The sequence below is a fragment of the Zalophus californianus genome, chromosome 8 (assembly GCF_009762305.2).
Source record: "Zalophus californianus isolate mZalCal1 chromosome 8, mZalCal1.pri.v2, whole genome shotgun sequence".
Taxonomy (NCBI): Eukaryota; Metazoa; Chordata; class Mammalia; order Carnivora; family Otariidae; genus Zalophus; species Zalophus californianus.
The window spans coordinates 20,514,965-20,652,218 of NC_045602.1; the positions used below are offsets into that span (position 1 = coordinate 20,514,965).

The 137,254-nt window shown below is 49.3% G+C and overlaps 2 protein-coding genes and 1 long non-coding RNA gene across 7 annotated transcripts; 1 reads left to right on the forward strand and 2 right to left on the reverse strand.

Moving 5' to 3' along the window:
- Positions 1 to 423: 423 nt before the first annotated feature.
- Positions 424 to 88,834, forward strand: EFR3B (EFR3 homolog B). 5 transcript variants are annotated; one of them, XM_027622825.1, is made up of 24 exons: positions 424 to 650; positions 36,726 to 36,802; positions 37,841 to 37,968; positions 45,747 to 45,897; positions 60,065 to 60,186; positions 65,463 to 65,612; positions 67,084 to 67,218; positions 67,681 to 67,759; positions 68,462 to 68,597; positions 68,825 to 68,986; positions 69,728 to 69,839; positions 70,220 to 70,271; positions 72,553 to 72,725; positions 73,253 to 73,328; positions 73,972 to 74,133; positions 75,355 to 75,486; positions 76,869 to 76,936; positions 77,913 to 78,040; positions 78,765 to 78,856; positions 81,778 to 81,826; positions 82,615 to 82,721; positions 84,025 to 84,074; positions 84,480 to 84,572; positions 86,759 to 88,834. In XM_027622825.1, exons 1-24 carry the CDS (start codon positions 566 to 568, stop codon positions 86,784 to 86,786), a joined length of 2,547 nt encoding a protein of 848 aa, XP_027478626.1. In that variant the 5' UTR covers positions 424 to 565; the 3' UTR covers positions 86,787 to 88,834. The 5 variants fall into 5 exon arrangements, with proteins under 5 accessions (XP_027478626.1, XP_027478629.1, XP_027478630.1 ...); XM_027622828.1 differs by having other exon boundaries at positions 68,489 to 68,597; XM_027622829.1 differs by having other exon boundaries at positions 68,492 to 68,597.
- Positions 16,090 to 25,274, reverse strand: LOC113937900. The gene is made up of 3 exons (XR_003524753.2): positions 25,217 to 25,274; positions 23,572 to 23,671; positions 16,090 to 17,029 (listed from the first exon to the last, which is right to left on the reverse strand). It is a non-coding gene; the product is annotated as an uncharacterized LOC113937900 (long non-coding RNA).
- A 2,361-nt stretch (positions 88,835 to 91,195) lies between the features above and the next one.
- POMC (proopiomelanocortin) lies at positions 91,196 to 94,234 on the reverse strand. The gene is made up of 2 exons (XM_035728943.1): positions 94,103 to 94,234; positions 91,196 to 92,045 (listed from the first exon to the last, which is right to left on the reverse strand). The coding sequence occupies exons 1-2, from the start codon at positions 94,232 to 94,234 to the stop codon at positions 91,380 to 91,382; spliced, it is 798 nt and encodes a 265-aa protein (XP_035584836.1). The 3' UTR covers positions 91,196 to 91,379.
- Between the last annotated feature and the right edge of the window lie 43,020 nt (positions 94,235 to 137,254).

The following is a 137,254-nucleotide window of genomic DNA, read 5'->3' on the forward strand; positions in this document are numbered from 1 at the left end:
CTTGCGTCCCCTGGCTCAGCCTACGCATCCTGGACAAATCGGGGGTGGGGAGGGGTACACCTGCAGCTTCGGGAGCCCCTGCTGACCCTCGGGGCCCACGGGTTAGGGGCGATGTCAGCTGTCGGCCTGCGCATTCCGACAGGGGCAGGGAATTTGGGGGGGGCGACTACCCCGAAGAACGCTGCAGCTGGAAAACGCGCCTCCCAGGACCTGGGAGCGACAAGCTGGGAAAGGCGCATCTTGGGGTTCAGGTTTCTGGGGAGGCCGCCGGGGCCGCTGCAGGCAGAGGGCGGGAATTTGCCTGGGGCGGGGCGGGGCGGGGCCGGGGGGGTCGGGGCGGCCTGGCAGTGGCCGAGCCTGCGGGAGGGACGTCTCATTAGCATAGCCTCCTCCCCTCCCGGCGCGGCCCTGCACGGCAACCCGAGCGGAGGCCGGCCGCGCTCAGCCTGGGCGGCTGAATGGGCGCGCGGCTCCCGGCTCCGGCCCTTCCGCGTCCCGCCCTCGCTCCCGCTCCCGCCCCGCCCCGGCCTCCGCCGGCAGCCGCCATCCGCCGCCCAGGCTGTGAATGAAAGGCAGGCGCCGCCGGGGCTGGCTGCAGGCGACACGGCGACGCGGCCTCCCCGGAGGCGCTCGCCCCGCGGAGATGTACGGTAAGGAGGGCTCTGCCTCCGGGCTCGCAAACTTGCGGGGCGCGGACCATTGTCCCCCTGCGGGGCCCGGCGAGGCCAGGGGGCGCGGACTCGGTGGCCGGCTGGGCTCTTTCTGTCGCTCCGTGCGCGCGCGGCTGCGCTGAGGGGACAAAGATGCTTAAGGCCGGGCACCCTGGGGTTCTCGGAAGTCCTTCGGGCGGGTCGTTTGCCGGCGTGGGGCGGGTGGGCGGTGGTACGTCAGGGGGCGGGGGACTGGGGTGATCCAGAGCAGCGGCGTTGTGGGGAGAGCGGGTCTCCCTTGGAGCCGCGCAGGCAGGGAGCGTTGGTGGAGGTGGTCTTGTGACAGCATTCGCAGAATTAACAAAAGCGGGTTGCGCTGGGGAGTTTTATGCGGGAAGCCGGTCTGGGATTGCTGGGAGAGCTCGCTGCCTGCCGTACGCGGGGCTCCGAGGATGAGGGGGGCGGCGCCGGTGCAGAGGGCTGGGGCGCGAGCCAGTCCTGGGAGTCTCTTGTCGCCGCCCCTGGATGGACGTGGCCTCTGTCCGCCCCTGCCGCCCGCGGGTCCCGGGTTCCCTAACTTGCAGATTTGCCATCCGCAGTGATGTAGGGAGGAGACGCTGCTGAGGGTACAGCGCAGCTCTGGGGAGTCGGCCACCTTCTGGCTGCTCCCCCTCCCACTTCCCCAACCTCTCTTCCTCCGTTCCCCAGCCATCCCCTCAACTGATGTGCAACAGTTAGCCAGACCCTACTGATGCACAGTTCTGCTTTAAAAATTTGCCAGGCATTTCTCTGGTTTAGAGGCAGTGTGGGTGAAGAAAAGAGAGCGCTTTGGGTCTCACATTGTATCTCTAATGAATGGAGCACTGGAGACCCAGACCAGTCTAGAAATCAACTGCCTTGCAGAGCCTCCAGACGCTCTGAGCTGGGGGGTGTGTGTGTGCATATGTGTGTGTTAAAGAGAGAGAGAATGAGAGAGAGATGTGATCCCGATGGACGTAAGTCCATCAGGACCCAGGTCCTGGGTTCTGGCAGCTGTTTAGGACCAGCCAAAACACTGGTGCTGTGCTCACCTTCCAACGCCACTGCCAGGTAGGGGCTCAGGTGGCACCAGAGGGGTGAGTATTGGGAGAAGAGCGAATTCCCGATTTAACCCACAACTGAGGCCCTCTCAGCTGCCTCACTCTGCACAAAGACTGTGAGTCACAAAGTTTGGTGGAGGCAGAGGAAGCTAAGCATGGTACAAAGGCTCTGCAATCAGTGGGCCTTACTATTTAGAAAGAGAGAGAGACATTCGGCCTTTTCATCAGTGTCCTTTCCTGTCCTTTGGTCGCACATCTGCATTTTTGAACCAGGTTGAGATATCAGCAGATCCCCTCAACAAGTATGATTTCTCTTGGATGCACCAAAGGGAGGGGAGGTTGATCTGAGAGCGTGTTCTCCTGGCCAGTGGGGACTCTGCAGGAAGGTAACAAGGTGGTTGCTTTATAAGCTGGGAGGTTGTGAGGTTCTCAGGAGAAAGCTGTATTTTCTTTCTATTTCCCCCCTATTCTTTTCTGCAGAGTATGCAGCCTGAAGCTGCAGATCACTTGACAAGAGCATGTGACTGCAGGGCACCTGCAGTGGGGAAGGAGTTAGGACCAGGCCCATCAGAATGGGGAAGAATTAGGAACCCTAGTTCTGCTGGGCCACCTCATTGCATTTAGTCTGAGACAGTTTCATAACTGATCCAGGATATCTGGACATTGGGGGTCCCAGTTTGCTTCTGTTGTGTGAAGCGGATCAAGGAGGAGTTGGTTGGTACAGAGAGGTGAACTGGGAAGCCAACATATCTTGGTGTTATTTTTGGATACACCACAGCTTTTTCATTTCTCTGTTATGTTTTTATTCCTCCAGATGCAAACAGAGATGGTACTTACTTCTAAATCATTCATAGAAAGATTATAAAGAAGGAATCCTCTGGGCAGTTGCCTGCAGCAAAGCAAAGTCACGCCAGTGCTGGTGGGGAGATTATTACTGAGTCTTGCTTAGTGCAAAGCCTTGTCTTAGGAGGTGTAAAAGGGAGGCTGCTCTCCAAGGGGAAGGCTCAGTGGCCTGGATTTCAGTATTTTGTTGAATTTTGTGAAAAGAAAGGGTCCGTGTGATACTTATAATCATTCTCTCTCCAGCAGTCAAGAGAGTGATGAAAAAAGAAGTGGATTGGGAGGTTGGGAAGGCACAGAGCCAGACTTCTTATATTTGGTTCTTGTTTTCCAAGTGATTTGCCAGAGTCGACACAGTTAGATGGAACAGGGGGAAAATGAAAACAGGCTTCCTAGCTCAGTGCCCCTCCCCCCTCAATGTCTTGGGTAAATGCTCATTAGGAAAATGCCACGAGGGATTTTATTGACTGATGGGCTGTGAGGCCCGCATGTATAGTCAGAAGTCACCTAAGCTTTAGGTTAATGTGTCCCTTGACCACCCACCATGGTGACTTGATCACACTATGAATTTGTAAAACCTGACTCCCGTTGCCACCTCTCAGCTGCTTGGAGATCTGGGACAGATCTCCCTCAGCTCCCCTCTTCCCTCCTCCTCACCTCACCTCAGCCCCTGACAACTCAGTCTTGCTGCATTCCTCAGTCTCCTCCCTCCCCTTCCTTCTGTCTGTGGAAGAATAAGGGCCCCTTTTCTTGGCTAGAGGACACAGTGCTATTTGGGACAGAAAGAATCTTAGAACTGGAGTCAGCCCATCTCATTCGAAGAGCCAGCTCATGGCTATGTGACTGCAGACAAGTGGGGTCATCTCTGGAAATTACATCTCAGTATGAACTGGTAGAGTGCCCATCTATACCTCCCGAGTCTGTGGTGAGCCTCAAAGCTGGGCAGTGGGTGTAACAGTGCATCAAGAGGTTCTGCACTCACAAGACAGGTTGCTTGAGAGCCTGGTCCCTTCAGATCCTCTTGGGCCTTTACCCTTCTCTCTTCCTCTCTGCCAGCTCCTGAGATGGCTGTTTGCATCACTTCCCACCCCAGCTTAACCACACAGATCATCTTCCTTCACTAGCCACTCAAGCCCCTGAACTAGTTCTGCTTTCCCTTCGCCAAACTCACCCCCGCTGCCTCCTTACCATGCACTCATTTCTAAATCCCACTCACTTTCTGGAAATGGCTCTCCAAACGGGCGCAGGTGACTTCCCACAGTCTTGTTTATACCTAGGAACACAGGTTGATAAAGTAGCTGGAAAAATAAAAGCACTTGGTACTGGGGTAGAATGATTGTAGGCACATTTTCTGGAAAGAAAAGGGTTCCCCTTAATGTTTCTTTTGTCTTTTGAATTGTATAACTAAGTTTCCCTATTCCTCTCTCCTGGGATGGAGCCACAGTGGTCCTGCCTGGGAGTGTCCCACTTGCCCACTGAGGTGAGACAGAGCTCTCTGAGAAATGCTACCCTCCAGGATGAGGGCAGTGGGCCATGGAGAGCGACTAGATAGGATTTCCCCAGAACTACATACAGTCCATAGAGCCCGATCCCACTAGAAAAAAGCTGCTCACCTCTAGGTCCTGCCTCATCCTCAACATTTGCCTCTCTTCATGCTTTGTGATTGAGAATGAGGACTGTAGGGAAGTGAGCCATGGCAGACACCTTTCTGTAAAGTGTGCAACACTTGGATGGTGGATGGTGTGGAGAAGCTGCAAGGTGAAGCTGACTCCCTCTGAGGTGCAAGGCTCACTGTTGCAGAAAGCTCCACAGCTCCTGCTGCTCCCCATCACAGGCAACTCCCACCACACACACACACACACACACACACATACACACACACACACGCACGTGCACACGTGCACACGCGCGCACAGGCTGCAATCTCCCCCCCCAAATCTTGAGGCTCCTGGAGCCCTATGGTGCGGTGGTTGGCTTGGGACAGGAGCTGTGTGTCCTGCCTCCCCCTTATCCCCCTTCCCCGCCAACTCCTTTAAGTCTTCTCAAGAGTGGGGCGGGATCTCCTTGCAGCTCACAGTTCAGTGAATCCAAAGGCAGTTTTCTTTATGCCCGTGTGTGAAAGTAGAAAGTTAATATTACTTTACAGAAAGTCTAGAAAAAAGAGGAGGGTAAACACTGTCCACAATCCTACACCCTAAAACCAATGTTTTCAAAAAAATATTATTATATGAATGACCACTAGGATTTTGTACTCACCTTTTGCCCTTTCCTTGTGATTTCTTGCCCCATCCTGGCTGGGTTACCCTGGGTAGGAGGGTGAGGGAGCACCGAGGGCCCCATAGCCTGGGTCTGAACCCTGACTCTGCCCTTCAGGCAACCTTGGACCTGAGCCTTTCCGAACCTGTTTCCTGGCTCTACAAAGATGACAGTGTCCGCCCACCTCACTGCAGAGATTAATCAGGATAAGAGAGTTGCCCCCACTTTCTCCCTTTCCTCAGCTCTCTCCTCTCTGTTTCTTAATAAAAAAGCCAGGGGGAAACAAGAATTATGTCCCATAAGCTTAGTATCAGTACAACAACAACAACAACAACAAAGAAAAATCTAATTTGAAAATCATCTTTTTTTTCCCTGGTAGTCATACAATCCTTCTAGAAAATCTGGAAAACATAGTAAACTATAAACAAGTATAACTGCTTTTACTGTTTTGATATCTTTCCTTCATGCATTTGTTTATGTGGTTGGAATTATTCATTTTACATAATTTTACATCTAATTTTATATATTTTCTACTTTAATATTGGAATATAAGCATTCCTTCCCCCTCCCCCCGCCCAAGTTAATAGCTGTCGTTTTTAATGGCTATGTAACAGTCTACTGAGTGGAAGTATAATTTCCTTCTTGTACATTTAGGTTGTACATACAGTATTATAACCCTAGGAAGGGTACCAAAGCTTTCTCTGAATTTTAGAATATTTCCCTAGCAGCTCTCCAAATGAGTTGATCAAGGTATATGAACATGTAAAATATTTGTTACATATTGTCAAATTATTTTCAGTTTGTATCAATTATAATCCCACTAGCAGTTGTGAGAGTACCTAACCCCCAGTACTCTCAAAAGCATTAAAGATTGAGATTCCCCGCAACCTGTGCTAATTTGATAGAAAAGTTGTATCATTTTAACTTGTATTCTTTGTTTCTAGTGGCCAAACACTTCGTATGTTTTTTAACCATTTGCATTTTAGTGAATTTTCATACCAGTGAGCGCTTTATTTATTGAAGATATCAACTACTTGCCTGTCATTTGCTTTATGCTTTGTGTTTTGAGGGGAAATAGATATACACTGTCAAGTATTTCTGGAGTGTCAGCTACATATGATACTCCAAAGGGCATCAAGGGGGATACAAAAACATAGAGAAGCCCTTTCCATCAAGAAGATTTCAATTTCAGTAGGTAACCAGGTTGTAAAACGCACAAGACTAAATGATATAAAGGTAGATTCAGTAAAGTTGCACGGTGTTGCAGGATGCAGGAGTTACTCATTAGATGTTCAGCCAGCAGTACCTCCAGGTGGAAGACACCACTGTGAGGTGGAGCCTTTTGAGAAGACTTTAGAGGGGGTCTGAAGGCTGGATGGAGAAGGGCGTAAGGGTGTGCCAGGTGGAGGCACCAATGTGAGAAGGCTCACAGACGTGGGGAAAGAGGCCTTTCCAGAGAGAATTAGGGGTGGGGGCTTCCTGGGTTTGGGCAGAGGTTAGGTGGGGAATGACTTGATGGAGCAAGATAAGGGCTGTTCATTTATCTCTATGAGCGTTAGGAGCCATTGAAGATTTTAAACTGCCAAAAGGCTGATTTGCACAATTGATCTTTTAGGGAAATGAAGCTGGGGGCACTGGGGCCACTGTGCAGAACGGGGAGGGGGGCGATGAAGTGAAAATGAAGAAAAGCAGAGATAGTTGTTGCAGGTAGTTGCCGAAGGAGTGAGAAGCTTTGGACCATTTACAATTGTGCACTTTCAGTGGGAAATGTTTGCCCCTTTTATTTTTATTTTATTTTATTTTTTTAAAGATTTTATTTATTCATTTGACACAGAGAGAGAGAGAGACAGCGAGAGAGGGAACACAAGCAGGGGGAGTGGGAGAGGGAGAAGGAGGCTTCCTGCAGAGCAGGGAGCCTGATGTGGGGCTCGATCCCAGGACCCTGGGATCATGACCTGAGCCGAAGGCAGACGCCTAACGACTGAGCCACCCGGGCGCCCCTGTTTGCCCCTTTTAAAAAAAGCGGTAGGACTGGGGAGGGGGGATTGAAACTTTAAAAAAAAATTCCCATGCTACATAAATGTGGGTTATATAAGCACATATAGAAAATAGTTTATTTTTCTCTCTCAAAAAATTCAAAAAATTTTTTAAAGAAAAAGAAAATAGTTTATTTTGAAATAGGTGCTAAATTACTTAGGGCTGTAAAGTTATTATAATCTAACTTGTTCTAAAGATGATTTGGAGCCTATACTTTATACACACACATATACACATGTACACATACCTGCATTACAATAAATAAAGAGATCAGAGAAATTAAAATCTAAGAATTATACAGAAAAAAAGCTGAGAATAAAGTTATTTCAGGGGAAAAAAAGTGCATACCAGCAGGCCCTGTTGCAAATTCAGTTTTGAGTTTTCTACAGGAAATTCAGTTTTGAGCTTCCTGTAGGCTGAAAAAGAGGGGAAAAGTCATTTGCAAGACTCATAGCATCTGTAGATATGTGTTTTTTTTATTCAATTGCCTAGGCCCAAAACAGCTTTTTGAGATGCTAAGATCTGAAAGAAAATCCTCCCTGAGTTCCTCCAAAAAGAGGAGATATTTCATAAATATTGGTCTAAATTAGATTTTTCTTTTGCTTCTGTAGTTCCTTTAATCTGCTCTATACCAGTCTGGAGAGCACTGAGACCTGTCCAAATCCAAGTTCGTGGGTTCTGATTCCACACCTTGAAATTGCCCCTGGCTCTGTTCTCAGCTTCCTTCCTAGTTTGCCAGAAGCCAAGACTCACTGAGGCTCTTGTCCCCCTTCATGGATGTGATTTCTCCTTCCCCGGATGAATGTGAGCCTTCAAAGAGGTTGCCCCCTGGAGAAGCCATTCCTGCCTTTACAGTTACTGGTCACTCCCATTCATGTGCCTTAGTTTACCTCCCGGCACAGCTAGTTATCACAATCTAGTATTTCTCTGGTCTGTTCTCCATGAAAACAGGGAACTCATTTCTCTCTCTCCCTACTGCCTGTTTGAAAGGCAGGGAACTCATTACCGGCGCCTGGGTGGCTCAGTTGGTTAAGCGACTCCCTTTGGCTCAGGTCATGATCCTGGAGTCCCGGGATCGAGTCCCGCATCAGGCTCCCTGCTCAGCGGGGAGTCTGCTTCTCCCTCTGACCCTCCCCCCTCTCATGTGCTCTCTCTCTCTCTCTCTCTCTCACTCTCTCTCAAATAAATAAGTAAAATCTTAAAAAAAAAAAAAAAAGAAAGGCAGGGAACTCATTTCTCTCTCTCCCTACTGCCATGAAAATAGGGAAAACAGCATACCCTCACTATGAAAACAGCTCCATGAAGACAGGGAACTCATTTCTCTCTCTCCCTACTGCCTCTTTAGGGCATAGGACACTGCTTTGTACAGAGTAAGGCACTGGAAAACTTTATTCAAAGAATGACTCCTAAGCTAAGTGTCATCTTTTTTATCTACCTTGTAACTCCTGACCCTCTACGTATTTCAGCCTTAAATGTGTTTTGAATAGCAGTACAATTACTATTACTTCAGTTTCCATTCACTGGGCCCTACTGTGTGCCAAGCAGTAGTCTAAGCACTTTTTATGTATTAACTGACTTAATCTTCCCCAAACTATGTTAGGGATTATTTTTTTTTAAAGATTTTATTTATTTATTTGACAGAGATAGAGAGAGAGAGAGTACAAGTAGGCAGAGAGGCAGGCAGAGGGAGAGGGAGAAGCAGGCTCTCCGCCGAGCAGGGAGCCCGATGCGGGACTCGATCCCAGGACCCTGGGGTCCCGAGCTAAAGGCAGCCGCTTAACCAACTGAGCCACCCAGGCGCCCTATGTTAGGGATTATTATTTTCATTTTAGAAATGAGAACGTGGAGGCATTGAGGGGTTTAGTAACCTGCCCATGGCTACACAGTTATAGGATAGGACTGGGATTTCAACTTAGGCGGAGTATGGACACCCCCCCCCCCCTTGCCACAGCACTGGCCCTGTAATATTCTGAATGTTTCAGAGAATCCAGGCCTTTCCTTTGCAGAGCTCACTGTACCTCACACTCATGCATGTCAATTTGGGCTGTGCAGGGGAGTGCAGAAGACAGGGATGGACCCCTGAGGGGGATGTGCCTTCCCTTTGGGCCTAAGCCAGTCAGCACGGAATCTGGGAGCCCTCACTTCTCGGTGGGATCCCCTGCCCCTGGACACCCTTCTTACCTCCTTTGTCATTGTTTTGATTTGTGGGAGAGCAAGGGCCCCGGGAAAGCCCTAGCTGTGGATAAGTAAGTAGAAGAGGAGCCAGGAGAGCAGGTTGGTGGGGCCAGAAGACAGGATACAGGAGCCCATGAGGGCATGAGAACCAAGGAGGCTTGGGCGTGCATCTCAGAGACAGGGACAGGTAGGGGGGCAGAGGGGGGCTGTCACGACCACCACGGAGTTACGCACATGCCTAGATGGCAGCGTTCTTAAGGACAGGCTCCACGGTCAGTGCTTGACCTGAAGGAGAACAGAGACTGGGGAGTCTTTAGCAGGAGGACCTCATGCTTCTCGACAGTTTGCCTATGAATTAAAACTCCTTCCCTGTGTCTTCAGGTCCAGCCAGTCTGGATATGGCAATCGCTGCCTCTGAGGGGTGGGTCAGGACTGAGTGGTGTGTGGGAGAGGGGGACAGGGGCCCCAGTCCCACCCAGATGGCTACTTCCTAGCCAAAGGACCCTGGACAGTTCCCCTCCCTCTGAGCCCATTTCCTCCCCTGTAAAATAGGGATAATCAGTCTGCCTGATGTAGTGAGAGTATGCTCGGGGGTCAAATGAGATAATGTCTAGCTGAGTGTGTTTCCATTGCAGAACACTATGCCTATCAAGGGTGATATTATCCCCATGCAAGCAATTCTAATGGATGCTTCTGGGGCATGCCCATGACCTCTCCAGAAACACTGACGATCCCTGTGTACAAGGATGGAAATGTTATGTTTAGATTGTGTTTGTTAAATGCCTTCGATGGAAGGGTCTGGTAAAAACAATGTAATACCAGAGAGCTGCTTCCATACTGTGAGCTAGACCCCTGCCTCTGTGAAATCTGCCTGCCAGATTGGGCCCCTGAGATGGGACAGCCGTGACGCTGATGATGTTGAGAGCTTTCCGGTCTCCTAGAGGACCAGCCACGGATTGGCGGTCCGTGACCATGTCCCTTTTCATCCCTGTACCAGAAAGACAAGAAAATCTCAGAGACCACAAAGAGGGCAGACATGGCCCCTTTAGCCAAGTCTTACACTATGCTACATTCTCTTTTTTTCTTTTTATTAACATATAACGTATTATTTGTTGCAGGGGTACAGGTCTGTGATTCATCAGTCTTACACAGTTCACAGCGCTCCCCACAGCACGTACTATGCTACATTCTTGTGCCTTCCTGACATTTAGCAATGCTTATTCCACGTCATTCTACTCATTATCTCCACTCAGAACTGTCCTTGGGTGGTGGATGCCATTCTTTCTGTGGTTGAGCTGAGGGCACAGAGATTTGGAAGTCCAACAATTTGCTCAAGGTCATGCAGCTGGTCGAAGTCATTTCTCTCCACTGTCTTCTAAGCAGGTGCTCACAGAGCTTCATGTGAGATCAAACACTGCCTTTGTACCTTGTGGCAATTCGTGTGCCTTATGCCAATCAGCAAATTTCACTGCAAGGGAAGAATTCCAAACTGAATATTTGAGTAGATTTGGCATGGATTCCTTGTAGGTTTATATCTAGGACTTTTAAGCTCAGTGCCCTAGTGCACATCCTGTGGTCTGACTATAAATCTGAGAATTAGGGCATCTGGGTTCAAATACTGACTTTGTCATCACCCTATAGAAGGACCCATATAAATTCAAGCACCTGGGAAGCAGGAGTGTTAGCTTCTAATTTGGCAGAGCTCCACGCTTCATCTCCTGCTTATTGAGAGAGACTTTGCTCTGTGTCCCAACTTTCTTTTTAGGTAGATAATACTTTAAATAACATTTATAAATTGTATGAAAAAGAATCCCCAAATTACAAGAACATTTGTAAAGACCTTGGCAGAGATCCCTTAAAAGGAGTACCTGTAATAGGATGTCTTCTCACTACTTGTACAGGAGGGATGCTTCTAGAGCAGAAGCATCCAAGATGACGCTGAAAAAATCAAGAGCTCCGCAGCCTCCTGCCACGTCTTCTTTGGGTCCCCACTGTATCTTATGCTCTGCTGTTATTTTTGTCATTTATTTGTCACACCGAATGTCATTTCTTTCTTTCTACACTAGATCTGTGACACTCTTGAAGACACAGCCTGTATCTTAATTATCTTTATTTTTCCTAGCATCCAGCAGAGATCTTTGGTATGTAGTAAGAGCTCAGATGTTTGCATTGAACTATAAAATAATTATATGTGCCATTTATCCATCCATCCATTCATCCATCTAAACGGAGCAGCCTATGTTTCCAGGGCACCAATGATAGTGGGCAGGGCAGGGGGGCCGTGTCTCAGAAAGAACCCTGTAGTGATAGCAGCAATATTTCACCATTTTACTTTGTCTTCCCCCATTGATCATAATGCTGTATGGAGTAAAGAATGTGCCAGAATATAACCATTTGAATTTTCCTCTAGACTTCGACAGTGTTCATCATGAGAAACAGTCGCTTGGCCTGCCCGCAAAAAATGGTGAAGGGCAGTTAGAGAGACATTCTCCCACATTTCCTCCTTGGCTTGTGGAGCTCAGAATAAATGTCACAATCTTTTTCTTCAAAAAGGAAGGTCACTTAGTAGTATAATTATGGGTAAATCTTTATTTTGATTTCCATTCATATCTTTTGTGCATTATTCTTTCGTAAAACAAGAAAGATAAAAAGGCCCTTGGAGGCAAAGGCAATGAAATGTCTGTTTTTGCATTGCTTGGAAACACCTGACCAGAATGTTCCTGGATAAAGCACTACACAGCCTTGTGCCCCCTCAGTCTCAGAGCTGGAGGGTGGAGGCACTGAGCGGAAGCACAGGTGTGCGAATCTTGGTCATATACAGACAGAATAGAAAAGGGAACAAAACCAAGGTCTTCCCATATTGTTCCCATCAAACTCCTGAAAGTGCCTGGTCCTACGAGCTGCCTGGGCCAGCAGCTGGTAAATACAGTACACACGTCTGTCTTGAGAAGTTTTGCCCCAAAGCTATTCCACAGCACCACTAAGAATGTCCTTTTCCCCCCAGACAACACTGTCAGAGAAGAACAAGGCTGAGTGTTCTGAGGAGTGGGCGGTGCTGGACGTCGTACAAGGCTTTCCTTCTGCTTGGTCAAGGACATTCATTTCTGTGCTGGGAGGGAGAGTTGGCCATCAGGGCCGATTTTGGCTCTGTGAATTTGAGCAAAATTCTTAACCTCCCTCAGCTTTGGTTTCACCATCTGCAAATTGGGAGAGCTGGACTGGATGGTCTTGAAGGGTTCCCCAGTTCTTGGGTCTGATAATGGGTTGGAGCAGCTGTCTGTCCCCTGGGCGGGGAAGCAGGGACTGAGAGTGCACCCACAATGGGAGTTTTCAAAAGATCCAGATAGCAATGTAGACACTGTGATCTCAGGTCCTTTATGTAACCTGGCTATCATTGATCAGATGAGGGTAATGATCCCTTTGTTAATACAAAGAGTGTCTGTTCTGGGGTCCTGTTGAACGGGATGATGCAAGCTGACAAGTATGTTGGGGTAAGCGTGGATAAGAGCTGTGTACGTTCCAAGTGCTGGTGCTACGATTCTTGCTTTATATATATTCAAATTTAACAAAAATCCTGGATGGGAGGTATTCTTTTCCCCCGACCCATTTTCAGATAATGATAAGAATGTTCAGAAAAGGGGGCATCCAGGGGCACCTGGCTGGCTCAGTTGTTAAGCATCTGCCTTCGGCTCAGGTCATGATCCCAGGGTCCTGGGATCGAGCCCCACATCAGGCTCCCTGTTCCGCAGGAAGCCTGCTTCTCCCTCTCCCACTCCCCCTGCTTGTGTTCCCTCTCTGGCTGTGTCTTTCTCTCTCTGTCAAATGAATAAAATCTATAAAAAAAAAAAAAGAAAAGAAAAGAAAAGGGGGCATCTGGCTGGGTCAGTCGGTAGACCATGTGACTCTTGATCTCAGGGTTCTAAATTCGTTCCCCATTTTGGGAGAAGAGATTACTTAAAAATAAAATCTTTTTTAAAAAGTTCAGAAAAGTTAAATGACTTGTTGGAGGTCAACCAGTTCATTAAGTGGCATAGCTAAGAAAAGAACCAGGTCTGTTTCATTCCAATGTTATTTTCTTCTATTATGCCTGGATTTTTATTGAAATTGTCATCATTAATTGGACTACCTCAAAATTAAAAACTTTTGTACACCAAAGAGCCCTATCAACAGAGTATAAAGGCAGCCCATGGAGTGGGAGAAAATATTTGCAAATCAGATATCCGATAAGAGATTTCTATTCAGAATATATAAAGAGTGCTGGAGCATCTGGGTGGCTCAGTCAGTTAAACATCCAGCTCTTGATCTTGGCTCAGGTCATTATCTCAGGGTCATGGGATCGAGCCTCCCATCAGGCTCCACACTGGGCGTGGAACCTGCTTAAGATTCTCTCTCTCCCTCTGCCCCTCCCTCCCCACCCACCACACACTCTCTCTCTCTCTCTCTCTCTCAAAAAAAAAGAGTGCCTACAATTCAACAACAAAAAACTTGTTAAAAAATGGGCAAAGGACTTGAATAGACATTTCTTCAAAGATATATAAATGGCAACAAGCCCCTGAAAAGATGCTCAGCGTCACGAATTATTAGGAAAATGCAAATCAAAACCACAATGATGTATCACCTCAGAGTCACAAGGATGGCTATTGTCAAAAAACCAGAAAATAAGTGTTGGCGAGGATGTGGAGAAAGTGGAAGCCCTATGCACTGCTGGTGAGAATGCAAAATGGTGCAGCCATTATGGAAAACAGTAAGGCGGTTCCTCAAAAAACTAAAAATAGAATTACCATATGATCCAGTAATTCCACTTCTGGATATATACCAAAAGAAGTGAAAACACGGCCTCAAAAAGGTATTTGTACACCCACGGTCAGAGCAGTATTATTCAAAATAGCCCAAAGTGGAAGCAACCCAAGTGCTTATCCACAGATAAATGGATAAGCAAAATGTGATCTATACGTACATGGGATATTATTCAGCCTCAGACATGGTTGATGACCTAGCATTAGTCACCTGATTGCTCAGGGGTGTATAGAAAAAGAGACCAGAAATTATGATGTCATCATATTCTTTGGATCTCTGAAAAACTCCTCCAAGTTGAATGAATATCATTAAAGTACCACTTTTTTTTTAAGAAAGAAGATTTATGTAAATAAAATTGAGGGTGTGTCTGTGTGGGGGAACACTGTGTTGTGGAAGTGGCTGGAATGATGATGAGATTTGGAGGTTGCATCAGGGGTGGTCTGCGTGGGGGGCAAGTGTGTCTTCATCTTGGTGGGGGGTGTATCCCAAGGAGCTAGCCATTGTCCTTGGGAGTAGTGAAACTGAAGCTCCGTGAGAGGTCCAGGGGAGAAGGTGTGCAAGACATATTCCACAGAAGAAAATAAACAGTGAATTCAGACGGTGTCCCCCACTGAATTGGAGGGGCTGGTGCCCTAAATTGCAGGTTGAATTTTTGATCAAGCTGCCTCTCACACCGGCAGCTTGAAATGGCCCTCTCTGAGGTGAGCAGCAACAAGCCTTATTTATTTACAAAAAAGCTCATGCTCCACTAGGGAGCCAGCCTATAATCAATGCGTATGTACTAGCCTTGAAAGAAATCTACTGGAATACTAACCATGGTTATTTCTGCTCAATAGGATCACGGATGGTTTTTGAATTTTCTTTAAAAAATAGTTTGTATTTTTCACATTTTGTGTAGTGAGCATGTGTTGCATGATGGCAGAACGTAAATATAATTAGAAGTATTTTTCATCGTCAAAAGCCTGTGGAGAGTTATCTAGAATCTCCTAATTATGTTGTAGAAACAATTATGCAAGAATGCATGCAAATACAAATCTATGATTAGAGAAATTAGAAATCAAATAGTGGTTGGGTGAGGGGCTTGACTAGAAAGGGGAACCCTTTAGAGGGATCTGAAATGTTTTATCTCTTGTTTGAGTGGTGGTGACACAAGCGTATAAACAGTTGTCAAAACTCAAGGCAGTGAAGTCTTAAGATCTGAGCATCTACTGCATGTTAATTATATTACAATAAGACCGTAAGAAACCCAGGAGAAGAAGAAAACACGCACGCAAACAATAGCGGGTCTATTTTGCATCGCTGGCAAGTCGGCGGGCCGGGAGACAGCCAAGGACCTGTGCCAGCCGGCACCGGGGATCTTACCCACAGCCCCAGATGGTCCCCAGCACCCCAGGAAAAGCGGCCATTGAGAGCGGCTGGTCACGGGCGTTAGGCTGCTAGACAACTTCCGTGCTGAGCAGAGAGTGGAGGAGGCCGCCCCGGGAAGGCCAGCTCGTCGCTGGTAGCTGGGGAGCTGATGGTGCTGGCAGGGCGGTGGGCAGAGGGCCCGCAGAGCAGGGCCATCTGGTGGAAGGCCTTCTGAGCACTGTCGCTGGCATTCTCTGGGACTTTGAATGACAAAATAAATCCTGGCTTGACCATGCCTACAGCAGCATCTCGGTGCCAACATAGGTCTGGGTGATGGCTGAGCGGGGCCGGGCGTGTGTTCAGGATTGATTTTTCCATTTCCTCCGTGGAGCTGCTGAGACCTCACAGCCCACAGTCCTGTCTTTTGCTGAGAAATTCAGAGCCTTTAATGGCCTTATTATTCACCTGTTCTTAATAATTCTTAATAATGTGCTGGCTTATGATATCTCTGTGCAAAGACCTGTACCTCCCTGGCTAATTATTTTTGTCCTAATGACACATGGAAAGGAATGAATCTCAGTGTCTCCTTGGCAGGCCAGAACAAGTGTGAACAGCCTGGGTTTGAATTAAAGCTACCTCACCTAACAGTTGTGTGACTTTGGATAAGTTACTTAACTGCTCTAAGTCTCAGTTTTCCTCATCTGTAAAATGGGGACAGGTAGACCTCAGCTGAATATTGTTGGGAGGATTACATAAAATAATGCATTCAAACCTCTTCACAGTTCCTGACACATAATGAGAACTGTCCAATGTCCGCTGATGTTAGTATTAACAGGTAAGGTCATAATTACAATAATTACAGTAACAAATGTTACTGCCAACATCCTTTTTAATGATAACATGGCAGTAACAGGGCCCGAGGATATGCTTCCAAGGAGGCATTCCGCACTCCTCATCGAGAGCTTTTGAAGGAGCTGTTCCTTTCCACCTGGGTTTCTGCTTTCAGAGATGCACTGCACTCGGCTGAGCTGCCTTCTTAGTCCACCTGCTTTTTGCTTTTGCAGAGGGCAGAACCTGGTGGAAGGACTTTCTTCCTCGTGCTGGTATGTCCGGAGCACCCATGTGCGCTAGAGCTGCTTCATTAAAAATGGGTCTTGGCTGTACTTGGCCTGCTGCTTACTTGGCATTTTTAGTATGACTCAACCTAGTACTTGTTTTGCATTTTTGCAGAATTCTGGTACTTGCTCCTGCTTCTGTTTTGCATTTCAAAAGTGTTGCTTCTGAAATTTCCCTCTGGCACCACGACCACCCTGGTCCTGGCTTTATTTTTTAGCAGCTCTGGGCGTGGTGCCGATTTTGTGTTCTGGCACCGACAGCTCGTGCTGTGACAGACTCTCTGATTATATACTTGGACTCTTCAGTGATTGATCTTGGATTCATAGCCTGTAAGAGTCTGCATCTTAAATCTGCTAGTTCTTCTATATATTTAGAGCACTCACACTTGCTCTCAATCAGTTTGGCTCCATAACAATGAAGCTTCCTCTGGTTTCTATATTTGATACCGTGTGTTCATTTGAAAAGCTGGAGGTGAGTAACCTTGCTTTTTATAGGCTGCCCGGTGACCACAGTAGGAAGCTGGACATATTATGGGGATGGGGAAGGCATACAGGTGTTGTATATCCTAAATCCTAATTTGTAGTTCTTAGCTCCAAACTTAAACCAAATTGCCAGTGAAATTTCTACTGCTGTACTGTTTTCATGTGACAGATTCTGTTGACTGTTCTGCAAGCTTTTTGAGGGCAGGACTTATTTATTGGAAGGCTTCTTATCTCCCATAGTTCAAGTGTCCTTAAAAAAAAAAAAAAAGAATCAAATGCCTCAGTGTGCTGTATTCAGAGTAATACATTTCAGATGAATGAATTCCCACAATGAGGTCAGAACACCTTACAGAGAGCTATACACATAAGGATTAACTTTTTCCCCCTTTGCTCTCATTGATTAGGATTCCCTGGGGTTCAAAGGGCCACAAAATCTTCCACAAATGTAACCAGGACACTACTTATATTGATAAACAATGCTTATTAAGTAGTACTAAGGAAATCATAAAAGAGCAACAATGTTCTGTTAACAGTAATTCTATCATCAAAGCTACAAAATATGTCTAGGGTCCTGAGGCCACTCTAGAAGCACACGGTGTGAGGACCATCTCAGAAGTTGACCCCCTGCCCAGGGACCTGCGCCACTGATACTGGAGGTGGCCTGTGGGTCCTCAAGTACGCATGCCTGGCAGTGGGGGTGGTGAGCTGCCAAAGCAACGTGTCCGCCATGATGGATGCATAGACAGACCAAGCATTACCTTTGCTACTGTTAAATAAAATGACTCATGTCATATTCTAGACACTTCTAAACCAGAAGCAATGGAAGCTGACATTACACCTCTCCTCCTCCCTCCACGATGGCTGTCCACTTACCCATTCAATTTGAGATTCCACTGTCCCCTCTACAGAAAACCTGTCCGGTAAGCTGATAGTGGACGCCTGACTGCCGAGCTGCATGCCTTCCCTGTCCTCCCAGCGTTCAGGCTTTCCCTATCTTGACCATTTGCACTTCTTTTTTTTTTTTTAAGATTTTATTTATTTGTTTGAGAGAGAGAGCAGGAGTGAGGGGAAAGGAAGAGGGAGAGCGAGAAGCTGACTCCCCACTGAGCAGGGAGCCTGATGTGGGGCTCAATTCCAGGACCCTGGGATCGTGACCTGAGCCAAAGGCAAACACTTAGCTGACTGAGCCACCCAGGCGCCCCGACCATTTGCACTTCTTGAAACTCCCTCCGTCCCCAAACTGCCATGACAGGTGGCCTCTGGGTGCTCACCACTGTCTGATGGCAGGCATCGTTCCCGTCGCTGTGCAGATGCCATGAGGATCTGCCCTCACTTGTCTCCAAGTGTCTCCCGTGAAAGTCCCTCTCCTCCTCTTCAGCTGTCAATTCTCCTTGGTGATCCCCACGGGAAAAGAGAGGGAGAGAGGCTTAAGGGAGCTCACATTTTGCCCACCTCATTTCTGGTCCTCCACCCTGATCCCAAATGTCATCACTTGCTCCAGGGCAGGTGAGCCACCAAGCAGAAGCCCGTCCTTCCTCCATTTTTTTTACCTAATCACCACTCCACTGTGGCGAGAGACTGAATTTGCCTTGGCCACCCTGGCATATACTCACCCAGTGTGACTCCCTTACGTTCGTTCGTCATATCTCAAAGTGGGCACTGCTAGTTCACCCCTTCCTTGACCCCCTGTCAGGGAAGTCTCATTCCCAGTGGCCGATGGGAGGGGCAGACCACTCTCCATCCATGTTTTATCCATTGGAAGTAGATTCCCTACACATTCCTCAGCACAATAAAATGTGGTCGAGGGGCGCCTGGCTGGCTCAGCCGGTGAAGCATGTGATCTTGATCTTGGGGTTGTGAGTTTAAGCCCCATGTTGGGTGTAGAGATTACCTAAAAAAAAAAAGGTGGTTGAGACTGCCATTTACTAATAATGACAGTTCTCCTCTTGGCCTGCCATCTGGGGGCACTTCACCACCTGCCCCCCGCAACACTTCAGCTGCACTAACACTGCCCCAGGTAGATGGGCCAATGACCTTTCTCACAACGCTCCCTTGGACTTGGCTCCTCTGAGCTTTTGCTGATGCTGTTCCCACTGCCTGGAATGCCCTTGCTTCTCATGTTTGTCCAAATATTATCTGTGCCTCATTTCTATTGGGATGCAGCTAAACTGAAACGACATCTCCACTCTTGGAAGTCCCAGCAGGCTGGCTCTCTGACTCCAGGGGCACTTGTAATAACTTTTGTTAAGTCTGCTTGTGCACATGCTTTCACCCAAGGGCACAGGAGCCCCCTGCATTCTATTTCTTTTCATCTTCTACCCCGTCTAAGGTACTGGATGGGTTTGTGTTGCATGCATGGGTGTGTGCATGTGTGAATAATTAGAATGACTCCTGGCTCTTTCACAGCAACTTTGTGTCAAAATTCCAGCAAGAACCAAGATGAGCAAGTGCAGAAAACAGCCTGTGTGTGTGTGTGTGTGTGTGTGTGTGTGTGTGTGTGTGTGTTTAAACTCTCGGAATCCAAATATTTGAACAGAAAATTCTTCCTATCACATTTGAAGGGAAAATGGAAGAAACGTGGAAATTATGTATGTTTATGTATTACCCATATATAACACATTGTTTTGTATTGTATAATACAGAAACATTTCTGTGGGGGCAGGAAATTGAAATAAAAGCTAAAGGTCTAAGTTGGAGCTGCCCAGGAGAACTTTCTGCGGTTATGCAAAGGTTTTGTATCTGCGTTGTTCGATACGGTAGCCACTAGCCACGTGTGTCTATTGAATACATGAAATGTGGCTGCTGTGCCTGAGGGACTGAGCTTTAAATTTTGTTTAATTTAAATAACCACATGTGGCTAGTGCCTTCCGTGGTGGGGACTTTGTCGCCTCCTCCCCAGGCCCCAAGCTGCAGCCCCTACGCTGGAGGTAACCGCTGCTAACCCTGCATTGTGGGGATCCTTACCAGACTTTCTGGGTGCATTTACAGCCTGTTTTACACACATATTTACACATACGCCGAGTTTGTTTGGCCTGCGAGTGTTTCACAGAAATGGTATCATGCTACACGTGTTCTGCAGCCTCCTTTTGAATTGACAGTATGTTTGGAGAGTTCCTGGGAACAGTGCTCAGATCCCACCTCTATTAATTTCAGCTGTTGCACAGCATCCGTTGCCTGGGGGTTCACTGGTTTACCTAGCCAGTTCCCTCCTGAAGACCGTGTGGGCTGTTTCCAGACAAAGCCACCAACCCATTTGTATCTGCTTCCCTGTGCATCGGGGCAGGTGCAGATACTGAGAATGGAATTCTGAACCAAGGGGAGGAATCTCAAATAGGTCATTATTCCCATTTTGGGGCACAAAATAAGGTAACTGGGCTTAAAGGCCCATCTATTTGCTGGCACTTGAAAATTGGGTGTTGAGCAACGAGTCAAACAAAGATTCATTGTCTGATCTGTACCAGAGAGTCATTTTCTAAGTGAAGCAAAGGAGGAGGAGGCCTTGGGAATAGCCGGGAGTCCATGTGAATTGAAGTGAAGAGAGAAGCCTTTGCCTGTTCTCGTGGCCACAGTGTATCTTATCTCGGGCTTCTTTTGTTTTTGTTTTTTTCCCAATTTCAAAGCATGCTGAAATAAAAATTGTTAAAGATTCTGTGCTAGGTTTTTTTTCCCCAGTGGTTACCAGGGGTTACTGGTGGTGATTTTAAAGTTTAACCCTGGAGGAGGAATGTGGCGAACAGCAGGTAGCATCCTATAATTTGGAAATCGCCCCTCCACAGCCAAGAGAGGGAACAGGCCATCGTCCAACCAAGAACCAGGAAAGGAGGAAGGAATGGAAGTGAGAACAGGGAAGGGAGCAGCATCTCAGAGGAAATAGAGCCTGCTAATCGGGCTTACAGACAAGCGGAACTGGGGGAAAGAATGCAAATATCCTTTGTTCCTGGGCATGAAAACAAAGGAGAAATTTCGCTCTGGTTTGATACCCCCAACAGGTCAAGCTGTTTCCTTTCCTGAACATCTCCTGTCTCGACTTAATTTTTACTAGTTCGGGCTGTGCCCTGGACACATGTTAGCATATACCTTTCTCATCAAACACCCCATCCTAAAATGTTTCCAGGTTGTCACCGAGTCTTCAAAATTATGCCAGTGAGGTTTGCACTTAAGTTACTTCTTCAAATACATTCCAGCCAGCTGGCTACGTTTCACTCCGAGTTCCTTTGTTTACAAACATCATGGTGAGCGTGTATCCTGTGCCGGTGATTAGCAGACATCAGGAAAACAGGAGAGCCGGTGCTGGAAGGCTCCTTCCTCTCCATTGTTTTCCCTCCAGATTTTTATCAGCTTTAGTTGCATTGATTTCACTGGACAGTGTTCAGACTCTGGCCTCAATTCACCTTCCTTGTCATGGCCGATGCCACATCTCGCATATATCACTCTGACATGGTGCTAACTGAAGCCGTGGCTGAGTTTCTCAGCCATCTCCAGGACCGGTGTGGCTAGTGAGGCGCCACTGGAGGTGGGGGGGGGGTCCCTATTTTGGTCACTAGTTGCAAGCACTGGGCTTCAGCCTCCATCTCTGCTGTCAGCCCGGGCCACGGGCTATTCTTGCTCAGGCTGCAGCCCATCGGGCCCTTTCTCTCTCTTTTTCTCCCTCATCCTGACTCTGGCCCTTCTCATCCTAAGCCTTGGTTCCTGCTCCTTTTCTTGGTGGCCCCCTTCTTCCATTCTCTCCGAACTCAGAGTCAACCCTCCCAGATTACTCTTGTTGGTCTTCCCAGTACACGATTCTCACCCTCTCATACCTGCTTTTCATCAAACCCTCAGATAACTCCCCCTCACCCACGAGATACTCTCTCAATTTCTGGAAATCTGTCCCGAGGAAATAATCCAGAAAATGAAAAAAAGCTGCATTGTACACACACTCATTCTAACATTATTTTTGATAGTGTGACATGTAAACAAGATAAATGTCAAATAATATGGAAAAGTTCGGCAAAATGATTAGAGATCTCCTCACTGGGATTTTAAGTCACATTCACAATGATGCTTATGATGACAATTCAGCAAGAGGAAAAATGCTTATGAAATACGGGGACCAGACAGTTCACATTTACGGAGCACCCACGGTATATCAGCTCCTGCTAGGTGTTTTGTTCATCTTCCGCAGACAAGGAAACCAGCAGAAGGCTTGGATGACCTGTCTGAGATCACATAGTTTGTAGTCCTAGTTTTGCTTAATTCCAAAGCATGTTCTTTGTATGCTATAAAATACAAAAGTGTAGCTATGTTATGACACAATTTCTATTTGGAGTGAGTACCTGGTAGGCCCACATCCTTCAAGGCTTTGCCTAAATTCTACCTCCCCCAGTGAGTTAATCTTCCTTAACCAATCCAGCCTAATTCAGTCTTCTCTGAATTGCTAGAACACATGCAACTTTGCTTGAGAAACCTCAGTCTGCCCAGGCTGGCTTACATTTTATTTATTGGTTGTGCCTTTCTCTCCAAAGAGACTGTAAGAGTCCTGAAAACCAGACCTGTGTCTTGTTAGCACCTTGTATACCCAGGTGGCCTTTGGCACGATGGGAGCCCATAATAGGTGCTCCATGTATGTGTTGACAAGCCTATTTCTCCTTCCAGTGGTAGCCCAAGCTAGCATGGGGCTGGCTGGTCATTCAAAGGGGCAGTGGGAGAGGCTCTGGCGTGACATTGGTCTTGGCCACTGGGAGCAGATCAGAGTCCTATGTCAAGGTCCTCTGCCAGTTACCACCTCCACGCAAAGCAAGTGCCTTTGCCTTTGTTATATGCCAACTTTTAAAAAACTTATTATTTTGAAAAATGTATTCAAGGATAGTTGCAAAGAAATGTACCGGGAGGACCTGTGAACTCTTCATCCACCACCCCCAATGTTTGCTTCTTGCATAACTATCACTGAGCATCAATACCAGGAAACTGACACTGGTACAATCCACAGAGCTGGTTCAGATTTCATCGTCAGTTACATATAACTTAAAAAAAAAAATCCACGTTGGAAATTATCTTTTTCCACCTGAGCACATTTTCTTCATAAACTTGCCTGACATATTTACTTTCACTTTAAATCTTTATGCACACCACTGTTCTGAAGTCAGAGGGCCTCTCTTGCTCTGTTCCTGACTCTGTTCCTTGCTCCCTGTGTGGTCTCGATAAAATTAATTAATCTCTCTGAGCTTTGGTTTTCTTCTCCGAAAAGTGACAATACTAACCTCATGGAATTCTTGTTTCACTGTGAAGTGTTTAACCTAGGCACCTGATATCATAGGCACTCAGGAAATGCCAGTGTATCCTTTCTACCCTCTAGATACATGGAAAGCCCTCCTTTTCTCACGATTCAATGGAATCCTTCTCTTTTAAATAGTGTTCAAATTTAATCTCCTCTCAAAATTACTTTTTCATCCCATCTCTTATTACCTCCGCAATCCTGCTCTGTGTATGTGGATTTAAACCTCTAAACAGTTGTCTGTGCTTTAGTTCACACTCCAAGTATAAAAATAAATAATTCTTTCTCTGAAATTACATCTTATTCTGTCTTGCCTTCTCTCTCATAAGCTGGGAAAGAGATTTTAATAATCATTATGAGAGCAATATTAATGATGATAATAGCTAATAGTTTCTGAGTGCTTATTGTATGCTAGGAAGACTTCTCAGAACTTCACTTGTGTTAACTCAGCCCGTCTTCACTGCAAACCAATGAAGTGGTTCTGTTATGCCCATTTTGCTGATGTGTAGCCGGAGGCACAGAGAGCTTGAATACCTTACCTAAGCGTGCACAGTTGGTGAGACCTGGAACTGGGGTTGGAATCTGGGCTGTCTGGCTCCTGAAAATAGTTGGGATAAATTTTTCCCACTGTCAGTGGTTCTAAGAGACAAAGAATAGAAAAACATTCTGTTTATTTTTACTTATTTCTTTTTTCTTTGAAAGAGATGGAGGGGGGAGGAAGGGCAGAGGGAGAGAGAGAATCTTAAGCAGCCTCCATGCCCAGCATGGAGCCTGACCCGGGGGCTTGATCTCAGGATCCTGAGATCATGACCTGAGCCAAAATCAAGAGTCTGACACTCAACCAACTGAACCACCCATGCGTCCCACATTCTGTTTATTTTAATGAATTTCTCACTTGAAGAGTGATACCAAAGCCCAGGGAAGCTTACAGTTAGTAAAGAATGGAAGGCTTGACATGAAATCAACTGGACACATTTCCTTTTTTTTTTTTCCTCCCCATCCTCAATTAAGGTGGCAATCAGATTAACCAAGATTGGCCGGAAAGCAGTGAGCGTGTTGGAAGCATGGGGGGCTCGGAAAGGTCAGGCTGCTGACAGCTACTGGTTTGTCAGACATGGTCTGGCCCAAACTGTCTCCCCGGGGACAGTTCATTTGCTGTTTAATTCCACTCCCAATAAAACCCATCTGGAAGCTTGGACCCTGCCTCCTTCCGCAAGTTCATTTTCATCAGCGCATACTCTTGGTCACTTTGTTCCCGAATCTTCCTGGACAGCAAGAGACAGGTGCTGGCCCCCACAGGTTCCCCCTGTACTGCGCCACAAGTCTGGCAGCCACAGGTTACCATTTGATTTCCTGACCCCCCAATAAAACCAAACCAGGCTCTCCCTGCACCATTCCCGGCTTTAATTACCAAGGGCAAATCGCCGCATCATTCAGGATAATGAAAAATTAGAAACAACAGGGAGAAATGATTAAATAAATTAGAGTCTGGTCAAAAGGTGGAGCAGAGTAGCTATGAAAATGAGGTTCTGGAAAATATTTAGTGGGAAGGTAGATATAGTACAAAAAGAAGAAAGGTTTTAACACTTTACTGTTGGATTCCAATTTTATGCTTATATTTAAAAATATGCACAAACACGGAAACAAATACACTAATTTTTTTTTGGAAACAACAAACTTTATAGGAAATTGAAAAAGAAATGAGCAGAGCAAGAACTAACTTGTGAAAAAAAGAAAGAATATACAATTGTATCTTCAAGAATTCTCATGGAACATTATGACCCATCAAATTAAGATATCCACATTCTCTAACACAGATGAACTGATCTGAGAAAAGGCAGTATGAAAATATTCTAATGTAGTGCTGCTTAATAGAACTTTCTGTGATGATGGAAAGGATCCATATCTCTGTGCTGTCTAATACAGCATCTGCAAGCCACATGACTACTTACCACGAATTCACTAAAAGTTTAATAGTTAATTACAAAGAGTGTGATTACGTGATGTTTACACTCATTTTTATTTATTCGTATTTACAAATGTACACATGTGAGCGTGGATCCCTTTTAAAATCAGAAACAAGAAAGAAAGGAAAAAGAGAAGATGGCATGTTTTTGGTTTTCTTAAATTTTTCCCCTTTGAAGACCTGTTGACTTTTCCTTCTGTGGATTCACCTGCACTTACCAGCTCTCTCCAGCCCTAGAGATCCAGCTCAGGTCTTGCCTCTTCCAGGAAGCCTTCCTGGACTCACTGAACTCCCAGGATTTCTTCAGGCTTATGCACTCCTTTGTCTCATTGTGACACGTCATCAACTTTAAATATGTTGTCTGTCCCAACTAGAGAGGAAGTTCCTTGATGGCAGAAACTATGTATTTTAAACTTCCTCCTCTTCCTTACCCCACCCAGCCAGTACTGTGCAATGTGCTGGGTCAGTTAGCATCAGCTGGACCCAGGCCGGGCCCTCTCCGGAGGCACTTGAGTCTGACGCCCCTTGCTCTCCAAACTTTGTTCTGCTTCCTCCAATTCATCTAGAAGGGGTGTCTGTGCTATCAGCCCGGGGATAAATTTTATTGTAAATTGCTCAAATAGAATTAGTTTGCTTTGGTAAGGATGACCAAGTCCAGACCTTGCCTTTACAAGGGGACTGTAAAGCTAAGAAAATAAACATGAACTGTTTTGAGCAAAAAGGCATTGCTCTTGCTGAATGGGGATAATGCAATTGATGTTTATAAAAAGGAAACTGAGGGCCAGGAGAGGAGGTGACTTTGCCGGGTCTCACGCTGATCAAAGGCATCACACGTCATAGCAGCTTTCCTCCGGTCCTGCTGGGCTCAGGATACTGTACTGAGGTCAGAGGAAAGAGACTTGAGGAATTTAGTTTATCTGGGGAGAAGAAAATATGAGCCACTGAGATCACTTAGACCGAGCAAGCGGTGATAGAAGAGTGTGTGAGACAGTACAAGAACACAGCTGAAGAGTGGAAGGTCATGCCTAGTGCCGGAGTTGTTATTAAGGGAGGTCTTTCAAGGAAGACCCAGCAGGTGCCAGCACCCACCCAAAATGATGATTTCAAGGTTCTGGTTCTGTCTGAGGTTCTGATATTCCTGCCCCTTCATCATCTGCAGCTTCTGCACAGTCCTTGTCACCCAAACACCCTCTCATCAGCAGGTGCAGGACTCTCTATAACTAAGTGCCTCCCCATCTGCTCCTCTTCAGACCTCCCTCTCTTGTCACAGCTGATGTGACCTCTGGCTGCTGAGCCAGCAGTCCCAGGAGGAGAGCATGGGCGAGAGGCCCCCCTATGGCAGGGGAAGGACATGAAGACAGAGCACGCCCCCCCCACCGCCACCTTGATGGGCCACCCCATGTTGAATACTAAGTTTAAGTGTTGACATTTAATGAGCTAGCCACACTAACTGCTTGGCTGTGAAGCAAACTAAAGCAAACATAGATTTGCCTCAAAACGACACAGGGAATGACCTGAGCAAGGAGACTGGCCAAGGGGCATTTACAAGGACTGGATATCAGGTGTCCGGCAGGCACCCTAGCATAGTGGCGATGGCCAAAGACAGCACGGGATGAACCTGAGGGATTGCTGAGGATATATTTTTGGGAAAGTGTTGGGAGAATTCGAGGAGCCTCATAGTAGAAAGTCACATGCTGTGTTACCTGAGGCAGGGCACTTAACCCCGCTGATCCTGCTCCTTATCGTAAAATGAGAATAATAGTACATACCTTACAGGGTTGTTCTGAGTATTATATTAAATATTTGTCAAGTGCTTGTTGTAGTGCTAAGCATAGAGTAGGTGGTAAACCCTGGTATTTTCTTGAGATATTAAAGATCAGCCCATGAGAAGCTGGGGCAGTGATGAAGGACAGGAAGGACTCCAAAGGAATGAACATTGTATCTCAGGGCATCTGACGGGGGATGTGTTAATGGGGAATTTGGAGCAAGGGCCCTGGATGTTGAAAAGAGTGATATGTGTATGGCATTTGAGATTTTCTGTTTGTTTGCTTCAGACCACCCATCGCCCTGGTTAGTGGGTAGCTCCTATCCAGGGGACAGATCAGTGGAGGAAACATCATCAGGCAAGCAAGCAAAGGGAGAAACAGGCTGCAGAGTATAGGAGTCTCAGGGACACAGATGCTGATGGCAGACAAGGTGAGGGGTCCCCAGAGGCTGTCCCCAGAGGCTGGACTCCCCAGGGAGTCCCCAGAGACTGCCAGCAGCTGTGAGATCTGCCACCACATGCCAAGAGCTGGGCCAGTGCTTCTCCCCCTGGCCGCACACCAGAAGCAAAAAGGAGCACCTCGGGCCCCTCCTGAGACTCAGGGGTGATTCTGATGAGCAGTCAGGGCCTCAGCCACACGTCATGCCAGGGCTAGCAGGCCAGAGGCCAGCGTGCCACAGGGGCAGGGCAGAAGGTACACTGACCCCAGGCTACCCACCATCCAAAGCACCCCCTCCCCACCTCACCCCTGGAGGGAGCTTGGCTCCAGTGAGGCACAGGGGGTGGCGACCCCAGAAGATGGGCTGGAGTCAGCGCTTCTCCAACAGGCACATTTCCCCCGAGGCCCTCCTAGACCTCTATTCTTTTGTTGTCCCCTTACTGACTTTGAAATTCATGATTCCTTTTCTGCCCAGTCACACGCTCATTCTTTTTTTTTTTTTAAGATTTTATTTATTTGACAGAGAGAACACAAGCAGAGGGAGAGAGAGGGAGAAGCAGGCTCCCTGCTGAGCAAGGAGCCCGATGTGGGACTCGATCCCAGGACCCTGGGATCATGACCCGGGCCGAAGGCAGCCGCTAAACCGACTGAGCCACCCAGGCGTCCCCACACGCTCATTCTTCATTCAGCAAACATGTATGGCCATCAACCCCCTCCCTCAAAAGCTACACCCTGTCCAGACTCTGGGATTCAGCAGGGACAAACAGGCAAGGTTCTTGCTCCTGAGGTATCCATCTGCAAGTGGGGGAGCCAGAGTGTAGACACATATGAAGTGTGTCAATTGGTTAAAAAAAAAAAAAAAAGTATTGTGAAGAAGAATGAGTCAGGGACAGAAAATTAAAGGAGAATGGGGGTCAGGGAAGTTCTCACTGTTTAGGTGGTATTTTGGGCAGAGACCTTAAGGGGAAAAAGTGGGGGAGCCAAGAGGAAATAGGAAGAATGTTCCAGATGGGGAACTATTAAGTGCAAGGGCCCCAAGTCAGGGTCGTGCAATTGGGGCAGAAAAAGCCATAGGGAGATGGCAGGAGGGGCAGGGGGCCGCTGAGGCAGGTCTAACTATTCTTAGAGTTTTCAGGTTCAAGAAGGCCACTGAAATCCTGTCATTGCACACTGTTAATCCCTACTGATGTGATTTTTCAGTAACCAGTACAGCTACATGCTAGTGAAGTTGGCTATATCACTTTTCCCTCACTTTCTTAAAATAGGTATAGGGGTGCCTGGGTGGCTCCATTGGTTAAGTGCCGAATCTTGGTTTCTGCTCAGGCCATGACCTCGGGGTAGTGAGATCAAGCCCCACGTGGGGCGCTGTGCTCAACGTGGAGTCTGCTTAAGATTCTCTCCCTTTTAGGTGAAACCAGAGAAGGAGACAAACCATAAGAGACTTAATCACAGGAAACAAACTAAGGGTTGCTGAAGGGGAGGGGGGGTGGGAGGGATGGGGTGGCTGGGTGATGGACATTGGGGAGGGTATCTGTTGTAATGAGCACTGGGTATTATATAAGACTGATGAATCAGAGGCCTGTACCCCTGAAACAAATAATACATTATATGTTAATTTAAAACATTTTTTAAATCAAAAAAAAAAAAAGATTCTCTCCCTCTCCCTCCCCTTCAACCCCTCCTCATGAGCGCTCTCTCTCTAATAAATAAATAAATGCAATCTTTAAAAAAATAGGTATAAAAATATTAGGCAAGACAGGTCCTAGTGACAGAAAAGGATCTGTAATAAATTTACTTTTAGCATCCTGTGGTTAGATCTGCTAGATGCAATCCCTGAAGAGTAAGAGAGAGCCCTGGGGGAGAGTACTTCTGCCTTGAAATAAAATGGCTCAGAATTTAAAAGGTACTTTTACAGGCACATGGCTGTGAGTTAAAGTCCACCTACTTCTATGTACTCACATTAGGAATAAGTACCATCAGTAGCAGGATTAAAGAAATATACAAAACTGTATCACTGACTCTCTTGAGGCAATGAACTGTTTTCAAATTCTTTTAAATGTCTTCTGTTCTTTGAGGGTTTTTTTACCCCTGGTTGGGTTGTGGCTGCTTTGAATTCACCTTCTCCTGCTTGGAAGTTTTCTAGCGGTGCCCGTGGGTTCGTATCATTTCCGGAGCTGCCTTGGCACCCAGAGGCCAGGGGGTCCTGACTGAGCCTTGCCAGACATCTCCCTTATCAGAGAGGAGACTTTTATCTTCTGCTTTTGGCTCTGATTACTTACCCAGGAAGTGCAGAGCGCTGCTCAAGGCTTTCTGCCCTCTGGCTGAGATTCCAAAAAAAAAATCTCTTTAGTTATATGACTGGTCCCTTTGTAACCGGGAGCAGATAAGATGGTAAATAATAGTGTTAGGTTTATTTTCCTCGGTGATCTGTTCTTGTGTTTCTTTCCTCCAATCAGGATAGGGTCAGCTATATGGCCTCATGGTTGTCCACCCCATCCTCTTCTGAAAGTCACCTTGTAGTTGCTTAAAAACAAACAAAAAATGAATAGCTTTTTCTATACTTCTTCTCCAAAAGAACAGGCCTATTAATTTTGCTTCTCTAGCTGATTTTCCTTAAAACTGGGTATGTAAAGGGTTAAAAAACAAACAAAAAACTTGAGTCCAACACAGCAGATCAGTTTACAGACACCTGTATTCTGGTTTCCCTCATATAAACACCCTACCCCTGCCCCATGCCTTCAAGATTCCACTGTTAGAGATTATTTTGTTTGACGCTAGAGATTTTTTTTAAAAGAAGCATATGCCCTCTGGAAGACTGTTTATCAGCTACTAGCATCTTGGGAATTAGATAATCAGATCACTGAGATGGAATTTTTATTTTTACCAGGGTGCTAATAAAGGCATGTTTCTAGGACCAAAGTAAGCAGCCTGAAGGCCCCAAATGCCTTACTTAGTTGGAGGGCCTTAAGGAAGGGGAGAGAAATGAGGAAAAGGTGAAATGCTTTACAGAAAAGAAGTGGGAAGGGCAAACAGGAAGAAAATAGCAGAGGGAAAGGACAGGGCAGCCGTCTTCGGGGGCTCTGCCTTTTGCTGTCCCTGCCCATTTGCCCTGAGCAATCAGATCCTGTCTTATAGCACTGATGGTTGGTCGTGTCTGGGTTGACGAGCCTCAGAGCTCCAGCCTTGGTCTCCCTCGCAAGCCCTTGCCCTCCTCATTGGCTGCCTGCTGGACAGTGCCACCTGATGTCCCCGCTGCCCTGGCCCCAGCCATCCCTGTCTTCCCCCGTTCAGCCGAGGGTGTTGCTGCTCTCCCATCATTGTACTGGAAAGCCCTCAGTCCTACTTGGTACCACCCTCCTTTCCTTCCCACAGAACCACTCCAGTCTTGTGAATTCTGCCCCTTCTGCTCCCATCCGGATGGCATCCCTCACTTCAGGCATTTACCCCAGACCTTGGGGGATTCACTCACTCATCTCTGCCTTAAATCTCTGAGTCCGGTCTTGCATGCCACCCCCAGGTTGATCATCACTGTCACCCCCTGCTCACGAGGCTCCCAGAGCTCCCTGGTAGCTCCGGCAAAACCTAAACTGTCTGGCCTGTTGCTCGAAGCTGTCCTCAGGCTGGCCCAGCCGGGCCGCCCATGTCTTCCCGTCAAGCAAGTTGGGGAAGAGAGAGGAGGCAGGGAGCTGAGTTATCACTTAATCCACGCCACAGCCTCCCGGCAAGGACCCATTACCCTCTTCATTTTTCATGGGAGGAAACTTGGTTCTAGGTTAAGTAAGTTATTCAAGGTCGGTCAGAAATGGGAAGAGCTGGGATTTCAACCTAAGCCCGTCTGACCCCTGAGCCCAAATGCTTAACCACTGCGCTCTGGTAGCCCGCACTCCCGGTGCGGTCCATGGACCAGGGGCGGTGGCACCTGGGAGCGTGGCGGGGATGCAGGGGTTCAGGTGCCATCCCTGCAGGCTGAACCAGAATCTGCATTTTAGTGGATTCCCCAGATGACTCCTGTGCCCTTTACAGTTTGAGATTTTAGGGGAGAAAAAGGTGTTCCTTGACCCTCTTAGGGCTGGGTCTGAAAATGAAACTGACAGAGGTTAACGGGACAAACGCACACGGATTTGAAGTTTTACAGGAACCTGGGGGCCTTCACAAGAGAAGGAGACCCTAAGATGAGGCCAGAGCAGGAAGCTTTCATATCTTTTAGGCAAAGACACAGAAACTTGTGAAGAATTGACAAGACAAAGGGGTCTGGGCTAGAGGTGGTAAATGGTGAAGAAGTAACTAGGAAGATATGGGTTAGCTTAATAAAGTTTGCGGATTCCTCTGGTGCCTTCTCTGCATTTCTACCTTTATGCAGAAAAGGGGGAGGTTTTTCTACGTTTACTCCTTCTTGATTGCCTTCAGTTCAAAATAATTTTTATGTCAAAGAGGCATATTTTGGGGTGACGTATTCCAATTCCCGTCAGGATGCACCGTCTTGGTGGTTCCTCTCTTTCTGTATAAGCTCTTGGCTCTCCTACCTCCTTGATAGTGCCAACCCCTCCCCTCCCTGGTATAGTAATTAACATCATGGCCCCTGGATTTTGGGGGTTCAAATCCTGGTCTGCCACTTATCAGCTGTGCCACTCTAGGCAGGTAACTTAACCTTTGGATGCCTCAGTCTCCCCGTCTGTAAAATGGCGATAAAATAGGACCACCCCGTGGGGTTGTTGTAAAGTTTAACAAGTTAACACTAGTACAGTGTTTTAGCACTGTGCCAGGCACATGAAGACGAAAGCACCCACTGTGTTTTTCACCTGTGTGAATATCCTACCCCACATCTTGTTCCTTCTCTTCTGAGAAGCCCTGGACCCAACCATCAGAACTCTAGGTGATCTCTTCCTTTCTGGAATCTGTGGCAAATTCTGGGACTTCAGTCACAGCATTGTATCTTAGGGAAAATCTTTTCCTCTTATTGTCTTGTTGAGGAAACAGTCTCAAAGATAAAATGGCAGAACTGGGACTTGAACTCAGAGTGCAAAGCAACGGAATCAGGACTTGAACCCAGTACTTTTCTGACTCTAAAATTAGCACCGTTTCCAATGTACTACATTCGTAGCATTGTATACCTTTCTATCCCATTATGGTAGGCACTGTATATGCCTTGGAAAAAGAATGTTAAAAGTATTCATCATGGTGATATTTGTAATTGCAAAAAAAAAAAAAATGAGATGTTGGTTTGACCAAATTTCAACAGATTCCTTTACCTTATGACTTTCTAATATGCTAATTTGTACTGTGAATCTGAAATTGGGAGATTTGGCACATGCAGTTTCATATATTGATTTGTCCTTAGACCCTTTTCCTGAGTGGTGCTTGTTAGTGTCTCACAACCAGTGTTCCATGGAACATGGTTTGGGGAATGCAGCCCTGTTCTCCAGAGGCTCCCCCTCTAGCCCCGCAGACTTGTCAGTTCATTGAAGTTCACCTTTGCTTCTGCCACAGTGATGCTGGCAGGCTGGGACAAGCCAGCAGGAGGCGAAAGCAGAGTTTATTGAAGAGAGAGAGCAGATACAGATGGACCATCCAGGAGACTTGGAAAGGAAAGGAGCAGGAATCTCTTTTTCTGCGGGGTCTGCGGGTTTTTGTTAAGGACAGTGGTCTGGTGTCCCTGTCCTCTCAGGCATCCAGGAACTGGTTAGAACAAAGACGAGGACCCAGGTGTTATTCCTTGGAGCCAGGGGGCCTTGACAGTGGTCTGGAATATGCAGATGATAGCTTCCTCTGGTCATTCTCACCTGGTCCTTCCTTAGATGTTATCTATTCTAGAGAAATCCATTAGCTCCTTGCCCCTTACAAGGAGGACATATGCTGTTTGCCTCACAAGGCATGTCTAAAGTGGAGTAGGAGTGCAGATCCTAACAAGAATAGAACCCAAAAAGAAGCAAAGGAAAAAGAACAGCTTTTTCTCTCGTGGGGTCCCTTCTGTTTCCCTGTCTCAGCACACGACAAGTGCTGTGCCGGTGACCGACCTTCCCAGGGCCAGTCCTGGGGATTCTCTCCAGCAACGCTCTCGCTTTATCTCATCAGCATCTGACTCTGCTCTGCTGTGGGAGTGCCTGGCTTGTCACATCTGCATTGGGGTTTGCAGAGGCAAGACGGTTGGGGGACACTGGCTTCAGGAAGGTGCTGGGTAGTCACCGGAGGTGGAGGTCAAGGTATTGTGGTTTGCACATGCCTCGAGCTGTCTCAGGCAAGCGGTACACGTTTCAGACCCACAGGTCCGTGAGGTTTGGTCTGAAGGAGCGTGCCTTGAGTCTCGGTGCTCAGGCCTTTGGGTGTGCACCGGCCTTGGTTGCTGTCGCTGAGCAAGTGGTCAGTGGGGAAAGCCCCGCTAAGATGTACCAGCCAGCACAGAGTCGCTGGCAGCTAGGCAGGGGCACGGCTGCTCCGGCCTGGGGAATGCAGGGGGAGTACACTACCAGTGAGCCTTCACCGGGAGCTACCAGGCCCGGCCCTGCTTCAAGGGCTTTGCAGCCAGCAACTCACTTTGACCTCCTAATGGCCTTGTGCCATGAGCCCAGGACACTCACAAACACAGTGTCGTTACTTGCTCAAGGTCACACATCTGGGAAGTGGCAGTGCTGGGGTTTAACGAGAAGCCATGCTGTGGGGCGCCTGGGTGGCTCAGTCGGTTAAGCGTCTGCCTTCCGCCCAGGTCATGGTCTCAGGGTCCTGGGGTCGAGTCCTGCGGCAGGCTCTGCGCTCAGCGGGGAGTCTGCTTCTCCCTCTGCCCTCCCCCTGCTCCTGCATGCACATGCTCTCTATCTCTCTCATTCTCTCTCTCTCTCAAATAAATAAATAAAATCTTTAAAAAGAAAGAAAGAGAAAGAGAAAGAAGAAAAAAGAAGGAAAGAAAGGAAGGAAGGAAGGAAGGAAGGAAGAAAGAAAGGAAGAAAGAAAGAAAAGCGTGCTGTTGACCACTGTGCCTCATGAGCCCTCAAGGGGTCTGAGGAGGTCGGAAAGGAAGAACAGACCAGGAAGAGGCACCAGGACGGAAGTCAGGAAGGACCTGGAAGCAATGGCAGCTCTGCAGATGGGGGGGCGCCTGCTCTCCTCTCTTCTTACCTCTCCTTGTCTGGTGGGACCAGTGCCCTCGGGCCTTGAATGTGACTAGCTCTCACCAGGGCCTTGCCCGGTGGCTCCTTGAGGCCTCTGCTGGGAGGGGCGAGTTCCAGGGAGAGGCCTGTGGGCTAGCGAAGGAGGCACTGGGGCAGAAGGGACGCCTGAGGCACACTCCTTCTAGAGACATGAGAGCAGGAGACCAACAGGCTCCCTGGTTTTACTGGGAAGAAACCAAGCCAATGTCCCTAGACCGAGATACAGCCGGGCCTGCTGCCTCTGGGAGGCGGCTCGGGTCCCCACTGGTAGCACCAGGAGCCCCCAGCCCCTTTGGTGTCCCTGCACAGAGCTTTCTGCCCTGAGTACCCAAAATGGGCTTGTGCTTTCTCGACAAGTCTGAGTTTCTAACAGCCAGGAGCTTGGCCTCTGTCCCGTGCAGGCCCTGCCTCCTAGGCCTCTCAGAAATGTTTGAGGAAGGGGCTGGCCATGGGGCTTTGCAGTACCAGCTTCTCTGTGATAATCTTTCCTCACTCCCTTAAAACATAAATGGCCGGTGCTCCTGGTCTGGGGACAGTGATGAAGGAGGCTGCCGGGAGAGTGTAGGGCATGTCCCGTGGACATCGTGGGAGAAGCGTGCTGACGGCTGCACTGGGCAGAGGGCAGGGTGGCCGAAGGGGGAAGGAACATGGGTTTAAATCCCAGGCTGGGAGGCCCGAGACAGAGAACGCCACCGCTGGGCACTGTTCCATCAGGAGAACTAGCCCTCGCTGGCGTCCAGAGCCCGAGCACCCCCTCCCAGCCATGGGCAGAGAGGAGATGAGGAGAGGCCAGGCCAACACAGCGAAACTGAACCTGGAGGGCCTGGCTCTGCAGCCGCGGACCGGTTCTGCAGCCCTCCTCATGCACCGGCAGGTGGGAGGCTAGGGGTGCACAGCTGCCCGCGAGGCGGGCGAGGGGTGACATGATCAGTTACCTGATATCCTTTCCTCCTTCGGCGTGCCCCTTGGCTTCTCCAAGAGAGCACCTGTTCCCTTGTACCGGAGTCACCCCGAGGCCCAAATCACCGCTCCTTCCTCCTCCTGGCACTGCCGCCCCGCACCCCCTCCCACTCAAAAGTCCGAGAGAGCCGCTTTTCTCCGCAGCTATAAAGCTCTTTGTGCGATTCAAGTAATTCCCACTAAAGTAATTCATTCTTTTCTGAATGGCCCATAGGCTTGATCCTTCCGCGGTGCATTTGCATTTCAGCTGGAGAGTTTGTACAAGCAGAATTAAGCATTAATTGGGAGAATGAGGGAGCAATTATTTTGGGGGGGTGGACTTTCCCAGGCCCTTCCCTGCCCTCCCCTTGGCTCCTCCCCGCAGTGCCCACTCCCCCGCACCGGGCAGGGAGGGGTGCGGCGGGGATGAGAAGGAGGGATCCCTGAGGCAGGAGGAAGGTGGAACAGCATCGGATCCCAGACGGTTCTGTGTTCTCTGTCCGCTGACAGTTTTTATGGTGGGACTTACAAGAGTCAGCTTTTTACTTCCCCAAGGTTTGTTCTATGATTACTGATTTCCTAGCAACAACACTTCACAGCACCCAAAGACAAAGAAAGTGGTCATGTCAGACAGCCTTCTACATGGAATAGACTCAGCTTTCTAAAATGCACCACATGGTTCTCAGTCTCTCGCTTTGCCACAGGCTGGTGGATGCCTCGTGGGGTGGGGGGGCTGGCATGGGGGACCGCGCACGGTCTGGCTGGCCCCTGAGGGCCCCGCCCCACCCTGAAACACCCCCATCACCCTGCATTAAAGATGCATTTTCAGGTGTTAATAATTCATGGTAATGTTAATTTATCATGATTTCACATAACATTCTATAATGGAAAAGGCCCCAGGGGACCGGATGGTAGAGGAGATTGAGGAGCGGAGAATGAAAGAAGTGAGATGTCAGTGGGGGGCGTAGGAGGAATAAGCACCCCTCAAGCTGTGTCCATCTTCCCAGGACACGGGGTTGGGGGGGAGGTTCTTGGGCTGCAGGAGGCAGGTTTATAGTCCTGCCCCCGCGAGAGAGAGAGAGAGAGAGAGAGAGAGAGAGAGTGTGTGTGTGTGTGTCCAGGGGTAGCACCTGACCTTTAGGTGAGCCCCCAGCCCTCAAAGTGCCACTCCATGGCCTGGCTTCATGTTCACACACACATCACCATGCTTGACACCCCCCACCCCCCCACCCCCCCACCCCCCCACCCCCGGCAAAGGACGCGAAGCACCAGGGCCAAAGGTGTGGAATGCGGGCAAGGGGTGGGAGACGACCACCCCAGGGCACTCGAGGGGAGGGATCTTTCTGCTTTCCGGCCTGGGTTTGGTTCCTTACAAGCCACCTTGGCCTGGTTCCCAGGTCCCCCCAGCACACGCTCACGGGTTTTTCTTGTTGCTGTCCTAGGTGTGTGTGGCTGCTGTGGCGCTCTACGGCCCAGGTACAAAAGGCTGGTTGACAACATCTTCCCAGAGGATCCCGAGGTGGGTCACACCTCTGCCGGGCATCGCCTCCCACCGTCTCACCCTGCCCAGGGCAGCAGGGGGAAAGCGCGGTCTCCCGGGCCCCTCACCCGTGGGCCCGCTCAGACTCCTATCAGTGGGGAGAGGCAGCCAGGGGCCTGTAGGCTGCAGAGATCTGGATCTGTCTGGAGTCAGGATCTGCAGGGGGCTCGGGAAATTGGTTTTGGCACGCTGTGGGCCTTTGCCATACCACTGCGACATCTTTCTCCCTCGTGTCTCTGAGCGATGGTTCCTAGAACTGCTAACTCTCTTGGTGGTACTCTTTCCCTGCTGTTTCGCGTGAGCACTGCCCTTCTTGGGTTTTGGCTCAGGAGCCCAGGTCTTCTCTGTGGCTCTCTCTGGCATTTGCCAGGTGTCTGGGTGTGTGCACGCAGGAGGCCTGGCTTCTCGGCTTCCAGGCCGCCACTCCCTGCTCAGGCTGCATTACGGGTTGTGTGGTTTTGGAAATGTGAGGATCTGATATTCTTGACTTGCTCTCTGGAAATCAATGATGTCTTCTTGATGGACAGTTGAAGGGCCACATTTCCAGCATCCTCTGGAGAATTCCCTAATTGCTGCTGAGCTGCTTTCTCTTCCTGTTCACGTCTTGGTGCTAGATATCGAACACATTTTAATTCTGAGTTGCTTTCAGTGAAGCCTTGTCATTCTCACACACACACACATACACACACGTATACACACCTATACACATGTGCATATATATACATTCATGTATATATACATGTACATATATATCCACATACATACATATATAATATATACATTTATACCACTATTCTAGTTTACAGCTGGCACACTATGGGCTAAGCTATGTGTTCCTGGGAGGCAGGAACCATGTTTTAATCATCTCTGTATCCCTGACCCCACATGGGGGGTTTGTCACATACATAATGGAACTCTGCAAAATGATGGTTAAATTGACATATTATTTACCTTTAGACTTGAACCCTTCTAGCCATGGAATGGTCATGGTGAGACATGATGGCCTGTCTTTTACAGGATGGCCTGGTGAAGACCAACATGGAGAAGCTGACCTTCTACGCCCTCTCAGCTCCAGAGAAGCTGGACCGAATTGGCGCCTACCTCTCTGAGAGGCTCATCCGTGATGTGGGTCGTCATCGCTATGGGTAAGAGTGTGAGAAAGTGAGAGAGACACTTTCAGAAGTGATGTTATATTTTTAGGGCAAAACACAGGGTCCCTTTATGAAAATGATAGTAGCCTTAGTCATTGAACAGACAGGGAAAACGGAGACTGGGCCTGAGGGAGGGTTGCATGTGTTCTTCAAATGGCAGGTAAAATTTGATGCCGTTGCCAAGATGCAGGAAGAAGGGGACGTTGGCTTCCTAGGAGCACCTCTTTTAGCATCCATTTTCCCCTTGTGTCTCTATCCAGAAGCGCTCACCCACAGTCTAGGGCCTTGAAAAGTTGGTCTAGGGGCGCCTGGGTGGCTCAGATGGTTAACTGTCTGCCTTCAGCTCAGGTCATGATCCCAGGGTCCTGGGATCAAGCCCCACATCAGGCTCCCTGCTCAGCGGGGAGCCTGCTTCTCCCCCTCCCTCTGCTTCTCCCCCTGCTCGTGTTCTCTCTCTCTCTCTCTGTATCTCCGTGTCTCGAATGAATAAATTAAAAAATCTTTAAAAAAAAAAAAGAAAAGTTGGTCTAGTCTAGAATCTGCCATTATTCTCATCAAACCAAGCAACTTACAGTCTTAAAAAGCAAGGAAGGGGGGACATCTGGGTGGCTCAGTCGGTTAAGTGTCCGACTCTTGATTTTGGCTCAGGTCATGATCTCAGGGTCATGAGATCAAGCCTCACGTCGGGCTCTGTGCTGGACACAGAGCCTGCTTGGGATTCTCTTTCTCCCTCTCCCTCTGCTCCACCCACCTCTCTCTCTAATTAAAAAAAAAGAAAAATCAAACAATAAATATTAAAAAAAAAGCAGAGAGGAACCATCTACATTCTAGTGAGAAGATTTTAATTTGTCCATTAAAAATACACATAAATGAAATATTTATCAATCTTCTGAGAGAGAAAGGACTTGCTATGTTTAGTAAAGAAAAGAAATCTTAAATGAAAATGACTGATCAATAGATTTAACTGTTTGAAAATTTAAATATTTTGATGTCAAAAAAGAAGCCATCAAAATTTAAAAGACAACCAAAAAGAAGTGTTTTGAAAGAATAAGACAAAAGATTCAAACTCACATATTAGTAGCATATAACAAATGGTGGGGCTGGAGTGGGGACCTGAGTCACTAAAAACTGTGAAGCCAGGGCCCCAAATAACCAATACACAGAAAGAGGAAGGAGAAATAATGATAGTCAATAAACTTATAATCAAAGATGTGGCTTGAAATACTAAGATACCATCTTCACTTAACAAACTGATAAAAAAAAAAGTATTTCCAGTACTAACCAAGGAATGGCAACATGAGGGGCGGTTTCATACTTTTCTAGAATAAGTGCAAATTGATTGAACCTTTTTAGACCATGATTTTGAAATATAAGTCAAGTCTTCAAAAACATTTATGCCCTTTGATCCAGTAAATTCTTTTTCTATTTTTCTATCCCAAGAAATCAATCTTAAATATAAACTAGCTTTACACACAGAGATGTTCATTAGAGTGTTTTTTATAATAATGAAATAGTGGAAATTAATGTCCAATAAGAGAAAAACAGTTCAGTGAATTATGATGTTTCTCACTTGGTGAAATGTTATCTATTCAATAGAAAGTATGTTTATAAACATGCTTTCCCCATAATAATAAAAATGCCTTAAGTAAATGAAAAATAGAATATGTAATTACATATGCAGTGTTTTACAATCAAGTTAAAAAATAAACAACAAATATCAATGCCTAGAAAATATAGTAAAAACAAATATGCCATAAATGCTAAGAGTGCTCATTTTTTGAGCAGTGTGGTTGGGTTTTTGTGTGTGCGGGCCTGCTGCGTTTGCTGCCCTACCCACACCCCAATTTGGAGCAAAGCTGAATATAAGAGAACCCAAAGGCATCCTTGGCGGCATTGCTGATGGGGCGAGGGCGGCGTAGATCTAGGGCAATTGTTCCCAAGTCCTGTTGCTTCTGTTCTCCATACATCCATCCTGTACTTTCCTCTGCTTCTTCCTTTCTCCTGCGGCAGACTCCAGATTATGGCAACATTAGAAATGCTCTCCCTGCTTCGTCTGTCCCGTTCTGGTCCTTCCAGACAGGTACTGCTGGCTATGACCTTCAGAACACAGATCTGGCTCCTTTAGAATAAAATCCAAGCTCCTCAGCTTGACTCCTACAACCTAACCCCTAACTCACCAGGCTCCCCCAGCCATGCCCGCCACACCTGCAGTGCCTACTCTAGATCCACTCCAGACGGACCCCTGGCTCTCTGAGCCTCACGCCTCTGGGGCAGTGCTGTCTCCCCTCGATCCCCATCATGGCAGCCCTACCACCTGCCAGGCTCCCTTCCTCCTGGTGAGGAAGCTGGAGAGAGCACTGGAGTGAAAAGGTTTGCATTGTGCTGATAAGGTGTAGACCTCCCACCTCTGCAGGACCCACCCGCAAATCTGAAATCAAGCCATCCCTAGGAGTAACAGTAAGACTGGAAACAATACATTTCTATCATCATTTTATAAAATAAAATTAGGTTACATGCTCAATAAAGAGGGCATAAATATACTGTACATGCTGATTATATAAATCGCCTTGACATATTGTAAAGCGTGCTCAAGCAAGTAAAAATGACTTCATCCTAGATTGAACCTAAAACTAATATGCTAGCAATAACATTAAACATTTAATACTAATTTTATCTGCCCTCTTTGCAGTGATGGTTCTCTCGATAAAAATGTCCTATAGCCAACAGAGCCAATTAGAATCATCCCACTGCCCTTAGAACTGCAATTCAAAATTGGTATCATTCTGTTAAAAATAGTCCTCGCAGCATCTAAGTATTTAAAGCCTTGAAGGCCTCACTGGAAGCTTTAATCATAAACATTTGGAGAAGAAAAGTCTGTTAGATCTGATCTCCTATTCTCTCTCCTTGCCCGCCCCATCTTGCCCTGCGCAGGGCTATGCACATCATTATTATATTCCTTGTCATTAGTAGCTTCCTGATGGCAGCTTTGGAAGCACAAAATATTCGCATGCAGACAAGTCTGAGGGGCTGTGTCTCCCTGTCATCGTGCAGGTGTCTGTATTTATGGTTTGATTATATGGACATGAACTTGGTGGTTGGCCTTTATCTGTGTTTAGCATCAGGGATGATAACCAAATATGGACAGAGAGAGGCTAAGGTGTGAATTCCGAGGTACCGTTCATTGACGCGAACTATGTTGGGCAGAGATGTGCGAAGGAGCAAAAAGTGAGATTTCCTCCTATTTTTCTCCTTCTTTGTGCATTTTCCTTCCAGTTCAGCCCAACTTCTAGAACACCTTAGAAACTGGGGAGCAAGGGGGCTACTGAGAGTGCTTCACGAGACTCAGGGTCAGTTGGCCGTGACCACGGAGCTCTGACCACGTACAGAGTGCTGGATTGTATTCTGTCAGGTTCCCCAGTGCCTGGAGCCCTGGAGGGTCGTGATGCCCAAGCCAAAGAAGGATGGGCTACTCCCTGAGGAGCGTGGCCCCAGAGCTGATTTGGCGGGCCTCCTAAGAGACACACATTTCCCAGAAGGAGCCTGAACGTGGTCAGAGGATGGTGCTGACCCTGCAGGCAGAGATATTGCAGATTTGTACTAGAAAAGGAGGTTCATTCTTCCCTTCCCTCGGCTGAGGTCAGCCCCGACTTCTGAGTTCCCAGAAGTTTCTGTCCAGGAGTGGGGCTGACCAAGTACCTTCCAACTGCCTAGAATAAGAGGCTCTTTGTCAAGGCGACTGAGCTTTGAGTGATTCTTGGGCAGTGACTGGGCTTGCTAAAGCTGTCCCCGCTCTCCAGCCTGCTGGTCTTCATCTCTGACTTAGCCTTTCCTCTCCAACCCGCCCTGTTCCCAGGCTCTATACGCCTGCTCCTCCTTTCCTGGAGCTCAGGGCCTCTTGACTGAGCCCAAGGTGTTCAAGCAGAACCAGCTGCCTATTCTAGACGTCGGTAGGAGACACTTCTTGCCTCATTCCCTGTGTGTTTTCCTCAGTTGTTACAACTCTCCTCCTGCCTTGGCCGTTGTCCCTGAGTCCCTGTTGTTATCACCTGTCAGGTGTCCTCTCTTGGTGTCGGTTGCTGCCCGTGAACCTGATTCTATCCCAGATTCCTTGGGTTCCGCCTTCCCCACCTGCTGGGAGCCCCTACAAGGACATCCAGCCCTTGGTTGTCACCTGCTGCTGTCGTCTGTACCTGCTCTTGCCCTTCCCCCTTGGGCCCTGCGCCAGGCTAGTCCTCACCAGCTCCTTCCCGCCGCATCCTGCTCCTAGTACTCAGGCCAGCTCAGTTTCCCAGGCCTATTACTACACTGGACTCCTTCCAGGACACGGAGCCCAGATCAGATTTCTGCTGAGACCAACCCATCTGGCCCTGGTCCTGTTGAGCAGTCGTCATCCTGAGAAGCCCACACTCCATTCTCCTTGAGAGTATGGGCCCAACTACAGGACCTACCCGGGGAGGTTATGGCAAGGCAGGACCAACACAGAGAGCGTCTCACCTTCTAAGATACTTGGAAAAATTCAAGTTCATAATTACAATCCTTCCATCCTTCGTATTGGGGCCCAACATGGGGAAGAAAGAACAGCATATTCAAAGAAGTAGGCCTTAAACTTCTTGACTTTTCAGTTTCTCTTTCTACCATAATTTTCACTTCCCATCAAAATTTCCACTCCTGGTTAGTAGCCAATTGCTTTTTATTTTATTTTTTTATTCATTCAGTCATTTTGTTAGCAAAAGATGGTTTTTCCTTATTAGGATTTTCGGGGATTTTTTTTTTTTTTTTTACAGGAAAAGGAAAAAGCAGCGGTCTAAACTCTGGAATTTGGGAAGCCTTCTAGTTTCTTCTCTTGCCAAACCCCACCCCGCCTCTTCCTTTCCCTCATTTAAACTCTGTGAACTAAAGGTGAAGCCCTTCATACATAAGATGCTGGGGATGATTCATGAGAGAAGAGAATTCTATTCTGCCTGCCCCCATTTCCCACCCGCTGTGTTTGGTTGCCCGAAGGTGGCCCGGTTTGTCTGCAAGGAAAGTGTGTCTCCTTTGGAAGGGCCCCAGCCAGGCTGCCTCCCCAAGGAGTCCAGGTTTCCTGGACTGTGACGATGATGGCCTCTGAAAAGCAAGGCCAGCACCACCCCCCACTCATCCCCACCCCACCACAGCAGGGACTGGGGGGCTCCTGTTTGCTCCCGGAACTCAGAGACCCAAGGCTGGCTTTGTATTTGAAAGACATTCTGTAGATAAGAGCATGACCTGATCCCTTTGTAAACATGTCCAGAGATGACTATTTAATAGTGCTTAATAATATTAAGGTCTTTTGCTACTTGCTTTTGACTTGGAGGCATTAACCTGATTCCTCAGCACCTCTGTTAGGTTTGGGAGTTCTCTGCCCACTTGACCTGTCCTGCATTTCTGTGTATCAAGAAGGACTCTTCTAGTCCACATGGTTTGGCTTAACAAGTAGAAGGATCAACACCCCGGAATGGGCACGGGAGCGCACTCACGAGTCCGTGGAGTCTTGTGATGCTCTCCCCCTCACAGGGTAGAATCCCTTCCATCTCCTCTTCACCTTCCTATGAGGTCGGTTGCTGATTTGCTTTGGATTGCTCAGGATTTGCTTTTATTTGCGCCATTGGGTTTCCAAAGTGCTCCTAAACCTGATTATTAGGTATCTGGCTTATTTGTGTAAAAATACCGTGGCTCCAGCCATATGGAAGGGGTTTTGTTCCAGCCTGGCGATGTGGGCTCTGCACCGTGAGGGTCGTCCAGGGACTTCCATGCCTGGGACTCCAGTTGTTACCACTCCTCAACCTCAGGAAGAGGGGAAGAGAGGGCACGGAGGCCAGTCCTGTCTTCCAAGCAAGTGATGCCAACATTGTTCACCTCACTTTCCCTCATTTTAATGGCAACATTTTAGTCACGTGGCCTCAGCTAGCAGCAAGAGGTCTGGAAACTAATCCCCATGAGCAGCCACAAGCCCCCCTAAAATTCCAAATTATGAGGGAAAAGGAGGGAAAGAGATTCCAGGGGAGACCTCCAGCATTCTGCCTTAGAAACCTAACTCCCTACAGAAAATTACAAAGATTTCAACTAGAATGATGTTGGACAGATTTGCAGCAGCTTCTTCATTAGAAGTTAAGCGATAACCTTTTCTAATGAACATCTACTCTGTTTTATTTTTCTTTAGACAGAGAGTGGGGGGAGGGGCAGAGGCAGAGGGAGAGAGAGAATCTTAAGCAGGCTGCCCGCACAGCATGGAGCCCAACGCGGGGCTTGATCTCACAACCCTGAGATCATGAGCTGAACTGAAATCAAGAGTCAGATGCTCAACCGACTGAGACATCCAGGCACCCCTATTCCGTTTTCTTTAGCGTGCAAGTGCCTTGTAAGTGGGGCATGTACCCTTCTTGGTGTACCTCATCTGACCACACGCTTGTGTGGCCACCGTGGAACACATGTCGGGTTTGGGCTCAGACATGCACTCCTAATTCTCAGTAGGAATTTGATTCGTGGCATTTTTTCTTGGGATTCAAGAGAGGCATTGAAGAAGACAACCACCAGCCAGAATCATCAGGGGTTGCCCTGCGAAGGCTAGTTTGGGAAGAATTGGATATTTTTAGCATGGGGAAGAGAAGAGCAAGAAAAATGGGATTGCTCTTTTCAAGCAGTTGAAGGACAGGCAGGTAGAAGGTGTAGCCCTGTTTTTTACTGCTCCCAAAAGTAGAATTGTGAATAAAGGACAAAGTTATTAGGGTTTAGCTTGAAATATGAAGAAGTTTTTATTTAGTTGTCAAGAAATGGGATGAGCTGACCTACCTAGTACGCTCATCATTGGGTGCTGCATATTTCCTGGTTTCTGAAGGTATTCACTCAGGATTTAGGCTTTAGAAGGAAAAAGTAGTTAGGGCCTCAGAATCATCTTCATTAGGAAAAAATAATAATTTTATTCCGTGTTTATCTTATCCTCCATGAGGTACAGATGCTTCCTAGGTATGGTATGTGTCACTTAAATATGGTAATACCATCAACCATGTTGTGTGATGATCTTAGGACTTCCGAGGTCTTCAAATGCAATACCTGCAGGTTTTATATTCCTTAACCTTTGCAGTTGACTGGTCCCCAGGCCCATCTCAGATTCTTCATAAACGTTCTTCCTAAAGCTCTTCTCTTCCTCCCCACTAGAGCCATCTCTCTCCTTCTTTGGAACTCTGTAGGATGGCCTCCATGATTTTCTTGTAGTGTTTCTTATCTTCCCTTTACAGATATCCCTTTACAGATATCCCTTTACAGACACCTTTACAGGAGACATCTGTGTTTTTATCTTGTCCATGTAACTCTAGGCTCCTTGAGTTGAAGGCCTTCTTCCTCCTTACACCCCTGCACTAAGACAGAGTATTTCCCCCGTGGGTGCTCAACAAATACTTGACCTCAGATTGAGTAATTCTTTGATCTCACTGGGTTTGGGTTCAGAATTTGCTCTTCTGAGCATCAATCCTTTCTGCTTGTATCCACTCATGAGATGGTACACCTCGTCTGTCCTCATGTTCTTCATCTATAGAATGAGTGGCTGGGGAGAGCTGGTCTCCAGGCTGGTTCCTGCTGATTCTTGGTGCTGGGCTGGAGTGGGCACTAGCTGGAATGGCTGTCTAGACATCAACAGCCTGTTGGAAGAGCCTCATCACCCAGATGCTGGCCAGGTGGTCACTATGCTGATTGTCCCAGTCATGCAATGAGGGTGGAACGGGCGTGAGACCCAGTGATGGTATTGCTTTCCCCAGGTACGTGTGCATTGCCATGGAGGCCCTGGACCAATTGCTCATGGCCTGCCATTGCCAGAGCATCAACCTCTTCGTGGAGAGTTTCCTCAAGATGGTGGCCAAGCTGCTGGAGTCGGAGAAGCCCAACCTGCAGATCCTTGGCACCAACTCGGTAAGGAGCCACCTGGGGGCTGGGGGAGTGGGAGCTGGGGAGGATGGGGGTGGAGGTGGGCATGGAGGCCGTCTAGGTCAGCCTTGCTATAATCCATTCTTATTTGGTTTCTGACCCTAAGTATAACTCACCTCTTATCTTCGAGTCCCTCTTTGCGTGAATAAAGGGCTATCTGGTTTTTTAACTTAAATAAATATATAGCAAACAAAATAAATTTTAAAGATAAAATTCACCATAGTAAAGCATATGATTCAGTAGTTTTTTAATATATTCACAAAGTTGTGCAACCAGTGCCACGATCTACCGAATTTATCTTTAGACTGGTGATCTTCAAACGTTTTTTTAGTCATGGATTTTTTTTTTCCCCCTGAAATAATTTTAAGTGGGGCCCCAATGGATATAAAAATAGATGGAAAGGGAGCCATTCCTTTGAGGGCGGGGGGTGTCCCGTGCCCTCACAGCTTGGCCCCGACTCCATGGGGCACACTTTGAAAGCTGTCCAGCTAGTGCTTCTCTCAAAGAACCGCAGGACAGAGGCATCAGATAAGTGGAAAGATCACGGGGAAGCAGGAAACAGGGCGTCTGGCTTAGTTCTGCCCTCGCCCCGCCAGCTGACCTTGAGTGGGCTATCCTTTATGGACCTGTCTTTCCATCCATAACGGGAGGCGACTGAGCTTGCTCCAAGCTCTGTAATGCTGGTCTCCCTACAAGGCGCTGCTCTCACGAGAGGTTATGGTTTGGGGGGATGTTGAATGTGATGTGTCACAAACTCCCCGCTTCATATTTATCTCTATATCCTCGAATATCCTGGTGGCTTTCTTCAATGTCTCGCCCTTGGTCCTCCTCCATTCCCTTCGGGACATACTTTCAGCTCCAGGCCTCTGAGCAGCTTGGTGTTAAAAGCCCTGAAACGCACCTATTTGACGGACATCACAAAAGACAAGTCAAAGGTGTGTGCCCTCTTCACCTTCCCAGCCGGGCTTTTCTGAATTTCTATTATACAGATCACAACTGCTTTCCTGTTCTACCTGAGTCGATTTCCCCAGAAGAAGAGAGTCTTTAAATTTTAATTTTCAGGCCCCAAACTAGCAACTGTGGCTTTCCCTTTCCTCTCCCTGGAAACCAGCTGCCTTTGACAAATTACATATACAGTAGCTGAGGGTGAAGTCTTTTGTCAGGTTGCCCGGGCAACAGCTTCCAATACTGTTTCATTTGTCCTGTTTAAGATAACTATAGTCTAGGAGAGAACATCTGAATGGAAAATAAGCCAGTCATCATGCATCCAGAGGGCCTCTCCCCATGGGGAACACAAAAGCAGGTGGCTGCCGGAACTGCCTTTCCCCACAGCCAGACCTGGCCCAGGATAGGTGTTTTGTTCGCTGCAGCCTTGCAAATTCCTAGATTCCCCATCACAGCGACTCACTGCCGCAGCAACGGAGTGAGTCAGCTCATGATTCCTGTGCTGCACACCATGAAGGTTCTATAAGGACAGGCGATTCTGAGTAAGTGAAGTCACATAATTGCAATAGATTCAAAGTCCAGCCTCGGAGGCAGCTTTTGCTGGTGGTACCCCTCATCCAGATGCTCTTTCCAGCTCTCAAAGCCTGGGACCTCCACAAGCCTCCGAGAGAATGCTGTTCTTTTGCTCCTCACCATCTTGGAACTGCCAGCCTGCTAGCACTTGATGTGGTCCTGGAGAGTCTAGCCTGGGAGTTTCAACTGGTTTTCATGAGGCTTCGAGGCCTCGTGGGGGCAAAGGAGGACCTGGGAGGAGGACTAGAAGGATCCTGTTTGGGAGTTTGCAACCTTTCATTTGGATAAAGGGTTTTGCTGCTAGGAAATTAACAGGAAGACATGGAAAGAGGGGGAAAGAGAAAGAAAAGGAAGCTTCCCATGTGATGCTAGCAGCAGATTTGGTGACCCCTGACACACTGCAGCCTTAAACCTGTGCAGGGCTCCTCTCTTCCTCCCTTCCTTTCTTTCTTCCTTTCTTCATCCCTAATAGATGTTCATCCAGCTTGTACTTGATCACCACAAGGATAACATTGTGTTGAGACTTGTGACAAAATCCAAATTTGCTAATAACCACTCCTGCACATTGCATGCAGTAAAGTGTGATTTTTTAAAATTTAAGCAATGCTTTCAAGCCCTTAATGAGAATATCAGAGTTTTGGAGGATGATGAGTGGCCAGGAAAATCTGGAGAAGATGAGGAGCCAGGGCCAGCTAAGCTCAATTTACTTGTTTGGGTGTTTGCATTTGTGTACCTGCCTTATTGCCTGATGGGTCCAAATGTGTGTCTCAGGCAGGGACAGTGAAGTGAGCATGTGTCCTGACCTTTTGAGATCACTCACTGATGATAAACTGAAAATATTAAATCTGAAAATGCCAAGGTCCCCTGTGTGACCAATCCAGTGTATTAGCCAAATGTATACAAATAGTAAACTCTTAAGAAGATTCATGGACTACAGTTTGCACTTTTGTCCCTGCATCACAACATATACAAAAATTAACTCAAAATAGACAAAGACCTAAATGTAAGAGCTGAAACTATAGAACCCTTAAAAGAAACTGTAGGATTATGTGTTCATGATCTAGGATCTGGCAATGGATTCTTAGGTACAACATCAAAAGCAGAAACAACAGAAGAAAAAATAGACAAGCAGACTTCATCAAATTAAAAACTTTTGCACATCCAATGACACTATAGAGAAAAGTGACAGGCAACCACAGAACAGGAGAAGATATTTACAAATCATATATCTGATAAGGGTCCAACAAGCAGAATGTATGAGAAATTCATACAACTCAACAACAGAAAGACAACCCAATTAAAAAATGGTTCAGGATTTGAATAGACATTTCTCCAAAGGAGATCCACAGATGACCAAGATGCATATGAAAAGATGCTCAACAGGGGCGCCTGGGTGGCTCAGTCATTAAACATCTGCCTTTGGCTGATCCCAGGGTTCTGGGATTGAGCCCCGCATCGGGCTCCCTGCTCAGCAGGAGGCCTGCTTCTCCCTCTTCCACTCCCCCTGCTTGTGTTCCTTCTCTCGCTGTGTCTCTGTCAAGTAAATAAATAAAATCTTTAAAAAAAAAAAAAAGAAAAGATGCTCAACATCATTAATCGGTAAGGAAATACAAGCCTGAATTGCAGTGAGATACCACCTCACAGCCACTAGGATGACCATAAAATAAAAAAAACAAAAAACTATAAATGACAAGTGTTGGCAAGAACGTGTAGAAATTGAAACCCTCACACGTTGCTAGTGAAAAGTACAATGGTGTAGGTAGTGTGGAAAACAGTTAAGCAGTTCCTCAAAGTTAAACAGATAGAATTACCAGATGACTCAGCAATTCTTCCTACGGATATACCCCCAAAGAACTGAAAACAGGTACTCAAACAAATACTTGGACACAAATGTTCACAGAAACATATCTGCCACAGCCAAAAGATGGAAACAACCCAAACGATCACGTAGCATGTGATTCCATTTAGATGAGATGTCCAGTCTCTGTAAATCCCCAGGTACAGGAAGCAGCGTAGTGGTTGCCCAGGGCTGGGAAAGTGGGGAGAGGGGGTGACTGCTTAGTGGGTACTGGGGTTCCTTTGAGGATGATGAAATGCTTTCACTGCAAAATGTGAACGTATTAAACGCCACTGAATTCTGCACTTTAAGAGGGTTAACTTTAGGTTTTGTACATTTTCCCTGAATTTTTTAAAACTACACTTTCAGGAGCGCCTGGGTGGCTTAGTCGGTTAAGCGTCTGCCTTTGGGTCAGTTCATGATCCTGGGGTCCTGGGATTGAGTCCCTAGAGCCCCTAGTCGGACTCCCTGCTCAGTGGGGAGTCTGCTTCTCCCTCTGCCTCTGCCCCTCCCCCTGCTTGTGCTTTCTCTCTATCACTCTCTCTTTCTCAAATAAATAAAAATAAAAATAAAACCGCACTTTCAGCTCTAAGCAGCCCAAGATTGAGGTGCTTGTGTTTTCGCTGAACCACCGCCTTAGGTCAGGCTCTCAGAGGTGCTGCAGGGAAGGGCGGCTTCCTTCCTGGCGCTGGAGGGATGCAGAAGCCCAGAGCCCTCTCCCTCCGGGAAAACAGATTTCCCGCTGGGACTGGTCTGTGTCCTGTCCTTCCGTCTTGCCCTCCCACTGGCCACCTCCAGACCTCGCCTCCAGGATGCCCTCCTTTCTCTCCCAGGTTCAGCTGCCACGGGTGCTCCCTTTCTTTGACTCCCTCCTGGACCCCGTGCAAGCCATTGCCCTCCACCTGCCCTTGCCTCCCTGTCCCTTGGCCACACTGCCCTCCGCACCGGCATGGCCTGGTTCAGGGAAGTGCCTCCCAAAACCACAAGATGTGTGGGCTGGGGGCTCTGCAGATAGATGCTGCACAATTTTATTTGGGCTTTCAGGGTGGCTCCTTAGTCCATATTTTTGGCCACTGCCCTCACTTACCTTCTCCGTGGTCTCTACAAACCTTCCTTTTTTCTCCTCAAATTCCCTCCCATATTGGCTTCCTTGGTGTCGGAGGCAGCTTTGCCTTCTTCTGTCCCTGAGAAAATAGGTGGGGTTCCCTCAACTTCCCGTGTCCACCTTTCTCCCCAGAAGAGTCCCATCTGGTCAGGGGCCTTCCTCCATCCATTCTCTTTCTCCTCCAGGTTCTGGATCCTTCCCCATCTCTGGTTCCTTCCCTCAGTCGACATGCAAGTTCCGGTCTCTTCCAGTGTCACTATAAACAAAGTCAGTAAACAAACTCACAAGAAAAAACAATACGTTCTACGTAACTGCAAAATACCTTTAGCTCACCTGACAAAATGAACAATCATTCCCCGATGTTTTTTTAACGGTTAGTGCAAATCCAAATTTCCCTAATAGTCCCCAAATTGTCTTTTATTGCTATCGGTCAAATCCTCTGAATTCAGTTAAGATGATGCACTCACATGGTCTTCTGTGGCTCTTTGCCTGTCCCCAGCCCTCTCCTGCCCAGCCTTGCTTTTCATGACACTGAATTTTTGGAGAGACCAGGTTAGCTGCTCTGTGGAAGGCTGCACATTCTGGGTTTGTCTGGTTACTTGCTTGTGGCACTGTTTCTTTTGATCTCCTGTTGCCTGGAATTCCTGCAAACTGGAATAATAACAAGAACACACATGTCTGGGGTCTCACTTTGTTATGGATGCCATCCCAGGTTAGGGTGGTGTCAGCCAGTTCTCTCCATTTTAAAAGTACATTTTGTCTTTGCCAGTAGAAATCTATGGAAACCAGACGAGTAACCCATTCCCCACTCATCTTTCAGCTGATGTTTTACCTTTGATAGCACTTCTCCCTGTTGACTGCACCTTCTTCAGGCTCCCCTGACTTCCCTGGCCCCATCACCCCAGCTCTTCCCACCTGGTTCATCCTTCTTAACTCCTGTGGTTGAGTAACGGTCCCCCAAGAATGTCCACATTCTAATCCCTGGGACCCGGGAATGCTACCTGAAATGACAAAAGGGACTTTGCAGATATGATCAGGTTGAGGATCTTGAGATGGAGAGATTCTCCTGGATTCTCCAGGTGGGTCCGATGGTTATAGGCGGGAGACGGGTGGGTCAGAGTCAGACAGAAGGTGATTGATGATGGAAGCAGAGGGAAAGAGAAAAAGACTTGAAATGCTACTCTGCTGGCCTGAAGGTAGAGGAAGAGGGCCATGGGCCAAAGGATGTAGGTGGCTTCTGGAAGCTAAAAAGGGCAAGGAAACGCTCCCCTGAAGCCTCCAGAATGCACACAGCCTTGCAGACCCATTTTAGACTTCTGATCTCCAGAACCACTGATAATAAATGTGTGTTGCTTTATGCCACTAAATTGTGGTAATTTATTACAGCAGCAATTGGAAATGAACAGTTTCCTGCAATGATTCTCTTCCTCTGCGTGCCCCTGAAATGTCTGTGGTCTCCACGGTTGGTGCCTCATCTTCTCATTCTGTATGCTCCCCCTGGACAATTCATCAGCTCTTGTGGTTTTGACTGTCATCTGTAGACTGGAAATGCTCCCCCATCCAACACCAGGGCAGAAACCACTGCTAGAAACCCATGAGCTAGATAGAAGTGGGCTCCTTGGAGGTGGATCAAGTCAGAGTTATGAGGTCAGCTGCATGGGGTGCACAGCTTAGGTCATGGTGGGGGGGTCAGCACCAGCAAACCACGGGGATTCTAGAACAAAGGCAGCTGGTACTTCCCTGGGACTGTGTTGACCAGGCCAGCACGTGGGGCTGCTCGGGGCTGGAGGGATCACCTTCTCGGGCAGCAAAGGCCAGGCTTTCCCAAGAGACCTTAAAACCACGTCAGTTTTGCAAAGAATCTTGAAAAGGAGATGGCATTATGTGGGTAGACAGGAGAAGATGTCCTAGGTCTAGGGAATGACCGTGCCTCGGCTGGCGTTGGCAGGACCTGATCACATCACAGTAGAACTGGTTCTCTGGCTTTAGTGAAAAGCCCTCCCAGAAGTTGTTATCAACAAGAGGCAGCTGGGGGACCAGGCAGGGGGTGTTACAGTCAAACCCATGCAATGTACAGGATCTGTTTCCCAGGTAGGATTTGTCTCAGTGAAGCTGAGAAGCTGTTCCCATTTCTCCTGGGGGAGGCGAACACAGCGAGACAGCCTGCGGTCCTAGGCTCAGGAGAGAGCTGGGGTTCTGTCTGTGCCCAGCATTTTAGACTGCGGTTCTGTCCTTGACGGCAGGAAGTCATGCAGCTCAGAAGGCTCATCTGTACAGGAAGGAAAGGTTAACTTCTGCGTGGAGACACTCAGCTGGCACAGAAGTGAGGCCAACCAGCTCAGCTTCCATTTTCCACACCAGGGGAGAGCTGTTTTTACAGTGTCAATATTTGGAGATTGCTTTCCCTTTATTAACTCAGGCCCTTAGGAACCCTCGGTATTCACATCACTGCGGCTCCCGCCTGCCTGTGCCAAGGAGGGTGGGTGATCTGCCCCAGCAAGCCTGGCACCCTTTGTTGTATATGAAGAGCTGAAACTTTGATCTTGAAAGGGTGGCCCTAGCAGTGCCTGAGGCCTTTGAAGTGTCACATGTTCAGAATCTTCAACTGGGGGCCCCTAGGGGGCTCAATCGGTTGAGTGTCTGCCTTCAGCTCCGGTGGGTTGTGATCAAGCCCCGTGTGGGGCTCCTTGCTCAGCAGGGGAGTCTGCTTCTCCTTTTCCCTTCGCCCCTCCTCCCCCTGCTCATGCTCTCTCTCTCTCTCTCTCTCACTTGCTCACTCACTCTCAAATAAATAAATGAATCTTTAAAAAAAAAAAAAAAGAATCTTCAGTTTGTTGCTATGGAGACCTTCCTCATCATTACTATATCTTAAAAAAATAAAACCAAAAATAAACCTAGCTTTATTATTTCACAATCTTTTTTTAACAAAAGCCATTTGTAAGGTATGAATTAGCAATAATGGGAGCAAAGCAGACAGGAAGTCCCTGCTGTATCATGCATTTTAAAAGATAGTGACCGGCCACACAGGTAAATGGACCCAGTGAGAATCCAGGGAGTGTTTGCAGCAAGCCAAAAATGCTCTGGGAGGGGAAATGAGGCTGCAACTGTCAATTGGGATGGGCTATTCACACCAAGCTGCTGAGACAACTGCCTTTATTAGCCCCATTTTACAGATGGGGTAACTGAGGCACAAGAAACTTTAGTAACTTGCGGCAGACAAGCTTTGTAAGTGGAGGCAGAGGGACTCAGCAATGCAGTCTGGCTCCAGACCCCTTCTATAACTGTAGCCCTCTATTGTCTCTCAGAGGAATGGAGGCCTTCCTCACATGAAACCCTAGTGTTCCAACCCCATGTCTGCCAGGTCTTGGTGGACTTCCTCAGTGGGTGTGGGGCCTTGACCAGGGCCCCCATGAAGCACCCCAATTTGACCCTCTGAACCACGATTACCAAAGGTTCCTGTCAGCCTCTAGAAGCCTCAGGAGCAGCTTGGGGTGGGCTCTCTAGGAGGTGTCCCTTGGGAACTCCACGGGTCAACACTCCCCGACCAGGCCATCGGGGCTGGCGTGTCTGAGCAGTTATACTTTCAGACTCGGGGGAGGGAAGCTCCTTCTATCAAGCTATCACACCAAGGGTTCCTAGGGACGCTCAGATATCCTGGTAACAAAAAGTTATCTATTTTACATGACCCATAATGTAATAAACAGGGCACATACCCTCTGTATGGGAGGTTCAGGATGGGCAGTAAGTGCAGTCTCATCACCAGACCTCCGAACAGAGCAAGAGTCCTGGCGAACGTGGGAATGGAATGGTTGGCAGCTGCGGCCCACCGGCCCCCCCCCCAGGCCATTTGGGGCCTCAGAGATGAAGCCAAGGCCCAGTCACCTATCCAACCCTTGGTTTAAACCCGAACACTTTAGTTCAAAGGAGGTGGTCTTCAAAGGAGATGGCCATCTATCCGGCCTTGCTGACCTCCATTACCAACATTTTCCCAGCATCCTGCATAAGTGGTCTCCTTCCCAGGTTGACTGGGAACATTTCCAGAGCTACTGGTCCAGCTTGCCAGTAAAGGGACAAAGGACATAGGGTCTGTAGACCCGCTGCCCCAGAACCTCCAGGCTGGAAGTTGCCTAGGGGATGGCTCTTCAGAGTGCAGATACCTGGGCCCTATTCCCCAAATAGTTGTGTTCACCAGTCCTGGGGAGGCTCAGAAGTCTGCATTTCCCACAAGCTCCCCAGGTCATTTCAATGCATGTTAAAATTTCTAAAAACCACTGGTAGAGGGCAAAGAGCATGAGAGTATCAGAATTCCCAAGTTTCAGGCCCACCTATCACAGCTGGTTGACCTGAAATAATTCGCTTGTGCTCCCTTAGAGCCTCGCTGTCCTTATCTTCACAATGGGAGCAACATAGATCCTGCAAAACTCACTGGTTTGCTAAGAATTATATCAGATAACGCATGTTTTGGTAGGCTGAAAAATGCCCCCCCAAAGATGTCCATGTGCCAATCCCTGGAACCTGTGAACATCACTTTGTCTGGGGACAGGGTCTCTACAGATGTGAGTAAGCTAAGAATTATGAAATGGAGAAGTTATCCTGGATTAGCCCCGTGGGCCTTAAGTGCAGTCACGGGGTCTTATAAGAGAGAGGAGGAGATGTGACACAGAGGAGAAAGCAGTGTGAAGACAGGGGCAGAGGCGGGCGTGATGCAGCCCCAGGGAACTCAGGATGTGTGAGGTGCCACAGAAATACTGCAGGTGCCATAGAAATATTTAATGTTGTTATGACTTAGAATATAGGTGTTAGCTGCTCCTTTGGCATATCACTCCCATCCCCGTCCAGCAGTAAAGATGGGCCGGACCTGGTGTGGCTCCACCTGATACAAATTCCTTTCTATAAATAGCTTTTTCCAGGGCCCATGCCTTTTGAATATTTTGACTTCCAAAAGAACAAGGTACGAGTTAAACCAAAGCAAACAAGCGTCACCACAACCATATTTGAAATGTGTTTTTCTGGTCAGGTGGGATGACAAAGTGCAATGAGCAGAGCCTCAGACATGCGAAGAACAGACCACAGGTTGTTGAGTGGTGTCTTGAATGTATTTGTACACTGCCCCAGCCAGCACTTGTTCAGTGATGGTGCACTGCTGAATCCTGTAGGACCCATAAAAAGTTTAAGCCTCAGGGGCGCCTGGGTGGCTCAGTCGTTAAGCGTCTGCCTTTGGCTCAGGTCATGATCCCAGGGTCCTGGGATCGAGCCCCGCATCGGGCTCCCTGCTCCACGGGAAGCCTACTTCTCCCTCTCCCACTCCCCCTGCTTGTGTTCCCTCTCTCGCTGTGTCTCTCTCTGTCAAATAAATAAAGAAAAGTTTAAAAAAAAAAAAAAAGTTTAAGCCTCGGGATGCCTGGGTGGCTCAGTCAGTTAAGCATCCAACTCCTGATTTTGGCTCAGGTCATGATCTCGTGGTCATGGGATCGAGCCCCTCATCAGGCTCTGCACTGGGTGTAGAGCCTGCTTAAGATTCTCTCTCTCCCTCTGCCCTTCCTCCACCTCTTAAAAAAAAGTTTAAGCCTCTTAGAAATAAGAACCTTGCTAATATTAAAACTTGGATTCACAGAGTTCCTGTTTTTCCAGGAACTTGGGGAGCTTTTCTTAATTATCTCTAATTTACTCACATTCCTAGGAGACCATGTGTGCATTTTATTTATTTTATTTTATTTTTTAAGATTTTATTTATTTGACAGAGAGAGAGAGAGAGAGACAGCGAGAGAGGGAACACAAGCAGGGGGAGTGGGAGAGGGAGAAGCGGGCTTCCCGCTGAGCAGGGAGCCCTATGTGGGGCTCGATCCCAGGACCCTGGGATCATGACCTGAGCAGAAGGCAGACGCTTAATGACTGAGCCACCCAGGCGCCCCGATATGCGCATTTTAAAGAGAAGAAAGTGAATGTTCAGCCAATCTGTCCCTGGTCTTGCAGGGATGGCTGCTGGCTATCCCATAGTCCCACCCGCTTGCCCCTCGGTGCTGTGCTCGGTCCTGCCCTATTGCACTACAGGACCTCAGCCCCTGAAAGGGGCCTCGAGGGGCGTGGCCATCCCCCCTACCCCCCTGCCCTCTGCTGCGGTCCTCACTCCCACCCTCAGCCACCAGTTCGCCCGGGGGTGGCAAAAACTAGTTTCCCTCTCTCCACACCCCCAGGCATCACATTTGAGGTGTGTTGCCTGCATGGTCCACACTGCCCACCTGGGCTCCTCCTCTGTGATTGCCTGGCCAGGCCTGTATTGGTGACATGAAAAGGACAAGGGTCATGCTGCCTCGTCCTGGAGCTGATGGACCGGGCCACAGTTGGCCACCATCACCACGGTCCCTGCAGCACTGTTTCCTGAGCTAGCCAGGCACTGTGCTAGTCACTCGGCATACGTCCCCGCATTAAATCCTGGTGACCACCCTGTGACATAGGTCCTAGTGTCCCTACTTCACTGATGAGGAGACAGCGGCTCAGAAGTTTCACAACTTGTCCACAGTCACACGGGGGACAAGAGGCAGAGTGAGGAGGTGGCTGTCCAACTGTGGCCCAGGCAGTGCAGGGGGGACCACTGTCTACTTAAATGGAAGAACGCCCATGTCAAAAGCAAAATCTGAGAAGACTCAGACCGAATTTTCCAGGGAGGAAGAGTGCAGAAGCGTGAAAATCCAAGGACGCAGACAGTCACAGAAGAGAAGAATGAGGGCATTTTCCAGTGCAGTTAGCAGCTGGGGCTGGCCCTGTGGGCACAGATTCAGAGGAAACTAGAGAAAGGCCACCCCTGGGTGTAGAAAAGGAATCCCCATGCCTGTTTTCTATCCCGCATTACCAGAGTGGCCGTCACAGAATTTTTGGTTTTTTAAAAATTGATTGTAATCTCAATTCTAACCTTACAGCCAGTGGATACTAGTCAAAATATTTAGCAGCCTGGACAGCACGGGTAATTGCCAGTCTTAACAACACTGGGCGTGAGCGAGCGCTCAGGCCGTGCCCCTGACCGGCGGTCAGGCCTGCTCATGGCTTCACGGGGTTTAGAAGAAGAGGAAAGCCAAGGTTGAAAGTGCAGGGGTACTTGATGTCACATTGCTCAGAGATCAGGCATCAGTTCAGAGAAGCGTCCGTGTCCGGAGAGGGGGGTGGTGCGCAGAGACAGGAGGCCAGGTTGTCCATCAGTGACCGGCAGGGTTTCTCGAATGGGGACCGTCCTATCAGGTCTCCTGGGACCGACCGTGCTGCAAGGTAAACCCCTGGGCCTCCTCCAGGAGTGACTCAGCATGTCTGGGGCTGGTGGTGCAAATCCGTGTAGTTACTGAGCCCTGTGGCTCTGTTGTACCATAATCTCTCTCTCTCTTAGAGTCCTTCGAAGAAGAGATGAGGTGTGTAAAATGCTTAGGGTAGCACCTGACATGTATGAGCTTCCACACGTTCCTCACTGCCACCCCCCAAACTCCCAAACCAGTGAACATGAGGTCTGGGCATATTCATCCTCCTGACATCCCTCTGAGTCTACACAGTCAGTAAATGTTAGAGACAAAATCTTTCACTATTTCTCCCTCTTTATTATGGTCTCTTTTTTTCTGTCTTGTTTTAATAATTTTAAATGCATATTCTCTTGCATACACTCAGATTGTCTTATTTTAAGCTGCCTCATCATATGTGATGTACATACAGTATAAAAAAAAATTAAGGGGTGCCTGGGTGGCTCCCAGTCGGTTAAGTCTGCCTTCGGCTCAGGTCATGATCTCAGGACCCTGAGATCTAGTCCCACATTGGGCTCCCAGCTCAGCGGGGAGCCTGCTTCTCCCTCTGCCCCTCCCCCTGCCCCCAGCTCTTGTGTGCATGTGCTTGCAATCTCTCCCCGTCTCTCTCAAATAAATTTTTTTTAATCTTTTTTAAAAAATTAAGACTCTTAGTGAATGATGACTGCAGTATTTATTTTACACGTGGGAAAAGCAAACCATAAGAGAAGTTAAATGTCCCACTCAGAAGTCACACTGCCAATGAGAGGTAGATCTGTGTCATGTCCCCTCTGAGTAGATGGACACCCTGACACTCCAGGCTTCGGCTGTGGGGAGGGGAGTGCAGCCCTGGATCATCCTGTCGGTCGGTAAGAGCAGCAGTGAGCCCAAACTTCTCTTTAGCCTCCCTATCAGCCTACCTCTGTGTTCTAACCTTTGCGAGGCTTAAGAAGTTCACGCAGCCGAAGGCTGACTTTATTGTTGTTTCTAGAATTCCTGAACTTATGTCTAATCAATGATCTTATGATCACATGGATTACCACTTCGCCTCTTCTGCAGAACCCCATCAATAATGCAAGCAGTGTCCTTTGGATTTATTGCTAATATCAGAATATTCACTTCCAACTAGATGTATACATTTTAGATGTTAACTTGGAAAGAAGGATCTCCTCATCTGCTTTGTATGCAGAGATTTTATCAGTCAGCAGAAAATAAATGTATATCTATTAGTGAAGGAATAGTTAATAATGTTGGTGGAAGCTGCTAATTGTCATCCAGAAAAAGTTAACAAATTTTGAGTAGTTAAACAGAGAAACAGATTGGCAATTGGTAATGAATATTATGAATGCATTAACTAGATAATTTTAGAAATAAGAGCATATCCTTTTAGAACCAACAAATGTTTATAAAAATTAAATAACTACATGACAGAATAATGGAGAATAGATTTTATTATAAGGATAATCTTTTGAGTTGTTTGCAGTACTAAATTTATAACATTAAACAAAACAACCTATAAGAATTACACTTAATTTTTAGCAATTTAACTCTACTTAGTCCGTGATTCTTGCTTCTCTGTGGGATTCCGTCGAAATTAAGTCTCTATTTAGAATTGCAAATGTGCAGCCTGGTGGCAGAAGGAATCCAGCAGCTGATAATGCTGAGCCAGACTTAACAGAACTGAACTGGCAAACTTTAAAAAATGGGCTCAAATTTTAAAGAGTAGGGGCGCCTGGGTGGCTCAGTCGGTTAAGTTGGTTAAGCGTCTGCCTTCGGCTCAGGTCATGATCTCAAGGTCCTGGGATTGAACCCCGTGTCAGGCTCCCGCTCAGTGGGAAGTCTGCTTCTCCCTCTCCCTCTGTCCCTCCCCACCCCCGCTCCTGCCCCCCCTCAAATAAATAAATAAAATCTTTAAAAATAAATTAATGAATGAATAATTTTAAACAATAAAATGGAATTACATTTTTAAATCAAATTTCAGATTTGTTCCTGTTTCCCCGAATTCATTCTAAAGTGTTGAGATACGGTTTGGTGTTGGCTTTGGCTGTTTCACTGGATCTCTGCCTCCCGCCTCTGTGTGTTTGGTGCAGCTCTGGGCATGGAAGGGGGCAGGAGCTTAAGAGAGTCCCCTGTCCTCACCTGTTCCATCCTCTGCTCACCTCAGCGGGGAGGGGCTGAAAAGCGCCATGGGGTCCAGTCGTGTGGTGTAGATGGGAAGGGTGAGCAGGATTTGGAACCCATAGAGGCATGGAGACTGGGTGTGCTGTGGGGAGCAGAACCATGTCCTGGAATGCATGGCTCCCAGATGTGTATGTCCCAGGGCTTTACTAGGGCAGGGGGCCTCAGGATGGCAAGTCCCAGAGCCCTGAGCCCACAGGTGAAGAGCACAGTGGGTCACCTCTCATCTGTACTTCTCTCCCTCCTCCCGGGCAGTTTGTGAAATTTGCCAACATCGAAGAGGACACCCCATCCTATCACCGGAGCTATGACTTCTTTGTGTCCCGCTTCAGTGAAATGTGCCACTCCAGCCACGACGACATGGAAATCAAGACCAAGTGAGTAGGGGAGGCCAGGGGGCCCACTCAGCTAATGGCAAAAGCATCTATGGATCTTACTGAGTTCCCAACCCAGAGTGCACTGTCTGACCTCATCAACATTTACCTCTGCTCTGACGTTGCTGGGGGGGAAAGAACACCTGGCAGGACACAGGTGGGCAAGTGGGCAGAGCCGGGCTCCCAGCATGTGCTTTCAAAGGAAAATCTTCTGGGGCACAAAATAGGAGCAGATGGAAGGTAATGGTCCTGGGAACCAGATTTCAGAGTCAGGGACAGCACGCATATACACACATGCACACCCCTGTGCTTTTTCATTCAGGAGTATGTGCATTTATACACACCCACTCACCACTATCCATCACAATATGTACCTGCCGATAAAAAGCCCAAGGCTTCACCCTGGCTGATCTCTGCTGGCATCCTGACTTCGTCTCCTCCACACTCCCCCCCAACTCATTCCCCTCCAGCCACACAGGCCTCCTCACTGCCCGACAAACATACCAAGGACATTCCTGCCACAGGACCTTTGCACCGTCTGTCCCTGTGCCTGGAATGCTTCCTCCGTAGATCTGTCTAGCTCACTTGCTCTCCCCCTGCAAAGCCCTTGCTCACATAACTGCTGGTCAACACCACCTTCTCTTAAACATCCCACACACCCACTTCTCTTCCCCCTCGCCCTGCTCAGTTACCCCCCCATAGCACAATCCCCTTCAGACACGTTCCAAAACACGCTCATTGTTTCTTACTCATTGCCTGTCCGCCCAGCAGAATGTAAACTCTGGGAGGCCAGGAGGCATCGTTTTGTTCATTGCTGTATCTCTGCCCCACTGCCTGGGGACCAGTAAGCACTCAATAAACAGTTGTTGAGTGAATGAATGAGTGAATGAATGCTTTCTTTTTTTTTTTTTAAGATTTTATTTCTTTTAAGTAATCTCCATGCCTAACGTGGGGCTCAAACTCACAGCCCCGAGACCAAGGGGCGAACGTTCTACCGACGGAGCCAGCCAGGTGCCAACAGTGAATGCTTTCAGATAAACATCTTGAATTACAGAATACGCTTTTACATTCACAGACTCAAACTTATCAAGTTCTTAAACTCACAGAAACACACTTATCAACATAGAAAGAAAACTTCTCAAATAAAATCCCAAAGACATTTACGTGAATGTATGCCAACAGAAGATAAGGCGGGACGCAACGTCAGACCGCTGGAGTGGTGCGCAGGCCAGGAAGCAGTGAATTGGTGTTCTGCGCTGAGTCTTGTCATGGAGCGATTCGGTGCAGAACGATTAGAAATGGGTCTCTGCACACAAAGGGTGTGTTATCAACTCGGGGAGGCTATATGAAACCGGAGAATATGTTCAAAGGAGACAAAGAAGGAAGGAGAAGGGAAGGGAAGGGAGAAGGCAGGAGGAGCCTGAGCGAGGAGACTTGACACGTGGCCAGCATGCCCACAAGCAGCCCAACTCTCCAGAGGTTTGTTCCAGAACTCAGCCGCTGGCTTTTTCCTTCATCACCCCAGTATATCACCTGCCACATTTTGTGCAACAGCGGGGTCAGGGAGCCCTGCGTGTCCAGAACAACAGCTCGTCGCCACAGCTGATGGTCTGGGTTGGAGGAGCTGGAAGTGAACCCCTCCATGCCACAGGGAGTCAGTTCCCAAAGCTGTGAGCCTGTGGAACGTCTCCAGGGCAGGTCACCCTGTGAGCAGTTGGCAGTATCCCAGCCTCCCCAGGCCCCCGTCTCTTAAAATAGTCATGGACTCTGGAAGGGTGCTACCCCAGGGTCTCCAATGAGTAGTGGGGGCCCCTGGAGGAAGGAGCCCCTTGTCCTCTCCCCAGCATTGGCCCTGCCGTGGCCACCTGACTGCAGATGGGCTATAAAGAGACAGAAGAGGCTGGAGCAGTTGGGGCATGTCTGGGAGCAGGTGCTGGGGCAGGTGCAGGACTGGAGCCAGCTGTGACCGTAACAGGTGCTGGTCACTCAGGCAGTGCTGAGCTTTCAGAAGGGGGAGCAGAGGGGACAGCCTTTGTGCCACCACACACACGAACACACACACACACCCCACATATGCAATAGCACGTGCACAATCACACACAAACACACACACCCCACATATGCAATAGCACATGCACAATCACACACACACACCCCACATATGCAATAGCACATGCACAATCACACACACACATCACATATGCAATAGCACATGCACGATCACACACACACCCCACATACACAATAGCACATGCACAATCACACACACACACACACCCCACATATGCAAGAGCACATGCACAATCACACACACCCCACATACTCAATAGCACATGCACAATCACACACACACACCCCACATACGCAATAGCACATGCACATCACACACACACACACCCCACATACGCAATAGCATGTGCACAATCACTCACACACACCCCACATACTCAATAGCACATGCACAATCACACACACAACCCACATATGCAATAGCATATGCACAATCACACACACACACACCCCACATACGCAATAGCACATGCACAATCACACACACAACCCACATATGCAATAGCACATGCACAATCACACACACAACCCACATATGCAATAGCACATGCACAATCACACACACACACACACCACATACGCAATAGCACATGCACAATCACACACACACCACATACGCAATAGCACATGCACAATCACACACACACACCGCACATACGCAATAGCACATGCACAATCACACACACACACACAGTACACGGTGGAAAGGAAGGCACAGAAGCAGACACCAGCAGCCCTGTGTTGTGACATTGGGAAGTGCGGCACGTGGGGAGGAGGGCGGCTGACGTGTGCTCCTGGCAACTGGGCAGGGCTGGTAGCACCACAGACAGTACTTGCCAACCCTGAAAGGAAGTTCTGCCAGGGTGACAGGTGTGTCTAGCATCAGTTATCCTTTTTCTTTCTGTCTTTCTCTTCCACAGCCTCCCTGCACCCCTTTTCCCTGAGATCCCCCTGTTCATTCACAACCTCAGCAGAGCCCAGGGCCCCTTTCCAAGAACAACCCTTGAGTCTTGTAAATAAGTGCATGCTGGTGTGTGTGTGTGTGTGTGTGTGTGTGTGTGTGTGTGTGTGTGTGTGTGTGGTCCCCTTGGGTTCAGACACTCCCCAGACCCCTTGCTCTTGGGTAGGCCTCCACTGAGCCCATGACAAGGAGCCATAAGAGGAACAGGCCTCTCTGCAGGTCTGGTCTTTTGGAATTTATTTTGAAAGGGTCAGCTTCAGATGTCATGGAATAAAATGTGTATTATGTGGAAGACATTCTGAGGAGATTGAATTAATTCACATTCACACATAAGGAAGCCCTGGGGAGGAAATGGCCCATCCATCAGGCCTGGTTTCTTGCCAGCCAGGCTCTCTTGGGCAGGACATAGGTGTCCAGCGTGTTTGGGATGTATTTTTATTGTGCATTAGGAAGTACCTTGTAACTCAGAACCAAGAGTAGAATAGTGAGTGGGATAATATTCCAGTTACTTCGCTCTTAAGTCTGCATAGCCGCTGGCTCAGGGTCTTGACCAGGGGGCAGGATCAGAGCAAGTGAGGTCTCCCCAAGGATCCTTGCCCCTTGTCCTGACCTCACTGGTCCTGGGCCAGGGCTTCCTGCTCTCAGGACAGTTATGGTCGTCAGGTAAGGCCCAGGGGAGCACCCCGGTAGCCGCACTTAAAACTAAAGCTGAAAATACAAAGGGCAACTAAACATTCAGATTGGCTCAACTCCAGTAATCATTAAAAGAATCTGAACTGAAATAGCTACAAGATGTGAAGGCTTTTCTGAGGCATAGATTAGAACAGATCTTGACAGTGAGGCCCTCGGTGCTGGGGCAGCTCGGTGAGGATGGGGGATGGCGTTCTCCTGCAGTGTGTGCCCGGGGGTGGGCAGAGCACCAGGCAGTGCTGGGAGCCTTGCATTTCTCACTGTTGTTTTTTTTTTTTAAGATTTATTATTTTATATAAATAATTTACCTTTTGATTCATTAATTCCCCTCATGGCCATGATTTGAAATGTTATAAAGTATTTTATCTGGTAATGTCCATCTCAGCATTATTACAGTAGCAAAAAGTTTAGAACCTAAATGGCCAATAGGGGACTAGTTGAGAAAGTTCTTATGATGGTACATCATGCATGTTTACAAAGAGTTAATGATAGAGGAAAATGCTTATGATAGAATGTTATGGGGAGAAAAACCCAGAACAAGTTCTAAATTCTGTTATGTCTTATGCACAGAAGAAAGGAAAGGCACCAAAATGCCAGTAATGGTTCCCTTTGAATGGTGATCATAGGGGTAAATCTTTATACTTTTCTATAATTGGCATGTATTATTTTATAATCAGAAAAAAAGTTTGAGGGGCGCCTGGGTGGCTCAGTCATTAAGCATCTGCCTTCGGCTCAGGTCATGATCCCAGGGTCCTGGGATCGAGTCCCGCATCAGGCTCCCTGCTCAGGGGGAAGCCTGCTTCTCCCTCTCCCACTCCCCCTGCTTGTGTCCGCTCTCTTGCTCTCTCTCTCTCTGTCAAATAAATAAATAAATAAAATATTTTTAAAAAAAGAAAAAAGTTTGATTACAAAAAGAAAAAAAAGAGACTTGGGGCTGAACTACACAGCCAATAAAGAGGCCCCTCCCGCAGGGACCCTGGGTCAGCACAGTGGGACTGAGGGGGGGGGTGGGGGGGAGGTGAAAGGGGCCTCCTCTGTGCTGTTACTTGATTTCCTGGTTTCTCAGCCAGCTTAGCCCCAGCTGAGACTTCTCTGTGCCCAGAGTCTGGCAGCTCTGTGTCTCTCCTTCCAGATCCCCCCTCCCCTCCCCACTGTAACTTGCTCATAGCCCTGGATTCTGCTTCATCAGTTCTTGGCAGTACTTTGAGCCCTTATATCTTGGGCTCAAGCTGGAACCAACCCAGCGGGGTACTAAAGAGGAGGAGCCTGGGGCAACTGGCAGTGTAGGGCTGAAGCCCGTGTGGTACCAGGCAAGGGCAGTGTGGCAATCTCCAGGATGGGCCGGAGGTCGTGGCTTCCTGGGCTCACGTCCACCCGCACAGGAAGCCAGCCGGCCAGGAGGCTGAGTCACATGAAGGATAGAAGGTGGGCTCCCTTCTGCCTTTGGATGGACGAATGCATCCCCCGTCCCCACACCGTGCTCCTCCCCTTGCCACAGAAGCTGGGCTTCTCAGGTCCAGAGGATTTCATGGCTCCATTGTGGCCCTTTTTCTTCCAGAATCAGAATGTCAGGCATCAAAGGTCTGCAAGGGGTGGTGAGGAAGACGGTGAATGATGAATTGCAAGCCAATATCTGGGACCCACAGCACATGGACAAAATTGTCCCGTCGCTGCTTTTCAATCTGCAGCACATAGAGGAGGCAGAGAGGTAAGCAGGAGCTTGGGAAGCAGGCGAGGCTAGAGCTCAGGCCATGTACCACCCTCCCAGGCTGCCTTTGCCATCTGCTTGGGAACCACAGGGCTTGGGCTGGCTGGTAAAGCCTAACCAAAAGGCCACGGATCTTGGTTTTTGTGGCTTGTTCTGCAATGAGTCCAAATCCAGCTCCCTAGGAGCCTTGGGTCTGGCCTTCTGCCAGCCTGCTGCACCCCCTAAGGTCTGGGTTCATGAAGGAAGGACAGTAACCATGCTGGGCTCCCTGGGGGTAAGCGTGCGCTGGTAAGAACACAAAGAACCAAGAGTCGGGTTACCTCTGTCTCTCTGAAAGCAGCAGGCCAAGGAGGTTTTAAAGCGTGCCTTTCATGGCTCCAGTTAACTGAGGACTTTGCCTTCCTCCCTCACGTCCTAATGGTATTTCAGGTCCTTAAAACCTGCTTGACCAGCCAGCAGCCCCTGGACCCAAGTTGCAGATAGTGGGTTTTAATCTGGGAGCCGTCAGACAGGGGATTCGGTCTGTCCCTGCCCCTCGCTCTTCCCATCTGTAAAACGGGATGCAGGGAAAGACTCGTGTTGCTGTCCACCTGGGCTGTGCATGGCGCCGGGTGAGAGAATAGCAGGTTCCCCCCTCCCTCTGACTCCTTTGAGCCTGTGGAGCTGGGGACAAGCGTGGGAAGTAAGTGTTCCCTCTGGTGGCTGTTCCTGGAACTACACCTCCTTGACCAGCTTTGCCTGTGGTCTCTGGTGGTCTCAGCCACCAGACACCTGAGGTTCCTTCCTCCCTCTGTCCAGATCCGGGCCCAGCCCTTGTGACTTAGGTATCACTGAGTCACACCTGAGCCAACTGCCATGCCTTTCTTTTTCCTCTCCCTCCTTCTCTCTCCCACTTTCTTTTGTTTTCTCTATTACTCTGCCTCCCTCTCTTCACACCCCATCTTTTTCCTTCCCAGGCTTTGGGGCAAGGAGACACTCTGGTCTGTGCCTCCCCAGGCCCATGATGTGCAGGCTATCTGTCCTTCCCGCGGGGGCACGTGTCCTCAAGGATTTCCGGAAAGAGAATTTGACCCCTTCTCCCATGATCTTCCTCCACCCCGGGCTCCTTTACCCTGTTTCATCTCTGACAACCACGATATCTCCCACATTGTCTCGTGCAGCCCACATCAAATTCCTGCCTGTCGTGGTGCACCACTTGCAAGGATGCAGTGCAGAAGCACGGGCTGCTGGGGCGCCTGGGTGGCTGAGTCGGTTAAGCGTCTGCCTTTGGCTCAGGTTGTGATCCCAGGGTCTAGGGATTGAGCCCCGACCCCTGCTCAGTGGGAAGCCTGCTTCTCCCTCTCCCACTCCCGCTGCTTATGCCCTCTCTCTCTCTAATAAATAAATAAAATATTAAAAAAAAGAAAAGAAAAAAGGAATTCAGGCTGCACAAAGACTGACTTGCCTACCCACACGTTGCTTGTTTCCACAGCCGCTCTCCCTCGCCCCTCCAAGCACCAGAGAAGGAGAAAGAGAACCCAGCAGAGCTGGCTGAGAGGTGCCTTCGGGAACTGCTGGGCCGGGCCGCCTTTGGCAACATCAAAAATGCCATCAAGCCTGTTCTCATGTGAGTCCCCTCCACCCCCCTGTGCCCCAGCCCTCAGAGAACTGTTTCAGGTCCTGGCGTCTTGCTGACTCGGGGAGAGGGGAAAGAGGTGTGTGTTATGGTGGCAGTGCTGTGTGCAAGACGGTCCCTTGTGTGTGCCCGTGTGACAGCAGAAGCTACCACACAGTGGCTGAGCGCGGTGTTGGGGAGAGGTGCCGGTAGGAGGTAGAGGAAGGTGCCCGGCTTCACTCCTGAGTCCACAGCTGCGGAACTCTTGTTCCTGGCTTCCCTCCAGCTCCCGCAACGGGACTGCCCCGGGGTCCCTCATCCCCTTCCCTCACCACCACCTGGAAGCCCTTCTCCACCTGGGAGCTTTGCCAGGGGCTAGGTCTCTTGGCAGGTCCCTCTCCCCGCAAGCTTGTCTCTCCTCCCTGCCATCACTTTGCTGTTCCTAGCCATCTCCCCGTGTTTTCTCCCTCACAGCCACCTGGATAACCATTCTCTTTGGGAACCCAAGGTGTTCGCCATCCGTTGCTTTAAAATCATCATGTACTCAATTCAGGTATGGCAGCTCCCGGTGCAGCTTGTCTCCCTGGCCGAGGGCACTTCTGGGAGCAGGCTGGTGCGCTAAAGGAGAAAGCCAGCTGTCCTCTGTGACGTCCCCCAAGCCCCCAGGTGTCCCGATGTCCTACTTCATCTAGCTGTGAGGAAGGGCAGGTTTTAGTTTTAGTTCAGGTACAGCACAGATCAATACTTTATAAAATACAATTAAAAAGAATTCTTCGAGAAAGTAAATGAAAAACTCATGCAAAACACACGCCCACAGACCACACTCGGCTGCCACAGCCTCGTGACGTTGCTTACTAAGCACTTCCTCCCGATGTCTGTACTATCCCAGTGTAATCGGGCTACTGGACTAAACCCGGTGGCCTGTTGTGGCCCTAATCAGTATGACGTGGGACCCAGGAACAATGAAAAGAAAGACAGTATTTTCAAAATTGACTTTTGACCCATTTGAGGTAGAAGGGCCCAGGGCAACTCTGGAAATCAAGGTCGTCCCTGGGATGGGGCTCTGCTCATGTGGGACCAAGGCGGAGGGACTGAGGAGAAGGAACCAGGGTACGTGGGCGCCACCTCCAGTGGCCACTGGCCTCTGGACCTCACTTTGGTCCACGCCGGGCTTTGGGTCCCAGTGGAGGGCTGCCCTGGCGCAGAGGCCGTGTGGGGGTTGCTGTTTGGGGCCAGCACGTCTTCCTCCCCCCAGCCGCAGCACTCCCACCTGGTTATCCAGCAGCTCCTGAGCCACCTGGATGCCAATAGCCGCAGCGCGGCCACGGTGCGCGCGGGCATCGTAGAGGTCCTGTCGGAAGCTGCGGTCATTGCCGCCACCGGCTCCGTCGGTAAGGGGGCCCTGACTGACAGCGTGGGGGCCGGGAAGCCTCCAAGGACAAAGCCCTGCCCTCGGCGGGAGGCTGCCTCCCCGGCCAGAAAAGGGCAAGGGAGCGCAGGGAGGGGGCAGAGGAAGCCCCTGGTTGGAATGCAAGACAGGGGAGAATGGGGGTGGGGGGGTGCCAGCCCTGGATTTCGGGTCTCCCCCCTCCCCACGCCCCACCCCTGCTGCGCTCAGGGCCCACGGTGCTGGAGATGTTCAACACTCTGCTGAGGCAGCTGCGGCTCAGCATCGACTACGCCCTGACCGGGAGCTACGACGGGGCCATCAGCCTGGGCACCAAGATCATCAAGGAGCACGAAGAGCGCATGTTCCAGGAGGCTGTCATCAAGACCATAGGTGGGACCCGGGGCGGGGCCCGGTGGTGGGCGGGGCCGGGCGCAGCCGGGTCCGTCCGGGTTGGGTGGGGCAGGGGGTGACCTCCACCAGGACAGCGCCCGGGCACTGTAAGGTCACCCGCTCGGATTGTGTTACTCGCGGACGTTGGAGGAAATGGAGTCAGTCCACGGCGCGCACAGCTCTCGGACTGGCCTGGGTCGGGCCTGACGGAGAGCACAGAAGGACGTCCATGGGTTGCTCAGGCTGGACGTCCGATCAGAGGCTGAGAGCGGCGAACTCCTTCCGCACCCCAGCCCCCATCAGGCCTGATTGGTGCTTCCACAATGGAGCGATGGGGCCGGGTGTGGGGGGGGGCGGGCGGGTGGAGCGAGGAAGAGGAGAGGCAAGAGGGAGGAAAGGGAGAAAAGGCCGTGGATGCGCACCTGGATGCGGACGGGGAGAACGGGACCTCCACCTCTCCAGCTTGCAGAGCTCATCACTTCAGAGCCTTCCTGGCTTAGCACCCCTGGCGCTCCCCTCTCCTTCCCAGAGGCGCTAACCGCGGCCTGCGGGATGCCAAGTGAAGCCACCGGAGCGGGAGGAGGCCTCTGGCGTCGTCTAGGTTTTCCCTCTGCGTCTTGTCTCCCTAGAGACGCAGCCCGCACTCTGGGCAGCAGTTTGCTCAGTTGCGAGGCCGAGCGGAGACCCTGGCAGCTGGCACCCTCACCTGGGCCAGCCCTGTCCCCCATCTCTTTCCTGCAGGCTCCTTTGCCAGCACGTTGCCCACTTATCAGCGCTCCGAGGTGATCCTCTTCATCATGAGCAAGGTCCCACTGCCTTCCCTGCATCATCCCATGGAGACAGGCAAGACAGGGTAAGCCTACCAGCCCTGCTCCCCTTTTTCCTCCAGCGGCCAAAATTCCACCCCAGCTTCCCTTCCCGTGTTTTCTCGAGGACTCCTTTCTCCACTTTAATGTCCCTGGTCCTGCCCTCACTTTTCTTCTACTCTCAAGTCCCTCAGCAGCCTTTAGTGGGGGCCTTGGATCCCACAACAATTCCTCAGGCTGCCCCACCGATAACTACCTCCCACCTTTGGGACAAGCCATTAATTCTCTGGTCTGCTTCCTGGCTCTGGAAGTCAACTGTCCTGGGTAACAAGCCTCATGGAGAATCTAATCACAAGGGGAACTGGGCAGGCAAGCGTGGGGTCTCTGCCCACATCACCATCCTGGTATTTGTGTCTCTGGTCTACAGAGAGAACAGGAACCGGCTGACCCAGATTATGCTGCTGAAATCCCTCCTTCAGGTGAGCCTCTCCTGTCTCCAGTCCTGCTCTGCCTCTACAGGAGGCAGCTCCTTCCAAGGGACCGAGAGAAGGCTACCACATACAGTTGTGCAGGTTGCACACTGCACAAATAGTCCCGGCTGAAGGGTGACTAGGGGGCTAAAATCCACCCTGTGTTACACTCACTAGCAGTCTGGGCATCCACAGAGCTGGATCAACCAGAGCAGGCAGGACACTGTTCCTAATTTTCACAGAGGTTCCTTATCAGCTACTGATAGCCTTGTCACTCAAACATTATCTCTGAATTGGGATGGCATCTTTGGTTCCTGTTTTTTTTTCCCCCTTCCAAGTACCTCCCTAGGACCCTTCCACCTGTTTCCCCCTCAGAACTTGTGCCCACCTAAGTCCCCCAACCTCTCTCTCTCTCCCTTCTTTGGTGTTTTACATTCTTTCCAACTTTGCAGCCATCACTGGAGTCCAGACTCATTATCCTCAAATGCCATCTCATGACCAACTTGTTAAAATCTATATGGACTCCCTAGAGATTTGGAGCCATGGGTCTGAATGGGGTTCTTGGAATCTATTTGTAACAGGCTCCCCGGGGATTCTTACGCACAGCCCTGCCTAAGCTCTGGACATCTCACAACTAGATTCCCCTCATGGTTGCCCTTATTGTCATCTGTCCTCACCAGTCATACATACAACCACAAGAAGAATTTTCTAGAAATGCTGCTCTCCCCACATGTTGCTCCTTTTCAAACAGTAGGTGTCAGTGTACAATGGATGTGCCTCCAGATTTTAAACTTCTCAGACTAACGGTGGGAGATCCCCAGGCCCCTTCCCCTCCCTGACTCCCCATCTCAGCCCTCAGCCCCAGTCTGTGTTCCAGCCATGCTGATTTGCGCACCCCACTCACTCCCATTCACGCCTTGCCTCCCTTCTCCTGAGCCCACACCGTTCATGTCACTGTGTTTTTATAAAGGCTTTTCATGCTGGCACTGCCCACATCTGGTAACCTCCTTGATCTGTGTACTCCTGCCATTTCTGCTGAGTTTACCCTCACTGTACCCAGCTCCTTATCAAGGTGACAGTTTGGGGTGCACTCACATTCCCCTTCAGCTGATGTTTACTATTGATGCCACCAGGCTTTGCTAGATCTCCTAGGGCTTGCTGAATCATCAAAGGCATTGTTTTGCAATATGAACTTAACAATAAATATTATTTTGCTGCTTTTGTGTTTTTTTTATTTTTTTATTTAAATTCAATTAATTAACATATAGTGTATTATTGGTTTCAGAGGTAGAGTTCAGTGATTCATCAGTCTTATATAACACCCAGTGCTCATCACATCGTGTGCCCTCCTTAACGTCCATCACCCTGTTACCCCATCCTCCCACCCCCCGCCCCTCCAGCAACTCTCAGTTTGTTTCCTGTGATTAAGAGTCTCTTATGGTTTGTCTCCCTCTCTGGTTTCACCTTGTTTTATTTTTCCCTCTCTTCCCCTATGATTTTCTGTTTTGTTTCTTAAATTCCACATAGGAGTGAGATCATATGCTAATGGTCTTTCTCTGATTAACCCATTTCACTTAGCATAATACCCTCTAGTTCCACCCACATCATTGCAAATGGCAATTTTTTTTTTTGATGGCTGAGTAATGTTCCATTGTATATATATATACGACATCTTTATCCATTCACGGGTTGATGGACATCTGGGCTCTTTCCATAGTTTGGCTATTGTGGACACTGCTGCTATAAACTTTGGGGTTGTTTTGCTGCTTCTGTATGCTTCAACAACATTGTGGATGCTGTGCCTACTGACGCCCACTGGCTTTAAAACGAAGACCCCCAGTATGAGCCCCTAGAAGAGATGTCACAAAACGGGTGTTGCATGTGTGTGGGTTGTGGCTCCTCAGCCCCGCCATAAGCTCTCGCACTGTCCCTCTATCTCTGTGTGACTGTCCGTGCCCTTAATGCAGCATTGTGTTCGTGGTGAGTGTTCATCAGCTGGGCCCTGACGGCCGGAACGTTAGGTTCAGAGGCTCCCTGGCTCCTCCTACCCTCTAGTGCTTACCCCTTGCTTGCTTTTAACAACCTAAAACTTGTCCGGGTGGTTGTTGGCGTGTTCAAAAAAGTTGCCTCAGGCGTCCAGGGCCTCAGGTGGAGGACAAGGGAGCTGGGCTGGGAGACATCGAGAGAAGCTGGGTGCGTTAGACCCCAGGTCCGCCAGCGGCTGTCCATCTCCTCACTGCACTGAGAGCACCAGCCTTCCTAAGCTCGGCCATGCTGGGCTCCCTCACAGGTATCCACAGGTTTCCAGTGCAACAACATGATGTCAGCCCTGCCCAGCAACTTCCTGGACCGCCTTCTCTCCACCGCCCTCATGGAGGACGCAGAGATCCGCCTCTTCGTTCTAGAGATTCTCATCAGTTTCATCGATCGTCATGGCAACCGCCACAAGTTCTCTACCATCAGGTGAACTTGGGGTCTCCCCTCCAGTTGGTGTGTGAGGGGGGAGAAGACTGCCGGTAGGTCTCACACACAGGTGAGAGGACAATTCCCTTATTCAGTGGGAACTACCAGGAGCTGATCACGGACATTGACCCTGGGGTCCTGCGGGGGCAGGAGAGATGGAAGGGCGCCTTTCCCAGGGAGCCAGGGGTGGATTGGAGATGGGGGAGATGAAGAGCAGGCACTAAAGGGAGTTAGCGGGTGGGGAGGAAGGAGGGGGCTGCAGGTTTATCAGTAAAGACTGGGGGGCGGTGAAAGGGAAGGGAGAAAGAGAATAATCTGGATCAGTATTTAAGAAAAAGGGACAAGAAAAAACTGGGCAGGACAGAGCGGTTGAGAGCTTGAGGAAAGTGGGAGATTGGGCTGAGACCCAGTGCAGGGGCTGGGAGGCTGGGACCTAACTAACAATGTTGGGATAAAGCTCAGCGACACCGCCTGAGCTCCGGCTGGCCTTGCACAGGGCTAAGGTGGCCCCTCGTGTCCCTTCCCAGTACCCTCAGTGACATCTCTGTCCTGAAGCTGAAAGTGGACAAGTGCTCCCGACAGGACACCGTCTTCATGAAGAAGGTTAGCCAGTGTGACCTTAAGCCCCAGCGAACCCCAGGTGGGCCGGGCTCTGTGGACTCCCACCTCCCAGTCCCCCAGTCAGGGCTGACCCCTGTCCCCAGGCCTGCTCTCTCCCTCTTTGAGCACGCTTAGTCGGGATGAGCAGCCGACCCCTCGGGGGTGGTAGGGCCAAGCCCCCAGGGTCACACTCAACACCGAGGCCAGAGTCAGGAGCACTGTTGGTGAGCCCGGCCCGGGCTGGGCTGCAGGCTGTGTTCTCCCAAACCCAGCTGGGTTTGGGCAGCAGCTTCTGTTGCTGGTTTCACTGCGTCCACCCTTCTCTAAACGTGTCCTGCACGTTTGCTTCCACTGGGGTCTGCTTTAAAGGCATCCTCTCCCTGGGGTGCCTGGCTGGCTCAGTGGGATCAGTGTGTGACTCAGGATCTCGGGGTCATCAGTCTGAGCTCCACGTTGGGTGTAGAGATCACTTAAATAAATAAAACTTTAAAAAGAGAGAGAGAGAAGGCTCCCTCTCCCTGAGGGTGGAGGTGGGGTACACACACCTGCTGCACCACCCGCAGATTGGCCTTCCTCCCGTTCTCCTTGCCCCTCCCACCTGCACCCCCCTCCACTGCGGCCTTGCCCCCCCTTCCCCCATGCCCAGCACTCCCAGCAGCTCTACAGACACATCTACCTGAGCTGTAAGGAGGAGACGAACATACAGAGGCACTACGAGGCGCTCTACAGCTTGCTGGCGCTCGTCAGCATTGAGCTAGCCAACGAGGAGGTGGTGGTGGACCTCATCCGCCTGGTGCTGGCTGTTCAGGTGGGGCCGGGTGTGGGCAGCACGTGGAGGGGGGGATTGGGGCAGGGGAGCAGGTGGGCCGGGCACTAATGAGAGCACTGACGAGCGGCTGCTCAGCAACTGTCTCAGAGCCCGGGAATGCGGCACCCCCTTGGCTCCCCGTTCCTCCAGGGACCACAAGCCATGGTTCTGTTTGGGGAACCACCCAAGAAGCCTTCATTCATGGCTGTAGCCCATCCTCAGGCCAAAGGAGACCCAGGGAACAGGATCTTTCAAAAACACCCTTTAGTCCCTAGTATTTCAGGTCTCACGAGGTTTGAATGAGACTCCAAGGAATACCAAAAGGGTGCTCATAAACCCTGAGTGATCCCAAAACACACTTTGTCCATAGATCGTCTTGTTCCCAAGCCTGGCTGTGCCTCAGAATTACCCCAAGCACTTATGAAAACTCCGTATTCCCATATGAAAAATTACGTATTTCCATGCGTGGGCACCTGGAGATTCAACAAGCCTCTGTCATGACTCTTAGAAAGCCAGTGTTCACTAGATAGAACTGCAGGCTTCCAGAGTCCTTCTGGGTGGAAGTGTACTCTCAAGGGTGCTGGGGATTGGGGTGGGTCCTTCAGACCTCAAAAGACCGGCATCTCCAGGGTCCTGAAGCTAGGTGGCTTCAGATCCTACCTAGGAGCAGGAATGATGGCAAACCTGGGAATTCGGTGGTGGAGAATCTTGGGCCACCCGTGCTAAATCTTGCAAGGCCAACCCAACAGCTATGATGGTCTTCACTCTAGAATTTGAGATTCCTCTGTATCCCCATCCCTAGTAACTGTCGCAACTCTTTCAACTTAACCTGTGGACCCAGTTTAGCAAACCAGTCCCGTCCCCCAAGAATCATTCAAGGCCTATATTCAAGGACACAGCATTCTAGAGGTAGGATTAACGATGAGGGTTTGGACAGTCAAGGTCACCAAAGCTGGAACTGCACAGTGGAGAATGAGGTCATCACCCCTCTACTCAAGCACTTATGAGCTCCCAGCTCATGGATTGTTCTCGGGATGATTCACTTCCACTTTACCGAGGATGACTTCTGTCTCCCAGGAAGTTAAGGGACAAATGCTGAAAAAGGCTTAGTCTAAAGAGATGGGCCCTCTCTAAAGAAGGTTGGGAGACGTTGGGCGGGGGTCGGGGCACCAGTATAATTTGTCAGTTGGAAAACTCCAAGGCCCCTCTTTGTTGCCACAGGACGTGGCCCAGGTCAATGAAGAGAACCTGCCTGTGTACAACCGATGTGCCCTGTATGCACTGGGCGCAGCCTACCTGAACCTCATCAGCCAGCTCACAGCAGTCCCTGCCTTCTGCCAGCACACCCATGAGGTTGGTGTCCTCACCGCCCTGAGCGCTCAGGAGGCCCTCGGCTCTGGGTTTCCCCAGAACAACTTGTCCGTCATTGCGCAAGCCCCGTGCCTAGTCTAGGCATTGAGGAAGGGTTGACGGAACAGTGAGGGACAGTGGGAAGTTACTAGAAGCAGCATTTCGTGCTGCGTGACACCCCATAGCACGGTGGGGCCGGCCACGCGCAGGAACCTGGGCCCCTTGCTCCCCTGCGACCTGCCCACCTCCCCTCCCCACCCCCGTGTGCCGCCCCCACTCCCGGAAGCCCAGCTACACACACCTCTCTTGTCATTTGGGACTAACGCTACTTTTTTTTTAAAAAGTTTTTATTGTGAAAGTTTTCAGATATCACCAAAGCAGTGTGAGGAGAACAGTGAACATCCATATATCATGCAGATGAAACAGGAAGGTTTTCCCACATTTGCTTTATCTCGTTTTCCCTTTGTCTTATTTCAAAGCAAATCTCAGCTATCCTATCATTTTACCCCTATGGATATCAGTGTTGTGTGTGAAAAATACGGACACCTTCCTACATAAGCATTCTGCTATTAACATGCCTAATTAAGCTATCAACAATGCCTCGGTATTATCTAATACCCAGTTTATAATCCAATGTTCTCAGTTGTCCCCAAAAGACATTTTAAAACATACTGAGGTATGGTTAGGTGGAATGATATAATGTCTAGGATTAACTTTAAAATAAGCAAAATGAAGTAAAATGAGAAACCGCGGGTCTCCGCTGGCTTGGGGGTGCTGGGGGACAGGGGGAAGGTGCCGTGTCACTGTGCCCCCCAGCATGGGCCAATAGGGGGCACAGGAAGGCCATATGCCCAGACATCCTGTTCAGACAATGGCCGCAGCTTGGCTTGCTCACTCCTGCCCGCGCTTGCATTGCCACCCTCCCAGCTCTCACCGTCTCACCGACTTTCACTTTTCCTGTCAAAAATCTGCCAAGGGTACTGAGGGGAGCTCCGCCTGTGACTGGCCATCAAGGATGTTTTTTCAAGCACCTGGCTTGGGGGCATGGTGTGATCTCTGCTCCCTTTTCCGTGTTTACATAGAAAATAGGAATAGGGCACAGGAGCAAGAAGCTGCCGTCTCCTGGGGGCTAAGTCCCCTGCCTTTGGAGGACACCTGATGCATACCTGTCACTGGGGATGGCCTGAGCGGCCTGCCTGGGCTTCTCGGGCTGCTGTGACGGTTGATCTGAGTTTCTCCCTTAGAAGTCCAGCTGCAGGGTGCTCTGCCCAGGATTCTGTGGGAGGAAGGAACCGCCTGCAGGGGAGGGGAGAGCCATCATCTGCCTGCTCGGAGCTCCTCCCGCCTGTCGACCCCAGCCCTTATGTTGTTCCTCCCAACTCCAGGTGATAGAGACCAGGAAGAAGGAGGCTCCATACATGCTCCCTGAGGATGTGTTTGTGGAGAGGCCCAGGTAAGGAGCACACTTGGGACGTGGTCAAGGACACCCCAGGCAGCTGTGTGAGAAGGTGGGGGCAGTGTGAAGCCAGGGGCTGAGGCCTTTATGGGCTCAAGGGCCACAAGTAGACCCTGCCTCCAGCCCAGACGTCCAGGGTCAAGTGTGACTTTCGTCATGGGGCCATAATCCACCCCTTGAGCCATGTCGGTGCGTTGTGCTATAGAGTATGTGACGTAACCTCCGGGAGCTTTGGCCCAAGCCCATGGGCCGTGCATCCGGGAGGAGTCGTTCCTGCAAGACACTGGATCCATCCAGGTGGCATCCTTGGACTGTAGTCTGTGTCACGACAGCCTCAGAGGAACTCAAGGAAAATACTGTGAAAAAAAAAATGTCCAACAATAGGGGGTAGCTTTATAAACAATGGCCTTTCCACCACAGCGGTTTGGAAGAAGAGTTCATGCGAAATATGCACTGTGCAATCGGTAGATAAAATCGAGCACAGAACAGGAATTCAGGGGGTGCGGTGATGTGTGTGTGTGTGTGTGTGTGTGTGTGTGTGTGTGTGTGTGTGTGTGTGTGTATGTGTATGCATGCACATAGATGTCAGTGACCCAAGGATTCTGCACAAAATGTAAAGATGTTGTCTCTGGAAAGTGAGACTATGGGTGATTTTCTTTTCCTTCTGCTTCCCTGTCATTTTGTAGGATGAGTGTTCCTTTTTTTTTTTTTAAGATTTTATTGATTTATTTATTTTGAGAGAGAGAATGAGAGAGGGAGAGAGCATGGGGGGGGAGAGTCAGAGGGAGAAGCAGACTCCCTGCTGAGCAGGGAGCCCGATGTGGGACTCGATCCCGGGACTCCAGGATCATGACCTGAGCCCAAGGCAGTCGCTTAACCAACTGAGCCACCCAGGCGCCCGAGTGTTCCTTTTATAATAAAGAAAGTCATTAGGAAATCCCTCCAGGTGCCCCTTTCCTTCTGTGTCTTCCAGGTTGTCCCAGAATCTTGACGGAGTAGTGATTGAGCTCCTCTTCCGCCAGAGCAAGATCAGCGAAGTCCTGGGGGGCAGCGGCTACAATTCTGACAGGCTCTGCCTGCCCTACATCCCTCAGCTGACAGGTAGGTGCTCTGGGAGCAGGCTCTTCCTCACCAGGACAGGGCCTGAGTGTCAGGCACTTGTGTGCCCCTGGCGTGTCCCACAGGAGTGGACAAACACAGTGGAAATCTGTGGTGAGAGCCTCTTGGTTCCCCCCCCACCTCTTCTCAGGGCCGGATCCTTGGGAGAAAGTGGCCCATGAGACAGGCTGGCCTGTGGACGGGAGAGGCCCCTGGGAGCCCAAAAAACCACACGTGGGCCGTGCAAGTGCTCTGCCGTTTACTTCCTAAAAATCCTTAGACCAGTCTCCTGGCCTCTCTGAGTTTCATTTTCCTTGACTAGTAAATAGAGATAGATAGTAATAGTAAATAGTAAATAGAAACCTGCCTTAAAGGGCTGGTGGGAGACGCACACAGAGTAAATGCGCTTTAGGGAATGCTCCCCAAGTGACAGCTACTCGTGCAAGTTGAGATGTGCTTTCCGGTCATGAGCAGCCTCTTTGTGTTCATCGATGATTTCAAGATCTTAGCCATAAAAGCAAAACTCACCACCCTAAGGTGGGCAGAGGAGGCTGGCAGCCTTCAAAACACCAGCTGTAGCCTCAGTGTGTCCTGAGCCTTCGGAGGACTGTGGGCCAGGCAAAGGTGGGGGCGATGGGGTGAGGGGGTGGAGATGGCGCTAAAGGTGTAAGGAGCCTGGCTCGCTCTGAGCACTGGGAACTCTAGCTTCTCGGCTTTCCTTTCCCAGACGAGGATCGCTTATCCAAGAGGAAGAGTATTGGAGAAACCATTTCTCTGCAGGTGGAGGTAGAATCTAGGAACAGCCCAGAGAAGGAGGAGGTGAGTGATGTGCTGTCCTGCACCCCCAGGGGAGGGGACCTTCTCTTGCCCCCCTGCAGTCAGGCACTCCCGGCTCCAGGCTCCCTTAACTGCGCAGCACATTTAAAGTTGCATGGAAAGCAAATTCCTCAAATATCCCATTTTCTTACTGTCTCTCATCATGTATATCATAGATATTTCCATCTGGAAAAATGATATACGTTACACACACACACACACACACACACACACACACACACACACACTCTGCCATGACGACGTCATACAAATCCCTCTTGAAAGGCTTGCTGGTGGTCATGCCCCATTCCCACCGGAGGCAGATGTGCACCATGTTGGAAACTGGAAGACCTACCAGGAGAGATGAGGGCGAGAATAGCTTTCACGGTATTTCTTCCAGAGAGAGATCAATGGAGGTGCTTTTTTTAAAGACGGAGTTGCAGCTTGAAGATCTCTCTTCCATCTTCTCTTGGGGGCTGTGAATATCTAATTTCTGTCCATATTAACTGGGGATATACTTCTACCTCAGAAAATAAAGCAGATGTGCCCATGAGTAAGAGAGAAGAAGGAATCACAGTGGAAAGACCCAACTTACTCCTACAAATGAAACAGAAGTATGGGAGCAGGGCAGAGAGGAGAGGAAGGGTCCGTGAGGGGCTGAAGCCATAAGATGCGGCGCACTCATGTTTAACGGGGTCTCCCACCGTTCGGGGAACTGACAGACACGTGAGGAAGCCTCAGGGGGAAGTGAGGAGGCTACCCATGGGGGGAAGGGACAATTTCTGCCCGTTGGTGCTGGGGTAGCTGTGGAGGACAGCCTCAACCCTGAGCCTTTCCCCAGACGCACCAGAGTAAGGAGAAGTCGTTGGGGTCAGGACCAAGCCTCCCTCTAACTGTGCCCTCAGTCACTTTCCCAACTCTTCTCTCATTGGGGCATTTTTCTGGAACCTTCCCCCGGAAGGAAGGAAGCTCTGACTCAGGCGAATTGGAAGAGAGGAATGAGGTTGAACCAGGTGTCCTCCAAGGCCTGCCGGCTTTGCAGGACAGGGAACTGTGTCAGGACTGTGGCGGGAATTGGTTGCTGTCCCCCCCGCCCCCCACAGTTGTGATTCTCCCTTCCCAGGAGTTAAGGGACCCTCAGGAATTGAGTAAAGTGACGCGGAAGGAGGAGAAATGCTTGCCTGTGTGCAGAGCCTCCTGCTCTCTAATGTCCCCTGGGTCACCAGAATGGGTCCCTTTCCTTCCTGGGGAGTCCCCCTAGCTCAGGGGGAGCCTGCTAGCTACAGCAGGGGTGTGGAGGCCTCCACCCCGTGCCCTTCAGCCACGCTATGCTTCTTTCCACTCTCAGCCCACCGTGCCCTGCCAGAATCCTGTACCCTTAAATGCCAAGTTCATAGCAGTTGATCAATAAATGCTGGTTTGGTCAAATTCCGAACCCAGTGCCTGGCATTCAGAGCCATTTCCAGTCTGGGCTGCCCTCCGGCAGACAGCCTCTGTGCCGGGCCGGGCTGCTCTGCTCAGCACCCCCACCCCGCTCGGTGTGGTCTCGTCCGGCTCCGGGTCTTTGCTGGTAATCCCCCATGTGAGTCCCTTCCTCTGCACCTTTGCGCCCATGAACCACCTACCCTTCCATGCTCAGCTTGGGTCCCATTTCCTCCATAAGCCTCTCTATACCTGCCCTTGACCAGTCTTCCTTGTCTCTCTGGGCCACCACATGGTTCCCCGGCCACTCACACGGTGGTCGGTGCTGAGTGGCCGCACGGAGGGACGTGCAGAGGCTGAAACCTCGAAGTGACTGACAGCTCAGCCCAGCTCTCTCTGCATGTCATTCCCACACGCTGACAGACTGTGCCATCTCTACCACGTGACCGGCCAAGAGCCTGCACATACTCAGTGCTCACTTAATATTTCGTAAATGACTGGAGCCCATACCTACATCTCTGGCCTTTCCTCCTCACACGAGCATTTGCTGAATGCTAAACAAATCAGAAAAGTCCAGCTCAGTGAATTTTCACCAAAGGAATGTATCCGTGCAGTCACACCCAGATCAGGGGAGAGAACGTTGTCATTGCCCAAGAGACCCCCTTCCCAAAAGGAGCCACTAGCCTGACTTAGGTCACTTCTTGAACTTCCTATCAGTGAAGTCATTCTCTCCTGTGTCTGCTTCTTTCATTTAACATTATGTTTAAGTAATGGAATGGGAGTGAATCATGAATCCTGCCTCAGGGAGCTCAGAGTCTACTGGGGAATACCTGGACTTAGTTCAAAGTCTTCACGGCTTTCAGCCTCTGGCCGGAGGCTACCATCCGTGGAGTAATCCTTCTTTGAGTTTATTATTTTCTACCTCCTTTAATAGGCTCTGCGAGGGCTGAGATCCTATGACCCAGGTCCCTGAGCCAACCTCAACATGTCTGACCTTTAGTCAATACTCAGATCACCTCAGTGGATAATTTGATATCCTGAGTCTTCAGAAATTTTATTCAGTTCTTAAAATTTACATTTGAGGTATTTGCCAGCTGCTTCCTCATGCTGCCAATATTTTCTCTTACTTTCTCTGAAGTTTTTTGTTTTTTTTTTTTTTAGTTTCACAGGGCTTTGCTCCCACAGGGCTTAATGGGACAAGCCGGGGGGAGGGGGGGTGCGGGGAGGGCAGCGAGCTCTTTCAGGTGATTCTCCCGCACGCTGATGAGGACTGGGCCTCCCCCCTCCATCTCACTGCTGTCCTTCGGCGGGCAGCTCTGTGCCCGCCTGCTGGGGGAGCTTCAGAGACCCTGGTGAGAATGTGGGCATCCTGGGGGAGCTTCCGCCCATGGGGACATTCTTCTGAGAAGCAAAGGGGCTGCCCGGTAACCGAGGAAGCCAGAGCCACCCCCCCACCCCACCCCACCCCACCTTTCTGAGCAGTTCTGCCCTTTCTCCCTCAGCGAGTGCCTGCTGAGGAGATCACCTATGAGACGCTAAAGAAGGCCATTGGTAAGTTGGCGGGGAGGCCAGGGCTGGGTCCTGGGGGAGGCAGGGGTGTGCGCAGCCTGCTGCAGGATTCAGCACAGAGGTGAAGGGAGGCGATTTTGTATAAATAATTAGATGATTTTTTTGGCGGATGGTAACAAGTTGACCAGCAAAAGATATGAAGAATAAATCATATTAATAGCTATTGGCAACAGATTTTAAAATGCAGTCGTACCTCCTTTATCTGGATTCGGGGGCAATGAGGTATGCCAAATAAGAGAACTTTTCTGATAACTGATGACAAATTATATATTCAGATGCCAAACCATTTTAATTTGGGTTGTCCCTGGTAGTATTCCTTCTGAATGCGCACACTGCTCTGCCTTCTTAACGGGTGAACATATCTCACCACCCCCTTCTTTATTTTTGCTGACTCATTTTGGAGACCAAAAGGAATATGCAGAAGCCTTAAACCACGCAGCCTGGGACTGCTGGTCCTTTGAGGACTACTTCCTTTGAGAGTCCTAGTAGTGCTGTAGCGGCTCGGGGCTTTAAAAGCCCAGCTGTAGGGTCCACTTAACTAGTTCTCAAACTCTTTCACGAGGAGAGGGGCTGAGCCTCAGGCTGAGTCAGAGAAAGATCTAGCCTTCGTGGGCCCAAGTAACAGCACCACACCCTCCACGCCCTGCTCATCAGTAGAGGGCAGAGCCCAGAACGCAGTCACGGACAGTGCTCCCCTGGAGGGGTCCACCCATCTTGCCCCGCACCAGTGGGGCAGGACCTCAGGGCTGACGCAGCTCTCTGTGCCACAGTGGACAGTGTGGCAGTCGAGGAGCAGGAACGTGAACGGCGGCGACAGGTGGTGGAGAAGTTCCAGAAGGCACCCTTTGAGGAGATCGCAGCACACTGTGGGGCCCGGGTGAGTGAGCCATAACAGGGGTGAGTCCTTGGGGGCCAAGCAGGGCTGAGTTTCTAGGGGATCTTGGCACTTTTGTCAGCCAGAAATTAGGGTTTAGATCCCACCAATGCCCTGGCGCTACATCGTTTACCCCAAGAACCAAAAGGCATGGCTATCAGCCATACACTCCTTTAGATCTTGTAATTTCCCTGTAAGGAGGAAGTCCTGACCTGAAGAGCTCCTGCATCAGACAGACAGACAGACTGTAATGCTTATAATAGCACGCATATAACTAGCCCTTTAGCCCATGCCAGAGCATCTTACATTTATCAGCTTAGCTTATGTCATTGTCATGACAACTCTGTGAGGTCCGTGCCTTTATGCTCATCTCATTACCGATGAGGGGGGAAGGAGCCGCAGCAGAGGACAGATGGCCAACATTTGCAACAGGGTCCCACGTCCAGCCAGGGGACCGCAGCAGGGGGAATGGAACAGCCCGGCCCTGGAAAAGAGATTTGAAAGAGAAGGTTCCAAATAAGTAAAAACAAAGACTCATGCCTATGCATTTCTTGAAATTGATTAGGATTTGTTAGTCACAATGGCCATCTTAGTAACAATGAAACATAATTGTAAACATCCCAAATCTACAAATAACTTCCATTTTATTGTAATTTTTTCCTCTCAGTAAAAATACATGTTATTTTCTTTTCCATTACATAAGATGTATTATCTCTAGTTCCAGTATATCATAATATATAATAACAATATAATAGGATATGTAAATACCTATAGATTTGTCTGGGCCTCTGTTATCCTCACTTCTTGTCCCATCTCCAGAGGTGGATGCTGCTCATTTCATGAGCTCAGAGTTGAGGCCCATTCCTGAACACATGCACAGTCTCACTCTCTGTACACGTGGGCTGAGCTGGAGCCAGAAGGGACCAGAGAGAGCATCCTCCCTAACCCACCAGTTTGGCACAGCTGCTCCTTGGAAGTTAAGCAGAGATCCGAAACCAGCTCTGAGCCTCCTGACTCTGTACACCCAGCAAGCCCTACGGCCCACTTGGAGGAACTAAGGGCCCTTTAAGAACTGCCTGCTGAGGCCCTCCTGGGGGTCCCAGCCTCTGTGCTGTCCCCAGCAGGCCTTCCTGGGTGGCCCTGCCTGATCTGAACCCATAGCCAGAATGCACAGAGAAGCACCAGAAATGAGCTCACACTGGTTCCCCTCCCCCCACCTCCACGGGTTCTCCGGACAGCGGGGCCCATGAGAGTGGGCATGGGTGTGGGGGAGCCCCCCTGCTCACTTCCCGCTGTTCCTGTCTAGGCATCGCTGCTGCAGAGCAAACTCAATCAGATCTTTGAAATCACCATCCGGTAAGTGGCCGCCCTGGGCGGGGACCCCTGCTCCGGAATCCTCCTCTCACACCTGTCTCCAGGCCTCCCTGCCTGCAGCCCCTGTCTCCAGGGCTGGACTCAGCCACCAGCTCTCCCAGACAAGGAAAGCAAGACTAGAGAGAGAAAGAGACAGCTCAGTGAGCCCCAGAAAAGAGCCAGGGATCCTAGTGTCCCAGGCTGGTACTTTCTAAAGCAACAATGTCACTGTAGAGCCTGCAGTGAAGTTAGACTTCAAGTCTAGAAGATTCTAGAACTTGCAACCTAGGAACCCATGGAGTGACAGTTCAAAGAAAAACCCAAATTAGCTGCTCTTTTTGGTTGCACGGGGTGGGACCCCCAGAGCCCCCTTTCTCACGCTTTTCTCCTCCATGTGCTCCTGCCCAGGCCCCCTCCAAGCCCATCGGGCACCATCACCGCAGCCTATGGCCAGCCTCAGAACCACTCCATCCCCGTCTACGAGATGAAGTTTCCCGATCTGTGCGTATACTGAATTCCAGAAGACAGAGCGCCTCGGAGGGGTGGGGTCTGAGGGAGGGGCTCGCCCTCACAACCCACCCCCGTGGCATGGAAATCGAACTGGGGTCTCAGAGAAAAAGCACCTCCCCAGCTACGCAAGGTGGAGCCTCGGGCCCCCTCTCAGCCCTCCCACTTCCTCCTTGTCTTCCCTGAGGGAGATCGGCATCCTGCCCCGCTGGGGCCAATAAGCATCTCACCCACCCTTTGTCTCCTCCTTCGTGTCCACCAGGAGCTGAGAACTAGGGGGGTCTCCAGAGGGAGGCGGGGTCCCGAGAATCTCCTGCTTGGTGTAGCGTGGGAAGGGCTTTCATGGGGGTGGGTCTGGGGGGCACAGCTGCCAACCCCCCAGGAGGAAACTAGGCAGAGACACGGACTGCCTCGGACTGCAGTCAGGAGGAAGCCGGGCAAGCTCCCAGCTGCTCTGGAAAAGCAGTGGTGTGCGAGGCTGGGAGGCACCTGCTCTCTTCCAAAGCGTTCCCCGCCTCCACTTCTCCTCCATTCCCCTGCTCGCCCTGCTGGTTGTGTCCTTGTGATTCTTTCTGTTATTAATTCATGTCAAGCCCTTCCAACAGGCACTGCAGTTGAGACAACATGCAAGGCAAGAAAGGATAAAAATCAAGGGTGGGCAGGTTGGCTGTAGAGGGGGCTGGCTCTCCCCAGGCCGGGCCTGCTCCCTAGAGCGGAACAGCGGGCAGAAGTGGGCAAGGCCACATCCCTTGTAGCAGCTTCTCACCTCCTTCACTGACAGGGAGGTTGCTGGGTCCTCCCGTGGTTCTCTCCCTTCTGGATGTTTCTCTAAGTTGAGTTTTCTCGCCGATGCCTTTCTTCCTGAGGATCCTAGCGTGTTTCTACAGCCTCTGGGTTGAGGGAGGGCAGAATGAGATAATCTGGTTCAAGAAAATCTGGCTCAAAAGAAAGAGGAATTGCAAGGGCCCCCAGGCCTGCCCACTTCACTTCCTATGCAAGAGACTCCCAGCCTGGTTTGGGGAGGGGGAAGGGGAGGGAGGGGGTTATGAGGATAGCATTTTGCCCCTCAAGGATGTCAGAGTCAACCTTTTGGATATTTCATTCAAGGAAAGAAGGATCCAGCACCTAATATTGGAATGATCTCTTCGATCTTTGGACAAAGTCAGGACATCAATGCCAACTGGCAGACTTGAGGCTTGGGGAGAGGCAGTGGAGACCCCTTTGGGTTCTGGGTTTCCACTTTCCCTGAGTGCCCTGCCTGTCTGTGTGCAGAAGAGGGGCTGCTGCAGAGCTAGAAGGCCTTCTGCTGTGTCCTCTCCGCTCCCGCACCTGTCCTCCCGTCGGGGGCCTTTGTGCCTCCGGAGCCTCCTGGGTCTCCTCTCGCGGCAGCACCCTGCGGTCCAAAATAGCCCTCCTCTTCTCTTCCAGGAAAACTTCCCATAACTTTCCTGAGCCGATGTAACTCCCAGTAAGGTGTGAATGGTCAAATGATTCCTCCCTGGAGAATTTGCTTTTTAAAAGGAGGGAGAATGAGTAGATTTCTTGACCCAAAGGAATCCCTTTTGAGGGTACAACTTCAGGCAGTATGGGGAAGGGTCAGAAGCAGGTTGTTTCTGTAAGGGGAGGGGGTTTCTTGGGACACCGCCTGGTCACACCCTTGCCCACAGCCCTGCACAGACACACAATGAAAGCCTGATTATGAGGATAAATAGGTGTATTTTCCTGAACTGGGAAAACCTTAACATAGGCATTTTCCCATTACATGTGCAATAGCTGTTTTGAATAGGGGGGCTATCTGACTCTCGTTCTATAGTTTCCACCCTGGTCGGTGCCTCTGTGCTATGGACCTGTGGCTTCCAGATGGCCTGCATGATTACAACGCCCAAGGAGCAGGGCTCCTGCACCCCACCCCACCCCACTTTTGGCTTTTGGCGCTGGCTCTTGGCTAATGCTCAGTCCAAATTTATAAGCATGAACTTAGACTTCTCTTTACCTTACTATCTCTTTATTAAGAAAATTTAAAATAAAATATGAAGGCAAATAACCTTTGGAAGAAACGTTAGAGGACATCTCAGTCTTGAGCCACAAACGTGTCTTTCCTTACTGGATCTTTCCATCTGTATCCCCTGCTTGGCTTTGATGAGAAACCCTGTTTCTTTCTTGTGTCCACTTGACTTTAGGGTCTACCCCATGGCAGCTGCAACCTGAGCCCTGCCCTTGGGGTCATGGTCCTGGGACGGGGCATCATGGCCCTGGAGCCTCTTTCTAGAGCCAGCACTAGAACCGGAGATCTGTAGGCCTGCTCAGATGCCTCTCCTGCTTCCCCACCCTGGGAACAGAGTGAAGAAACATGTGCGGGGTTACCATTCTTCATACACTCACCCCTGTCTCTGTCCAAAGCAGCTCTTTCCTTACCTCACGACTGCTTAGCAAAGATGCGCTTCTTCTGGAGAACTAGCCATTCCTTGAGTGCCCTCTTCTCCATTTCAATTTAAAAACTTACACTCAGTAGAATACTGGATTGCCTGCTGACATGAAGAACCTGGATTCTAGCCATTATGCCTCAGAGTCAAGAAAGTGACACCCTCTTCCCACGAGCCCAGGGAGAGAGGCAAAGCAGAGTGCGGTGGGCGCCTTGGCCTTGGGCTTAAAGTCACCGCTTACTGCCTTCCAAGCCCTCTGGCGTCTGGCTGCCCTGTGTCACGTGACCGACCCTTCTTGCTGCCTGTCTCTGTTTGGCTAGAGCCCGCAAGCCCGCCCAAACCAGCTGCTCCCTAGACTACTGAGGACTCTTGCTTCATGGCCAAGGGGTAGGTTTGGTTAGCATGTTGGCAGAACTTCAGGCATGATTTAGAGGTTCTATTAATTTGGTTGAATCATGTAAGTGAGTAAGAGGCAAGTCAGCAGAAAGTACCAGTCTGATCCTGGAGGCTCCTTGTTTTCCTTTCTATAGGGTCCCCAGTGCCCTGTGCCTGTTCCCATTTTCCTCTCTCTGAAAAGTAGAAATAAGTAGTTCCTTGACTCCTAAATGCCTCCTCACCAAAGGAAGAGCCGAAGCAGGTGAGAAGACTTAGAAAGGTCCTCCCTCCGATGCTGTCCTCCGTCCAGCCTCCTACACAAGTACAGGCGGATGGCCAGTGAAAAGGTGGGGCCGGGACCATCTACAGTGCTTGAGAAGTGTGAGGATCATATACATGCTGCCCTTTGCCCTGGGTGATCTGGGTCCCAGAGGACATGTTTCAGTTGGCCTGAGAATCACAGCAGCTTGGGGTACCTTAAAACAGCTCAAAGTCTGACCCCTGGGCTTCTCTGGGGGCCCCTGGGTCATGATAGCTTCCGGTTGCTGTTGCACAGTCCCCCGGCCTTCTGACCTGGTCACAGAGAATGTCACTGGGAGGTGAGGTCATTTCTCCCAATCGTCCTCTGTGACCATAAAATGGCAGCTGGCCTATGGGGGTCTGCGGGAAAGGACGGCTCATGAGAGCAGGTCGTGCCTGCTTCCCCTAACCCATAGACCCTGGCAGGCGGATCCTGCTGAAACAAGGTGTCTTCCTGGTGTCTGGGGAGGTTTAGGGCCACGCGCTGCTGCTCCATCCCCTAAAAATCTTCTGGTTAAAGTGACCCTAGGTCTGAAGATTGTGGAAGGATGGTCATGGTGGGCCTGGCCAGCTGGGGGAGTGGGGAGAAAACATGGGGACTGTGGACGGGGCTCTGTGGCCTGTTGGGGTCAGAGGCAGTCTTCTGTGCTCTCCTTTAGCACCAGCCAGGTTGACCAGGTCTTTTCTCCTTCAGGGGACCTTAGGGCCTCAGGCCATCACTTTCCCCTTCTGAGCTCTTCCTCCATGACTGTCGGTTCTGGCCTGTGGCGTGCGGAGCTGTAAACCCACAAACGCTGCAGCATTACACATACATCGTAGTGCGTCAGTGTCCATCTAGGCCCTCATGGCCTGGCTGAGAGTGTGTGTGCCTGCGTGCGCACATGTGTCTGCCGTGTAGTTTATAGTTGACAATATATGTACATAACAGCTGACGTATTTATACGGGAGTGCAGAATTAGTGCCTATGGCAGTTTTCTGTATTTTAAACTCATTGAATCAAATTAGTTTTATTTTAAGAAAGGGGAAAGAGGAGTGGGGGTAAGGGGGGGTTGTAGGAAGGAGGACTCTTTAGCAAGATCATTCTTTAGGACTATTAGTCATGATTTCCCAATGAGTCTTCATGATGCCCTTTTCAAATAAATGTTAATGTTGTCACCACATGGTTGTGTATTTGATTTCTTTAAAGTAAATGGGTTTTTGGGGATGCAAACAGGATCTGAAAATACCGACATTAACTACTGACATTTAGCCACCTCCACCTACCATTACTTTACTCACCTAAAAAGGAAGGAGAGTAGGGGAAAAGATGCTACTGAGATGTAAACATGAAGCTCAGGATTCCCAGCATGGGAGCAACCTCAGATGGGAAAGCCTGGCCCATTTCTTCATCACAGTGACTAGGCTCTAGCCCCATTATATAAGCCACTGTGGGGGAGACTTTAGACTTAAGAATCGGGCTTTCTGGTTCCCTTCACACAGAATTTCCCAGGGTGCATTCCAGTTTTCTTGAATTATGAACTCCTAGAGCATCAAAATATGGGGGTCTATGTGCAAGAGCCATACACAAATGTTTCCCAGCTGGATATGATCTTTACCATCCACTGGTATGTCTAATGCAATTTGACATGTGTGTGTGGATCTCTGTGTATATAAGTATTGGTGAGTTTTTTGTGAATTGTAAATGTATGTGGCTGTAAATCCATGGCCCCAGCATCATACAGACACCATGGGGACATATGAAAGAAAAACAGGGGTGCTGAGCGTGGAGCCTACTTAAAAAAAAAAAAAGAAAGAAACACAACCCCAAGCCTTTGCCGTCTGGACCTTGGAGTTTTCCCTGAACACAAGAATACATGCAGCTAGGAACTTGCCATTCGAGCTGGACTATGTGCCCTTCAGGGCTGAGAATGAGGAGACTCAGCTGGAAGAGATCACAAGTTTCCCAGCAGAATTAGAGTCAAGCCTGGGCTCATGTTTTAAAAAGCGTTTCAAAATGGTGGGGGGAGGTGGGGAGTTCCAGGCAGAGGGTGAAGGAGGAAGGGAAAAGAAGAATGAGACCAGTCGGTGGAAACATAGGAAATGGGGTTTGGTAAGGAGAGTGAAGCTGATGGACGAGGGTCCTGCGTGCCGTGGCCCGGAATTTGACATTGATGGCAAATTGGGCTGGGGTGACTTTTGGTTCTTGAACCAGGGAATGTGAGAAAAGCAAGATTTTGTATACATTAATCTGAAGAACTTGTGTATGATGGGTTGGAGAGGAGAGGGACTGGAGACAAGGACACCGGTTGATTAGGAAGCTGTTGGGATAGTCGAGGCCAAGCACTGAGTATAATAAAGAGAAAGGCTGCAGCTAGGCCACATGGGGAGGAGTTTGGGCATAGCTAGGGCGAGAATACAGAGACATGAAGGCTTGAGCCTGAGGGACTGGAAGAAGCATCTGTGTATATTGTGTTGTATTTATACAGATGTGTCTCCATGGGGCCGGGGGCGGGGTGGGGGGCGGTGTCTATGTAGGTGAGAACAAGTGTTTGACAATATTTGTGAGTAGCCTGGGAGTGAAATCAAATCTGAACCGTTACCCACACTAAGCTGTCACACGTAGCCCCTCAGTGATAAAAAAGATCACATCTATTTTCTCATTAATCCTCACACTAGGAAGGGAGGGGTGGATGGATGAGAGAACCAAATCCTGGAAAAGAATAGAGACTTGCCTAAGGTCACACAGAGAGCCAGATTCAGGGAGACATTACCACAGCGTCCCACCTCACAGCCCAGAGGGCCCCCCAGTAACAGTGAGCTTCAACCAATGTTGGACTGGCTCTCAGGCATGTTAAAAAGAAAACCCCAGACCCAAAATGGCATCACTTAGGCCAAGTCACCAAACCGGGGCTTAATACCTTACCAAATTGCAGTCTCAACCTCCCCCAGAAATGTAAATCTAATTCCTTAATCAGGAATTTCCTGATAAGCACCAATCAGGTAATCTTGCCACATGGGTCCTTTCCATTTGCCGCCCACCCCCCTCAACGTGCAAATATGCACAGTGGGCATGCATGCCCACATCACACACCCCCAGCCCAAAATGTAATCAGCATGAGAACCACCCCACCCCACCCCGCTTTTCTAAGGGAGAGACCTTGCCCTGAACAATTCTTTCTTTTGCTAATAACCTTCTCGCCCAACCCTCCTTCCTATAAAAACCTTCCATCTTGTACAACTCCTCTGAGCTTCCTTCTACTTGCTACTTTACATCACTAAATAAAGCCAATTAGATCTTCAGATTTACTCAGTTGAATTTTTGTTAATAGAGGGGAGCTCCTGCACGCTTCCCTTTAAGACCCATGGGCGATGGGGGTACATTTTCTTTTCATTTCCACTATGTCCTATAAAATATACTACCATGTGGTCACATGGAAACCATTGTCCCTCCAAGCCACATACGCTGCTCTTTTTTTGATGGATATGTATTTTTATTTTATTCACCCAGTGGACATTCAAAGTCGGAGTCAGACATGAAACTTGAAAGGTTTTATTTCCTAACTACAGACAGCTTTAAGAGGCTGACTATCGGGCTATCAGCGCCTGAGCGAGGAGCACACCCAGGCAGGGAGGTGGCAGGAGGGCAGGCGAGGGAGAGGGGGGCCTTAGGGTCGACTCCCCCCCCCGCCCCCCGGGGACAGAAGCCTGGGGCCCCGCGGCGCCCTCACTGGCCCTTCTTGTGGGCGTTCTTGATGATGGCGTTTTTGAACAACGTCACCAGGGGGGTCTGGCTCTTCTCGGAGGTCATGAAGCCACCGTAGCGCTTGTCCTTGGGCGGGCTGCCCCAGCGGAAGTGCTCCATCTTATAGGTCCCACCGTCCTTCTTCTCGGCCACCTCGGCCTCCGTCAGCAGGTCGTACTCCAGGTCGGCCAGGGCCGCCGCGCCCTCGGCCGGGCCCTCGGGGCCGAGCAGCGGCTCAGGCCGCTCCCCGGCCAGCTCCCTCTTGAACTCGAGCGGGAAGGCCTCGGCCGACTCGTCCTCGGCGCCGTTGGGGTACACCTTCACCGGGCGCCGCTTCTTGCCCACGGGCTTGCCCCAGCGGAAGTGCTCCATGGAATAGGAGCGCTTGCCCTCGCGCGGGCCGGGCTCGCCGCCATCGCCGCGGAGCCCCGGGCCGCCCTCGGGCAGCGGGGCGCGGCCTTCGCCCACCGCGACCTCCTCTTCCTCGCGCTTCTGGCCCGCGCTGCTGTTCCGGCGGCCAAACCGGTCCCAGCGGAAGTGGCCCATGACATACTTCCGGGGGTTCTCGGTCAGCGGCTGCTCGTCGCCGTTGCCGGGGAGCACGGGTGTCTCGGCCGAGAGGTCGGGCTTGCAGGCCCGGATGCACGCCTGCGGGGAGGGCCGCGGGCGCGGGGCGTTAGGGCCGCCTCATCCGGCCGCCCCGTCCCCCACGCTGCGCCCGCGGCCCTCAGCACGTGCGGGCAGGACGTAGGAGCTCGGCGGCGCCCCCTCCCCCCGCCCCCGGCCGAGGACGTCTGCCCTCCCCGCCCTGTTGGCGCCCGCGGGCGTCCTGAGACTCATCGCCTCTTTTGTCCCCTGTACCCCTTGGTTCTTCTGCCTGGCAGCTACAACAAATACCCCCATCCCATTCGTTGGCTTACTTATCCCAGAGCTTTGGTGAGCAGGGTCCCTGTCTTACCTTAAAATGATATATAGGCATTGATCAATAAATGGTAAATGGGTGGTAGTTGTTGGCACTTAATGAATATGGAATAAATCAAATAAATAAGCATGGTTCAGTTTGAGTCTGAGAGGGGCACTGGGCTGAAATTTGGGGGAGAATCTATTCATGTGGGAAGAATAGAAGTCTGGCCTCTGGAGCCTGTATTTTCAATAATGCCCTCAACCTTTCCCCAGTGATCTGCACATCTAACTCATGCCCTTACCCCAGCCATCTCCCTGTATCATGCCTCAAAAATTTTCCCATGCCATCTGGCACTTTCTTTGGTTCTTTCAAGTCTTTTGAGCTGATCCAGTACTTTCCCCAATCAGTGAGCTTTGCGAGGGAGTAGTTCACTTCCCTGTCACCTCACTCTGACTGGAGGGAGGGGTAAACAGCCAGGATTATTTCCATTGCTTGGGTCATGGAGCATATGTCTCTGCTCTCTGTAAGCAGACAACTCCACTACGGTACACATATGCCTGAGAAAATGACCTATAGGCTGCAGCCTTGAGTTTTCAGTTACTTGGGACTGCAAAGGAGGAAACAGAAGGATCCCACCCACTCTGCTGAGTTGGGAATTTCATACTCCGGGGATTTGGAATTATGACACTGCTGAATATTAACAGTGGAAAGTAAAAACTATCTCATACTCCTCTCCTCTGGACACAAAACGAAGCAGGAAGCTCAGAGAGGTAAAAGGACCTTGGCAAGTTTCCACAACTCTTCAGTGGCAGAGCTGGGGTAGAACTCATGGGCTCTGACCGTGGTCACACCTCCTTCCCTGGGGGGCTCTCAACAGGGGAGGCTATGCAGTGGGTATTTCCAATCAAGGGTCTCTTGGGTCTTTCTCTGAACTAGAACTGACAGCATTCCCTGGGCTCTTTCTTTCTATTTTATATTGTACATGAAACCTGCTCTATGTTTTTGAGTTCTCTCCCTTCACCTTAACTAGCTTCTTCATTGACAAAACACATAGAATGTAGTGATGTACGTTCCACCCTCACCAGGAAGGTGCTGGCAGCAGGACGGAACTTAGTCACTGACACTGGCAGTGTGTCTTTGAGTCCTTAACTTGGTATAATTTCTCATTTATGCCTCCCAATAGACACACACACACACACACACACACACACACACACACACACAATTCCAGCCTGGCACAAAGGGTCTTTACATGTTTCTGGAAAGACTGCCGGCCAGTCCTCTGGAAGAAGCATGAGACATTTGGCACCAGTTAGAGGAAAATGGCACCTGGGCTTTTCCTTCTCCCACTACGACCTAGCTGACTTTGTAATTGGTAGTAGAAAGGGAACGAAAATGTCAAGTGATATGAGGTTATTTAAAAAGGAATAAAACGTCTAAAAGATTGAAAATGTAGAATCCATAGAGGGAACAATTATTATTGCTGTTACTGTCATTGTTATTATTTTAACGGCAATATCTCTAAATAGCTTAAATGGAGTGGGTCATCATACAAGAAGACAGGGCAGGAAGATAATCAAGTAGAAACTGTGGACCAGACCCATCTCCCTGAAGCTGCTTCCTCCCCTCCTTGGCTCAATTCTGACTTCACCTTAGAGATCTGTTCCTACCCTGCGCTGAGTTACCCATATCTCTGGGAATGAATTTCCCCTTCCCCACACCCCTTTCTTTTGTGCTGTCCCAGTCCCAGCCCCAGTCCCATCCAATACCCAAACCAAGATGGCGGCCACAGCCCACATACCAGCAGGTTACTTTCCGTGGTGAGGTCCTGACACTGGCTGCTTTCCAGGCACCAGCCACTCACTTCCACAGAGGCCTGAAGCAGCAAGGCCAGCAGCAGGGCCCCTGGGCGGCTGCAGCATGATCTCGGCATCTTCCAGGCAGGCTGAGGCTCTGCGGAGGCAAACAAGATTGGTGGGACCCCTGCAAGGAGCAGAACAATGTTGGCCACTGACCAGGAAGGACTGTGAGCCAATATTAACAACACACTCACTTGTGGAGCTCAAGGCTTTTTGAGGACAGGAGCAGTTCAAGGAGAAGTTTGGTGTGAGTTGTGGTGGAGAGGAGGGGAGAGGGACCTGGGTAATCTATACGCAATTTCCCCTTTGTCTCCTGTTAAAAATCAGACCCCAAAGGAGGTTAGGGCTGGAAGCTATTTTAGGGATCATTTGGTCCAGCCCTTATTTGAGAGATGGGGAAACTGAGGCCCAGAGAGATAATAATTCGGGTGTTCATGACAACTAAGGCTAAGTTGTCCTGTTTTCCCTGAACTTTCCTATTTCACCACCTTCATGAAGCCATAGTTCTAACACTCCAGACCAAGGAGTAACTTGGGAAAGACAAGGGACTCTGAAATTCCTGCTCAAGATGGTCTATTCTCTTTCTCATCCACTAGGATCCTATCATTCTTCGGAAACTCTTATTTCCTACGAATAGTAAGTTTGCATAAAGGCAAATAAAACCTCTGGCCAATTTGGCCAAAACCTCAGCCAACCTAATTGATGTCCTGTGATCCACAGATCACTCAGATGATCATTATTTCTCAGATTCCTGCAGCTTTGAAGATATTTATTTTTAATGCAGACCCCCATTCTTTTAAAACTGGCTCAGCTTCAGAATACATTACATATTGGACCCCCTATTGTTCTCTGAGTCTCTCAAACGTACTCTGAAATAGCTGGACTTGAAGATACTATAAGTGTATAAGAGAAGGAAATGGACACACAAAACAGAAGAGAACTACCCACCCCCCATTGTGAACACCCGCCAAAGACACTTTTGGAGAAGTCAGAAAGTACCTCTCAGCAGATGCTGAAGTCAAGAGGTCAGGGTGCAGTAAAGAAGGGAGCACTGATGCTGCCTTTGCCCCCTGTGCCCAACACTTTCCCCAGCCCTCTACTTCTCCCACTGCCATGTCCCCCCTTCCCCAGGTCAGCTTCCAGAGTTGACCCCAAGTTTTATTATTAGCTCACCACCAACCCACAATCATTTTGGAGTTCAGAAGATCTCAACCAGCTGGAGAAAGAAACCTAATTAGATGAGAAAAGCAATTCATATTTAGATGTGGATGACTAATTTTCTTATCTGTCCTAGTGGACATTTGCATTTTAAAATGTTGGCTTAAAGCAAATCTCCTATTTGCAGAGGGGTGGCCAAATCTTTTTTATAGAGAAGGCTTTGGAAATGAAAGTTCTCTCTGGCTTTCATTGTCTAGTTCGGAAAGCCATTTCCTTTTCTTTGCCCCACCCCCATTCCTTCCCCCCAAAGCTGAGCCAGCTCAGGGCTCCCTTCTTGAATGATTGCCAGGCACAACTTGAGTGTCTTCAGAGCAGCCATTAGATGGCGCTGGCAGCCAGTCAGCTGGGCCATCAGCACCTCAGGTTAAAGGGGCAACCAGGAGAGCATTGATCAACCTTGGTGTCCAGTCTTGACCAGGGGCAGGCTGTTCCAGTTGGAACATTTTGACGCTCCAGTTCAAGAATGGAGCCCAGACTTGGTGGGCAAAGCAATTTAGATTAAAGCTCTGAGACTACACAGCACATTTGGGTCAGAAAAATATTAAGATTTACAAGAGAGGCAGAAAAATGGTCATTACATATCACTGTGGGCAAGTGTAAAATAACATCTTAGTAGAGAAAGAAGCAAAATCATACAGATCTGGCAGTCCCCTCAACTACAGTTCAGTTCTCCTCAAGGCTGGCCATTCTGGGATAATTTCTCTTTTCCTAAAACCTACCTCATGATTTCAAGCCTGCCTGAGAAGCCCCAGAGAGCATTTCTTCTCTCTCTACCCCAGTGGCTATCTGTGTTGTACAACATGGTAACAGTCACACTGCCCACCTTCTCAGGGTTCCATTCTACTGCAAAAAGTTAGTTTCCTGAAAGCAACTTGATTTCTTTTTGCTTATGTTTATTTTCTATTTTTCTATAATGAACAAATATTACCTTGTGTCATTTCTTTCAAGCAATAAAGTAATAGGGAGATTCAAATCTTGTGCTTTTTGTAAGTAGGGATAGTGTTATAATATTATTCAATGATTGAAAGCCTTGGAAAAATAAATAGAAATTTGTAATTTACTAATCTTAACATTAACCCCATAACAGAACTACACTTATTAGAACTTCATATGTGTAAGTGAATTCTCTTTGAGCTAAGCAAAACATTGTGTTTTTCAGTCTAAAACTGCACACTGGTCATGCCCTTCTGTAAAGATTAGATGAGCAGAGGTGCAGAGTTTTCTTCTTTCACCGTGATACACACGCATCAAGTCCTAAAACAAAAGTGTCTAAGGAATATTAAGTCATTAAATAAGGTGTGATCTGTGCATATGTTCACAATTGACAAAATAAATGCACACTCGTACTTTCTTCCTTGGCTTCTTCCAGCCATTCTGTGAGAACCACCACCTCCCCATTTCTATGTGAAAAATTGGGGGGATCCAAATGCCCTGCAGACTCTCCCTCCTTCACTGAAAACCTCCCTTGCCTAGGCCTCCAACAGCTCGAAGGGCTGCTTCCGCCCTGCAATCTAGGGTCTTCGGGAGAGAAGGTCCACTCTGCGGTCCCATTGAGGGCACACACGGAGGGTGGTTCAGAACCTTGGACAGTTCCCACACGGGCCACCTCTTTTTAACCCCAGCTGGGTCTCATAGAAGAGACCCGTGTCTGGATCGAAGCTCAGCCACATCGGGTGCGCTAAGGTGGGCAGAGAAACGAGGATTCAGGGGTCTGAATCTAAAGAAATCTGGAATGCAGGGAGTTTATTGTAACTTCTAGCCTTTACTCTCCTGCTCTCATTTCCAACGTTAATTTGCTCTACAGTACATGATATCTTTTAAGAAGTGACACCTACCCAAGAAAATCGAGAGGAAGAGGAGGAAAAGGCGGGGCTTTACCGAGATCTCCCCCAGAAGGGTGTAGGAATCTCGGGGGTCCTAGCAGCCCAACCTTCCGGGGAAAACGCGGTCGCCGGCTCCTAGAAGGCACCGCTTTCAGCGTCGCAGCCGTTCGCCCACCATCCGGAGGCTGGCCCTCGCCGCTCGAAAGTTTTCAAAGAACTCAGGACCGCAGCGAGCCAAAGGCTCCTCAAGTCAGCGATGCGGAGCCGGGCGAGAGCATCCCGAGGCCCAGGGGCAGGGGGTTCCGGGGTAAGAGCGAGGTTCCGTGCCGCTGCGCCCTTACCTGTTGCGGAGAGGCTGCGCTCTGGGGCGACTCCCGCTGCGCCGAGCGAGGATGCTCGGCGGCCTCGTTAGGTCACTTTTCTTCCTTCCTTTCTCCTCCTTCGCCGCCCGCCGCCTGGTCCGGGTCGCTCTCCTCGGTCCTTATATACCCGCGGGGTTCGCCCGGGTGGGCAACGGAGGTGAACTTCCTGGCAGCGTAACAAGCAACTCCCCCGACCATGAGAAGGGGGGCCGCGGAGCTCAGGAGGGGGGTTTCCAGGTAGGGGCTAGCGCAAGGGCAGACATGCCGGGAAAGGGGGCCGGGTCTCTGCCCCCGGAGGCTGGAATTAACACCGTCCTGCTGAAGGGCGCACCTGGCAGCCATCAGGAAAGAACTTAATTAAGGATGGTGTTGGGTCTCCATTTCAGACGAGCAGGCAGCTTAGCACCCCGGTGTGGGGTAGGCCTGGAGCGCCGGCTGAGGTCGTTGAGGAGAGGGTGAAGTTACTTGTGTGCGTGCTTGGACGGTCATTTGCCTCGTTCGCACTTGGAGGTAAATATCCCCCAAAGGAAAGTACGTCTGTAATGCCTCAGATTTCCCCATCGTTTGGAAACTGTGGTGAAGATGTCATGGGGAATCACAATCCCTCTGTTCCAGCTTAGGGGTGTGGGGGCGGCGAGGGGCTGGTTGGCGGGGCAGGGAGGGAGGTGTAAGGCGAGCAGAGAAGGTCAGGTGTCACTCACCTGAGGCCCAGGGAATGTTGCCTTCTTGGAGGTGTGAAGGCAAGTTGCACTGCCCTTCCTGGGCCTAGTCCAGAGCAGGCTTCTTCCTGTGCCCCAAACCCCAAGGAAAAGGTGCTGTTAACCTTTTACTATTAATGGGGAGGGGAAGGGGGTGAAGAGCAGCTGAAGTACTTTCCCTGTGGCCTCTACCTTAACCTGGAGTAAAGGAGAAACAAATTGTGAGGAGTCGTGGGGGTGAGAGGGAGTGTTGGAACCAAACTGAGCTTCAGATCAAGGTGCTTGTTTTATTTTTTATTTATTTTTTTATTTTTCAAGGTGCTTGTTTTAATCTGCCAATTGCAGGAACTTTCTTTATTCCCAGCCAGAGGTTCTTTCGGACTCCTGCACTCCCGTGAGAATTCCTGGTTGGTGACATTGGCTTTCTACTCCACAATCCTTTCCTTTTGGGACACAGGGAAAATCTAAGCTCCTAAACAATAAACAAGGTACTCTATCATCTGGCCTCGCCCTCTTTCCAGGGTCATCTCCCACCTGTCCATCTCGCATCTGGCACTTCAACCATCCATAACATTCCCATTCCCGTAAACACTACTTTCTCAAGCTTCCATCTCTTTGTCCATGCTTACTCCTACAACTGGAACATCTTTTCCTCTCTCCAGCCGCCCAGGAAAATTGGACTCCTGCATTAAGATTTATATCATCCATCATTACCTGTTCTCTCAAGCCCTCCTTGGCTACTTGTGCTACCTGGGACATGAAACATGGCTTTCTCTGTTCTCCAAAGAATCCCATTCCCATCCCATCTGTACATGCAGCCTTTATTGCTGGAACAAATTCCATGCTGTCTTCCATCTTCTCCCTTCCACCCACTCTTGCCCCCCCACCACCAGGCTTGTGAGCACTCTAAATCAGACTGTGATTTTATCTTATGTTTCTTTGTATTATTCGTCTAACTTTAAGAGGCAGCTGGTGGTAGCAGAAAGGCCAGGCCAAGAAAAGTTCAGATTGACCCAGCTCCTGTCCTTTGTTAGCTGAGTTCTTAATTACATGCAGCAGAACTGAAAGACCATTGAATTGCATTTAGAATCACTGAGCAGGTTGGGGAACCAGGATCCAAAAACGGGCAGGGACAAAAGTTGGCTGGAATCATGACCAAATCAGGCTGCTGGCTGGATCCAATTAGAAAGAAAATCAGATCATTACTGGGAACAAGAGGCCCCAAGTAGCACTGTCAACACCATAGGCATTGAACATACTTCTATCATTTCTATCCCCAGAATAAAAAGAAGTGGGAGGCTGCAGATGCCCAATTGTCCTTGCTTCTGTAGCACTAGCTCCTCTTTAAAAGCCTTTGATTGCCTGAGATGATAATATGATTTTTCCCCTTTATTGGTATAATGTGGTGAATTACATTGTTGATTTTTAGTGTCACACCTACCGTATATTCCTAGATTAAGCTTAATTTATTATGATGTGTTATCTTTATATAGCACTGGGTTTAATTTGCTAATATTTTATTTAAGATGTTGTATCCATATTTATGAGATTGGCCTGTAATTTTCCATTCTTGTAGAATTCTTGTCAGATTTTGGTGTCAAAATTAGGCTGTTCCTTATAAGACAGGCTGGAAATCTCTATCCCCCCATCTCCTCCATTTTAATTATTTGGTACAATTTGTATACAATGGTGTTTATGTCTCCCCTAAATATTTGGGATAATTCATCAGTGATACCACGTTTGTTTGTTAAATGGCTTTGAATTACAGATTCAATCACTTGAATAGCACTATTCTAATAATCTATTTCTTCTTGTGTCAGTTTTAGTAAGATGCATATTTCTAACAATGTATCCATTTCATCTAAATTTTGTAATTTATTGGCTTAAAATTATTTATTATATCTTCTTATTATCTTCTTAGCATCTATGGAATCTGTAAGTGTGGTCTCCTTTCATCTCTGATGTTGGTAATTCATGTCATCTCTTTTTCTCTTGATTAGTTTCTTAGTTTATCAATTTTATTAGTATTTTTAGAGAATCAATTTTAGTTTTATTGATTTCTCTATTGCATGTACACTTTTATCTATTTCTGAAATTTCCACCATTACTATTTTTTTGCTTTCTAGTTCCTAATTATTTATTTTTTATCCTCTTTTTTTTTTTTTTTTAAGTAGGCTCCGCACCCAGCATGGAGCCAAAGCCTTGAACTTACAACCCTGAGATCAAGACCTGAGCTGAGATCAAGAGTCAGAGGGTTGGGGTGCCTGGGCAGCTCAGTCAGTTAGGTGCCTGACTCTTGATTTCAGCTCAGGTCATGGTCTCAAGATTGTGAGATTGAGCCCTGCACTGGCTCCGTGCTGAGCACAGAGCCTGCTTAAGATTCTCTCTCCCTCTCCCTCTGTTCCTCCCCACCCCATGTGTGCTCTCTCTCTCTCTACAAAAAAAAAAAAAAAAAAGCTTTAAAAAGAGTGACACTTGGGGTGCCTGGGTGGCTCAGTCGTTAAGCATCTGCCTTTGGCTCGGGTCATGATCCCAGGGTCCTGGGATCGGGCCCTGCATCAGGCTCCCTTCTCCGCGGGAAGCCTTCTTCTCCCTCTCCCTCTCCCACTCCCCCTGCATGTGTTCCCTCTCTTGCTGTGTCTCTCTCTGTCAAATAAATAAATAAAATCTTTAAAAAAAAGTGACACTTAACCACCTGAGATGCCCAGATGCCCCTCTCTTTTATCCTCTTGAGTTGGACATTAAATGAATGGTTTTACTTAGACAATTGATATTCAACCTTTATTCTTTTGGATATATGTATTTATGGCTATAAATTTCTTTTATTTTTTTATTTTTAAAAAAAGGTTTTATTTATTTATTTGAGAGAGAGTATGCATAAGCAGGGAGAGGTGGGAGGGAAAAGCAGATTCTACACTGAGTACAGAGCCCTACACAGGGCTTGATATCACGTTCCTGAGATCATGACCTGAGCTGAAATCAAGAGTTGGTCTCCTAACCAACTGAGACACCCAGGTGCCTCTATAAATTTATTTCATTTTATTTTTAAAGATTTTATTTATTTATTTGACAGAGAGAGATAGCGAGAGCAGGAACACAAGCAGGGGGAGTGGGAGAGGGAGAAGCAGGCTTACCCGAGCAGGGAGCCCGATGCGGGGCTCGATCCCTGGACCCTGGGATCTTGACCTGAGCTGAAGGCAGACGCTTAATGACTGAGCGACCCAGATGCCCCTATAAATTTATTTTAAAGTATGGCTTTAGTTTCACCCCACAAGTTTTGCTGTGTTGTATTTCTATTGCCATTTAATTTAAAATATCTTCTTACTTTCTTTAAGAAATCTGGACTGACCTATGGGTTATTGAAAAGTGTTCTGCTTAACTTCCGAACATTGGGCATTTTCCAGTTATGTTCTGAAACTAATGTTTAGACTGATTCCCCTGTGGTCAAAGACCATGCTCTATTTTATTTCAGTGCTTTGAAATTAGTGTATATGTGTAGGGCTGCTTAACAGATGAGCATGTGGCCCATTTTGATTAATGTTTCATATGCACTTCAAAACATTATGTATTTTATGGTTTCTTAAATATTCTATATCCTTTCTAATTATTTGTCATCTTATTTTATAAGTTATTGATAGACGTGTGGTTTTAAAATCGCCCCATTATTTTTGTAGATTTATCTACTTCTCCCTTTAGTCCTGGCATAAGAACAACTCTTTCTATAAATCTAATGATGAATGTGGAGCGGTGGTGGAGAGTAATATAGGATCAAGATAAAGGTAGAAGAAAAATACTAGAGCATCATTACATGCTGATGGGAATAATCTAGTGGAGAGGGGGAAACTGATGCTACAGATGAGAGGGGGAAACCAAATAATCCTAGTCTTTGGTATTAGGAAGATGGGATCCAGAGGAGGAACCTGAACTTTGATCAGTGGAGGGTCTTCCTCTTCTGCAACAGTGGTGAAGGAAGAGAAGGAGATGCAGAGTGGACTTCTGTCTGAACCAAAGCCTTTACCTTTTAACCCAGCATTTCCTGGGAATTATCCTGAGGATGTTATTATCTTAACACTTACACTAAATACTGTTCAAGACTATTTATACAACACTGTTTATGGTAGCAATAAAATGAAGTAAGCTCAACATCTATAGTAGGGTATAATTATAAAGCCATGTAAGGGAATACTTCGAAGCCATTCAAAATAATAATGTAGATGTTTGTTTCTAGACATTAAAAATGGCCACTATGTGTTAAGTGGAGGAAGTATAATAAGATATAGGTATAAATAGAGCTAGAGATAGGAACTGAGGTAAAGATTAAACGATATCAAAGTGTCTGTAGTGGCTGTTCTGGTTATCTAATGCTATACTACAAACCACTCCCAAAACTTAGTGGTTTAAAGCAACACTTATGTTGCTCATAAATCTGCAGTGTGATCAGGGTTGGGCCGGGCCAGCATGTCCCAGCCCTTTAAGCTTGGGCAGCTTAAAGGCTGGCATCTGTAATTATCAAAACCACTCGTTCACATGACTGGTTCCTGGGCTGGAAAGACTCAAACAGCTGGGGGCAAGAAGATTTGGGGGTCCTCAGACACCCCTTTCTGTCTCTCTGTAGCCTTGCTACATGATCTCTTGTCTGTGGCAGCTTTAGGGGAGCTGGACTTCTTACACAAAGCTCAAGCATGCGTCTGGAGGCAGTTTGCTCTGCCAAGCAGAGGCAGTGGTGGTCAGTAAGGGCTTCCCAGAGAAGCGAAAGCTGAGTTGGGCTGAGCCTTGATACAGTAGGGCACCAGGATGGAGAAAGGAAAAGTCATCCAGGCAGAGGGAAGAGCATGTGCAAAGAGCTCAAGGCAGGAGAAATCCGGTTGTGTTCCTGGAATGCTGGGTGCAAGTGTTGGAAGGAGGGAGAGAACACTGGAAGGGAGGAAGTAGAGGAACTTTTAGGGATTGAGTCAGAAGAACAATAGGACCAGATGTCTGTGGCAGCGAGGAGGATAATCAGAGGGGAAGGAGCCTGGAGACAGCAAGGGATGATCAGAAGTCCAGTGCTCTGCTCCAGGGCCCGGAGAGCAGTCCAGCCAGGAGTGGAAGCAGGGACGGGGGAGAGGAGGCAAAGGCAAGTTCATGAAATATTAAAGAGGTAACATCAGTGTCGGGGAAGGAGTCGTGGACGCCCGCCTGTCTAAGGTGGATGTGGCCGCATGGATGGCACAATATGGTGCCATGGTTAGGAGCACAGCTCTGAAGCCAGACTCCCTGGTCTGAACTCCACCCAACCCTGCTGAGCCGTGGGACTCCGAGCAAACTCCCAACTTCTCTGTACTTAGTTGTCGCATCCGTGAGATGAGGGGAGTGGTTGCCCTAACCCAGGTGGCTGTCATGTGGATGAAATAAAGTAATACATGTAAAGATCTTAGAGCAGAGCCTGTAGATGCTAGCCCTTACCCTTATTATAGAAGTGCTGGCCCAGGAGAGCCCAGCCTGGAGTAGAAGGAAGAGTGGGAGGGATGAAGGGAAAAAGGCAAGAAGGAAGGAGTCGATACAGGGTCTTTGGACAGGGTAAGTGAGGGTTCCTTTAGAGACTGTGAATGTGAGGACCCTGGGCGAAGTGACGCGCCCACGCCTGGCTGCAGGCACAGGGCCAGGGCTGCTTTCGTCATTCCAGCTTTTCACCTTTGAGGGTTTAATTGGAAAAAGCAATGTCACCAGGGTGTGAGTGCGTTACAAAGCCAGGTGCAGAGGTGGCCTCCAGGGGAGAGGGAAGAGCAGGGAGGACAGTGACAATGATGGGCGGCTGGGAGCCCAACGCGGGAGGGACACCCAAGGAGGGTGGCCTTGCCCTCAGCCTCCAGGCACTGGCGCCGGGCAAGGGGGGGGGCATTTCTCTGGGAGAAGAGGAGCCTCCAGGAGGAGGCCAGGGAGCAGGACCCTGCGAGGCCCCAGGCGGACCTGCCCTATGCTGCAGAGAGGAGCAGAAAGGAGGGTCCGTGAGAGGGATACAGCAGCGTGGATGGGGTGACCGGACCGGGGCTTTGGGCACACGCTGCCCCAGGAGTGGAGGAGGGAAGGGAGGGCAAAGTAGGGAGAGAGACTAGGAGGAAGGGTCACCAAAGGACCATGGTCAGGCTATGGTCAGGCCTTAGGCTCTGCCTGGATGCAAGTTTTGGGGGGAGAGAATTTGGGCAGGATTTAGCTGGGGGTGGACTGGGAGACAAGGAAGGGAGGGGGTTGGGGGTGGGGAAGAGCTGAGACATGCTGACTCTGAAGCAGCTCCTGTCCAACCTGCTCTCTGCCCAAAACCAGGCCCCCAGTGGGTGCTCACACTGTGTGGAGTAGGCCGCAAGGTGCCGGTGGGGAAAGTGCTGGCTTGGAGGGCCCAGGTTTGCTTCTATCACTCCTGCACGCAACAAATGGCTACTGACCCCTGCGTGTGCCTGGACAGACCCTCCTCCCCTGTGGGGAATTCAGCTCTAGGGAAACTGAAAATGAACTCGACAATGTTAACCTTAAAAACACACTGCCGGTGATTTCACCAGCAAAGGATAGGTTTATTCAGGAATAAAAAAACAGAATCGCAATCCAGGACACAAAAGCTGCAGCAGAACCATAGACAAGTCTGGGGAACATGAGAGAGGCATTTTTTTTTTTTTAGGGAGAAAAGGGGTAGTAAGTTGGGAAAACTGTTATGAACTAAAAGTACACTGGAGTCAACCGGGAGTTTGAAATGTGCTGGCTTTTCATCGGTGGAGCTGTGGCTCTGGGCGGTGAGGAAAGCTTCTCTCCCTCCAGCTGAAGTAGTGGAGAGGTATCCATGTGCAAGGTCAAGTCTAGGTGAGGTCAAGTTCATCGCTTCCTGTTGGGTATGCAATTGACCACAAGTGGTAGGTCGTGCAGCTCCTCCTGCTGAAACCTCCCAACTCCATTTTAGTGAGGCTTCCCATTATTAATTTTCACATTAATAAATAATTACAAACTGTGGTAAATACAATGAAGGAAACTGAAGAGAGGGGAGGGGAAAACTTCTTAGCAGAAGCAACAGACAGTGCAAAGGTCCTGGGGCAGAGAAGATAAGAGAGTTCCAGGAGCTGCTGGAATGGGAGCAAGGAGAGGGGGGCAACCCTGGGAATGGAGGAACATGAGGGGACAGATCTTGAGGGCTGTGAAGGTCATTAGATGGTGACTCAGATTTTATGCCAAAAACAGAGGGAAGCCAGTACTGGGTTCTGAGCAAGGGAGCAGCGGAATCCACTAGAATTCCTTCAAGAGATGTTTCCAGCTGTTGTCTGCAGAACCAGTCTGAGGGAAAACAACCAACTGCTTCTTTTTGGAGTCAGAATCAATGGGACTTGGAGCAGCTGTGGGAGTAAAGCAAAGGGCGGGTATTTACTTAATTATTTATTTTTCAAAGGGAGGGTTTAAAGAAGGTTCCAGATTCTGGTCTAAGCAGCTGGAGAGTGAGTCCATGGGACCGTTCAGAGATACTGGGGAAGACTGAAGGGCTCATACGTTTGGAGGAGGAAGTCCAGAGCTCTGTGACCTTGGGCAAGTTACTTCTCTCAGCTTCTCTGGGGACATTCAAAGCCCATCTCACTGAGCTGAGGAGGATTCTTGTAAGACTCCTGAGCGGGTGTGAGAAATGCTAACTATCAGTAGATTCTTGTCAATGGAAACACTAATTCAGAACTCCTCTAAGGGGGTAAAAAAAAACAAGAATTTCTCCACGGGGAGCTTGATGGGGGTTGGGGGGCAGACGTAGAGTTAGCCTCCAAAAAGGGACCCTGAAGCCTGGTGTACAGTAAAGGAGAAGGTCCCTGGTGCCCCGATGGCCCGGGAGGGGGGGGTGTCCCACACAACCCCCTTTATGCCCTGCCCCCCCCCACATACACTCCCAGCCGCAGCCCCTTGCAGCTGGGCCACTTCGCCGGCCTTCAGTTTTACCCCAAGGGCAAAGAGGAATCAATTTGTGCAGAGAATTGGAATGAAAGCGATTTCAATTGACCTTTGAATGGGGTTTTAATTTGCTTTATTACAGCCGAAGGGGCCTCCTGAAGAGACCCTTGAGACTGCCTTTATCCACTAAAGCACGCATTAGTGCGGCAGCCTGGGCCTCCATCCGGATGGGGGGAGCGGGGAGGGGAGGCAGAAGGAGGCCCAGGAGCGGGAGTCCAGCCCCCTCCCAGGAATTGGTTTGCAGCACCCTCGGGGTCCAAGGCCGAGTCCAGAGTGGGGGGGAAGCAGGGGCAGGGTTCCAGGCCCCAGCTCTGTGGCGGGAGGGCCTTGAAACCTGGGCCAGCATCGCCCCTCGGGGTCTGTCTCCTCTGAGCAGTGGGAGGGAAGGGGCTTGTGGAGCCGATGGCCCCTTGCTCCCACCCAGGCCTGAGGTTCTATGGTTTTAAGCTCGTATCTAAAGTCAAACTAGGTGGTAAAAATAGCTAGTTTTATAGAATGTGGCCTAGAATGGGGACACAGAGGCCTGTGAATTCATATTCATTTACAGTCCCACGTTAGAAATGTCACCCACTCTGGGGCACCTGGGTGGCTCAGTCGGTTAAGCATCTGACTCTTGATCTCAGCTCAGGTCTTGATCTCAGGGTCGAGCTTAAGCCCCACGTTGAGTTCAAGCTCCACTCAGTGTGGAGCCTGCTTTAAAAAAATAAGTAAAATTTAAAATAAAAAAAAGAAAGAGTGTCACCTACTCTGTACGGAGGTATATGGCCACACAGAATGATGTGTGTGCTCTTTCATCCACTCCCTTATCCTAATCCTTTTCTTCAAACTGATGGTTTGTTCCTGTGCAATCCAAGTGGACTTCCTGGAGGTGGGGGTCTTGCTGGAGATGTCACAGACATTAAGGACACACGAAGCTCTCCTATGTGATGTCCCTGCTGCCACTAGTTCCAGACAGAGCCTAGATGTCAGCAGCCACCATTCTGAAGCAGGGATGGTCATAATGGTCCTTTTGTGGGGAAATGCCTTTGTGAGGCCTCCCGCAGGACAGATGCTTTTCCAGAAGAATACAGAGTTCTCTAGCCAGGAGTTGAAGGCAGGGGAGTGACTTGGTGGCCAGGAAGGACACTGATAATGTACATCCATTAGTGCATCACAGGAGAGGCATTCAGAAGCTCTGGAATTGTCCTCCTTCCTCCAGATGCAACAATGGCTACTGTGGAGGGGGCTTGGAGTGGCCTTTTTACAGGCACTCAACTCAGTCCCTATCTCAGAGCCCCACCCGTTGGGGCTCATCTTGTATTTCGTGCCCCGCTCAAAGGAATGGAGGCCCAGAGAGCCCACGCCATGCCCTCAAGTCCTGTTGCCCTGGGAGAGTGACGCCAGGCTTGGGCAGTGCGGGTGCACGGTGACCTGATCTGCCACAGCGCCGAGAGCCCCGTACTCCGCACATGCGCGGGAACTCGGGCCTGCACCCCGGGGGGGGGGGGGGAGTGATGCCAGCGGTGCAAGGACTTCTGGCAGGTAGTTTGATTTGGTTTTTAACAAACTGGCTAACATCTTTAAGTCCAGCTGAAAGTGATGCCCTTCAAAGCATCGTTCATGATGCCTGCAGTGGGACCGGCTGCGGAGCCCTCTGCGGGGAGCTGCCTCCAGGGCCAGTTTCTAAGTCACCCAAAAAGGCCCGTCTTTGGACTCCAAAGTCACATTTTAAAAACTGCATCAGTGGCGCGCCTGGGTGGCTCAGTCAGTTAAGTGTCAGCCCTCAGCTCAGGTCATGATCTCAGGGTCCTGGGATCGAGCCCCGCATCGGGCTCCCTGCTCCGCGGGGAGCCTGCTTCTCTCTCTGCCCCTCCCCCTGCTTGTGCTCTCTCTCTCTCTCTCTCTCTCTCTCTCTCTAATAAATAAATAAAATCTTTAAAAAAATTAAAATAAATAAAACTGTGGTGATGGTGACACAGTCTCTGTGAAGATAATAAAAGCCATTTTACTGTACACTTTAAATGAATTATAGTATGTAAATTTTATCTCGATAATACTTTATTTAAAGGGGGGTAATTTTTTGAGAGACAAAGACATTGGCCACAGAGAAAGGCATGTGTTGAATCTTTCGACTTAAGAAAAGAGGAGGGGATCCTTCAGATGTGAAGCTGTGAGACCCACCCAGACCTACTACCCACCCCCCCACCCCCCCATCTCCCCACCCCCCACCCGTGTAAGAAAAAACACCCAGTTGTTCCTCCTGTGTCTTTGCTGCACGTCTGCTCACACAGAACACTTCACTTCTGACATTTCTGGTCACCGTATGTCTGGGGTTTTCCCCCACATCGAGGAATTCTCCACAACATCGGTGGGTGTCCTACAATTTAACTCGATTCTCACGCTATTTACCTGGAGATAGAGTCTGTTCCCCCAGGTTAAGGGCTCAGTCCCACAAGACCACCCCCCACCCCACTTCAGATGCCCACCGCACATGGCAGGTACCCGGATCACCCACGACTTCTGTCTGATTCAGCTACAAATCGAAGGCTCCCGTGATCTCTCTCCAGGTTGGATTAATTGGCTGACAAGGCTCACAGAACTCAGAGAAACACATTTACCAGTTTATTCAATGATATGATAATGGATACAGGTGGACAGCCAGATGAGGAGACACCTAGGGTGAGGTCTGGAAGAGTCCTGAGCGGGAGCTTCTGGCCCCGTGGAGTTGAGGTGTGTCACCGTCCCAGTGTTTACCCCCCTGGAAGCTCCCTGAACCCCACACTATTAGGATTTTATAGAACCTTCCTCATGTAAACATGATTCATTATTAAGTCCATTTCCAGCCCCTCTCCCCTCTCTAGAGGACAGGAGTGGGGTGCTGAAAATGTCAAGCTTTTAATCATGCCTTGGCCTTTCTGGTGACCGGTGTCCGTTCAGGACCCCACTCAGAGTCACCTCAATAGAAAAAAAAAATGCTCCTAGTACTCTTATCACTTAGGAAATTGCTAGGGTCTTAGGAACAGTGCCAGGAACGAGGGGCAGAGATGTTGTTATATATTTCCTATTATCTCAATAGTATCTATTTCCTATTATCTCTTGCCATTCCATGAGAACCTCCTATAGGAACCTCAGAAAACCCATCCGATCTAAACATGCAAAAGGAAGCAGGGCTGTGAGCTAACACCTTAAGGAGTTATTCGGGCGTAGGCAGAATGAGGCGAGAGAATGCTTACTGAAATAAAAACATATTAGGAGGGGTGCCTGGGTGGCTCAGTCGTTAAGCATCTGCCTTCAGCTCAGGTCTTGGTCCCAGCGTCCTGGGATCGAGCCCCGCATCGGGCTCCCTGCTCAGCGGGAAGCCTGCTTCTCCCTCCCCCCCTTCCCCTGCTTGTGTTCCCTCTCTCGCTGTGTCCCTCTCTGTCAAATAATCTTTAAAAAGAAAAACATATTAGGAGAAAATGATGTTTCAGAGATAAAGACTAGATTAGAACACAAAAACAAACACGAGAGAAAATACACATAATTAAAAGCACAGAAAGGAAAAAAGCTATAAAAAGACATAGGTAAAAGAAAAATCACATAGGAAAAAAAAAAGAAATAAAATTTCTAGAGAAAATGACAAAGAAGCGAGGCAACCATGATCTGACTGATTTTTTTTTTTTAAGATTTTATTTATTCGAGACAGACAGAGAGAGCGCGCACAAGCAGGGGAAGCAGAAGGAGAAACAGACTTCCTTGCGGAGCGGGGAGCCCGATGTGGGGCTCAATCCCAGGATCCTGAGATCATGACCTAAGCCGAAGGCAGACGCTTAACCGACTGAGCCACCCAGGCGCCCCGATCTGGCTGATATTTAATTGAAGTCTCCAGAAAAGAAAACCAAAGCAACAGAATAAATATTTAAAACTATAACTCAAGGAAACATCACTGTAATAAAAGACTTTAAAATATAGATATACATGGGGTGCCCAGCTGACTCAGTCAGAAGAGCATGGGGACTCTGGATCCTGGGGTCATGAGTTCGAGCCCCACGTTGGATGTAGAGATTACTAAAAAATAATAATAAATGTGAAAAACTTTAATATATATATATAGATAACACGTTTTAATATTTATATTGAAAGATGCTCCATAACTTGAAAAGTTGACTCAAAATGTTCAATGCCGACGCATACTTCAATACAATCATTGGGCTTTTATCACAAGGAAAACATGCTTTCAGCATTATGCAGAAAGGCCAAATCTGTATAAAGCAAAGAAAATCAGACTTATTATCAGTTAATTAATCAATTAATTATCAATTAATAACAGTTAATATCAATTAGTATTTAATTGAAGCAACATTCTCATGAAAAAATGTGAGCCAAGGATCGAGTCTTGCCCTAAACTCTTCTTCAAGTGTAAAGACCACAGACAACCAATGAAGAGCTGCAGGGATCGAACACAGACCAAATTTCAGGTAACTGCTAGACGGTTCTGCAGCTTCAGCATAACTCTGGAAGGGTTCACATTAAATGTAAATAACCCAAGCACGAAAAACCGAAAGATGGGCAAAGGGAGGGAGGCAAAGCTGTAAGAACCGGTCATATGCTCTGACCACGTAGAAATAATTCAACTAACTACAAATGTGAGAGGAAGGAAGGCAATAAGCATAACATAGAATAAGGTCTCGGACTGCTTCTGGGCATTAGGTGAAATAAAACAATACCCTTGAAACCAGAAAATCAAGTAACAGGGATTTATTTCCATTTACAGAGATAAAATCCTGAGCCGCAAAGTAGTGGGCAAGAGAGGGAGAGAAGTAGTTTGTGGCTAATGTCCATATGGCTCCTACTGGGAAACCAAGAGACAATATCTAAATCTCTAAAGAGATAACTAAAGGTATTATGTAATAAAAATATTCATTAGTGGTCATCCCTGGGACAATAATATATACCTTCCTAAACACCACAGAATGAGAAAGAAAACATAGTCCATCTAGTGAAAAACTTACTCGGTATGTATAACCTGTGGTACGTACAGAAGTAACATGTGAAATGTAAAGCAATAGGGCAAACTGGGACCCAATAAAACATATTCATATATATGTAAATGGACTTGAATCATCTATAAAGAAAAAATATGTTTAGATAGGTTTAAAAAATCCAGTTCAGTGCTGTATAAATAAACGTACATTGGGGCGCCTGGGGGGGCTCAGTCGTTTAAGCATCCGACTCTTGATCTCAGCTCAGGTCTTGATGTCAGGGTCATGAGTTCAAGCCTTCCCTGGGCTCCAAGCTGGGCACAGAGCCTACAAAAGAAAGGAAAGAAGGAAGGAAGGAAGGAAGGAAGGAAGGAAGGAAGGAAGGAAGGAAGGAAGGAAGGAAGGAAGGAAAGAAGAAGAAAGAAAGAAAGAAAGAGAGAGAGAGAGAGAGAAAGAAAAGAAGAAAGAAAGAAAGAAAGAAAGAAAGAAAGAAAGAAAGAAAGAAAAGAGAGAAAGAAAGAAAAGAAAGAAAGAAAAAGAAAGACAGAAAGAAAAGAGAGAAAGAAAGAAAGAAAAGGAAAGAAAGAAAGAAAGAAAGAAAGAAAGAAAGAAAGAAAGAAAGAAAGAAAGAAAGAAAGAAAGAAAGAAAGAAAAAGAAAGAAAGATGAAACAACAAAAAATGGGGAGGGGATGATTGTGGAGGAAAACTTACAAAAAATTATGGTGTATTCATAGAAGGGAACACTAGCTGAAAAAGGAACAAACTACTGATGCATACAACAACATGGTTGAATCTAAAAAACATGACACTGGATGAAAGAAGTTGGAAGCATTCATACTGTATGGTTCGATTTCTATCAAGTTCTCCAACAGGCAAAATTCATCTAGGGTGAAAGAAGTCCCATCCCATGAGTGTTGCCCCTGGCGATGGCGAGGAGGGTTGGCAGAGAAGAGATTTGAGGGAACTTTCTGGAGTCAGGAAAATATTCTATGTCCTTTTTTTGTGTGTGTTTTATTTATTTGTCAGGGAGAGAGAGAGAGCACAAGCAGGGGGAGCGGCAGGCAGAGGGAGAGGGAGAAGCAGGCTCCTCACTGAGCAGGGAGCCCGATGCGGGGCTCGATCCCAGGACCCGGGGATCGTGACCTGAGCCGAAGGCAGACACTTCACCAACTGAACCACCCAGGCGTCCAAAATATTCTATGTCCTAATGGGGTGTGGGTTACACAGGTGTATGCATTTATCAGAGGCGCACAAAAGGTGTACTTACCACGTGTGCAACTCACTGTAGGGAAATTACACCCCAGTTTGTAAGAGAAGGGAGTGGTGGCCGTGTGTGCCCTTGGAAGGGTCTCTGAGTGGGGCAGCCTCGCCCGCACATCCAGCCACCAGAGCAGCATGGATGGTCCACCCCCAACCTGGGATCTGCCATGACTAGTCCCCAGGGCTGCCAGTAGCCTGGCCTTGAGAACACTAGCCCTGAGACAGTCATTGAAAGAAAACAAATGTTGCCAAGGGCCCCCGCCTTTTCAGCTGAAGCCAGGGGGGAGAAAGAAGGTCCGCCAGGCGCTGTCTTTCCCTCATAAAGCCGGGACCTCCTCTTAGGCAGCTGCAGCGTCCTCTGCGAAGGCCTGAATGCGGAGGGGAAGGGGAGGGAGGTTGGGATAAAAGGGGATAGTCACGTCTCCATCTCTTCCCTCTGCCTTTAAAAAGCTCGAGATGCGGAGAGGGGAGGCGGTTTGCGAGCTACCGAAGAGGCAGATTTCCCAGATGGAGCTGCTGGGAGATGAACTTGGGGAGGGGGGAGGCTTTCAGAAGAGCATGGGCCCCGGCTGCATCAGCGCAGACAGGGGAGCTGTTGGCTTTTGTGCCCATGGCCTTCAGCCCACGGCACCCACGGTGAAGTGGCTGGAAGACAAAGGCCACGGGCCCCCATGACTCTGCTGGCATATGTTTTAAACGCTAATGATAGCCAGACCTTGGTAATGGGATGCGAAGCGCACAGGAGAATGGAGAAAGGCAGGAGAGAGGCTGGGGTGGGGAGCCTCTCAGAGGTTCTCAGGGGGCCTGGGGTCTCTGCTCTACAACCAGCCTCCTCTGCTGCCCACCCAGGGGCCTGCTTGACATCGGGAATGCCAGGCTTAAACCCCACGGCCCACATGTGGTGGTCCAGGTTGTGCCCCTCATCGTCAGGGGAGGGACAAGGATGCACACTGTCCAGCAATCCTGAGGTGGGCCAGAGGGTGTGGCTCAGAGGAGTCGGGGTGGGGGGGTGCAGAGCCAAGAGGGGTTCTCTTCTCTACCACCCCCTGAGGCAAGCAGGGCTCACGCACACAGGCATGAGTGGGTTGCTGCCTGCATGAGCATCCAGAAGTCTCTCCCTCAGATTGGTGGAATTAAGTACCTCTATATTATAGTAAAAAAAAAAAAGATGTTCATGCTCTTATTACTTGACAAATAGCAGGTTATAAGTCATTATCTGTGGTGTGATCCTATCTTTGCTATTTTCAAAGAGTGTATACAAGAAAATGTAAAATTCTGGAGGAAGTATACTGTATGTTGGTGATGCTTATCTGGGGAATATTGGGATTTTTCTCTCCTTTTTGCTTGTCTCTATTTGCCAAACTTTCTAAAATAAACACATAGTCCTTTTGTAAGACAAAATTTTTATTAATAAAATTAAAGGGCACCTGCCTGGCTCAGTCCATAGAGTATCTGACTCTTGATCTCGGGGTCATGAGTTTGAGCCCCACGTTGGGTGTAGAGATGACTTTTATTTTTATTTTTTTAAGATTTTATTTATTTATTTGATAGAGAGAGACACAGCAAGAGAGGGAACACAAGCAGGGGGAGATGGAGAAGGAGAAGCAGGCTTCCCACGGAGGAGGGAGCCCGATGCGGGGCTCGATCCCAGGACCCTGGGATCACGACCCGAGCCGAAGGCATACGCTTAACGACTGAGCCACCCAGACACCCCTGGAGATGACTTTTAATAAACTAATTAATTTTAAAAAACTTTTAATGACCAATAAATCAATACAAAGCTCCCTCTCCCACATCCTGCTACCGTATCGAAAACCCCCACATCCCAAAATAATCCCTTAGGCTGAGGCTTCGTCTTAAGGAATAAAGGATGAGGCTTTGAAGGAAACATGTGCATGCAGCTGAGTCTCCCACGTCATCATACTTTCAGATTTCGACAGTAGCTTTGCCACCAAAAGCACCTTAATGTAAATGTGTCCGTGCATGAGCGGGAATGTCGTCATGAACGGGAATCTGGCGTGACAGGGAGAGGGAAGGGCTCAGCATCTCAGGGCTCTGTGCAAGGACTGGTCTTTTGAAAGACGTTAATACACAACCTTGAAGAGAAGATGCCAAATGATATCAAGGTTACAGGAGAGTGAAATGCTGAGCTGCTGGGGACAGACACAGAGCAGGCAGGGCAGAGGGGCAGAGGGAGAGTCTGAAAGGAGTCGTGAGGCAAAGGGGGAGGCTGTGTGTTTATCGTGGGTTGGTTCTCTTTTGAGACCAGGAAAGGGTTTGGGAAGAGAATGTGTTCCCTAATGGGCCAGCTGGCGGGTGTGTCCAGAGAGACCGAAGCGCTGGTGGGCACCCACAGGATGGGTATCAGAAACAGAAGCTGACTCTCACCTGTGGCTCTGGGAACGTAAACTGAAACAACTTTGCTGGATAGCAAATCTGGATTTATGTATCCATCTTGTCAGCATACCACAGCAATCCTATTTCTAGGATTTGTATCCTAAGAGAGTGGAGGAAGAGGTGCCTGAAGATGTATGGAGAGGGGTGTTTGTAAGAGGAAAAGAGGGAAACGACGTAAATATCCATCAGCTGGGGACTGGTTTAATACATCATGGTGCTTTCATACGCTAAAGTCGCTGCAAGCCCCACAGGGGAGAGCGGTGTCTGCATCATCAACACCACATAAGACAGCGTGTGGCACATAGTAGGTCTCCGCCGAAGGAGGAAGGCAGAAGGAGCAAGCTCAGAAAAGCTATGTGATAAAGCACTTCGAAGAGTGACGTTGAAGTCTGGTACTCTTTATATATATATATTTTATTTATTTGACAGAGAGAGACAGTGAGAGAGGGAACACAAGCAGGGGGAGTGGGAGAGGGAGAAGCAGGCTTCCCGTGGAGCAGGGAGCCCGATGCGGGGCTCGATCCCAGGACCCTGGGATCATGACCTAAGCTGAAGGCAGATGCTCAACGACGGAGCCACCCAGGCGTGCCCCCCCTTTTTTTGTTTTTTGAGTAGGCTACACGCCCAGCGGGGCTTGAACTCAGGACCCTGAGATCAGGACCCTGAGATCAGGACCCTGACTCTTAAGCAGCTGAGCCGCCCAGGTGCCCCTGAGGTCCGGTACTCCCAGTGGGAAGGACGGCCGCGGTGTGCTGCTGAGTGCACGTCGCTGTTGCAAGCCAACAGGGCTGATTTGCATCTACATTTGTTGAAGCCTGGAAGAATTTCCATGAAAACAAAACGCGAAGGGCTTGAAAAGGACACGCTGGAGGTGTTAACAGTGCTTATTTCTAGAGGAGTTAGATGATGGGGTTTATTTATTCTTTTTGTTTATATTTTCTGACTTTTCTGTAATAACCACGTTTCAGTCTCCTAGGAAAAAACACAAAGTTAAGTTTTATTTTTTTGAGTTTCTTTATTTCTTTAAGTAATCTCTACACCCAACATGGGGCTCAAACTCACCACCCCCCAGATCAAGAGTCACATGCTCTTCCGACTGAGCCAGCCAGGCGCCCACAATGTTAAGTTTCAAAAACAATAATGTGGAGCTGAATTCCTGACCCACAGAATTCTCGACTGTAATAAAATGATTACTTTGAAGCCATCAAATTTGGGGGGTTTAGCAGTAATAAGAATGAAAACAGGGGCGCCTGGTTGGCTCAGTTGGAAGAACATGCAACTCTTGATCTCGGGGTCATGAGTTTGAGCCCCCTGATGGGTGTAGAGATTATCAAAAAATAAATACACTTAAGAAAAAAGAATCAAAACAATGATGATATGGAAGAGTATTCAGCCTTTCAAGCTTATTGTTTCTAAATGAATACTATCCCAGTCCAGAGAAAACTCTACAATTTGTCCAACCAACCAGCCACTGACAGCCACATACGTCGCCAGTTTTTACCGTTCATTTAGTCACTAAATACATATTGAGGATCTATTATGTGCCAGGCACAGAGTGAGATGCCAGGTGTTGGGAATGGTCCGGTAAACAAAGAGGCTCCTAGAAGCTTATGCTCCAGTGACAGACAGACACTTAAGAAAGTAAATGTTCAAATAGACATATAATTGCAAATTGTGAAATAGACTACAGAGGAAGAAGCCCTAAGAATCTCTAATATGATGCAACATGTGAAAATTATCAGGATGGTGATAATTGTAATAAACATGGCAGGGAATGACACAAGCCATGAGCACTTGGAGGAGCAAAATACTGTGTAAGGAAGGAAATAGAATCAGGGTGTGAATTTGTCTTTGCAGAGAACAATATTTACATAGTCCCGATGATTTAATGAAATGTAAAATGTAAGTTTGGAGACGATGGGAAGGAGGTGGTAGCAGGGTCAGAGGAAGTCAGTAGATGGTTTCAGTGGGTAAATCAGAACCAGCCGCAGTAGCACGTTTTGTAGGGAAACAGTGAACAACCAGAACGAAGAGTGAAAAGTGGTGACTTCTGAGGCAGAGGACTAGGGGTTGGGAAAGAGTTGAGTGGTGGAGCAGCTGTGTTTCATTCATTCATTTACTCATTCAACACACACTTGCTGAGCTACTTTGGTTCAAGGCCTTGTTCTAGACACAGGGATACAGAAGTCAACAAAGCAGTCAAAAAATGGAGTTTCTATTCCAGAAGGGGAGACAAGAAATAAAATCGGTACTGTGTTACAGAACGGTACGGGCTATGGGGGAGCAAAACAGGAGAAAAGGATGGGTTGGGGGAGGGGGTTACAATTTCAGATGGCTGGGCCAGAGATGGTATCCCTGAGTGATGTGTGAAGGAGTGGAAGGAGAGAGCCACATGGACATCTGGGAGAAGAGCATCCAGCAGAGGGAGTAGCAAGTGCAAAGGCCCTGTGGTTCGAGAGGTCCTGGTGGGTTTGCGGAACAGTAAGGAAACCTGTGAGGCTGGACTGGAGTGAGCTAAGGCAGAGAGGTAGGAGATTAGGTCAGGGAGGTAACAGGCAACCAGATCAGGGATGGCCTGTGGGCCATAGTACCTTCTGGTTAATGGTTGATTTTCCTCACCGTGTGTGTGTGTGTGTGTGTGTGTGTGCGTGTGTGTGTGTGTGTGTGTATAATTTTGATTTAATTTTTAAAAATTTCTTTTAAATAACTCTGCTAGAGAGCAGATTGGAGGGAGCAAGCCTGGAGGTGGGGATCCCAACAGGAGATCACAAAGATCATTCAAGTGAGTGATGGGTGTTGGCAGTGGAGATGGGCAGATGGAAAGTTTGGGGATCTATTTGGGGGGCAGCACTGAGAAGACTTGTTGATGAATTGACTGAAGGGGTCAAGAATTTAGGCAGTTTGAAGAGTGGTCCCCAAGTGTCTGGCTTTAACAGTTAGCTGTGTGCCACGGACCAAGACGAAAGAGAGAAGAGTGTTCACATGTTGATTCATTGCATGTGAGAGCACCCTGAGGCCCCTCCGGGGGGAGCCTCTAGAGGCCGGAGGCTGGAACTCCTACACCACGGGTGGGAATGTAAAATGGTGCAGCTGCTTTGGGAAACAGTTTGGCAGTTCCTCAAAAAGTGAAATGTAACTCCATTCCTGGGTGTACATCCAGGAGAACTGAACACATGTTCACACGAAAACTTGTACACAAATATCCATAGCAACATGATTCATAATAGCCAAAAAATGGAAAGAACCCAAATGTCCATCCACTGATGAACGGATATACAAAATATGGTGGTATAACATGGAATTGTACTTGGACACAAAAAGGAATGAAGTACTGAGACATGCGACAACATGGATGAACCTCAAAAACAGGATGCTAAGTGAAAGAAGTCAGACACAAAAGGCTTTGTATTGTCTGATTCCATTTATAGGAAATGTCCAGAATAGGCAAATCCATAGAGACAGAGAGTAAACAAGTGCTTGCCTAGGGGCTGGGGACAGAGGGGAATGGTAGTGACTGGTTTCTTTTTGGGGTGATAAAAATGTTCTGGAATTGGGATGCCTGGGTGGCTCAGTTAGTTAAGCGTCTGCCTTCGGCTCAGGTCATGATCCCAGGGTCCTGGGATCGAGCCCCACATCAGGCTCCCTGCTCCGCGGGAAGCCTGCTTCTCCCTCTCCCACTCCCCCTGCTGTGTTCTCTCTCTCTCTCTCTCTCTGACGAATAAATAAATTAATGAATAAAAATCTTTAAAAAAATGTTCTGGGGGCACCTGGGTGGCTCAGTCAGTTAAGCATTGGCCTTCAGCTCAGGTCATGATCCCAGGGTCCTGGGATCGAGCCCCGCATCGGGCTCCCTGCTCAGCGGGAAGCCTGCTTCTCCCTCTCCCACTCCCCCTGCTGTGTTCTCTCGCTGTCTCTCTCTCTGTTGAAAAATAAATAAAATCTTTTAAAAAAAAAAATGTTCCGGACTTATACAGCGATTATAGTTGCACAACCTTGTGAATATACTAAAAACCACCGAAACATGCACTTTGAAATGGTGAATTTTATGGTATGTGAATTATATTTCAAAAAAACAAATAAATAAAAGGCAGTTGGCTGAATGGGACTGGGGCCATAGAGAGGTAAGGACTGAAGACCTAACAGACGGAGAGTCCGCACAGAGATGACATTTAAAACCAAGGGAACTGAGAGTCACACCAAGATAGCATGCAGAGGGGAGAAGTGGCTGAAGCCCAGTGCCTGGAGGAAGAGCCCCCCCTTAGAGCTTGGCTGGTAGAGGAGGGCCCCACGAGAGAGACTGAGAAGGGAAGGCCAGAGACGGGGGAGATCAGGAGGGCATGGAGTCACGGGCCGCATTTCACATGGGGCCATTTCAAAATTCGGTATGCTGAGCAGTGATCCCCGGGCATGAGTCTCCACGTATTTCTCTAGAATATGTGTTAGAGGCAGAACTTCTAGGTCAAAGACATGGGCACTTGTAATTCTGAAAGAGGCCGCAAACTCTCCCTCTCATCCACATTGCGTGAAAACATCAGTAATGGACAAAATCTATTTCTGTTCTGGATAGGGATTGAGCGAACCAGATTGCCTGCTAAGTGGAGAGAGGACCAGAGCCGGCTCAGGGTCCTGGGGGAACAAGACAAGGTTTGGGATGCTGGCCATGAGCTGGCCAAGCCAACAAGTACCACAGTCACTCACTAGCAGACCTTAGGAACCTTGGCGGTGGGGTGATTTGTACTCGGGGAACAGAGACGGGCCCATCTGAGAGCCTGAGAAAAGGAACAAAGCAGAAAGAGAGACGCCGCGCAGGGCAGGAATCTGGAATCCCAGGTAGCCACCAAGCCGCTGTGTGACCGTGGATCTGTCACGTGACCACCCAGGGCTTCAGAGAACTCATCTGTCAAATGTGAGATGTGGCCAGGGATTTCTGACCAGGAGCCTTTCCCCTTTAGAACTCTGAGATTCCTGCAGGAGAATAGAAAGAAATCTTCCTTTTAACCCCAACCACCAAAATTGGGGCAGTTTTTCCTTTGGAGGCCTTGTTCCTGTGGTGATTTTTCCATTCTCTGTAGGGGATCAGGAAGTCACGATTTCCAGCCAGCTCTGTGTGGAACAGCTCGATTCCATTCAGCAAGCATTTACTGAGTGTCCCAGGTGCAAAGCCACCACCATCATTTTGCCTGGATGACCGGTCTCCCTGCTGCCACCTTGTGCCTCGACAGACTATTCTCAATGCAGCAACCCAGCCCGAGCAAAAGGCAGAATCTACGATAGTCCACAGGATCCATGGGCTCTCAGACCCCTGCGAGACCCGCACCTCACACACACATTCCCACCTGAGCAAACACATTCCCACCCGAACACACTCCTGCCTCAGGGCCTTTGCTCTGCCTTTTCCCAGATGGCCACTCGTCTAGCTCCCTCTTTTTATTAAGGTCTTTGCTCACAATGAACCTCATCGGAGATTTCCCTGATCCCCTTGTACGAACAATACCCGGGCCTATCGCTGTCAATCCCCTAATCTTGCTTGTTTTCCTTCGAAGCACTTATCCCCAGCTTCACCTGGGCTACCACCCACCACCAAACTTGTGAGTTTCCTGAGCAAAGGGTCTGTGGCTTCCCCAGCGCCTGGAGCAGCGCCTGCGCAGGAGAGGCACTGGGTGCATATTTGGGGAGAATGAATGAACCTGCCTACGAGCCCCAGTCACACAAGTCAGTACCACACACTTTTCTGAATGGACACACACAAAAAATAACACAGGTTCCTAAAGTAAGGTCTTGCCTTTTCTTGCAAGGCTTAGAATCTCTCCAGGCCTGAGTTTTCCTGTGTGAATCTGAAGCCTGGGACAAGCTCCGTGAAGGTAGGGACTGAGTCCTGTTCTCAGAGAGGGTTCTCAGAGGGACTCAGCCCTCAATAAATGGTTGGTTCCGAGTAGGTACGGGACCCAGCGGGACAGGTTGTGTTCCTCACACGAGAGCAAAAAAAAAAAAAAGACATTTGTCTCCCATCTGGGGAGCTGAGATCCAGGTGAGGGGGAAATGGGGTTGATTGCTGTCAGCAGGAAGGTCCACAGGCAAGTAAATAAACCTCCGCCTTAAAGTCTTCAGGAAAACCTTGGCCTGGCGGTTACAGTCTCCGACAGTAGGGCGGCCCTGCCCTCTGGTGGCCACCGAGTGCAGTGCCATCGTGGAAAAGCTTTGACAGCGATTTTAGGGAATTTTTTTGTCATCATCCAAGTTGCCTAACTCCATTGTAGACAACGGAGAAGACAGAAGGTGAGGGAGTAAAAAGTAATCACATCACCTTAACACCCTTGATGCTACTGGAGCTTCCAATCGTGTCTGCTATCTACCTAGTATCTAGACGCAGTTCATGCACTCTGCGTTTACGTTCTGTATTTTTGTCTCCTGAGATCTTCGCCTCTGTCGTCACCTGCGTGTCACCCCGTCCTCATACAAATCACTGCCGATGCCCGGATGACAGCCCACGGAGTTCCTGTCCTCGGCCATTGGGCAGATGAGAAGCCGAATCGGGTGTCTTCCTTCACGTGAGTGAGCTGCCGTTGGCGGAGCGGCCTCACATCCCACCCGTATGGGGTTTTACTGCCTCCAGCTCCTCAGTCCCGAATGTCCGTGTGCTCAGTCAGACCTGAAGTGGGGGACACACACCCGCTGTCTAGATACCTGCCTTCGCTCCACAGTTAGCACCTGCCCGCAGGATGCTAGGGGCTGGGCGCCTGCCTCCCGGGGAGAGCTCTGTGGGACAGTGGTGGGGAGCACATCGTCACCAAGACCATCCTCATGCCACTGTCATGCGCCAAAGTATAAAAGAAGGTCCCCCACTTAATCTGACTTCATCTGCGGGGTCCCCTTCCCCTAAGGAGGTCTCCATTAAGCTCAGAACTCGGGGCTCTGCAGGGGTAATGAGGGCAGGGCCCAGGCAGGGGGCGGGCAGGTGCAGCAGCTGACCCCCAGAGAGCAAGAGAGAAGGGGGGCGGGGCGCGGCCGGCCAGACCTCCCAGGATGTTGTAAGCCAGGGAGCAAGGGGGGGGGGTCTATCCCGGGGCAACAGGAAGTCACCGCAGGGTTTTGAGCGTTTCTGAGCGAGACTGGCCTTTTAGAAAGATCCCCTGTAAGGGACATAACCAGCTAGAAAGTACACTGGAAGAAAAGAATCCATTCATAAGAGTAACACAAAGACCAAGCTATTTAGAAAGTCATTTATCAAGAAATATGTAACACGTATCTAAAGAAAAGCTGTAAACTTTCCTGAGGAACAGTAAAGAGACCCGAATGAATGGAAAGACACATTTGGTCTTGAATAAAAGACAGTATTGTGAAAATGGGATGAGTTCTCAAATCTCCCTATATATTTGCCACACGCATATATATATATATATATATATATATATATATATATATACACACACACACACATGGATCCTCGGGCCCCTGTTTTAACACTTTTCCAAATTCCGAGACTTTGCCTCCGTAACATGTACGACCGTGTGATTATTTTTGTGGTTATGTGTTTGGACTCCCTACCCGCTACCTTGGTAAAAGAACACTAAAAAATTCATCTGGAAAATACACAAGTGAAATTAGCCAGTACATTTCTTAAAAAATAATAATACTAATCTTACCAGGTAATAAAAATATATTATAAAGCTGGAGTAAATAAAACAATTTGGCACCCATACAAAAATAGGCGGAAGGATCAATAGAACACAATGGAGAGACCAGAAATAGACCCCAACTCGATGTGGAAATTCATAATATGCCAAAGGTGGTACTACGTCAGTGGGGGAATGGATTATTCAATAAATAGCAATGGGGAAAAGCTTGCCATTTAGAAAACAATTAAACGTGGATCCATACCTTTCTCCACATCCAAATAAACTGTGGGTGGATCATGAAGGCATGAGAAGAAAGCATGAATATATTTCTATTGAACCCAATAAAAAGAACAAGCAAGACAACACATGACAGAAAGAGACTCGTGTGGATAACAGACACATTAGAAGCTCAGCCTAACTCATAATTTTAAAAATATAAATTAAAATAAATGCTATTTTTAAACTTACCAGGGTGACAAAAATAAGTTGGTAAGGGAGAGGAGAAACATCAGACCGCACAAATGGAAATCAGTGGGGCCACTAGGAAAGGCCGCTGGGCAGTGGTTATGGACATTTTAATTGTCCATCCCCATTACACCAGCAACTCCGCTTTTAGGACCTGAATTCACTGGTAAAAGCAAATCACTGGAGACAAAGTGGCAGTCCTCAGATACAGCCGTAGGAAAAGAGCTCCAGCATGCACTTTCTTTTCTTTTTTTTTTTTTTAAGATTTTACATATTTATTTGAGAGTGAGAGAGAGAGCACGTGCAAACACGAGCAGGGGGAAGCACAGAGGCAGAGGGAGAAGCAGACTGCCCCCTGAGCAGGGAGCCCGATGTGGGGCTCGATCCCAGGACCCTGGGATTGTGACTTGAGCTGAAGGCAGACACTTCACGACTGAGCCACCCAGGCGCCCCTAGCATGCACTTTCAAGGGAAAAATGCAAGGTGCGGAAGTCTGAATTGTTTGTGTTTCAAGGCTGCATACATACACACATGTATAAATAGACATACATATCTATGTATACACACACAGATGAAAGCATTCATATGCTTTGAAAAAATTTGAAAGGATACAGAAGAAACTGATGGTTTCTGGGAAGTAAGCCTGGAGTTTGGGGTTGGGGGAGCCAGGGGTCTAGCTTTCACTTTTCACCTTATATCCTCCTTCTCTATCTGAATTTTTAACCTGAGTATATATCGCTTCTGTAATAGCACCAAAATTGTCGCTGCAGCTATTTGAAGATCACTCGGGCTAACGTGGAGCGAGCTGACCACAGGGGCCATAGGTAGCTTCTGGAGACACGTTCGGCCATCCAGAGAGGGCGTGACGGTGCCTGGGACAGCGGTGGTGCTGAGAAATCAGTGGATTCCAGCTTCACCTAAAAGGCAACACGGACAGGCAGACGAGATTGGAACTGCTCTGGGCTCCCACAGACCCTCTCCCACCCCACCTTTCTGCCCTACGACAAATATCATTCCCCACGCCACTATACTAGAAGCTCTGTGAGGACAGAGACCTCATCTGTTATGTTCTCCACTTGGAACAGAGCCTGGGCTAAAGCAGGGAGAGGGTTTGAGCCGGTTCTGCCCACTGACCGCACTGACTCTCACACACACACTCATGGGTACAGGCCTCAGCACCAGGTAGGAGCCTGCTTGGCACCTGTTGAGTGAGTATTTGAACGGGTACACCTCTTCCCGATCCAGAAGGCTGTGCAAGCAGAGCCCCTTCCCAGCACGTACACCGTTCACTACCCCCATGCCCGAACTCTGGTTCCTGCCCCGCAGGTTCTCCTGGCTGGGTGGACTTGGTCCGGGAGGAAGGCTGCTCAAACTCCCCAGCTGCGTCCCTCAGCCCCGGCCCCCACACTCCCTGCCCTGCCCTTTGCACCTGCTGCTTACAGGAAGCGATCCTTCTCTGGCCTACCCTGCGCCCTTCCCGCTGGACCTCCCTCGAACCCAAAGCACCTGCAGGCCCCAAATCCCCTGAGCAGAGGGCCACAGATTTGTCCTAGAACCACAAGGTAAGTCGAGGTGGTTTCTCAGAGGAGGCAACATGTGAGTTGGGCCTTGCAGCCTGAAGAGGGATGAGATCCTGCCAGATAAAAAAGAGGAGAAAAGAGGATGTAGGTGTACAGGGGACCCAGTGAGCTTCGGCAGGGTGGGCTGAGGGCTTGAGGGGGCTGCGGTAGAGGCAGCCAGACGGTGAAATGCTCAAGGGAAGTCTAGTCATACTGGCACCGTCGCACCTTGATAGGCCGCTGTGCCTGGAGTGCTGCCTATATGTGGTACTTCTTGCACAGTCGTGTGCGTGATCCGTCGCCTCTCCCAGACCCTGGGTTCCTCAAGAGAAGACTCCGGCTTTCATCTCTGTGCCTGGAGTGCCTGGCAGAGCCGAGAACAGAGTGTTCAACAAATATTCATCGATCTGGAAAAGGGGCATATACGTAACTGTGGTAAGCACACCATTGTAAGCATAGGTCAGAATTCCATGAATGTTATGCTAATTGGTGGATGTCATTGCTCGTGAATTACAGCATAGAGCGCCCCGGAGTATCTGTGCTTTGCAGTTCACCACTTTCACTTCGCTCATGTTGTGTAACCCCAGCAATGGCCCCATTTCACAGAGGGAGAAACTGAGGTGTCAGTGGCTTGCCCATCTCCCACAGTGACCAACCTGGGCCCCACCCTCAGAGCTTGTTGCTCACAGGATATGGGCCTGAGGGACATTTTCAGAGGATGTGGGCTAGTCGTGGTTGTGAAAATTTGACATGCAGAGGTCGTGGCTCCCTCTGCCGGGGCCAGTGGGTCCCCTTCTAAAATCCGGAGGGACAGGAACAGCGACAGCTGGCTCTATCAGGTTCCGGCTATGACTCTTGCTGTCTTGCCCTCTGGGAAGCTTAACCCTGTGCGTGAGAGGTTGGGTTAATGGGTTCTGTGCAGCGGGGCTCCTGAGGTCGGCCTGGGAGACGCCGGATGACACTCATCCTCCCGGCCTGCCCTCAGTTCACACAAACTGTCTCGATTTCCCTGTGGTGGGTATTAGGATTCTCGGTCAGATTTCCTCCAAAGAAGGTGTTCCTCTGCAAATAGGGTTGCCAGATTTAAATAAATAAAAATACAGGACAGAATACTAGGGACATATTTATACTAAATTGGATGCACTAAATAGGATATACATATGCTAAAAAATTATCTATTGTTTATCTAAAATTCAAATTAAGCTGGGCGTTCTGTATTTCAAGCGCCCCACTGGGGCTCCCCCTGGCTCGCCCCACCGTGCCTCCTGGGCAGTGATCACCCCTGAGAAACAGGCACCTGGCACCCAGAATCCTACCCACCAGGTGGCTGAGGACCCCTGCCAAACTGCTGGACGGTGAAGGAGCTAGGGCCGGTGCAGGCCTTCACCCACCTGTTAAATAAACAAACACATTTCATTATATTTTTGCATCTTTAATTTTCTAATTTTTATAGTATATCTAATTTCCTTCTCTGAGTTTTATATTTTGTATTCGTTTTAAACTTTGTTTTCCTCTTTTTATCTTTTATCATTTTATTTTTCCATTTTATTAATTTAATTTTGCAATCAAGATTGCTAGATAAAATACAGGTTTTACAGTTCCCCTCATGGTAACATCTTGCAAAACCAGGATATTGACAGTGATAGAATCCACTGACCTCGTTCAGAGTTCTCCAGTTTTACTTACAGTTGTGTGTGTGTGTGTGTGTGTGTGTTTAGTTCTATGCAGTTTTATCACGCAGGAATTTTTTTTTTAAAGAACACGCGCACACGTAGCAGTGCGTTAAGGTGCTGGGATTTGAGAGATTTTCTTTAAATGTCGCCCTTTAATGAGGCCGTGTTACGTGATCCAGGAACAGAGGAGTAAAGGTTGGACGGGACAAGGCAGGTAGAGAGCGGAGGGAGGCCTGCCAGGGGTGGCACAAGGCCGAGGTGCCCGTCCCGCCAGGCCTCACCGAGCTGCATGACCTTTGGTGACTCAAGAAACATGCCTGCAACTGCAGTTTCCAGCAGTCAGATGGGGATCGTTCCTCTGCCCTGTCTATATAAAGGGCTACTACAGGAGCGCCTGGGGGGCTCAGTCGTTAAGCGTCTGCCTTCGGCTCAGGTCATGGTCCCGGGGTCCTGGGATCGAGCCCCGCGTCGGGCTCCCTGCTCCGCGGGGAGCCTGCTTCTCCCTCTGCCACTCCCCCTGCTTGTGTTCCCTCTCTCCCTGTCTCACTCTCTGTCAAATAAATAAATAAAATCTTTTTAAAAATAAATAAATAAAAGGCTACTGTGAGGTGGTTCTTTGCCGAACGCAGGCACCCTCATCCAGGCCCTGAGCACAATCAACTCACCCACCCACCGGGCCAGACAGACACTGTCCCTCCCGTGAGATCCCTGAAGCCGGGGGCGAGGCAGGGGGTGCACACAGACAGAAGGTTCTGGTTCCCACACTGCCCTCCCCGCAGGGAAGAAAAAACTGCCGGCCCGTTTCTGAACAGGTTTCCACTCAAGACACTTTGTATTTCAACTCTAGTTCATGAGAGGTCTTGCTGGTGAGCGCTCCGGGGTCACAGTTCCCTGGAGGCCTCCCTGACCCGCCACTGGGCCCAGGACGCCCCTCACCATCTCCTCCTGTGAGCCCCACTCCGCTCCCCTAAGGCAGGGGACTGCAGACATTTCCTGTAAAGGCCAAATGGGAAATGGTTCAAGCTTTGTCTCCTGTCTCTGTCCCAGCTGGCATGGAGGCTTTACTTACAAGGGTTTTACATTACATTTTACTTACAGATACTTGTTGTGGATGGAATTTCGTCCCCCCAGAAAGCTCGTTTGAAGTGCTACCTCCAGTCCCTGTGCGTGGGAGCTGATTTGGAAATAAGGTCTTTGCAGACGTCATCAAGTCAAGATGAGGTCCTCGGGGTGTTCCCTAAGCCAGTACGACTGGTGTCCTGAGAAGTGGGGCATTTGGACACAGGCACACAGGGAATGCCAAGTAAAGACACAGACACAGAGGGAAGCAGCCATGTGGAGACGGAACAGACATCGGAGCTAGGCTGCCACAAACCAAGGAACGCGGGGGGAAACCAGAAGCAGGAAGAGGCAAGGAAGGATCCTCCCTCGAGGCGTCAGGGGGAGCAGGGCACGGCCCATGCCTTGGTCTGGGACTTCCAAGCCTCCAGAACTCTGGGGCAAGAAATCGCCGTCTTAAGCCACTCGGTTTGCGGTGCTTTCTTACGGCAGCCGCGGGAAACGAATACAACCCTGAACTGGAATTTTAGTGTTCACAGGTCACCAAATACTTCTTGGTGTCATTTGTAGAGAACACAAGGCAGCCTTGGGGCTCAGCACGGACACGGCAGGTAGTTCCTCCAGGGACAGACGGCATCTCCCGGCCACTAGTGTGCCTTAGAGAGCCAGCTGTCCCCTTCCCCGGGGAAAGAAGGGCTTCAGCCCTCCATGAGCCACTCCCTGGTCAGAGTTCACTGGCCTGGGGTGACCCCCCCCCTTCCAAGCTGGGCAACCAGATCCTGTCCCAGAAACCTGGTGTGGAGGGAGAGACTGAGTCAGCCAGGACTGGTGCCCGGATTGGGAGGTTGGAAATGTGGGGCCGCAGGCCCTTTAGAGGGACCTTGAGAGGCGTGCGTAAGTGAGCGGCCAGAGGCCAGGAAAGGGAACAGAGAAGCAAGAAGGCAGCAGGCAGAGAGCACAGGGCCCCAGAGAAAGTGGCTGCCTGGTGTCCTTCCTGGCTGGGACACCTGCTCTGCTTCCCGCAGCTGGGTGCCCGAATGCCTGATTGCTTCTTCCAGGTCCCCCTGATGTAAGTAGCTGAGGTGGGCTTCTGGACCTTGCAGCCAAACCAGCTGCCTCGGGGCAAGTTCACAGGGAAGGCAGGGTGGGCCCAGCCCAAAGCAGCTCCTCAAGACATCTTCCTCCATCCAAGGAGGTTCCACCTGCCTTCCAGGGCTGGGATGCCTTACTTCTGCCCAAGGAAGGCATCTGGGCTTCTGGGAAGTAAGGATCACCCCAGAATAGAGGGAGGGAGCTAGGGTTGGGATTCCAATCATTTCACTGGTAGCTGCAGTGGGTCAAAGACTAGTGCCGTAACGTTGGATCTCATTCATTGAGCGCTTGTGTACATGCTCCCTCGAACACCTGAGGTGCATGTCTTCATCCTCACAACAACCCTGGGAAGGCGGCCATTCATTGTTCCCATTTTACAGGTGAGGAAACTGAGTCTTTGAAGACCTTGATTATCACACAGCCGGTAAAAAGCAAATATTCCATCTCTGGTCTGTGTGCTTTTTCTGCTTTGCCACACTGTATTGTTACCATAATTAAGACCCGTATTTCTGGGCTTGATTCCCCCAACTGCTAGGGCCTTGAAATGTGAGTCAATCGGTTCAGAATAGGGGTAACAGTTCTGTACACTAATTTCTCCAAGAGCTAAGCAGTCTCATAGTGGGCTGAGGATAGCCAGCCACTAGTATGTTCTACGGACCTCTGTTGTGTTTCCGTCATCCTGAATAGACTGTGCTCTTCCATGTAGACCCTCTGCCTTCCTCGTTGCTAACTTTATCCTGAAAACCGTGTGTGACAGCCTCTGGTTGCTATTGGTTTTGGTTGGCCAGCCCCTGCCAACCCCGTTTCCTTCTGGAAGCAGATTCTACCCCATCCCCTTCAACCGTATCACTCTGGCTTGGCCAATCAGAGTACCCAGCTTCCTTGGACACAGACACTGTCCCTGTAAGGAGTGAGATAAACGGCTATCAGCAGAATCCCACCGAGGCTGTGAGCTACGAGATGTCGGTGGCTGTCTTTTCCCCATCTGGAATCGGTCTGTTTACAGAAGGAAGCCAGGCAGAGCCAAACAAAAGATAGAAGTGGAAAGAACACGAGAGACAGAAATCAAGAAGGAGAGAGAAGGCAAAAGAGAGGCATCAACGCCTCTCCAGGCCAGGTCCTGACGTCTGTTCAATTCTGTGACCAGTCCCACGTCCTTCCTAACTCTGGGCAGGACCGTTTCCTTTTTGTTAAGCATGTGGTTCTGTAACATGTCACCATGAAAACTTGCTCCGGGGGGCTCGAGGGATGGAGGATGAACTGACCAGGAAGTTTCTCTGATAGTGAGAAGACAGCCGGCCCCGTAAAGTCCACCCCTGGCACCTGTTTCATCTGTCCGCCCTGCCCTTCGGACGTAGAATAGTAGGTTCTACACCAGCTGACTCCGAGGCTCAGAACACCTAACATGTCAGATCTTCCCAGTATGGGCTCCAGCCGTGCAGAAATCCCTATGGCAGTTCTTGGGACCCTCTCTCTCTGGTAAACCCCACATCAATCCAAGCATCTTTGCCTCCCATCCCTCCCCTTCCAAGCGGGACTTCCTCTCTACCTATGCCATCCCCGGGTTTCTAGACATTCTCACTTTGACTTCGCTCGACCAGTGTCACCTCCTTCCCCAGCCTTTGTCCACAGGCCCGGCACCTCCTCTGCCCGGAGCTCCGAGGGCCTGAGAGAGGCCTTGCTGAGCGCAGGGAGTGCTACTCTCGCCAGGCGGGCTGGCTCCCCACCCCGAGCGCCTCGGGGTCAGCCAGCACGCGGTGTGGATGGGGGCCCGAGAGCACAGTCCGGTTCCCTTATGAAGGCGGGGGGAGGCCGCCCCAAGGTGGACGGTACCAGCCAGCGGCCTCGGCTCCAGCAAGCCTCCACTCACAAACAGCACACACGTCCCAGTCCATTTTTATTTAAAAAACAAATAAATATATATATACACACACACACATACATTTAGAGTCTGAGAGTTGTTTAGCATTTGTGTACATAATATTTATATAGAGAAACACACACATTTATATACATATATATGACAGAATATATGTTATGTCTAAGTAAAAATCTAGAAGCAAATATACTAAAATGCCAATGATGGTGGGAATTTTAAAAATAAATGTTTTAAAAATAAAGACTTTATTGAGGCATAATGTACATACAATAAAGCTGTACCTATTTTAAGAGCACAGTTCAATCCGTGTTGACAAAAATACGCACCCAGGTAACCACTGTGTGATATTTTTTTTTTTACTTTGTGCCTTTCTGTAATTTCTAATTTTTTTTAATTCAGCAGACAAGTGTGACTTGAGTAATTGGATAAAGCCTGGACTGAGGGGTGGGGCTTCCTATGGCTCTGACCTTGCACTCTAGTGGAGGCTGGCCCCTTACACACAGCAGGTTGACCAGGGGTTTCAATAGCCATCGCCTCGTGTGGCTTCCCACAGTCATGCCCCGTTGACCTGGTTAAAGCAGAAAGTTAGCGGATTTTGTAGCTGAATGAACTGCGGCTTAGAGAGGTCAAGTACCCTGCCCACAAAGTGTACAGTAAGAACCAACAGGGGACATTCTTGGACCCCCGGTCCAGTGCTTTTCCCATATGCCATACTCAACAGGGACCACACCACCAGGTGGAGAGCCCGACTAAACTTTCTCCAGGCCTCTGGGGGGGGGGGCTCACTGGCTCCACAGAGCTGCAGGGAATGAAGCCAGCAGCCCGTTCGGCCACAGCAGCCCCCTCCCACTGGCCACACATCGGATTCAGGAGGTAAAGGGTGAATCTGGCCCAGACCAGGAGGCCTGCTCCCTCCACGGACCTCTGGACACAGCACCCAAACTCTAAAGGGGTGAGCACCTGCCAGCAGGACCCACTTTTTGCCCTTGTCCCCCAACTCCCCTCTATGGCAAGCTGGGACAGGGAGACCTGCACCCCTTATCGCCCACAACACACACACTCCCTCTCCACCTCCAAGGACTCCCACCACAGCAGAGTCCCCGGGGGCTGCAAACCCAGACATTCCCACGGCCCCTCCTCTGACTCAGTTCACCTAGAAGCCCAGGTGTGGGGGACTAATATGGAGAAAAGTGCACAGTGAACAGTGGGACTTCACAGCCTCAGGGCAGCAAAGGAGAAGGCTGCGGGCCAGGGTGACCCTGTGCACATCCCAAACCTGTGCCCTTTCCTGGACCTACCACACACACACACACACACACACACACACACACACACACACACACACACACGTATACACAGCATTTATTGTGCTTCCGTGTAGGCCAGCCCAGCCCTTGGTGCTGACCATTTACACAAGAGTATCACTGTAATTCCCACAATAACCCCATTATTGCCCCCATTTCCTTAAGTGAGGAAACTGAGGCTCAGAGCAGCAAAATAACCTTCCTAGGTTGGGAGGCTGCAACCTAACTGTCCAGGACCCCCAGCCACGACACTCCTGCCACTGACCACCACCGACGATCCCCATGCCCACCCCCACACATGGCCGCTGAGAACGGCATGGTAAATGCAAGCCCCTCACGCCCCTGCCCTTTCTCCATTCGCTGTTCCACCTGCCAAAAAGTGGAGCGGGGGGCTCGGGGGTCCTCACTTGCCACCGACGGGAGCACATCAACTCTCCGGGACCAATTTACTCATACGGGTCCTGAGTCCTTCTACCTGAAATTACATCTCAAACATTTATGCTAGAAAATGATCACATACAGATACCAGGCTGAACAAAGGATCCCGCTAGACCCCTCCTTACAGGCAGGGTGCATCTGGGTCACAGGGGAAGCAGGGTCACTGTAGCAGATGAGGGCGCCAGGCACCTGCACAGGGCCCGCATGGGTCGGGGGGGGGGGCCCACCCTCTGGAGGAAAAGCTGGATCAAATAAATTATGCTACATCTATGAGACAGAATAACATGCAGCCATTGAAAATGATGTTTTCAAGAACAGTGATGTGGGAAAATGCTCACAGGAAAATGTTAACAGGAAAATAATATCTGGCACACAGTAAATTCTCAAAAAAATGTTAGTAATTATTATTTCAAAACAGTATATTGACAAATAACATGGTCTGAAATTAGTAAAGTTGTAGATGAGTCTCATGCAAAGGGAAGAAACAGATTCCAAAAGCAGTTATCTCTGGGAGGTGGGGTAATGACTGACTTTTCACTTATCCCTTTTTCATTATTTTAAAGGTGTGATTCACATAATTTTAGGCTGGGGAGTCATATTGATTTCTTTAAAAACCCTTGTTTCATTCTCTTCGATGTGGAGGCTGCCTGGAGAGCACAGGCACCCCTTCCATTGGGCAGACGCCCTCTCCGAGGGAGCCGGGACAGTGGAAACAGCCTGCCGGGCTGGGATGTCAGACACACCCCCATCCAGCTTCTACCTGGCAGGTTGTGTACTCTTGATGAGCCTCAATTTTCCCTTCCATAAAATGCGCACAATCACGAGGTCTTTGCACAGGAATTAAATGAGCTAATGCACGTAGAGAACTTGGCACAAGTCTGGACCCATGGCAAGCTCGGTCACTGTTGGCGGTGGCGGCGGGGGCAGGATTCCTGTGTCTGCTAGACACTCAATACTGAACTTTGCGTCCCTTCTCCTGGCCCTGAGTGCACCGTGGGCATGGCCAACGTTCATGCAGCCGAGTTGGAACTAACAAAGGCCCAGACGTTATAAAAGGCATTCCTGAAACCCTGCTCAGCCCAGCAGGAGGCTTCTTGAGAGCTGCAGTCCTGGAGATGCCCACAGGTGTGGGGCTGGGTGTGGTTCCCCGTTCGTTCCACAAACACGTAATGTGCTTCTGGGGATACAGTAAAGGACAAGACAGATTCTGTTCCCTCTCTCCTGCATTTCCATTTCAGTGAGGGAGACCCAATAAATGAGTAAACAAAATGATTACTAATTACGGTAAGAACTGCAAAGGAAATAAAAGGCTGAAACAGAAAATCAGGGGAGAGGAGATCCTAATCTGAGCCCAGGGCAGCCTCTCTTGTGGAAGTGGCACCAGTAGGAACGTCTGTGCACAGAAGAGCTATAAAATAAATCTACTGAGGTTCCCCTACGCCCTGGCTTCCTCAATACACAGGTAGGCCAAATCCTGAGAAAGAAGTCCAGACGGTGAGAGCCACAAAGAGAATACATACAATTGAAAGGGGCGGGCACAGAAGTACTGGAGAAACAGTGGTCAGCCGGGGTTTCTCTGAGCTGAGACCTGAATGAGGGGAAAGAGGCCGACGAGAAAGGCAAGCAAGATTTCCAGGTTGGCGGGTACAGCACGTGCAAAGGCTCTGTGATGGGAAAGAGCTTGGCGTGTCCCAGGGAAGGGACGCCGGAGGCTGGAGCGTCTGAGGAGGTGGGGCTTTGCAGGCCGGGGCAAGAAGGGTTGATCCTGGTTGCAGGGGCACACAGCTGATGGGTTTTTAAAGGGTTTGATTTTTGATAAGATTATTCTGGGTGTTGGGTGGCCTGGAAGGGACAGGAACAGAGCAAAGAGATCTGTTGTGGTGTGATGGGGACAGAGACCAGTCAGGGACAGATGAGGAGGACTTGGGGAAAAGCTGCAAAAGTAAGATAGTGAAAAATGGCCCAAATAAGGGTATATTTAGAGGTGAGTGTGTCAGAGCAAGCTGGCGAGCTGGAAGTGGGATGTGACAGAAAGGCAAATCGAGGATGAGCCCCAGGGTCCTTGACACCAAGTGCCAGCTACTAAGACGTAGAAGTATGGGAGCAGGCTGGGAGGAGACCAAGAGTCCTGGGGTTTTAGGGGGGAGGTTTGGTTTGGTTTTGGTTTTGAGAGAGAGAGAGCAGGGGAGGGACAGAGGGAGAGAGAATCTGAAGCAGGCTCTATGCCCAGCACAGAGCTCGACACAGGGCTCAATCTCATGACCCTGAGATCATGACCTGAGCCGAAATCAAGAGTCAGATGCTTCACCGACGGAGCCACCCAGACTCCCCAAGAGTTCTGTTTTTGACAGGTCACGTCTGAAGTGCCCGTTTCACACCCAAGTGGAGAGGCCAAGCAGGCAGCTGGACAGGAGAACCTGGGCCTCGGGGGACATCAGGGGTGAAAGCAGACGAGGGATCCCCAAGCCCTCCAACATGTAGAGAACAGGAAAGAGCCAAGGAAGCCAGGGGGTAAGAAGACACGGGGTATGATGTCAGGAGCCCTGGGAAGAAGACGTTTCAGGGAGGAGAGAGGCCTCCGGGCCCCAGCTCCTGAGAAGGGACATGGGGTGGGGGGGGTGTGGGCCCCGCTGGGGCAGATGGAAGAGAATGGGAGTACAAAAGCAAAGTCCTCAAATCTCAGGAGGGCTTTCAAGTTTTGCTGTAAAGTGGAGCAGAGAAATAGGGCATCTGGAGGAGGTCAAGGGACAGTGTGCACGTGTGTTTTAAGATCGATGGTGCCATTAAGGAAATGCTCAGGGAAAAACAGAGAGATTAATGGTGCCAGACTCAGGAGCCATGGCCAAGCAGGACGACAGAGCGGGATTCAGAGCCAGACAAAGGTGGTCCTAGTGGAGGGAGATCTCTGAGCCAGGAGCAGGGACAGGTTGGGAAGGAAGGGACAGGGAGACCACAGAAGTCCTCACACCGGGCCAGGCAGAGCCCAGGTGACCTACACAGCTCCTGGCACTGTTACGTGAGCCAAGCTGGGGCCAGGCAAGGGGTGGTCGTGCAGCAAGGGGCGGGGGCCTTGTGTTTCCCTCCGTGAAAGCTTCCGAGAAGCTTCGGGCTCCCTCCCTTAACCCACACGTACCCACTTTGGCCAAAGCCCTGGGCTCAGAGAGGGCCAAGTGGCAGCGTGTCTCCACAGGCCAGGCTCCTTGCCTCCCCAGGCCCCGAAACTTCCTCCCACACCTGCCAGAAGCCCATGCTTGACAGACAAAAGACAAGACCCAGGTTTCTAGCCAGAAGCCCGAGCTCAAGACCGGTAGCTAACCGCCCCACCCCCCACCCCCCAGGTCACACAGGATTCGGATCCCGGCATTCTAAATGCTGTTGTCTTTCTTCTGATACAGTTTAGGGCACCTGGGACTTCGTAACCCCCAAACCTCCAGGCCCTTTCCTCCCAACCCAGCTGCACCGCCCTAGGATTCCAGCAGAGAGGAGCAAAATATGCCAACTGAAGTGAATGGGCCTTGTTCTTTTAAAGTGTATTGGAAGCAAAGAGAAAGGGAGCTTTGGGGGTGATCCCAGGAGCCCATCACAGGGGAGCCCTGTTCCCCTCGGATGTGACCTTCTTATGCCCCCATCTTCAACATATACTCTCTTCCCTCCATGGAAGCCCCCCACCTAACACCCACCTCCCCCAGGAAGGACCGCCACTGCCCGTGCCTGCCACCTCTGGCCTATGCCTTTGGCCCCCCCAAGCCAGCCAGCTCCCAGACAGCCTCTTGTCCCCCTCCCTCCTCTTTTCCACCCCACCTTCACCACGTCAATCTTGCTGAGTCCGAGGAAGTTTCTCCTGAACCAGCAAGCCTGGGCCTGGTGGTGTGCACTGTCTCCACCCCGCCCCAGGGAAGACCCACCTGGGCAGCCCCACTGGGCTGTGGGCCCTGTCACCTCACTCCTGCCCAGCCCTGACCCTTCCCTCTCTCTCCCTACTCCTCCACCAGCAAATGGTACCTTGTTTAAATGCAGGAACTTCACGAGATGGTTTTTACTAATGGAATGATCACCGCAGCTCCTTCCTGTATGCTCTGGCCATACCACCTATCTCCATCCAGCTCAGATGACACTGGGGCGCTCCATACTGATGACATCCTGCCATTTCTCCTTAGCCTTGGAACCCGAGTCTCAAAGATTCGGCGTGCATTCCATCCCCCACAGGCTTCCTCCACGTGGACACCATTTAGTGACCAATGTTTCTACTCCAGCTTCTCGCTACAGATTTCTAGCTTTTCGGGGCGGGGGGGGGGATGTTTGAGCCTTCACTTCCCCACCGGGATTAACACTTTTCTGAGTTGGTCCAACTAAGGACTATGTTTGTTTGTTTTTTCTGGACTGAGAGCCTCAGAGCTGAAGATCTACTACAGGTCTGCTGACCACTTGGAGGAAATCAGGCAAATGTGTCAGGAGCCAGCCAAAATCTTTCTCTCTTTGTCCCAGTACATCTCACTTCTGGGAATCTAGTTAAGGAGAAAAAACACAAAATATAGGGGGGAAAAAAAACCCAACACATAAAGATATTTATTACAGCTCTATTTATAGCTAAAATAAAATGCATATATATAGAAACAGATATCCAACAAGAAAATACCATGCAGCCATTTGAGGAAAAAAAAAAAAAGCATTCTACATCAACACTGAAAAATAGAGAAAAAAGTAGGACAAAAGTTAAATGTACATTTACAATTTTGTAAAGAAAAGTGCCCATGAGAAAAGCTTATTTTCTCCTTTTTCTCAAATTTCCCTTTTAGGATTTCTTTCAAAGCAGCCAACAAAGTGGTGCAGTCCTAAACCTCTCCCAAAGTCTAAGGCAGGAAAGAAACCTTGAATAATCCACCCTTAGGGGAAGCAGCCGTTGGCTGGGACTTGCTTGGCACTTAGGAGATAGAAACGCCACACCAAACGCCAGGGTCTTAGAGCTGAGATGTGGCAGGAAGATCCTGTTCCTATGTGTGTTCAGATTCCGGTTTTTAGATGGTGGAGACTGGGAGTCACTGAGTGACTCATAGACAAAGAATTGTGAGGATGAAGGGGACATTGCATACGCATGGACTCTTCAAGCCATAAGGCACGGTCCGCTTGCAAGACAGTTCTGAGAAGGGGCCGGGCAGCAAGAGGAGCCCAGACTCGGGGTTTCAAGGAAGCCCAGTAGTATCCCCAAATGGCTGCCCAGGACCTCTTCACTGCCATTCCCGGAGGCCCCATGCACTGCTGGCCAGGGGCCAAGAAGGATCTATCTTCAGCTGAGCTGAAATGGACTGACTTCCTGCAAACTGGCCCCACTTCTGCCTGCTTTTTGGAACTACCCAGAACAA

Bases quoted from the DNA above. Each gene is read 5' to 3' on its own strand.
- EFR3B (XM_027622825.1), top strand. From the start codon at position 566: ATGAAAGGCAGGCGCCGCCGGGGCTGGCTGCAGGCGACACGGCGACGC. The intron at 67,219-67,680 runs GTGAGTCCCCTC...TCTCCCTCACAG, and splicing joins GCCATCAAGCCTGTTCTCAT to CCACCTGGATAACCATTCTC. The intron at 69,840-70,219 runs GTAAGCCTACCA...TCTGGTCTACAG, and splicing joins ATGGAGACAGGCAAGACAGG to AGAGAACAGGAACCGGCTGA.
- POMC (XM_035728943.1), bottom strand. From the start codon at position 94,234: ATGCCGAGATCATGCTGCAGCCGCCCAGGGGCCCTGCTGCTGGCCTTG. The intron at 92,046-94,102 runs GTATGTGGGCTG...CCCTCCCCGCAG, and splicing joins CCACGGAAAGTAACCTGCTG to GCGTGCATCCGGGCCTGCAA.